Source organism: Struthio camelus, chromosome 6 (genome assembly GCF_040807025.1).
Source record: "Struthio camelus isolate bStrCam1 chromosome 6, bStrCam1.hap1, whole genome shotgun sequence".
Lineage (NCBI taxonomy): Eukaryota > Metazoa > Chordata > Aves > Struthioniformes > Struthionidae > Struthio > Struthio camelus.
Window position 1 is genome coordinate 21,548,642 of NC_090947.1, and position 141,282 is coordinate 21,689,923.

General features: G+C 42.3%; 5 protein-coding genes across 32 annotated transcripts in view; 4 read left to right on the plus strand and 1 right to left on the minus strand.

Annotated features, from left to right (window-relative positions):
* Window positions 1–5,373: 5,373 nt before the first annotated feature.
* Window positions 5,374–16,272, plus strand: CHRNA1 (cholinergic receptor nicotinic alpha 1 subunit). Its single transcript, XM_009681766.2, has 9 exons — window positions 5,374–5,452; window positions 7,827–7,972; window positions 8,118–8,162; window positions 8,618–8,727; window positions 9,385–9,580; window positions 10,007–10,244; window positions 11,315–11,538; window positions 12,845–13,084; window positions 14,990–16,272. Exons 1-9 carry the CDS (start codon window positions 5,410–5,412, stop codon window positions 15,119–15,121), a joined length of 1,374 nt encoding a protein of 457 aa, XP_009680061.1. The 5' UTR covers window positions 5,374–5,409; the 3' UTR covers window positions 15,122–16,272.
* Window positions 16,273–21,616: 5,344 nt separating this feature from the next.
* Window positions 21,617–79,911, plus strand: WIPF1 (WAS/WASL interacting protein family member 1). Of its 14 annotated transcripts, XM_068948541.1 has the most exons (11): window positions 21,633–21,757; window positions 29,993–30,118; window positions 30,707–30,825; window positions 44,582–44,695; window positions 62,383–62,471; window positions 64,169–64,298; window positions 66,590–66,775; window positions 68,170–68,943; window positions 71,494–71,706; window positions 73,362–73,475; window positions 75,020–79,911. In XM_068948541.1, exons 5-11 carry the CDS (start codon window positions 62,421–62,423, stop codon window positions 75,073–75,075), a joined length of 1,524 nt encoding a protein of 507 aa, XP_068804642.1. In that variant the 5' UTR covers window positions 21,633–21,757; window positions 29,993–30,118; window positions 30,707–30,825; window positions 44,582–44,695; window positions 62,383–62,420; the 3' UTR covers window positions 75,076–79,911. The 14 variants fall into 14 exon arrangements, with proteins under 14 accessions (XP_068804646.1, XP_068804639.1, XP_068804642.1 ...); XM_068948545.1 differs by lacking the exons at window positions 29,993–30,118; window positions 30,707–30,825 and adding an exon at window positions 45,546–45,777 and having other exon boundaries at window positions 21,617–21,757; XM_068948542.1 differs by lacking the exon at window positions 30,707–30,825.
* Window positions 79,912–85,314: 5,403 nt separating this feature from the next.
* Window positions 85,315–125,753, plus strand: GPR155 (G protein-coupled receptor 155). Of its 14 annotated transcripts, XM_068948523.1 has the most exons (20): window positions 85,787–85,876; window positions 88,751–88,869; window positions 90,230–90,378; window positions 91,283–91,455; window positions 96,039–96,222; window positions 100,585–101,096; window positions 105,829–106,228; window positions 107,585–107,750; window positions 108,995–109,150; window positions 110,017–110,100; window positions 111,271–111,391; window positions 113,496–113,580; window positions 113,662–113,752; window positions 114,878–115,127; window positions 115,784–115,885; window positions 117,631–117,764; window positions 119,250–119,345; window positions 120,492–120,556; window positions 121,324–121,461; window positions 123,752–125,753. In XM_068948523.1, exons 6-20 carry the CDS (start codon window positions 100,598–100,600, stop codon window positions 123,972–123,974), a joined length of 2,610 nt encoding a protein of 869 aa, XP_068804624.1. In that variant the 5' UTR covers window positions 85,787–85,876; window positions 88,751–88,869; window positions 90,230–90,378; window positions 91,283–91,455; window positions 96,039–96,222; window positions 100,585–100,597; the 3' UTR covers window positions 123,975–125,753. The 14 variants fall into 14 exon arrangements, with proteins under 14 accessions (XP_009680053.1, XP_068804624.1, XP_068804625.1 ...); XM_068948524.1 differs by lacking the exon at window positions 96,039–96,222; XM_068948526.1 differs by lacking the exons at window positions 90,230–90,378; window positions 96,039–96,222.
* A 1,489-nt stretch (window positions 125,754–127,242) lies between these two features.
* SCRN3 (secernin 3) lies at window positions 127,243–135,015 on the minus strand. Its single transcript, XM_068948556.1, has 7 exons — window positions 134,765–135,015; window positions 134,371–134,552; window positions 133,370–133,569; window positions 132,434–132,646; window positions 129,800–129,962; window positions 129,274–129,454; window positions 127,243–128,259 (listed from the first exon to the last, which is right to left on the minus strand). The coding sequence occupies exons 1-7, from the start codon at window positions 134,930–134,932 to the stop codon at window positions 128,104–128,106; spliced, it is 1,263 nt and encodes a 420-aa protein (XP_068804657.1). The 5' UTR covers window positions 134,933–135,015; the 3' UTR covers window positions 127,243–128,103.
* The window catches only part of CIR1 (corepressor interacting with RBPJ, CIR1), a 24,453-nt gene continuing 18,180 nt past the window's right edge, over window positions 135,010–141,282 (plus strand). Inside the window, exons 1-7 of one of the 2 annotated variants that reach the window (XM_068948553.1) lie at window positions 135,010–135,166; window positions 135,825–135,919; window positions 136,478–136,551; window positions 138,667–138,680; window positions 138,771–138,826; window positions 139,184–139,232; window positions 139,444–139,561. In XM_068948553.1, the coding sequence (XP_068804654.1) occupies window positions 135,095–135,166; window positions 135,825–135,919; window positions 136,478–136,551; window positions 138,667–138,680; window positions 138,771–138,826; window positions 139,184–139,232; window positions 139,444–139,561 (478 nt within the window). In that variant the 5' untranslated portion in view covers window positions 135,010–135,094. The remainder of the gene's footprint in view (window positions 135,167–135,824; window positions 135,920–136,477; window positions 136,552–138,666; window positions 138,681–138,770; window positions 138,827–139,183; window positions 139,233–139,443; window positions 139,562–141,282) is intronic. The other variant, XM_068948554.1, reaches the window with a different exon arrangement.

Below are 141,282 nucleotides of genomic sequence, written 5' to 3' on the forward strand. Positions count from 1 at the left end.
GGCAAAGCATTGGTTGAACAGCGCTTCTAGGCATAGAGATGACAGATTTCCTGTGTCAGTTATGGAATAACAAAATTGCTCTTCTCCCCTGTATTAATGATCTCTGGAATAAATCTCTTACATGGGGTTTTTCTGTGGTAACAGGTAGTAGTAATAGTCTATCTCAAGCTGAGCAGGTTTTCCATCAGTACAGGAGGCTGCTAGCTGGTGATTTGTGCTGTTTGTGCTGCTGGGAAAGGACTAAGTTATTAATAACTGTAATGTATCTTCTTACCCCATCCAGGTAAATGTGAGGTTGCCCCGACCACTAGAGCAGAGTATTTGAGGAGTCTTCCCATGCAGGGAAATCTTCATGAGGGGATGCATTAATGTAGCAGGGCCTTTGCTGTCCTCAGCCACTCTGCAGCTCAGTTCATCCAAACTCCTGCGCTGATGAAGCAGCCTTTAGGAGCAAGGTAGAGCAAACCTCACATTTACGGGCTTTGTCATCTTTCACTGTCTTGTTTGGCTCTCCATCATGGCCCATGCAGGTCCCGGAGTTAAGCTCTCATCCTCTGGTAGGAGCTCTACCTAAGCTCTCTGATCAAAGAAAATGGGATGATTAGCAAGTGAGTAGTAAATTGATGAATTTACCACTGACTTTTTCAACAAGTCAGACATGCTACCTGCATCTTCCTGGCTGGCTTCCTGGATTGCCTAAGGGTAAGGCAACGTGAAGCTGCAACCCGCCTATTGATTCCTTTCATGTTCGGTGGCTGGTCAGGTTAAGCCTGTCATCTGACTCCAGTTATCGCTGGTCTCCATTCTCACCGCTGCACCCACGTTTAGTGTTTGACTGCCCAGTTCAGACAAAACGTTGTCCTGCCTTACTCAAGCTGGGCCAACGAGCGCCCAGAATCAGTGTCATTTTCATCTGAGAGCAGCTTGACTGGGATGATTGATGCCCTCTTAAAGGAGATCAGCGTTTCACCTCACCTGCAATAGATTAACATTTGTGCTGCTGATGCAACTAGGTATTCTGCAGCCATGGTTCCTCTCTTTGAATGAGGACCTTTCTCTTTTTCTTTTCTTCCTTTCCAGACTACAGTCCTTTTTTTGGAAGCATGCTTCTGATTAGACAAATGTGCACTATGTCTATGCTATAATATGTAAGCTCCATAACTGAAGAGGCCAAGATCACCATTTTTGACAGTGGTTTTTGGTATTTTAATTCCTTTGGCTTGCATGATAGAAAACAAAGAAAAGATGCACAGAAAACAAATTTGCTACAAACATCAGTGGGGATGAAATATATTTGCAGGGCAGCTAAGAGGTATCTCAGTAGGAAAACTGCAGCTTAAAATTTCCTGAAATGTGTGGAATTAAAATCCTATCTGTCAATATATACTGCTTTAAAATTAATGTTTGTATTAAGGCTTGGCATGTTCTGGTGTGCACTTGAATAAACAGGAGAAGTGCACTCCAATAGGATCTCAAGACTGTTGTTAATGCCTCGAATGCATTTCTTCTTGAAAATATTTTCTCCCTCTGTTTTGCTCTTCCAAGTGATTGTTTGTGATAGTTATCTCTTAAATGCAGCTCATGTGCCCGCTGCATCTTTTCTAACCATCTGTTGCCATCTGCTGGCAACAGTGTTGAGTTGCCAGACTAGTGTGAGATGGCTTCCAGTGGAAAATGTATGCCATACTATATATAACCAAGGGCAATCTGCTAACAAACACATGGCAAATTCGCACAATACTTGTCTAACCATCTGCCTTCTGTTATCCAATACTGCCATAATGTACTGTCACCAACAACGCCATTTTTCTGATACCAAACTGCACTAAAAATTGCAACTACTACAGAGGAATGCTGCATTTAGAAGCCAAAAACAAACGAAGGAACACTGCTGTTTTTCAGCTCTTATGCCCTTAATCTCCCTGACATAATAGCTAGCAAGTGGAATTTAATGTGTAAATTTAAAGTTCCTGTGCGGACAAATGCGTGCTCCTTAGAGGATAGATGAGGTGCAAGATCTCTTTGCATTTAGTAACTCAGTTAAGTCACCAGCAACAGTATGAGTAGCTCAGAGAGTAGAGGGGGAAACTTGCCCTGCTGTTGACTCTGTTTGAGGTGATATCTATTCTTTTTATTAATTTAATTTCTGCTTCCGGCGTACGGCCCTATGTAGTCCCAGCAGCCGTTATAGCCTCCTGCCTCTGTTCTTTCCCCCGCTGTAGCCAGGTGCGGCACCTATGCAGGCAATTCTATGAAAAACATTTTATTGAAAATTCTCTGTTCCTCACTCTGTCCAAAGAACCTGGTATTCAGTTCACCTGTAATGTGGCTGTATGATGTCACCCTGCCAAAGGGGTTTATCTGCAGTAATATTTGTTCATGGCTGACTTCCTTCAGGTTAGAGTGGGCAAGGGCATTCCCTTGCAGAACTTGGTCCTGACACTCTTAATGAATTAAAGAAGTGGTATCCTAAACTCGGACATCAGTGAATTATGTTTCTTTCCAATCTATATGAATGAGACCTGTTCTACCCTCTTGTTTACTTTCTTGACTGTATTGCCTAAAAGTGGTACCTTTACTACTCTGGGAAGTGGATTTGTCTGAGTTCTGGGGGGGCCTTCACAAACCAGGCCAGAAAAGCTTTTTTGTTGAGATAGATATGAAAAGGTTTTTCTGCTTGGGAATGAAATTTTTTTTTTCCCCCAAATCTCTGAATGCTCTGAAGGTAAAAATATCCTTCTTAGCAATGCATGAAATCCAGACACTCACAGCAGAGCTCATCCTTTCCTTTGCTTTTTCACCTAGGCCATGGCTAGTCACATTGCCAGGTTAATAACAAGCAGCATTCATTTCTCTGTCCGTATTTAACCACAGGATCTCAGGTTGCCTTGAATTTATTTATTTATTTACTTTTCTCTGAGGGAAGTAGTCTTGTATCTCTGCCAGCGAACATTCCTTGCAGTCAGGCTGTAGCTCCCCAAAGGCCTTCTCCAAATATCTACTCCTGCCTCTTTGAATGTAGACCTCTGACTTCCAGCCAGTAAAATGTAGCTGGCGCTCAGGTTAAGGGGTCTGTTTCTAGGTCAGCCCAGCTACAGGAGAAATAACCCATGTCGATTGTACAGATTTTCTGGGGGTCTTACAAACTCTACATCCTGCTGATTCCAAACAGCTACAGCTTTTAAACAATAGAAATTCACGTTTCCTAAGAGCTATAGTTTCCCTAAGACTGCGGTAAGACTTCTATATCTGTTTAGGAGTGATGTTGCCAGTCCTGCCTTGGTGTGCAAAGAACCTTTTGATAAACCTCGTGAGGATCTGAAGCTGCATTTTCAGCGTTCCCGTAATGCCTCCCCGCAATTCTAGCTATAGCGGGCACAACAGCTGCTCGTCACTGGGATAAAGGTTGGAAGCAGTCAACCACTTTTTTTGAAATAAGATAGCTGGAACAATAGGAGCCACTGACTAAAACACAAGCCACAGACAAGGCCAGGCAGAAATAAGGCCATAGTTCTATGTGGACAGAGAGTTTTTACTGAAGGATAACAGTAGATGCAGAAGTTAAATGCTAAGTTAGTAAAGGGGTGTGCATGAGGGCTGACCAAAAAACAAACAAACAAACAATATCCAGCAAGAAACATCAAGAAGCTCACAGAAAACACGAAGGATTCTCATAAGACATAGAAAATACCTCTGATGTCACCCAGAGGCAAAACCTTTTGTGGAGAATGTTTTCTGGAAGAAATAGTTTGGAACGCTACGTAAGAGTGGTTGTGTCAGGGCATCTAATCCCATGTCCCATCTCCAAACAGCAGATGCCTAGGGAAAAGTGCAAGAATAGGACAAGCGTTTAGCAATATTTCCTTAGGACACTATCCCAGCCTCCTCTGACCTGTGACTAAGGGACTTCTGTGGCAGTTTTTGGTTTTATATTTAATGGCATGAGATAAATTTATCAATCTGATGTTTTGAATACACATAAACTTTGGGCAACCATAAATTCCTGTGGTGCAGACTTCCACAACTTAAATAAGTACCGCGTGAAGAAGTGGCTTGATATAAGCCTGCCCACTCTACTTCTCACTTGATGTCCTCTACTTTTTATATTGGAACAGTGAGTGAATCCAAAATCTGCCTTCTCAAGACCATTCAGGATCTTATAGACCCTATCAGAGCCCTTTCTCTCCCTGGTTTTTCTTCCAGACTGAAAAGTCATACTCTAATTGTTCCAGGCCTGAGAGTCAATCCATATCTTTGTCCTTTTTACTTTCTTCTGTGTCTTCTCCAAGTCTTTTGAAACCAGAACTGCAAATAGTACTCAGATACCTTGGATTTATAGTGACATCATTTCTCCTGTTTGTTTGGGCTCCTTTCCTAATAACTAATAGACTTGGAGGGTTTTTTCCCCACTGCTACTGGGCACTGAGCTGACCTTTGCACAGATCTATTATATCTCACGATTTGGTTCTTGAGTGACATCAGTAAATTCATATATATAATTGCTCACAGTTGGTCCTTTTCTTTGCTAGCCTGAGTAACTTCGAATCATCAGCAAGCACCTCACTCTTCTCTCCTTTTCCAGGTGATTTATGATTATAAAGAACAGGCACTAGCATGCCCTTTGGGAATCCACTGGATCTGCCCAGGTCAGAAACCGATCGCTTATGCACTACAGTTTGCCTTCTACAGTTCAGTAAGTCCATATTCGTCAATGGGAAGGTTTTTCTTCTTACTCCATGGCACCTTCAGCCTTCAAGGGGGGATTCTACCAAGTACCTTTTGAAAATCCAAGTAGATTTAAGAAAATACATCTTTTTGACACATTTGTTGACTACTTCAACTACTTCAGAGATTTCTCCTAAATCTGCGAAGCACAGGGAACCGTCTCAAGTTCTTCTTGTACAGCATCTTGACTCCCAGAGCGCAGGCTGTACAACAGTGAGAATGCATCAGAGCAATAACTGACTGGGATCACTTTTCCCTAGGAAGAAACAAGATCCCGGATCTGGCAAGTTGCTCGGGTCAAAGAGGGTAACACAGCCTTGGGTGTTCAGTTCGGGAACTTTCTGAGTGATCGCACTAAGATGTTCAGTTACTCTACAGATAATCCTTTCTTGTTTTCATTTATTTTAATTGCAAAATACATTGCCACTTAGAAGAAACAACCTTCTGTAAACTGCAGCATACTTGACCATGGAAAGACAGTATGCTCCCATTTCCAAACTGGTGCAGTGGCTCTCAGCTGTCATTCTCAAAAAACAGGTGATGTAAACCAATACCTCAGCGGTTATATTTTGCCAGCACGCTGGCAGGAAGCGGCACAGCCCTCCTCTATAGAGAGGCTACGCAAAGCTGGTAGGCACTTGGTGCGTTCCTCAGTCTGTGTGACTGAAGCAAGAGGCAGCTCAGATGATGAAGATCCATTGTGTTCTCCTCCTGCTTTTCTCCTCAGGTAAATGTGTCTCAGGGATTGCCTTGAACTGGGGTTTGTTCCTCTCGTAATGTGTAGGACCGTGGCTTTGTGAATCTGTTGATATAAACAAGTGTGTCGGTCGAGACCGACGTGTTCTGGGGAAGGTTTTATGAACTCACGAGGGGAAAAAAAACCTACAGAATGTTTTCAATGAGAGTTTTGGAGTGTGTTGGTAACTACTAAAAATATTTGCACCTTCAAATACCAAATATTTTCAAGTGAGATGTTATTGTCTTTAATTGCTTTCCCCTCTGTAAGTTTGTCCTCCTTGCCGTGCTTGAGTGCTAAATTCATGTCAAAAATGCATGCTGAGGGTCCTGGTAAACATGGATTGAAACATACCCTTTCATAACAAACATTTTCATTAAGTTGCGGGACTACTGACAAGGAAGCAGAATTGATTGGCAGTTGCACGTGTTGTGCCAAGATCGGACTTATCATTTATTCAAAACCATCCCTTAAAAGAATAAGAATTTTGTGATCTTGAAAATTTTCCACAAAATTCAAGAAGTATACTAACTCTCTACTAAGACAAACTGGAAGGTAACAATGTGAAGGATTTTAATTGGATTAATAAGACACAATAAAATGCTTAACTTAGATATGACACTGTAATCATAGCTTAGCAACTGAAAGCTGACCACCACCCCCGCCCCCCACCAAGCAGCCTCCCTGGCAGTGAAGGCAAGCAACGCTTGGCCCTGGCAGAGCATGCATATACTTTCTCTCAGTGACTTCCAAGTATTTTAATGCCACCTAATGACAGGAAGAGGATGAGACGGAATCCCTGGCATCCCAGTTCCACTGTACGAAAGGACCTGAGGAAGAGTCAGTTAAGAAGTCACGGGAAATTCTGGCTTTATTTCGGAGTCAGTAGCAAAATTCTTGTGATTTCAATGGCCCAGGATTCAAGCTGAGAAGGAGAAAGGGCAAGGATGGGATCTGCAAAAATGCTTGCTGCTAGGCTAACTTTGCTTGTGTGGAAACTAATTCCAGCTGCTGGAAGGATCATTCTCGGAAAGCAAAAGAGACTGGTCTCCATTCCCTGTTGCTGCCTTTAAGAGGGCATACACTAAAAAAAAAAAAAAAACCCACCCCAAATCCCACTTTTATTTGCTTTATTCCCTTGTAACAGTGAAGTAGCTATAATCTGGACACATGATGCGACTGCTTTGCCTCACAAATTGTTCTGTAAGGGGCTATCCGGAAATGTGGATTGTATATTTTTCTGTGAAGTGGAAATCTAAGCTCTCCCCTGTTGGGTGAATGATAACATGCATTGCTAAAGCTGCACCCAATCAAAGCTGCTACTTGCCATTTTCACTCATGACATACTTCTTACAAGGGGTCTTAAAAGGGCTCTTTTATATGCCGCTGCTGGGTCAAGCTGAATCATATGTGCACAGATCTCTCCGAGGAGAGGTCGAGCGCCTTCCCTGAGGAGAACTGGAGTGTGAAGCGAGGTCCTCACAAAAATGAGGTGGGAGATACCCTAAAAAAACAAAGAAATTTTCTCTGAAATAGATTTGTTCCCATATACATCGGTTGACAGAAAAGATGTGGGATAAGAAAATGAAATGAACATGAAGTAAGAATAATAGATCTGACAAATATGAAGTGAAAATAATCTGTTGTTTGAAAGGAAAGTCAGTTTTCCTCTTCGTACGGGTCTGAAATGGCGGCTTCTTGTGCCATTTCATTCGAGACTGAGCAATAAGTAAAACAAAAATGGATCAGTGGATGAGGGAGAACAGGAAATAAAAATATAAGAACATATTGTTGTTTCCTTCTCTCTCACCTAAGCACAGCCTAGAGAACTCCCGTCGTGAAAAGGAGCTACTGCTCTGCTTAGACTTCAGATGAGAAAAGCAGCCGAGATGGTGCTTTCACCGAAGTGACTGCATTTCTGGTTTGCTTATTCTTGAATGTCAGTGTTAGAGGCAAGCCCACGGACTCCAAGGTGCAGAGGACAACAGTGTTGCCAATCCCTGATTATGAGGCTTTCTTTGCTCAAATGTCCAGAAATTTTGAATGTAATTGTAGTTACAGGCTGAGACACCCTGGGGGAGTTTCCTAATGCTCAGTTTGAACTTTGACAATCAATGTTGTTAATTTTTGTCGATCTCCTGGTTGGAGACTGTTGTTGCCTTAATATGGCTCCAGATCAGATGTGTAACCGCCCCCGCTGGCTGCGTTTGTAACGTATACGTGAAAGGAGAGAGGAGTCGCGCAGAGGGTTCCAGCGCCAACCCCCAGACGGCTGCGTCGACAATATTTCCTTTTTACCCGCATCAGACATTGCGGTAGCGTATACCCTGCCGCACCTCACTGATGCTCCCCTGCTCTTCTGCAGCCGGGCTGACCCTGTGCTTTGAGCACGAGACGCGCCTAGTTGAAGACTTGTTCAGGGACTACAACAAGGTGGTGCGCCCCGTGGAAGACCATCGGGATGCGGTTGTCGTCACAGTCGGACTGCAGCTGATTCAGCTTATTAATGTGGTACAGTATGAACATGCGGTACATGTTCAACCGCTAGTTTACATGATGTCACCAAACAGTGCTGTTTTCTCAGGAAATAGTCTTTCTCCCTTAATTCTCATATTTGCTGCTACTTCCTCCTTGTTTTCATTTTTTTTTTTTTAAGGATGAAGTAAATCAGATTGTAACAACGAATGTACGCCTGAAACAGGTAACTGTAAACCACTTCATTCCGATGTAAATAAATGCAGTGGGCATAGCCAGGAGGGAACTCCTCTGTTGTGATTCCAGAGGCAGCTTGGACGGATGGTTCTGCTAACAGAGCATTTCTGCATTCTGGAGTCTTACCAACAAAGTCCGCTGAACACTGAGATCCTTCAGAAAGGAATTTTGCATTTGGATGTTCTTTCTCTGATATTATTTCAAACAGTAAACTTCTGGAATACTTATTTTGGATTAAGGATTTGGGATTTTTTTTTTTTTTTAGGACAATATTTAAATGTAAAGTATTTAAATGTAAAATACTAGCTAGGGGACCCATAGCATATGTTTATGCTTACCTGCAAGTCCCCAAAAACAAATAAGTTAAGTATTTCCAGGAAATATTAAAACTACTTCCAGCCGTACTGGAACACGTTCTCATTGGTTAAAATTTTGCCTCTTTAGCAATGGACAGATGTCAACCTGAGATGGAATCCAGAAGATTATGGTGGCGTGAAAAAAATCCGCATCCCATCAGATGATATTTGGCACCCAGACTTTGTTCTTTACAACAAGTAAGGAGTGCTAACTGTTTGGGGAGGATGAGGAATCTCTGCCCTAAGTAACAGTTACCTGAACTGAACTAGGGGACAGGCAGCTGCAGTCAGAGGGCTGTTTTCCCACTCTCTATCCCTTAATCCTGTTCCAGAGCAACCTTCCTCCCCATTTGCAGAGCTCAGAGCTGAGTAGAGACAGGAGTGCTTTCCCAGGACTGCCAGACTTCATTTGGGCCAGTGGATAGCATGCCTCAAGAGCAAATTTTTCCATGAGGGAGCATAATAACGCCGGGCAGATGAGGAGAACCACAGTCAGAGAAATTCTTTGTAGTTTATGCCTGGACAATCAGTCAAGAAGGAAATTGCTTAATTAGCTAATAGAACAGATCAAGAGATCTCAGGTGGCAAGAGAGGGCTGAGACAGTAGGTCAAAACAGAAGAGAAAACAGGTCCGCCTTTTGAAAACTTCGACTGCCTTTTGTAGCATGGTAACTTCAGATCTAAATGTGAATCCTTAGTTTTGTATTGTTAGTCAAATTCTCTAACCAGTTGCCTCAGTACAACCACTGCGCCTGGCGCTCTTATTTCTCCGTAACTCCTTCAGGTAACCCTCTGTTAAGACAATGTGAATGATGCTGTCCATATTGCTGTTTAATGTCCTTTCTCCTTTTGCAGTGCAGATGGTGATTTTGCTATTGTTAAATACACCAAAGTTCTTTTAGAACATACAGGCTTGATCACCTGGACACCGCCCGCTATTTTTAAAAGTTACTGTGAAATTATAGTCACACACTTTCCATTTGACCAGCAGAACTGTAGTATGAAGTTGGGCACTTGGACGTATGATGGTACAGTGGTTATTATCAACCCGGTAAGCAATAATTTTGTAATTGGGGAAAGCAGTAAGGACCTGGATATATTTTTAGGGAAATCTCGGTTTTCATATGAGACATCCTCTTACATTACTGCCTATTTTGGTTGTTTTTATTTTTTTGAGGGGTTGTTCTTTCTGCTCATAATTTTCCATTTACAATTTTCCATTCCTCTCGTCTCCTTGAGGATGACTCTTATCTCTAGATATTTCATCAGTCTTTCTTTTTAGCTGACTGTCCTTGATTCTTTCTGTAAAATATTTAGTTGAATATTCTGAAGTAAAATAACATAGAAAAGAATGGTTGATTTGCTCACAAAAATGCATGAAATGCCTGAGTTATTGAAAATTCTGTGCCTAAGTGAATGCCAAGTTTTGATTTTGTTCACAACATCTAATGTTACGAATTTATATTTTTGCTGTCAGGAGAGTGATCGCCCAGATCTGAGTAACTTCATGGAGAGTGGCGAGTGGGTGATGAAGGATTACCGAGGCTGGAAGCACTGGGTTTACTACGCTTGCTGCCCTGACACCCCCTATCTGGATATTACATATCACTTCCTCATGCAGCGCCTGCCTCTCTACTTTATTGTGAATGTTATCATTCCTTGTCTGCTCTTCTCATTTCTAACTGGGTTAGTTTTTTATCTACCCACAGATTCAGGTATGTGAATTTATCCATTTTGCTGCCATAGAAACTGTCCTTCTAACAAGTTTCTGAGAAATTCTGAGTACTCCAGCCAACTCCAGGGGCAGGAGATGCTCAGCACTTGCTAGAATCAAACATTTCAGCTCACGGTGAGAGTTCTAAATGTTCTGTAAATAAAGAGCAGGCTCTGGAAACTGAAACCACTGCTATCTAGCTAAGCTGGATTGATTGCACACTGACTAACTATCCAGTCAACTTCTGTGAAATCAAGATTTGGCTAGTTGATTTTTAAATCTTGTCATTTGGGTATTCAGTATGTTAGTAGGTCACACAGCAAGTAAGCAAATACAAGTGACTAAGGCACTTCTGCACTGTGTTAGAGCACAGAGATTGTTCTTCTGTTTTCATGCATTAGCTCATTTGATACAAACAGTGACCCTGGTCTCTTCTGACCTCTTGCAACCATTTCCAGTGTTTCCTTTATTTTTACTTTGTATTGGGAAACTGCCTGTAAGCCCCTTCTGTGAAAGACTTCACAGAAAGTTTTCCACCAAAAAGTACATAAAGTTTAACTGGATAGAAGAAAGATGTGTAAATCATGTTTCATAGTTGGTTTTTGACATCCGATCTTACTGGAAGATCTCAAATCTAGGCTTGGGTGTCAGATATGAATATGTCTGCCTACTCAACCCAGCGTGAGTCTGCCAGAGAGCAAGGCAAATGAGCCTACAGGAGATTGGCTCCAAGGAGCAAGCATTGATCAGGTGCATACGTTTCACTGTTCAAAATCCACAGCCCGTGAAGCGATCCCAGCAAGTAAGCTTTCCATACTCATTACCTGTCTCTCAACCTAGTCATGCCCAGCGATTTTTTTTTTTTTTCCCCCCCTTAATGCTGGAGCTGATCCTACCTCAGGCTCTCACATTTGGCCAACCTAGCTACTTGCTTTGGATGCTAGGAGAGAAAACGGCATTCCAGATGCGTGCATCTATGAACAGCCATCATCCACATCATATCTTCTCACACACCATCTCTGCACCAAATGATACGAACAGCAATGGTATTGTCTTTTTTTTGCATGGCAGGTGAGAAAATGACTCTCAGCATCTCTGTTTTGCTGTCTTTGACTGTGTTCCTTCTGGTTATTGTGGAACTGATTCCTTCCACGTCCAGTGCGGTGCCTTTGATAGGCAAATATATGTTGTTTACAATGGTGTTCGTCATCGCTTCAATCATCATTACAGTCATTGTCATCAACACCCACCACCGCTCCCCGAGTACCCACACCATGCCGCAGTGGGTCAGGAAGGTGAGCTGTACGGCTTTGCATGTTTCCTCTTTTCCACAGAGCACTGCATATTTCATTGGCAGGCTTTCTAACAAAAGTCTGCAAGAACTGGGGAAGTAGATACACCACACTAAATCTCTCCAGGCACAAGAGCTAGTGTTTACTACTTAGCTGTGTGTCAAGTCAGCAAGGCTGCCAAGTAGCTCCTTTACCTAACAAAATTGCCCGCTGGGGTAAAGTCTTGCAGGCACTAGCTGAGGCAAAACACAGGGGCAGCCGAAGATACAGGGAAAAGAAATTAGCCTGAGTACAGCTGGCCCACGTTGCTGATCTGATTCTCCATCAGATTGCATAACGCTGCTGCCAGCCAGTGGCCAAGTCCATCAGCCTGTCTGAACGCAAAGCACAAAAGCCATCCGGCATACTTCTGTTCAGCTTCACATTTTTGAAAACACAGCTTAGCAAGAGCCACAGTCTTCTCCGCGCTTTTCCATTAAATACTGTTACTCTGCAGTCCTTGGGAAGCAAGGAGGTCCTCACCCACTAGTAAATGGTAATCATGAGCTGCAGAAAATTTGGAAGTACGTCATTACAAGTTCTTTGCCAGGGAGACAGGACCAGAGAGGGGCAATTCAGTTATTCTTTCCTTTTTTTTAAAGCCTGCCTCTGTTCATATTAAAGCATGACGTGAATAGGGGATTGTTTCACAGATTTCTAACTACACTTTTAAGACTACAGTTTACATTAGATTGACTCTGCAGCATGAAAAATCTGCAGAAGAGACACTTCTAAAGACAAACACTGCACACAGACTTGATCTGGGAGACAAAGCCCCCATTACTCTAAGGGAAATTATTGTAGACCTTTGGTGTACGTGTAACAGAAACATTTAATAATAGCAAAGTCAAGCACAAGTAGCCAAAAGAGGTCCTTGGTAGTCCGTTCTTCAAGCTAGATTCTTAAGCAGCATGTTCCAGATCGGACAGAATTGATGCAGTGATGTCAGTTCACAGCAGCTGAGGATCTGGGCCGGGATGTAGCCCGCTCCTTCACGTGGAGATACTGGCTATACGGCAGTGTGAAATTGTTTCCAGAAAACGTGTGACAGGCCTGCGGATGATTCAATCCGCCCCAGGACATGAGACTTATAAAAGACACAGTGTGAATATGGCATGCGTTGTGACATACTCCGAAATGGAATTTCCAGCAGATCCAGGCGGGGAAGTTGTTCGGTGCTTCGGAGGCTTGCTGCTGTTTACTGCGTAGCTGCATCTGTCGAACAGCCTCTCCAAACAGAAACTTCCTTCTTCTGCCTCTTTGTTTTCAGATCTTTATTGACACAATCCCAAACATCATGTTTTTCTCTACAATGAAACGACCGTCCAGGGATAAACAAGACAAAAGTATTTTTGCAGAAGATATTGATATTTCTGAAATTTCTGGGAAACCAGGTCCTACGCCTGTCAGCTTCTACTCCCCACTTACCAAAAACCCAGATGTGAAAAGTGCTATAGAGGGAATCAAATACATTGCGGAAACGATGAAATCGGACCAAGAAGCCAGTAACGTAAGGCATTTTTTGTGCATGATTCATTTCTTGCTTTTAAGCTGTTACATCTTATTTTTTGGCAGAATATCCATTTCTCACAAAAACACTCCAGACAGAGTTTTGGCTTAAACTGGGGACAGTCCTCTCCCCTTGGTGCAGTCAATAAGAAGTGACAGATAATAGTCACAGATGGCAATTGAATCACGGCCAAAAAAAAGCGGCGCTGCTGAAGTTTTCTAAATGTGATATTTGAAGCCATAGAGATGGAGTGACTGTGACTAGCTAAAGCAGTTTCAAGAACTTTAGTGAAGCTCCAAAACACGTTCCTAGTGTGTTGCATCCAGGCCACCCTCTCCATCTAGTCAGCAATCCTTTGGGGTTTTTGAAAGCCAGGAGGCAAGCCCAATTCCAGACTCTGCAGAAGTAGTTTTATTTGAGAATTCTTAAATGAGACTTACAAAAGTTAATTCCAGTTTCAGTAAGGTTTTATTCTATTTTCAAACACTACAAACAGTCCCTGAAAGTGTCATGAGGAACTCTGGTTGCTGACTTTTTCCACATTGCAAACCAAAGTAAGGATAAATGCATGTACAGCCACACATGGCAGTGCTCCCCAGGAAAACTGAGCTCTGCGCCCTCCTAGCATGTCCAACATCCTTTTTTATGTCAGTTATTGCAGCTCATACAGCTTTTCGAATGGATAATTCAGTATCAGGACTTCACCTTTTCAAATGATGCCAGACACGTCCTGCTGAGATGCAGAGATCTAGCGGCAATGGCCAGCCTGCAGATAGGGAGAGAATTCTCTGGGACGGTGTTTTGGTCCATATCCGTGGGAAAAGAGGCCTTTCTTTCACACAGGCAAAACTTAACACCACAGTGTTTGTTCCTGTGACCAATTCCAGGAGCACGTGAACGAGTTCTGGTTCTGGTCTAGGCCTTCCTGCAGGTAACGTGTTACCAAGGCAGGCTTGGTTTCAGTGTCTCTGGGACTTTGATTCCGTCTATACTTACAAAGAGGCTCTTCAGTTTGCTGGCAAGTGCTCCCTATGGAAGTCGAGCCCAGCTGTTTGTGTCATCTAGGCACCACTGCTATCACTTCCAGAAGGCTTCAAAAGTCAAATTCCAAAAATAAACTGAGGGCTGTGGCTTCTGAAGGCTGAGTGTTCATTGCATGCACTTATGAACCACCTAACACAGTACTGATTATCCCAGTGTCCTGTAGATGGTTTACAACAGCCTCTCCTCTCTTACCAGTGGGGCAACTAAGGCAAAAGCGGAGGGAGGCTTAGGCCCAAATGTATCACTCCCAAAGGCAGAATTACAAGGCGATAATCCTGTACTCTGAGCCCTGCACTCAGTACGGCGCGCTCTGTTCTTTCTCATGGTACTGGGTTCCCACATAAACTATCCAGTGAAAATGCAGTCTAAGAGCAAGTGGTTTGCACTGTGTCCCACAGCTGGAAAAAGCACTAGGGGGGCTATGGAAAAGGTGGTCTGCTTAGCATGTACTACTAGGGGTTGAAAGCAGGGACTACAGCTGAATTAAGAGATCTTCAGGTACCCCACAAGAATGAAAAAGCATTAAAAGAAAAAAAGATGGCTGGGTCAAAATAAGCATTTTGTTTTCTATGTTAAGCTCTTTTTCGAAAGGAAACAATTCAACTACAAATTAAGCTTTCCATCATTTCTTTTTAATGTAACTGTTCACCAAATTGTCTGGATCTTCAAACCGTTTAGTCTTGACATTTGTATTTCTAGGTAGCTTAGGCTTTCTGAACCACTAATCCAGTTTTGAAAAGAAATTATTCATAGTAATGGAACTAAGAGCCTTTCTCTGTTTCAAGACAGTAAACTGCAAGAGTGCCCATAAGAAACATAGCTCTGCAGAGGTTGTAACCATCTCCTTCCTTTCTTTCCCAGGCTGCAGAAGAATGGAAGTTTGTTGCAATGGTGATTGATCATCTTCTCCTTGGTATATTTATGCTAGTTTGCATTATTGGAACATTAGCTGTATTTGCTGGTCGCCTTATTGAATTAAATCAGCAGGGATGAACATCAAATTGAAACCATTTGCAGCCCTGGCCAGCATCCGACATGACCATCAAAACCTGGCCAGCCTCTGGAAGTCTCTCAGACGGGAATCGGCTCCTCCTGGGAATGGAGACAATAAAATGAAGGGTTCCATACTTAGCACTTCTGAGCTGCTTCTTAGTGGCATTTCACTGCCAAAAAAGAAATGTTTATGCTACTGGTAGACTGAATGGCTGTTAACCAGATTTTGGTCCCTTTTACTGGTTATCAGAAATGTTAATGTGTTAATAATATTGTTTGACTTTGTAACCCACAGATACAATTCTAGTGACGTCAATAGCATAATACACTTTCTTTATCTGAGCTTTAAATCTGTATCTAACTTTAGATTTCAAGCTGCTTTCAGTATCTGCTCTGCGGTTTCTGAAAGAAAAAAGCCATGATCTGACCTTTCTTTAGCCTTACCTATCCTTCCTGAAAGCTAGTCTAGGCTTATGCAGAGACATGGGCCTGTGCAGACAGAAGCTCCTGGATCTTTGTCACGCCTGCAGCCCTTCCTCAGCCTGCTGCCCACCAGAAGGCAAGGGCTCCTGACTAAGGTCTAGCACAGGCATCTGAGTGGTTCTGTTGCAGTAGCTATCCTCTTATCTTTGCCTACTAACATCTGTTACAAGAAGCCCCAAATTCATTATTTGTTAATACTCAGGATTTTCAGTTATCACAGATGTTCTACAATTGCATCCTAAGGGAAAAGTTTAGGCCTCAGTGTGGAAAGCGTCGTCAGGTCACCTCTCCGGTTCAGCCCTTGCCTGCTCTGGGAGAGCTGGCTTCCAGTCTCCTTTTTGAGGCCTAGCAATGGGGGTAGCCTCGAATTTGGGGGGCGCTCGGTGCGACACCCTAAGCGCTATCATCTCCGATTGTTCCTTGAAAGTTGTTTTCCGCCCTGCTGAATGATGTGGCGACCGTTGAGCCCGATGCAGCATCCCACGGAGCGCTACCCAAGCTCGGTCTCCCTGTGGCGGCAGCGCGCCCAAGGCTCCCCGCACCCGGACGGCTCACCGCCCGCAGCCAAACCTGGAGCAGCAGCTCGCTCTCGTGGGCAAAACCGAGTATTGCTACTTTTGTCCAGAGGCCTTTGCTACTAACGGTGTTTCAGTAAATACTCAACACAGACAACAAGCCTACGTTTGTTTTAATAATACAATATTAAATTCTACCACTGCTGCCTGTTCTTCTCAAAATTAAATAGGGGGAGGTGAGGCAACAGATACGAGTTATTCATCTTTTCAGGCTAGTTGTCCAAGTTAATAGGGCGATCTGTAAACAGCTTGCTGTGAGTTTAATGAAATAATATTATGGTGACAGGAACGTGTCATGCCTGCAGCGGACAGGCATCTGCAGTGCTCTGTAGGGCAAATTAGGCACTCGGGTAGCGTCTCAGTGATTGCTAAGCTGCGTGCGTAGTGCTTGCTGGGCAGCGTTTTGGTGAGCTGCAGTCCTAACCAAAGCAAATAGTTTGTCTAGGTCGTTTGATCATTTGTAACACTCTGCTCAGCCCTTACAGTTTTGATGATAGTAATCTTTGCCTCCCCGGACAATCATTACACCTGTAAACTGTTGCTGAAGATATATGCTAGGCGAAACCTCTGCTGACAGCAGCAGGGCTTGCTGCAGCTCTGTTCGTCTCCAGCGTAAGCTCTCTGCGCTCGGCCCTTGGGCTGCGGTTGCCCTGCTCGCGACGGGCTAAGCGGCAGCGCACCGGTGCCTGTGACATTGTTATTTGGGAGATCATGGCTGGCACTGAAATGACAGAAAGGACCTCTTAAAGCCATGTGTTGCTTTTAGCATTAAAAATAAACATAATGTAAGAAGACGCGTGTAAGTAGCCGCAGCATCCTCGTTCAGCTTCCCCAGCGTCCGCAGGGCGGCTCTGGGGTCTCGGGCTCCAAATGCCAGCTCGTCAGCTGCGGGCTGTGTGCGCGCACAGCTGCCTGTCCACCTCCAGCTCTGGCTCCCTTCACCACGGCAGCCAGCCTTGTTACAGGGCTTTCCTGCCCCCACCTCAGGAACAAGTTTTGAAATTATTTACTTGAACGTTTTTATTTGTGATAGTTTGAGCTGTCTTAAAGGCATAGTAAATCTTCCGCTTCATATCGCTCTGAGTCTTGATGAACTAGTCCTTTCTCCAAAGATATGACACTAGGCAAAAAAAGCTAACAACTTCCCTTTTTATCTTGCAGAATTTTAGCAGTGTGCTGCGACTCTCAAGACAGTCTTCCAAATATCAGTACTTCGGGGGGAAACACACCAGCATCCTTTTTTGCTTTGAATACTCACTGTCTCTGTTTCAAGCTCACCTTTGTGATAACATTTTTCTTTAGTATCACTAACATTCCCTGTTATTAGTACCTGCTTGCTGAAACCCAGTACCCGTACTTACATACAGACTAGTCCTTCTCATCTGTTACTGTCCCGTTAAAGTGTCGGCATGTCTGTATATCTGTTAAAATAGTAGCTTCTGGAGTTGTAAATGCTCCATCTTAGTCGCTGCCAAAGTTAATCTCCTGTCAAAGTGTAAATACACGTTCTCTAATGATTTCTCATCTGCAGCGCTCTAGTCTCTCCCTAGAGTCTTCAAACTAAACTCTGCTCTTTCCTACTTGTTCATCGTCACCAATCCAGGGAGGCGGCCCTGGGCAATACCTGTGCAACCCACGAGCCTAGCTGTGGTGCCTCGTTGCCTTCAAGAGGCAAATTTCGGTTCTAAACTTTAACTAACAATTTGTCTGATATACAAATGAGAGAACAGAATCATCCTTCAGTTTTTCTAGTAAGTGTAAAAAGTCGTGAAATCCAAACACTGTGATACCGAAGTAAACACATCTAAGTTAAATGTATACCACAGGACAGAGGTGAGAAGGTGTCTTTTTAACAGTGCCAGCACTCTGAGCAGTTAACTTGCTTTCCTTTTAACTGCCATCTTCCTGCTATTAAAGCTGTTCGCTTTGATCTTGTTTATAATGCCCTATATATGTCCTTAATAGAATAGCTCTCTGGAACTTCTCCAACTTATTTTTAAGTTTGAGTCTCTTTCCAATTTTTAAACAATATTGGCAATTAACTTTCCCCTTCTCATCCCTTTTATGACCTTCAGCTGCTTTCTACTGTGCCACGGACATTTTGCCCTCAGATACACAGTCATCCCAGATTTCTCTCCCCTTTAGCACTTGCACCATTCAGGAGACCTGACCCTTCTGAGGGGGTTATTTGGTCTGAATTTTAAAAAGTCCATTACGCTGTAACAGTTCCAAGGGAGCAATTTCACCTCTGAGTGTCCGTAATCAGAAGAGGCTGCTGCTCTCCATAGTCAGCCGGCAGACGATAAGCTAAATTTGATGGCCTTATTCTGTCTATTCAGCCAATTACATCTTGACTTTGTAAAATACAATAGAGTTGATCAACACAACGAGCACAGAAATGACATTCACTGAACTCTAAATGCCCGATCATGAGTTTAGATATGCCAGATCTGAAAACTAGTGTTTAGGTCGTGAAAGCTCTTGTCCCAGACCTGGCAAAGCGTTTCAACCTCAGCCAGGTTGAGAATTATTAAGAGATTATTGTTTCCAGCAACAATTTCAGTTCTCAACTTGTCTCCAGGATGTAGGTTGCCACCAACCCCCTTGCTGTTGCCATCTCCCCAGAGATGTGTGAAAGCAGCACACATGTCATCAGAGTGCTGAGTCAGCAGTTCCCGTTTCCACAGCTGAAGTAAGCCACAGTGGGGACGGGACAGTACAGTGAAAGAGTACATGTAACATAGGAGCCACAAGGAGCATGACACCGTGCTACTATCAGGGAAAGGAAGCATACTACACCCCTGAAAAGTTTGTTTTCTGGTATGGTGGCAAGTGAGATGTCACCGTTAAAGTCACCGTTAGTTTGCTTTTGACACTGGACACGCTTAAAAGGTTGCTATGCTTGGTTCCAACCACAAGACCTCACTTCTTCATATGTTAACTAGGGCTAGATAAAGTCTAGCACAGCTTCCAGGCCTCTAGACATGCTCCTGGGGTACAAATTCTCTCCCTCTTCCCTAAAAATAGAAATTCAACGGCTTGCCGTAATTGTGAAATTAGTATAGTCTTCCAGGCTGCTCTCAGGTGAATGTTGCATATAGAAGGACTTCTAACTAATCTCTAGAGTATTCCCTCCCCCCCCCCCCATTTCTGGGAATCAAAGTCCAACTACAGACAAAGCAATCACGCACTGTTTTGCAAAAGATTCACTAAAACAATCATACTTTGCTTCCTGATCCAGTATAAAAGACAGACAGAACTATGGAAAATAACAAACCTGCAAGCAATAATTTCCAAGATCGTTCTGAGAGCCCTGCTGATTTTAGATAGCTGTAGGTGGGCTGTCTGCAGCACATGTGAGAGAACAGAACAAGGACAGGACAAGTCCAGCTCATACCCCGGCGTGCCAGAATCTGACCAAAGACTACAGAAGGGTCTGTAGGCCAGCGCGGAGCTGCGATGATGGGTCAGTCAGCGGATTCCCCATAAGGGGACAATGCCTTTCTAGCAAGGGTTGCAGTCATTTCCCGTCATCCCTGCACAGATCTCTCACCACAGCGCGTCTTCCCAGCCACTTCAGGGGGCTCTAACAGCCAAGCAGCGCCGTATCAACGCTTGTTACTGATCCCATATGGAGTGAGGAATAAACACATCATATGATATTCCTCCAGTACATAGTCCAGAGGGAGCTCTTTGCCTGTAGGTGATTTTAAAACTGTTTTCACCTAATGCAATGACCCAAATAGTGTGCAGTGCTTGAAAACCTCATGTGGATTTGTGACCCTCTTTAGGGAGCTTTAGGTCTGTGAGTCCATAAAGGCAGTAAACACAGAGTACCTGTGGTTTTTTCCATTTGTGAGCTGCATAATTTTGTTTGTGAACTTATCTAACTTGTTGGGGGGGGACAGAAGAGGGTAGGGGAAAAAACTGTACCTGCTTTGTGTCAGCGTTGTAATGCCCCAAGCACGCGATGACACAAAAACAGAGAAGTGGACTACGTAAAAGGCTGAAAAAGTTTGAAACCTTTAACTGAAGGCAAATCAGCACTGCTATTGCTGTCAGTACAGCATGTCTCACAACAACACTGTCTTTGGGCAACTGGTAATCTCTTGGTCAAAACACGAAAGTAAATTGTAGCGGGTTAACTCAGCACACAGATCACCGAGCATTTGCCCTTGTGACATGCTGTTGCAAGGGAATGTAGAACATATTTAAATTTTTCTGGACGTCTTTCTCTAGCATTCCTGTATTTTAGTCGATAGTGTTTACCAGCTACTGAGCTGGACCATGCGTATGCTAGCATAAACAAAAAAATCCAACTACCTCCAAAACGTGAAATGCTACAGGGACAAACATGTGGGAACAAAGATTATTTTGGCTCAAACAGACACCCAAGACAGCTCTCTACCCTACTCCTATCTGCCCAAGCTACTCTATCGCATATATTTGGGGCGTTTTTCCATTCAAGATCTCAGCACCGGACCCAAAGACAGTAACAGAAGTTATCTTTCTAGAAAATTTAGTCAAGCTTAGAGGGAAAAGGAAGCAGAATCTATTGCTTGTCTGGTAAAGTGATTTCTACAGAGTTGAGTTAACTGAGGTAAGAACATGTCCCTCCTGGGTTATCATGTAGGGAAGGGTAATTGACCTTCCCACACCTCTACACACTGCAGATCTTAAAAGACAAAACCCAAGTACCTCTTTCCCACTGTTTAATTATGTTTGTACTGCGCTGCGCGTGTGTCCGCCTGCTGCACTGCCATCCCTGAGCTCTGCTATTCCTCCCCCGCTGGCTGTTATCAAGGCCATCGGAGGCAGGTAAGGAAACGAAGCGCCTTGAGAGCTCTGTGGACAAATAGAGCATCAGGAGCTGGGGTGAGAGGAGATTCTGCTTAAAGGCCTCTGGGACGTATTACTTTCCTAGAAGGATGGGGCAATGCGGAGGAGCATCAGCTAGCGCACAGAGCACCTCTCACCTGTGCAACTCGCTGCCACAGGCTGTTACAGAGGCCAAGGGGCTAGTAGCAGCCAAAAAGAAGAGCCGCTGACACTGATAATGAGCATAACCAGGGACACAACCAGACTTTTAAAAACAGGATGACCCCCTAGAAAAGCCGCAGATATTCCCAGTCCAGGTCATTACGTAGCCCTCGGAGACCTGCAAACCTTTCCCCGTAATCTGGTTATCTCAGAACCTCTGCCTGGTTTTCACTCGCAGCGAGGTGGCAGCGACAGAGGGGCGGCAGCCGCCCGAGGGTCCGGGCCGGGGGCTGCTGCTCGGCGGCCGCGGCCCTGCGGGGCCGCAGAGGGTAACTGGGCAGGAGCCGGGCTCCGCCACCGGGCCGCCGCCGGCTCTCGGGCCCCTCCTCGCCGGCCCGCCCGGCCCGCTGGCACCCGGGGCCGGGGCCGGGGCCATGTGCAGCGGCGCGGACGGCGGGGAGCGGCGCCCCAGAGCCGCTCGGCCGGCGCTTCCTGCCGCTATAAATAGCCGCCCGGCCCAACGTGCCCGGCCGCCGCAGCGGCTGCAGCGCCGGCGGGAGCTGCCGTCCCCTGCCGCGGCGGAGCGCGCCCGGAGCGGGTAAGCGGGGGGGCCGCACCGGCGGGAGCGGGGCGGCGGCGCGGGGCGGCCCCGGGGCCGGCGGGGCCCGCTCGTCCCGGCTCCGGGCGGCCTCTGCCCCCGCCTGCGCGCCGCGCCGGGGCGGCCCGGGCGCCCTGCCGCCTCCCCGGGCGTCGCTGCGCGCCCGCGGAGGACAAGGGCCCGCGGGCGGGTGGCGCGGCGCGGCGCGCCCCGCTCCGGCGTGGGGAGAGCGCCCGTGTCCGTGTTCGCCCGCGGGAACTGAGCCGCGCTTCGTGCCTGTCTTCTCTTTCTCTCTTTTCTTCCAGAGCTCTCTGTCTCGGGCTTGGACACGCTCCTGCCTCTGAAGCTGTGCCTGCTCCTCCCAGCCGCCCTGTATTTGCTGCGTTAGGATTCCTCCTTGCTTTTCCTTTGCTTTTGTGCTTTCCCTGGGGGTCGGTGCGTGTAGGGGGACAGAGGATGGTGATGGATGTGGCCTGGCCTCTGGACTGTGCCCCACGTCCCCCTTGGCAGCTCGAGGGCACCGCAGCACCGCTTGGCTGCCAGCCCTCGGGTCCCTCCCTGCCACGCTATGCCCGAGGTCAGGCTGATGGGGTGCCGAGGGCCATGCGTGGGCCAAGACACGCACAGCTCCGTGCACGTGTGCTGCCCAAACGGGGTGCCGTTACAGTAGTCGGCTCAGGCAGATGTTTATCACAGCCTTCCTCCTGCAAGTGCTTTGGTCTGCAGGAAATGTTAAGGTGAACTTTGTAGTTAAAACCTTACAGCGGAGATGGACGAAGCAGTTCTCTGCCGTCAGAGCGAGCTCTTGGGGGCTTTTTGAAGGAGTCAAGTTTGGGAACTTCAAGTAAACAAGGTTAAGGTTTTGGCTTGTTTCCCCATTTGTCTGGCCCTGCTACTCTTGTGGCTGCACTTCATCTTTTAATAAAAACATACTCTGCAGCACAGGATTATATCACTTCTCTGAAAGTATGTGTTCTTCAAGCTGCTAACTTGTGCCCTGCTCAGACCTCTTATTTAAAACAGAATAATGCAGAACTTCTCTCTGCCATTAGGCAGGATGTGCTTATTCAGGAGTCTACCATAAGGCACTTTTAAATCACTTTTCTGTTCTTGTAGTGCTCCCTAAAGAAAGTGGCATAATAACTCCTTGACTTGAGCAGCTCTTCTTAAGTCTTGAGCTCCAGAAAATGGGCAATATGCTCTCTTTCACTGGCCTTTTCTGCCTTTGCCTCTGTTTCTTCCTGTCAGTTACCTCCTTCAGGCCCAATTTTGGGAGCGCTGCATGGGGGCCATTGGCTGTGTGACAAAGAAGAGGTTTTTGTCAGGATTTGTTTGCATTTGGCCCCTGCACATTACCCCTAATGTGTTCATACTTGTTAGCTTTCCAGCTTGGGAACCGTGGTTTAAAGGGCCCTGAAGGATTGCAGCGCTAGCGTGGAGGAACTCGCGCTGGTAACATGCCTCCTTCCCGAGTGAAAGGTGTAACCCTTTCACTGAGACCTGGGGCAGAGGGGGAAGCTTTAGGTGCTTGTTTCTCCATCTAACCCAGCATCTGCTCCTCCTGGTGTTAAGCCCGAGGAAGACTTGAGCTGGCGTGAACTTTCCCCTTTGCCAGAGCACACAAGGGGAAGGACTATGCAAGGAGGAAATACAGCTGTGACAGCATACTTCTGCCCTCTGTACAGTGGGAGCACGTGAGTGGAGAACAGACACAAAGATTCAGGAAGAGAGCACAAGAAAGAAGAGGGACAGGAGAAAGCTACAAAGGGAGAGAAAAACTCTTTATGTGTGTAAACTCCTCTTACAAAATCTATTTAGTTAGGGCCAGAGCAAATGTTCTAACAATATGATTGTATATCTCTTTTCTTTTTCCCCCTTTAATAGAGTCCCTATTATTGCTTCTCCACACGCTACTGCATTTAATTCTGAGTTAGCTCTGAGTGTGTTTCTTGCCTCACTCTTCTGGGCTCCTCAGTATCCTCTGGCCTTGAGCTGAGCAGGATGTTGTCCTTAGTGCATGCCTGTCAACTATGTAGTTCTTCATGCTGCCACATGAATGATTATTTCCATAATTGGTTAAGGCAAGTTTCCTAGGAATGTAAAGTGAGATGCACACCAGTTCCCATGGTTGGTCTGGATTAGAGTGTGAGCTCCTTGGGGCAAGGACCCTCCCCTGGAGGGTGCAGTTACCCTGCGCACTGCCCATGGTGGAGTGGATGGAGCTCTGCCTCTGCTCCCATCCCTCCCATGTCTCTTTGATACTGGCTCTCTGGCCACTTGTTCCCTTCCCTGTGCTGCAGCTTGTTGTACCCTATCTCAGTTATTTGTGAGGTTGTGCTGTAACTGAATTGCTGAAAAGTTCAGCAAGCAATCAGGGTCAAAAATAACCCTTCAAAAGGGAGGGAGGGGAGGAAGAGTATTTATTCCATCTGTTTGTACAAATGTCCTATATCAGCCCTGTGCTGCCTTTTTCTCTCCACTTGATATTGCTTATCCCAGCAAATGGGGATTAAAACAGTCTTTAGCTTCACTCTAACTTCTGTTGCTGTCTTAGAAAGTTAAAAGGGTAATTTCAGTAGAAACACTGGTATTTGTATTAAACACTGTATAAGTATTACATTACTCTCTGAAGAGCATCAGAGAGCAAGATGCTGTCTCTCAGGATTGTATTGCTAAAAGACTTCCTTTTTTTTTTTTTAAAAAAGAAGTCCAAAGTTAGCACAAAACTGCATCAGGACTTTAGGATTCATGCAGTAGAAACAGAATTGAAAGTGTGCATATAAAGAAAGGTATCTGCTATAAAAGGGACTGTCTCCCACCTGTGACGTATGTATGTACCTTTGCATCAGATGAGCTTCAGACCCTTTTCATTGGAGAGGCCACTGACAGGCAGGAGTTAAACACATCTCTGGGAAGGAAGCGCATTGCAGTATGACTATCCATTACTTAGAGCGCATAAAGTTCTAATAACTGCTAGCTTTCAGCCTTGCTTGTATCAACACCAAGCTTTTCTGGAGGAAGAAGAGAGCGTATGTTTGGTTAGTGCTGTCTGGCAAATGTGACGCAATTCGTAGGACTCCTTTATGGGTGGGTATGCCGTTCCTGGTGTACGTACCTTCTAGTAAAGTATCTTCAAGCTGCCACCAGCCTTTAGAAATTTGCTACACGCTTGTCTATGAATTTCCATCAAGATAATGGACTTATGTGTGGAAACCATAAGAAACAATGACGCAATAAAGAGTGAGAGTGGGAGGGGAGACTCTCTTTAAAGTTTGTGCTCTTGCCAACACAAACATGTTTTAACTATGGCCAAAAATGAACTTATGTGAAGTGTTGTAAAATTTCAAAAGTAATTAAATATTTTTGTGTTCTTTCAACTAATTTCTCTTATTTTTTTGGCTCTTGTCACTTTCTCCTTTCCTCAGGGTGCAGTCTTACACTTCCTCTATTGGACCTGTTATAAAGAGGGACTGTCAGGTATCTTGGCTCAAAATGAGTAGTTGTAGTTGCATTTGAGTAGGGGGCAGGGGAAGAGGTAGCATTCTTTCTATGAGAAGAAAATAGGTCTTATTTTGGTAGAACAGAGCATGGTAGTACCAAAGATGACAACACTAGGAGCGGCAGTAAGTCTTCAAGGCAGCTGTTTATTCTTTCCGCCACTGAGTGCACAATTAACAAACTATCTGTTATTTCGTTCCTCACTTCAAAGATGTATGAGATTTCTGTCTGTTGTTGAATAATAATTGCTGATCTGTTAGTTGGCAAATAGCCCAGAAAAGGGATTATTAGGAACAAAATTTAACAAAGATGTCTACAATCATGGTTCAGTAGAAGGTTTTGTTCAAAATATTATGGGTGTCTGCAATGACCCGCACGATAGCGGGGTAGTGTGTAATACCAGCCAGCATGCTGGCCATTTGAATGTTGTGTGTTGACTCTAAAATGGGAAAAATGTAGACCTACTACAGTGCAGCTTCAGTAAGCTTATGCTCTGAATGCAGCTGTTAGAACAGCACAAGACAGTACTTGTAGAAAACGTACTTAGGTATCTGAGGAAGAAGAAGGGGGAGGAAGTCAATAGTTTAGTTACTCTTAGTGCTCTGTTGTGATTCTTTCCGAGCAGAATGTGGCTGCTGCTGAGATGCAATTGAAATCTGAATCTTAAAAGGAGGATTTTCACTGGAATTAACCCTGGACATCAGGACTCTGAAACATACAGTGGAAAATTGTTGCTGCTGTTTAGTGTTACACAGATGCAGGCCTGAAAGAGTTGCTGTCCTTGGGTCTCGTCCATCTTGGCTCACTGAGATCAGTGAAGCGTCTCTAAGGTTGGAGATGTAAGTAGTGAGGGAGCGGTTTCATCAAAATCTGAGAGATCAAAAGTTCAGAATAGAAACTTTCCTTATTCCTGGAAGGAGATAAACGGGAAGCACAAGGAGTAGCAGTTTGAAAGTCTCTCTTCTGTAACACTTAACTCCATTGTAACCTCCTGAGGAGTTTCTACATTTGGTTCCAGTTACGCTTTGGATTTAAACTGTTTAATGTTATATCTCCATAAGCTATTGATGTTGCAGAAAGAAAAGTTCCTGATATTTAAGCTGTTTATGTGGCACCCATCATCTTTAATTTCCTCAGTGTGTAGTTCCTGCCATTTTGCTGCTGGGACTCTGTGTGAAGAGCTCCCCTGCCTTCAAATGCACAATCTCATCACTGGGCTGTCTTCCTCATTTGATCCCAACTTTAGCATCTCCCTCCTGTTAGAGAAATAGGAATTTTCTTTCTCCTTTAATAGGAAGAAAGAAGGAGGTTAAGATAAAAGCTCTTGGCAGCTTCAGCTAGCTTGAAATAGCTTGCAATAACTCTCTTGTGATAATTTCAGGAAGTGGGGTGATTCTTTTTTCCTCCCTCCGTTTAATATTTTGGCGACCGCTGTGCGTGAGTGAAAATGCTGAAATCCTTTGCCACAAAGAGCAGACGCAGTGGAGCAGACTTCTTAGTGAATTTTCCTGAACCCTGACATAACAGGACCAGAAGTGAGCCCTTTGAAGAAATTGCATTTCTCTACTTGTTCTCCTGCTTCCTACCAAAATTGCCAGTAAGATCCTCCACAACGAGGGCGGTCAAGCACTGAAACAGGCTGTCCAGAAATGTTGTGGAGTCCATGACTGAAGATAGTTCAAACTCAACAGGACGAGGCCCAAGCAACCTGCTCTAGCCATAGTTGTCCCTGCTCTGAAGGAGATGAGTTGCAGAGGTTCTCTCCTCCTGAAGGAACTCTGACTGTTCTCCATTTCTATATTACTGCATGAATATAGCTGCTTTGGTCAGTCACCAGAACATCTGTGAAGAAAAGTGATCTCAAAATATCCAGAAATGGTCTTCAGAAGTCTGAATAAAGACTTCTGAAAGTGGAGCGTAGTGTGGGCAAACTGCTTTGCCTCAAGTCTTAGAGCAGTAACAGTGCTGGATGGTAAACCTCCTGACTGGCAGGATAGCGCCTTAGTAGTTAAAAGATACTGTCTTTCAACATAAAACCATCTCCTTCCACTACTCAACTACTTTCAGAGCACTGAAAAAAAGACTGCTTTTGCCCTCTAGAAGATCACTTTTCTCTTTGCTTTCTGTCAAATTCATAGCATTTTTAATACTGAAGAACAGTTTATTGCATTGACTTTTTCAGGAAACACTGAGAACATTAGATCTGGAAAAGAATTTGGTGAAATAAAGACAAGAGCTGCAATGGAAACTTTTAGAAAGTGATGTTATTCCCAGTTTACTGCATAACAATTAATCTCTTCTTTTTAAGAGAGGAAAAGAGCAAAGGAAGTTATACACTGAATCCAAATTTGAATCTCTCTTTGTTTAAAAAATAAAAATCACTTAAACTTCTTAATGTGGAAATTGAGAAGAAAACAGATCAGCATTTTCAAGAGTGCTGTAGAAGGAGTTAAGCTGTGAGTTAACTTCATCTGTGTTTCAAATTCAAATACTGTGAACAAGGCACCATTCAGATCTTTAGTTATAAATTATGCTGAATTCCTTGTGCTCTGTTTGTTTGGATTCTGTTGAGAGAAGAAAAAACCCCATAGATTTAAACAAAAAAAAAAAATCAATCCTCTTGTTTCAGTAGCTTGTTTTTTGAAGTGATGGAGGAGGATTCAGCTTTCCTATCTTGTGTGTGTGTGTAGCACTTATGCAGGTCATCTGCTAATTATTAGCAGCTGTGAAACTATTGGGTTACATAAGTGTAACCAAAAGTCAGTGAAAGCTTGCATCATTCAGCAGATCTGTCCATCATTTATACACCAGAATAACAGACTGGTTTTGTAACTTACTTGACATGGGCATCTAAATACAGAGAGGGCATCAGCAGGCACGGAAAGATGGGAAATCCTTTAAGTCATAGAAATCGGATACAATAATGTGTTATTTTATTGTCACAACAATCTGTTGTCTGATTATGCCTGTGCATCGCTATTCTCTGGAGGGAGCCATGTGTCGGAGTAAAGCCCTGCGGCAGCTGAGCCTGACAGCTGCGTAGCGCTGGGCTGCCTGGGTGGCTTTGCTTGGGATGGGTATGGGGCTCGTGCCAGGCTGCCACGGAAGCAAGACAAGTGCCAGTGCTTTGAGATGTATCGCAGATGAGCCACGCTCAGCGATATGGCTGAATACAACAAACTGCATTCAGCTTTAGAAAAGGGGTCTCTAAGATGGGACCTATGTAGAGCTGAGAACTTGAGATTTCTCCACAAGAGAAATAGACGTGCACGTGAGAGCGTGCTGGCAGAGAAAGGCCCAAGCCGGCTGACCCAGCCATGCTTCCCTGCTTATAACACTGTCTCAGCACACCACTGAATTCGGTTAGCAGCGCAAGTGACTTCTCCCTGAAATCCAGGGTATGTCAAAGACTTAATCTCCTATAGTTTTTAAGTCCTAAATCATAGTCTATCTCATGAACTTTCTGACCTAGACTTCAGTTTTGTGTTTTTAAAGTCTCGTCTGTCTTGTCTTCTCTTCTTTGTGAGTTGAAGGACCTCCATAGACATGAGAGAGCGTAGAAATGGCTCCGAGTGCAGTGCTGTCAAATATGCAAAGTATACAGTTCTTGAAATATTTTTTCTTGGGTATTAAGAAGGTAAAACTAGTTCTAGCAAATTTAGTGTCCCTGCAGACCAGGCCCTGCACCAGTGATTAAGAGCTGTGCCCTGGCTGCTTTTTCAAGAAACTGGAAGAGAAGATTGCCTGAGCCTCCATTCTTTTCACAACTTTTTTTTTTAAGAGATGATGTGAACTGTTAAGTTTGAGCTGTTGCCCTAGATCAGTGGTCTCTTTCTCTCTCACTTCTACTGGGAGAAAAACAAATTGTGTCTCATCAGCTCACTTCACTTTGGCAGTCCCTGAAAAATCATAGACCTTCATAACAGCCCTCACATTACCTTAGTCCCTGAGAAAGTATAAGCTCTTAAAGGTAGCTTATGAGCTCCAGCTGCTATTCTGGCTCTTCAGAGCCATGAGAAGGTGGTCTGAATTAGGACTGTTTTATGACCTCTTTTTTTATGGAGGGGATCTCTACTGAACAACAACAAAAACATTGAGTCTGATCTTTAGTTTTAAAGTCTGTAACATTCAAAATATAGCCTTTCTAAAACAAATTTCCAGAGTACTGGAAGAACCTTCCTTTTTAGGAGTAACATAATCAGAATGGCAACTGGTTTCATAACTGGCATCAGCTAGGTAGCTTTTCTATTGGAAAGATGTGGGTAAAGAAAGATACCTCCTCTGGAGGTGGGAGGGATATTTAAAGTCACTTCACCCTTACCTCCTCTCTGGGAAATGTTTGTTAGAAAACAGCTAGTAATTCAAGGATACTGCTTTTGCCTTTCAGATCAAATGTAATAGATTGCAATTTGGCCAGCATGGACAGCATCAGCCCTGCAGTACTTAGCTCTGCAGTTCTTCTTGATTTGCACTAAGTAATCAGTCTTTCTGAGCTAGTCATTTCAGTTACTGCTTTCCTAGCTTCCTGATTTTTACCCAATGGGTGAGGAGCCTTATCGTGAGATTTCTTAAAAAGCAACACAACCTGAACTCATCCTCTTCAGCTATCCCCTGATCGCACATCCAGTATCCTGCTGCCTCCTGTTCTTCTCGCTTGCTTGACTTTGGGATCTTTTTCCCTTGCTCCTAGTGCCAGTCTGAGCTCTTTGCAGTTAATTGTTTTTCCATTTTTCCTAGTCTGTCATGTCCCTGGTTTTCAGCGGTCCTTAGCAGAGTAGATGGGAGAGCGAAGAGAAATTCCTACTTAGCTGCTGCAGAACTGGCCTTGAGCATGCTCAGAGCAAGCTGAATGTCATCTGCCAGGTACTAGCAAACCTTTACCGATCGTAATTTATACAGATTGGGGCAGATCATTTTTGCTGGCTGCTTTGCCGGTGTATGAGAACCTTCTGATGTGGTTGTAAGACTTTTCTGTGGACAAAATGGGTTGATTCCCCAACTTATTCTTGGGAAATGATTGAGCCCCTTTGGCTACCAAATTTCCCCAAGTTTTGCCTAGAAATGCAAATTAGAGAATTTTCACCCTACTTTCACATTTGATCAAATGTGAAGTTACTGAAAACAGCTCTTAAAGTATTAAGTGAGAACTATAAAAGGCATCACTGTGTTGCATATATTAGAAGTAAACAAACCATTTCCTCAGGCATGTAGTGAGCCTATGTGACTCAGAGTATTGATCATCTTATATTTATCTCTACTCAGTCAGATGCTCCTTCTTGTTTCTTATACTGTCATATATCTTGCCTTACATTTAAGTCCTCCAAGATAGGGAATGTATTTGTTTGGTGCCTGATAGAATACAATTTCTATTCCAATTGGATGAAATGAAAATTCAAATAATGGCAGTGTCCTGGTAAAGAAGGTATATGAGTATGAACATTTCAATCGCAGGGATAAAGCGATCCATCTGAGACCACGGAGACAACGCCTACAAGAATCTCATCATTCCTCTCTGCGGATTGTGTTATCCAACTACCCCAGACTAGTATACTTGACTTTGGAGTCAAGCGGTAAGATGTATAACTTTCCCAAGCGTTAGTGCTGGAGGCACAGTGGAGCCTAAAACTCTCAAATGGAAGCAGACATCCCCAAAACTTTCTTTTAATACCAGGCAGCACCAAACCATATGGAAATAATTCTCTTGTGGATCCTTCTTCTGTATTTTCAAATACAAGTTCTGCATTTGATTGAAATAGGTGGCTTAGAGGGACAGAAAACTTGTTTTGTGGCACAACTTATTTAAAATAGGTTATTCCTAATTGAATTGACTGGCATCCCTGTGTGTAAATGAGCAGCTCATGCTCTTGTCTTGGAGTCCAGGAGCAGGATGCATAATTCATTTCCTCTGAGCTGAAACCAGTGCCAGTGTGATAGTGGCTGGAAGAATCTAAAGGTATTTTGAAGTTCTAAGGGTGCTTTAGAAGTATCCCCAAAAAAGATAATTTGATTGAAACTGGTAATGTGGTACTTCTAAGTTTTAGTTTTAATTTCAGGTTCTCTAAACAATGATGCTCTTCAAAGTGCATACTTTCCTGCCCCCTTAAGTGACTAGAGCCGATAAAGTGGAATCAGAGTAATATTTCTTTCCTCATTTATTGATTTGCCTCTTCCTAGCATATCTTTGCAGGGTACCAAGGTGCCCAAGATTTACCATAACTTTTTTTTTTAATTCATGCATCCTTAAAGAAGTGTTTGTGCTGACTGAAGTCAAGAGGAAGGCAAATTAACTTTAGCTGCTATAGGGAACTAGAAAATGAAGTGTTCCATAACTGATAAACTGTATGAGATGACTGGGCAAGTTCCTTTTTTTGTTCATCTAAAATGTGGCAGTTGAACATCCTTGATAATGCAACTGAATTGCAGGGTAAAACCCAGTTGCGTGTAATTGTGGACAGTACTTAAATGAGAACACTATGGGAATAATACGTGCTTCCAAGGGAAGGAACTGTTTTTGTCATCTTCTGGTTTTTGTTGCTTAACAACAAGTTCCCCTCTTAGGAGGAATAATGGAGTTTAGAGTAATTTGCTCTTGCTTAGACTGAAACTTGTTGTTCTTCTGATAAATATGTTTATTCACTATGTCAGCGCATCAAGCAGTGGGACTGATGTGGCACCACGGAAATCATGGTAATGATACTATATACTACTGCATTTAACAGCTTCCAAGGCCTTCACAAACGTTAGCCATACTAACTGATGTTGGTTTTGTGTTCACTCCAGGCTTTCCATGGGGAGGTATGGAGAGAAACAAATGAAAGCAGAATGGAAAAATCCTATAAGAAGGGAAAAGTGAAAAAATACACTATATTTTAACCTTCTTCCCTTTATGTAGAGATAAGGAATTGTCCCACTGCCATTTCTTAGTTAGGCATGACTTTGTGCCCTAGGAGGTGAAAACAGAGGCCAAAAATATCACTCTGAACTACAATTCTCTCGAAGTGTCAAACAGCCAAATGGCAGCTATGTGCAGTACTTGCTCCGTTCTTCCCCCTTGATCTAAAGCTGCCATGTTGGAATAGCCCTGAGAAAAGCACAGGGGAGCAGGATGGCTCCAAGCAAGATCTTTTCCCAGGGCTTTCCTCTGGGTTTTTTCCCTTAGGTTTCTGTGGGTGCTCCCACCGTTCTCTCGCAAAGACCGCTCTTCAGAGCGGGAGGAGCTTTCTACCTGCTATGCCTGAGGAGCCCGGTTGGCCCGAGCATTGGAAGGGCGTGCCCATCCCTTTCGGAGGCATTTGGCAGTGTGGTCACTGTGAATATACCCCCCTGCTGTATGTGCAGGAGAAGGCAGACCTCTTTGTTCTTGCTTCCTCTCTTCACGCTTGGAAGCAGGGTGTCTGGTCCATGCTTTGTCATGGCCTTGCCTGGGCTGGCTGGAAAATGCTTTTGTAGGGGATGACACCTGCTTTTGTTTGTTTTTTTTTTTTTTTTAGAAATCTCCATTCTGAAGGTAGAAAAGCTTTTTGTTTGCTCTGTGCTAAAGTTCTTGTGCCCTTGACGTTTTTCTTTTTAAAGGTTTGGAGTGTTACTGTGATGTGACAGTTCGGGGGGGGGGGGGGGAAGCCCACTGCGCCTCTAGACGTGTGTGAGGCAATAAATCTCAGTTCTGTTGAACAGAATTCCCACAGATTTTAGTTTCACTTTTCTGTATTTAATTGTCAAGATCAGGTCCTTGTTTCTTCATTTCTCAATAGAGCACATAACTCCTCGTATCACTGTAATTTTTTATAAAGCTATATCAGTGCGTGATCTTTGGACTCTGTCACAGAGGATACTATCTGATGCAAAGGAAAGCATAAAATGATGGGTTTTTTTTTTGTAGTTCTTTAAGACTATAGATATGCAAACAATGTCTCATATGGACAAATGTCTTCAAAAGCAGAATTCCCAAGAGCATTGTACTGTACTAGGTTTTAAATTGGAAGTTGAGAGAACAGTAATTGTCTCATTTAGCAAAAAGCCCAAAGTTAAATATGTCACAAAGTTTACTTAAATCTAAACTATTAACATCATAAAAGCTCAAGTAGGTATAAACAGCCTGTGTAACAGCTGGTGCCACTGAGCCCCCGCTGGCAGTGCATAGCGATGGGGAAGTGGATGAAGGAACACCTTTGGACCCCCGTCGTTCGTGGTAATGCTTTGAGGCATTACCTCCAAGAGCCACCGAGGCTCTGTTGCTCAGCGTAGGAATTCAGTCTCTGTAAGGGACTATGCTCATAACGTCTGGGGTCTTCTGGGACATGGCCCACAGAAAAATTAAACAATGGAAGCGTGGGCTCTACCAAAACGACTGTAACTAATCTTGTTCTCTCCCCCAAGGAGCTGGTGCTGCAGTCCTCTTACTCTGGGGCAATTTTAACTTTTAAAGTGGAGCGGAAGGGTTTTAGGAAGCCCCTGCTGCTTTTCTTGTCACTGTTCTTAGTTCACCCGCATAGCACAACCTTGCAGGGAAGAAAATGAACTTGGTTGAACAGAGTTTAGAAATTGGTTTGCACTGTATTTCTATTCTATTAGAAATTCCATTTCTATTCCACTGTATTTCTGTTCCACAGCCATGCTTCAGAATAAACAGACAGGTTTTTTTATTGTGTATAGGTAGCACTATCCAAATTGAAAATCATATGCTTTAAATTTAATTATTCTTTTTGCTACTCAGTACCAGGCCTCTTGCTGTTCAGGTGGGGAGCAGGGAAGGGTGAGAAGGAGGAAGAAACAAAATGCATGCGGAATGGGAAATACTCAGATTAATTGGTCAGTTATAGTCTTCTGAGAAACTTCTGCTAATAAGAGTCCTGATGCCAAACCGTTTCAAGCTGGAAGGCCAAATTGCTGCCTGGGCTTTCATTCTCAACATGCAAATTTGGGGGGTGTCTCCTGGTTGCCAGCTGTGTTGTAGGCTTATGTGTAGCCAGTCAGGAACCCAAACTTCTTTTATTTGAGGAATTATGGAGACAACAGGTGTATTCAGTGGGCCTGTTTGGGGGTAGTTAAGTGCTGTGAGTCAGTAATCCTCAGGTCTGCAAGACAACAAAAGTTCCTGCTGAAGGTGGTGTTGACTGACTTTCATGTGAAAGCCATGGTGAGGTAGTCAGTAATGGATGAGGGCTGAACCTGTTCCCTGATGGCTAAAAAGTCCTTTCAGACCAGGGCCAATACTGGACAGAAATTTGCTTGGATGTGGCTCACGTAGTACCCCTTGAGCATAAGTGAGATGTGGGATCCATGCCTGTTCTCTCAACGAGGGTGGGAGTTTTTCACCATCTAAGTACACAGAGAACTTTAGTGCATAGCTATTATGCAGAGAATATGGCATGCAGTGAATATGCCTATTCACATATTGAGCTTCCCTTATTCCTATTTATTGGAAATAATATTCTTCCAATGATAAATATTAATTAAAATAAAAATCCACCGTCTAATCTTGTGCATGTTCTGATCTTGCACTCCTTACTCGGACATAGTGCCAGTCTATGTGGAATTGCTGGCACTTGTGCCAGCAAGGAATAAAAGTAAGGAATAAAAGATCTCATCTGTTATACCGCAGAGATGCTGGTAATATTTCATAATCGCCTAACTAAGTATGCACGGACTCCAGTCCATGTCTGTATTTGGCATCCAGATATTTTTGGTGTGGAATATACCACTCATGGGAAAATGCAAAAAATAGACTAAAGTTCCTGCTGATTGGAATTTATTTTTCAAAAAAAAAAGTATATAAAAGGACTTGAGCTTCTCAGACTCTGGTTACGATGCTCTTTACAGTAAATTGGTGAACAGTTTTTTTTATTCCAGTGAAATTGTGCCTGTTTATACTACTGTATTATCCTGCTTGTAGTTAGCTCCCTTTTCCACTTTCTAGCTGGTCAGAAGTTTTCAGGGCTTCCAGTCTGAAGATCCAGACCGTAAAGAAGAAACGAATTAAGCCAAAGAAGGAGACTCTTTTTCCAGAATGAAACTAATTACTCAAATTTTACAACTACCCATGTTGAACAGAGAAAATGGAGGAGAAAGGGGCTCCGTTTGCGAAGAAGGAGATGAGACGAAACCTCCTGAAAAACCAAGTAGTTGTATAAACTGTAATAATCCTGCTTTTAGAATGAATAGCAATTAATTATTAAATATTAGTTCAGTTGTCATACATTTTAGTAATCTGTAATTTATATTTTAAGTTAAAAATTTGCTGAGGTACATTTACCTACAGACATGGTGAATTCCCCTTATTTGATAGAGATTAGATGCTTTTCTTGGACGGTTTTCTAGTTTAATGGTAAAGTATAGACTTGATACAGAAGTTACAGTTTGAAATTGTATTGCCTGTGTCAGATGGAAAATTGGGCTTGCTGATGAATATAGTTTCTGTGCCTTTAAAACATGGGGATGTTGTGGTAGGTCATGATTTTTAAGGTGCATGTTTATGTAGCTTTCTTCATTTGTACATATGTGTGTATATATGCAAACAAATGCTGATGAGAAGTATGAATATAAAATATTACTCAAATTTAAGTGAGATTTTTAAAATGGCCAGTTTTCTCTACTTTAGTAGCCAAGTATTAAAAAAAAAAAAACTCTTGATCATGTTGTTCATACCTCAAGCTTTTTAAAGCCTAGGACTCTCAGTAATAGCTAAAGACAAATTGCTCAGTATTAAACATTTCAACGTTACCATCATAACAATGCTGATATATTGAAAAAGGTCATTAGCAAGCAGGTACACCTTTAGCAAAATATAACGCAACATTCTGTAAAATGTTAGACGGATTCTGTGTCCCCATGTGCAATGGGATTAATTCAGTAGCAATTCCCAGTCTTTTGCTACAGTACAGCTGGGCTGTTCTTACAGGGAGAAAATTGCTGAAAATACTCTTTGGAAAGATGATAAGGGTTCTGCCCACCCCCTCCCCAGTATTGCTGGGCCTGTTGAGTCATCCCATACTCTTCGATCGGGCTAAAGTGAGACCGTGGCTCAAGCTTATTGTATAGAAACACTGCAAACTAAGGAATTGAGTATTCTGTGAAATTAAGTATTATAAGCAACCATCAGCACCGTTCCTTTTAATAGAAATTCTCTTTTTGGTTCCTGAGAACAAATTAAGCTTCTCTGAATTGTCTATAATAGTACAGAGAGATTTCCGCAAAGGTTGTGTACTTCTCTTAGCAATGTATCGTACGATTCCTTTGTCCTAATTCAAGAAGCAGCAGTGCAGGACTACTTCAGGAGTCTAATATGTGCAGTACTATTTTGGGGGATATCAGACAAGTAACTTTCTGAGAGCAAAGTTTTTCAATTCAGCTATGTTCACTCAAGTCAAGAAGAACATAGGTATTTCTAGGCATGTTACGTTTTCTTCGTAAAGACTCTTATGGCTGTCCTTGGAAAGGGTAGCCTGTGACTAAAACCAGGGATGATAGCTGAAAGTCTAGTGTCTCATACACACGTAGCTGTTGGGTTTGTGCACGCTTGATTTAAAAAAAGAGCAGAAAATAAAATAATGTTGAGTTTTCATATACTTAGATTCCTTTTCATTACTGCTAACACATTAGTGATATAGAGAAGTACTACTCTTAATTATACCATTACCACATGACCACCTCTAACATTTTAATGCCTAAAATGACAGCTAAAGTAAGACTTTTTTGCTGAGATCAGAGTACATCTGTTCATATAAGACTTTTTAAATAGCAGGCGAAAGGAAGAAAGAATAGAATCCACTTGAAAAGTAAATCTCTAAGAAAGAGCAGAGTCACTTTAAACAGTGTTACTAGTTTGCTTACTTTTGCGTTTATCATCTAGACATAATGATCTTAAATATCCCAGATATGATTTAACTGGAAACCTCTGGAAACTTCGCTGTTTGGAAGTTAGTTATTTTAGCACATTAAAAGGAGCAGGAAAATTCTGTGTTAAGCTTTTGTCCCCAAACTTTTGTTTTTCCTCGTTTCAGATATGTTGGGAACAGTGTAAAAACAACCTCTCCATCTTTCTTGCAGAGATGATGACAGGGGAGGAATTGCTGAGACGAATTTTTGATGACCAGAGATTTTGTTCATGTTTTGGATGACGGTCAAGACCGATTCTGTTTTATCTGACGTGATTTCCCCTCCATTATTATAATATAAGGAACTGGGAAATGTGTTAATATTTGATGTTTCTGAAGAAACATAGTGGGCAACATTAAATATTTACATCTCTCTAGAAAGTCTCATCGATGCCACCAGGATACCTAGGTCTATATCACACACGCTCTAATTCACCCTAAACACCCACTGTTTACTAATCTTCAGCCCCCGTCTGTGCCGATAATGAGCGAGAGGAAATGGAAACAGCAGGGATTATCTGCTACTGAGAAGTCCCAGTTTCCATGCCTAGTTGTAATTCTTTCAACAAACTCTTGCCGACCGTGCTCCTGCTTTGAAGTTCGAACACCTCTGTGGTAGTGCTTGGCTCTTGTGATTTGGCAAACAGAGCTGTTTTTTTGTAGTTACGGGTTAGCAGCTCCGCGCGACGGCTGGCTCTGCCTTTGCGTGTGGTGTGCCTGCTCAAGGTCAGGAGCAGCACGGGTCGTTTTGCCTGACTGTTGGGATGTTAATAGCTCATATTTGCTGGTGACAGGTACCAGATAGAAAACACTCCTGACACTGTTCCACCATCCAGGGTGTGCATGTGGACTTACCCATTCCTGTGAAGGGGAAGTTGCTCCAGGGGAGCGAGTCCTCCAGGGGAGTTGCTCATAAAAACAGGCTCTCGTCACTCATGGGACAAGTGGTATGTATGGGTTTTTCACTACTGCTGAACTCTGGGATTCAGCATGCTCTGTTAGCCTATATCCCCTCATCCGGAATGCTCAAATGCGTTGATAACGGCTAACTGCACGCTTCTAATCTAAACCAATTGCCTCTTTGCCTCCGTAGCCTGGGTGGGACAGCAACTTATTTGTGTGAATGACTCTACAGCCACATCTACTAGCATCCTGGTGTAGTCAGGCCACTGTGCAACTTATTGCTGCCAGGTGTAGTCCTGTGTTCATAAATCAAATACTGTTTTCTCTAGTGACAACTGAGGTGAAGGCTGCAGTCACTTTACAGTCTTAGATACAACTTGTGCCATCTGCAGTATTGCTAGCTCATGTCTTCATTAGTTATCCAAGTGTACGTAAGAGCTTTATCTTCCGAGTAGAAAGCATGCCTAAAGAAATGTTTTTTTTATCTTCTGCATACACAAGGTGAGATACAGCATTAGTTACAAGCAGTTGGCTTATCATATAAGATTACTGCTGAAAATCCCATGGAGACTTCAGTTCTCCAGAAGGTGCCAGTCAACAGGTTTTTCATCTGTGACAAGGATGGAGAAATAAATCCTGTCCTCTGTAAACAAACCATTTATCAGACTTCAGACACGTTTCCCTTTGCGTTTCAGTGGTCGGTGGGCGCAGCTGGCAGGCCCTTCGGTGTCTCTGATGGCTTGAGCACCAAGGAGCTGGGCAAACTCAGCTGTGAGGGCTCTGCGGGCGTAAAGCCTTCCCTGGACACCCCAAGCTGCCTCTGCCGCCCTGCGCTGCCTTTCCTTGCCCCGCTGAAGGGTGGCGCGTGGAGGTGCCATCGCATCCTGGGATCTGGCTGGAGTGACACCCTCGGAGGCTGTTTTGTTTGGGCATAGCTTAAAAATACCTTGGGGACTGCTGTGAGTTACTTGTTGGGATAATACATTCCTCACGTCTTGAGAATAACGCAGAGAGGGGTATTTGGGAGGAATATCAAACAGCATCTGCCCTGGCAGCTGCTCCGGGCACAGCTCTGGCATGGCCCAGTGCATGCAGCTGGCTCCCCACACAGCAGCTGGCACGTGGAAAGTGACTTTGTAAATGTAGCCTCTTAAGTGTGAGAAATAAGCCCAGCCCTGTGGGTGCTGCCTGCTGCTCTGAGAGGCTGAGGGTGAGCCCAGCGCAGCCGTGTCGCGCACGAACGCGGCGGCTGCCTGAGCTCTTCAACTTCACATCAGCCCCTCCAAAGCTTCGGGGCCAGTGTATAATGTCCCTGCCGGCTTGGTGAGGGGAAAGGCTTCGGCTCGGGCATTTCACAGTACTCTCAAGCGTCTCCCAGTGCAAATAATAGCCTGGCCTGTATTTGGCTGTTTGGCCCAAAACTTTGAATCGAGGGCAGAGCAGGTGCATCTGTGGACATATGTTTGCACAGACACTCATACTACAACCACGGCAGCTCAGGCACACATGTGCAAGTAGGCGTCTGTGCACCCAAAAAGAGTCTCATGCAAACGCATCCATTTTGTGGTGTAGTCCGTTTTCAATCATGCATATACTTGGTTTTGTGTCAGTATCCTTTGTGTGTTTACACTTTAAATAGCTGTATCTTTTATTAGCTGGATGTGACTACCTAGCTGCTGAAGTCCCTTGAGCATGAAAGGTTTGTGCTGGTCTTGCCTCATCAGGCTGAACGGATCCCCTCCTTTTCGGAGCGCAGCCCTTCATCCAACAACATTTTATACTGTGTCTGCCAAATTCCAGGGAAGGCAGGATTACGCTGGCATAGTTATTCTTGCATAAGCCTGGTGCTGGGCAGCAGACGCATGCAAGCAAGCCACTCGAGCAGCAGGCAGGTGCTTGCCTGCAAACATGTGTTGCCCTCAGCTGTTTGTCACCACCCTTCTGCCCAGGGTTAAGTACTCCCACATATCTGAGTAGAGATGGTAGAAGGGATCCTGGTAGCCGTTTCCACACAGTTTCCAGCAGGATCAATCAGATTGGTTTGACCCACTGATTAAAAAAATAAATAAATAAATAAATAAAATACTATTGGAGCTAATTTGGCTCATTTGATTGAAGCCAACTAGTAGGAAGCCCTCAGGCAGCAGGCCTGGGTGGTGACCACTGGCTGGTTGTCACCAGAAGGCTGCTGGGAATGCTGGTGTCTTCGTCTGGCACTGCCAAATTCAAAATATGACATTTTCAGTAGATGGCTTTTAAGTTGCATAAAAGGTGTCAAACCACGTGCGAAGAAGAAGCTGTCATTGGCCCGTTCTGGGAAGCCCGTGAGCCAGCCCGCTGCTGAAAGCCTTGCGTTCTGCGTGTGCAGCATCGCTGCTGTTGGCCCTCTTCCTGCCTTCAGGTCCTTCACACCCACGCTTACAAACAGCTAAGTCGGATCAGGGATCAGTGCCCCAGCACATGTGCTAGCAATCAGTCTCCAAGGAAACCCCTCCGGCTGGGCTGCGGTAGCGGCTCAGCCTTCACTGGCCCTTGCCAGGCTGATCAGCGCCCAGGGATTGGCTTTCCTTATGTCAGCTCTCGCTAAATAAAGGAGTGTTTAATTGTTCCCCTCTTTGGCCTAACTGAAGAGCATTTAACATGTTCCACTAGGAACATCTTCAAGCAAAACAGTGTTTCCCCTCTCTCCCTGCTAGACCCATCCTATTCCTCTCCCGCTGTTAGCGTGTGGTGGTGTTCTGAGTTTCTCTCCAGGCTATCTCAGTGTTTCTGGTGTTAGTACCCCTTGCGACTTAGGATGCCTTTCCAAAATTCACTTGTCTTAAAGTCTCTTTGCTTAAAACACCACCTATTGACTAAGCATGTAACCCTGTGCCTGTAATTCACGACTTTACTGTCCTTCCTTACATGACGTATACATTTTCAGGCCTATTTCACCCATTGTTAGATGATAACGTTATGGGTGCACGCTTATAACTGGGAAAAGAATATCTAGTCTTTTGAAGTAATAAACTATTTTTCATAGGATGTAAACTACTGTGAAAACTGCTTGCCATTCTCAAATGAAAAATATTTCTAAAAATTGCTAATAGCTATATCTATTCAAAGTAAATATATTGCCACTCTGAAAATTTGATAAGCAAATATCCTTAAACTGAAATTTCCCATGCCTGTAGCCTAATTTCAATTCTCCATTGTTGCATTTGTTTCCTCTAAAAAAGAAAAAGGGCAGTTGAACGTACAGCATTCAGAATTTGGTATTAACGCGAAGAAAGGGTACAAACTACTACTATGACTCCATTGAGTCATACAGTGACTCAGAAAGACATAGACGTCCCTTTCTGGCTGTGCAGAAATGTCAGTGGTTCATGATGCGAGCAGAAATCTCTTAAACGTGCTGTGAGAGGCCATTGGTTTCTTCATCTGTTTTTAAGAAGTAAGAGAAGCACGTCCCGCAAGGTGCAGTGCGGAAGTGCAGTGTCGTATGCCACTCCACAGGAAACAAGACTGAAGCTTCTGGGGAAGTTCAGAATTGGGTGACCTCCAACGGATGCAAATAGCGCAGGTTAGTCTGTCTAAAGTTTCTCTTTTCAACCACGTTAAAGGGGTTCTGTGTGCGTTTTTTTACAGTTCTTTTAATATATTTTTTTGGAACGAGAAGTCTTTCGTACGGACGGCGCGCGTTCAGTTAGAAAGTAGTGGCCCGTGGGCTTTTGCAGCAGGACCTTACAAAAGCAAGAACAGGAAGCTTTTCTGTGAGCTAGCCCAACGTGCACGAAGCTGGAGCCTGGCTTGCTGTGCGACAGCAGCCTGGATCAGAGCCGGGTTCGAAATGGGAGTGAACTCTTCTCTGCCTCTGTTAAGGTTTTCATATAACAAGCAGAAGATGTGGATTTGTAACAGAAGTTTTTGGTGTTAATGAACTCGGTTGTCTTTTCAAGCACAGGTTGAAACTCTTGACTGTGTTGAAAACTTCATTTTGTTTGCTTCAGCTGATAGTGAGCGTAGAGCTGTTTTGTTTGATTTTACTGGTATGTTCTCTTTAAGTTTCCTGTTTTCTCTCATTCCTCATGGTTTCTATTGAGGAATTTGGTCTTAGCTTTCCTGCGCTGGAGTGGTTTTGGCTTGGGAATCCTCTGTCTCAGGAACGAAACAGAAGCAATTTCGTTTCTGTTCCACTCCAAGCGAGCAGATCTAATGAGATGTACATTTTATATTCCTAGGCAAGAGCTCCTTCGTTATTTCTAAACAACGTTATTAGAACATTGCGATCCGTTAAAAAAGCCGAACGCGAAGGTGGAGTGAAAGTCAAAAAGCACGCGGCCTTAAGGGTGACGGCCCTGCCTCTTGTGTAGCGGCAATAATTTCCCTGCGATGGAAGTTTGTAATAGGCGGGGGAGCCTGCCAAAAGGCCGGCGCGCGGAGGGCAGGTGCGGGGCGGAGAGGCCGGGCATCGCCCCGGCCCGGCGCCCGAGGGGAGAGCGGAAGCTGCGCCGGCGAGCAGGTGGGGCGGCCGGCGGGCCAGGGGCTGCCCTGGGGCTGGGGGCTCTGGGGCTTTACCCGAGCAGAGCTCCTGCCGGTCTGGGGAGCGAGCAAGGGTTGCCAAGAGCGCAAAAAGCTCCCTCCCGAGCTGGTCTCTCTGCTTTTTTAGGGTTTATAACCTTCAGCGGAGCGCTGTGAAACTCAGCTCTACCAGTTTGACGGAGAATGTGATTTTAAACCAATTTAGTTAAATCCCACTGCAGGCGTTTTAATTTCAGCTTGGTCCTGCCGCGTAGTGGTTCATCTCGGATGGATCAGGAGTTGCTGTGAGGTACCCGAAGTATAATGACTCATCAGTAACGCATTTGAGCCTCTGCGCAGAGGTTTGTACTAGGTGTCTAAAACTGAACTTCAACCAAATATGCTTTTCTTAAATAAACAAGGCCTAACACTTTCGCTCTACCACCAAGACTGAGCACAGACGATCAGAACTGCAGCGGGGGGGTGAGTAAGGGAGGGAAGGAAATCCTGAAGGGCCCTGTTGCACCAGCTTGTACTGTGAAAACCAGGGAAAGAATATTTCTCTCGCAAACAAATTAAAACTGAAATCTGCAAAAAGAGGAAAGGGAATAAAGAGTGCAGACTAAACAAAAGGAAATAAATATGGGCTGGAATGAGAGAGAAGGAAACCAAAAAAAGAAAATATTAAAAAATGGAACCAGATGGGCACAGATTTTGTGCTCAAAACCTCTTTCACTGACGTTCAGAAAGAAGGGAGAACGTGCGCATGCGTGTGTGTGTTTGAGTACGACTTTACTGATAAGATCTATGGAAAAAACCTTCATTTTTCTGTGTGATCTTTTTACTATTATTATTTATTTCGGTTACTTTCCCTTGGGCAGTATTAGTGTACAGCTTAGCAAGTTTGAGATAGCGTCAAAGACAGATGGAAACAACTTTGAAGTATGTGTAATTCTGCAAACGAACAGCATAACCAGAGCGTTCGGGATGCCATTTGAATCATTAGCGAGTTTTGCTCTCCTGCAGCTCCTGGGCTGCATTGCTCTGTCGACTTAGTATCCGCTGCGTGCTTGGTGCGATGGCACAGGCACGGCCTGCCTTACAAGGGAAGAAAAAAGAGTTAAAATGTGCCTCACTGACTGAAGCAAACCTGAACTGTGCAGGCCAGCTTCAGAGACTTGATAGCAGGATCCCCCTGCGGGTTTCATTTTGCCACATAGTTTATGCAAAAGTTTCCTACCCGTGAGGAATTGGAGTCTTTTATCTCTAAATGTGAGTAAATAAACACAATCCGGCATGGTCACGGTTCTTATACTTTATTGTCAATTCCCTGCATATTTAAAGCCATTTTGTTTATTACTCTGTATGTCAAATGAGCAGTGGTATTTTTGGCTGGGGCTTCATTTGCAGTGCGTCTCTCTCACGCCTTGCTGGCCGCTCGCTCCCCCTCTCGTCCCCACACACGCAATCAGATGCAAGTTCTGCAAATCGTTTCTGCAATGAGTTGCTAAAGCATCTAGAGGTTGTGAGGAGGTTGGTTTTGCTTTTGTTTAGTTGATTTGTTTCAGCTTTTGCATGCATTTTTCTCTAGCCTAAACTATAGAAACCTCGTTATTACAAAGCTGTTTAGTGAACCCTGGCTTTTAAGAGAAGCAACTGCAGAGCCGCTGCTCCGTTCAGTCTTCCCACAGTATCGATCCACACATGTTTTTAGGCGCTCCTGTTTTCATTCCACCGTTTATATTGGCTTTTACAATGCTATGCTGAAGTCAATGGAATTATTTCAAATTTTCATTGGTCTGAGAACAAACTGGGCCCTGTGGCCTCACGGACTAACGTTCGCTGTGGGTACTGAGTGCGCAGACCGTGTGTTTTCCTGTTCTGATTCCTCTTTTGATGGAGGCAGCCTTCTTTTTACATGCTGCCAGTTTTTCATGCAAAATGTCTGCTTAAGCAGGGAAGGGCACAACCGATATGTGCCCAGGTTGCATAGCCCCCAAACATTTTGGATTTTTAACTAATAGTTCTTTTTTCTTTTTCCTTGCAGGCATGTGCAACCTGGGAAATGTTACTGCAGGATAATTAGCTTGAGCAAGTGTATCCTGGGCTGAGCTTGCCAGGCCTGGTGTTCCGTCCAGGCATCTCTCCTGCTGGTGAAGAGGTACCCAGAGCCGGGGGGGATGTGTGGGGAGGAAATCAGGAGTGGGGAGGAGTTACTGTGTGGGAAACAGCAGAGGGAAACAAGACTCCAGTGTGGGTATTCACTGTAAAAGTCAGAAAGTGTAGAGCCCTCTCATAATTGTCTCTTTATTTGCCATATGATAACGTTGGAGTCATTTTTTCCAGAGTAGGATTAATAACAATACTAGTGAGTTTACTGACCCCATCTGATGTGGCACAGCTTTGCTAGTGCTACAGTTTAGGTTTGAGTGCCTTAGCTTGTGTCAAATTCTGTGCCAGATCCACAAGTATTTAATGCACGCAGGAGGTTTTTTCCTTCCAGTAGCAGAGGATTTGAAGACTTCACAGGTAGGTCGGGAGGCAATAGAAAGATAGATTTGATCAGGCACAATGAATTCATAGTTGTCCTGACTTAGAGCCAAAGTGACCTGACTTAGAGTGAAAACTGCACAGCGAAGGCCCCAAAGTTTGGAGTTTGCTGTTAATACGAGGTAGTAGTATGAAAAGGTCCACTGAGTCGCATAAAGAATCAGAAAGAAATAGAAGAGGTGACAGTGAGTTTATTTCTTTTTTAATTGCAGAAAAGGCGCAATCAAAAAGCACCTAATGTAGATAACAGTGGATCATGCTGATGTAGATCTGGTGCAGTCCAGTAAATCAAATATTACTGCATATCGCAAATGTAATGTGTTTTAAGCCCTGGCTGTAGCATCTCTTTGGTTAGCAGCCCTGGTAGGAAGCTGACGCGGGTGGCTTGCAGAGGCGCTTGGGATTTTGGTTCTCTGTAGATATGAGCACAAACACTTTTATTCTGGGCCTCTTCTTGACAGGGTCTGTTGCCCGTCCGTGCGGGCTGACACTGTGGTGTAGTTTCAGCAGTGCACTGACATCAGAAAACCATAAGCTGGAGAAATCTGGGTACCAGGCCCGGGAGACAAGAGAAGGAAGAGCTGGTCCTGGGACTAGGCAAAGAGCTCACTTCGTTTATGGCTGCGCAGCTCATACCAAGCAGGCTGCACTACTGCCGGGATGATGATGAGTGCAGAGCCTTCTAATATTTGGGTAATTATTCCAAATTTGAGGACCAAAGACGGTGTACCTGTGACGAGCAGCCAAACGCACCTACCTCTTCAGACACTGGAAGTTGTTAGAAAGGATTATCTGTTTGAAAAAGGAGGACATGCATATAGGGAAAATATGGGTTTTTTTTAAATTAGCATTTCTATTTTATTTCAAATCAGTAAATTAGATGCTGCAAAGGAATATATAATGCAATACTGAGATAAGCTGGTGAATTGTGTCACGCTTGCCCATTTCAGATATTATGGTATGGGATTACAGAGTATCCTAAGAACAACAGTAATGATCAGAGGCCTAGCAAACATGACCTGTGAGGAAAGTCTGAAGGAAATGTGATCGTTTAACATGAAGAAGAGAAAATCGAAGAGGCATGTTAACAGTTTTCAGTAAATTATTCTTCACATCAGTTGTAAATAGGATGAGAAATAACAAAAGAAATTACAGAAAAGAAGGTTTAGGTTACATGTTGGGAAAAACTTTACTAGCTGTAAGGCTGATGAAGTACTGGAATAGATGTCTGAAGAGTGTACAGAATTTCCATCATTGTAGCTTTTTAAGAAGAGGAGAGATAAAGACCTGTCAGGAATGATAAAAACATAATAGATTGCAACTTAGAGGAAGGAGAAGAATAAGTACCAGCCCTATTGCCAGTCCTATTGTCTGTTGTTCTGTATTTCAGTCTCTTGTTGACAATAGCTTTAAATTTCTGTGGCTACTGATGCAAGCTGATTAGTTACTTTAAACACTTTTGGATGCGTGGTACAGTATATCCAGTACTTCACTTTTCAGGGAGGGCAGGTGATGTGCTGCTGATGAGTATCTTGAGGAGACTTTGCTCTTCTACTTTAGCAGTCACCAGATATGAGTTCACTGTACTGTGACAAAGTACTGAGTTATATGCCAAACTTAGTCTCCAACCTTATTTAAAATAAGCCCAGCTTGGTTTTGCCTGCATATGCTAGCCAAACTGTTTAGCCAGTTTAGTCAAGGTTTCAGCCGTATTTTAAAGGATTCAGCATTTGTGATGCTACCTTTAGCTAGGGTTTAGCGACTGTAACAACTACTCCTATTGCAAAGAAAATTAAGGATAAATTAGCTGCTGTCCCCAAATACCTGTTGTTTCAGGACAACTGCATTGAGCATTGCAGTCTGAAGTGACTGACTTGCTTAATCCTTTGAGCTTTCAGTGGATTGGCACTAGTAAGGATGAATTTGAATAGCCCCGTGGAATACAAGGACTTGTCAATTAAGTATTTTCTAAAAAGGAAATGCAAACATGTAAGGAGGCTATGTGGCTGCTTTTAGTTTTGTGGGTATTTTTTTCTTCGTGGCAGTGGTATGCCATTCCATACCTCCCCCCCTTGTATGTGTGTGTATATATATGTATGTATGCATATATGTATGTATACATATATATATAGGCTAGATCTGCTGCCTTGCACAGAGGCAAAATACCTCCAAAAGCAGCTGCTCCCAGGGCTCCCACTGAGTTCCTGCATGAACACTGGAACAGGCTCGCTCAGAGCTGCCACCTGACACGAAGGTGAGGTACTTGCTGGGTACTGCTTACAAAAATTTGGCAGGAATTGGGAGGCATTGCCAGTCCCTGAGCAGCTGATCGGTGGTATGTTGCCCCTCTCTGAGCAAGGGCTTGCAGATCTCAGTGAGGTCAGTAGGAGTTGTTGCCTCTCACCCAGGCAAGAACTTGATTTGTCCCTCTAGAGAGGTCACCCTGGTCTGACTGAGAGGGGAGGAAAGCAGCACAGTCAGCATATGTGATGCCACTACAGTCCTCTGAGCCCTTCTCGTAAATCTGTGCGCTTCAGAGCACGCACCAACGTGATGGATTGCCTTTGACTACACTCACTAAAGGAAACACTGGGTTGTTGAAGCTCATTGGAAAAAAGATGGAGGTATACATACTTAAAATAAGACACAGATAGCTGAATGAAATTGCTTTTTTTTTTTTGTAAACTAACAGTGACTTTGGCAAAGCTGTGTATGGACATGACCAGCCTCTCAAATGAGAAGTGTTATTGTTCTGCTGTGCTATCCCATATGGGACAGCCCAGGATAGCTGTGGTAGGCGATGTGGCTGCTCTGGCTTCTTTCTCAGGAAGGCAATGTGGAATATGCCTCCTTCTTGTTTAGAGAAAGGTTGGCTAGTTCTTGCTGTTAATCCATGAAAGACTTTGCCCTGCCTTTTTTTGGCAGAATCCATTAATAATCATTCTTTCCAGCTTCTCTTCTTCACTCGCTAAGTACTTGCCATGTGCAGCTGTAAAAAGTTATTTCCAAAGTGAACTCTGAAATAAATTGGAGCAAAGACTTCTGTAACCAGAGCCGTGGAGGAAAGGAGGAGGGCGTTTTTACTTTGTTGTCTTTGATTGGCTTTGGTTTGATTTGTGCCATGCCTTAAACTAATCCCCTTTACAGGACTTCGGGGCCCCTTGCTCGTCTGCATCTATGTCCTCGCCTCGGGCATCGATTGATCAATGCTCAAGCAGGGGGTCAGTGGGCAGCACCAGGGCTCTCCGCCAGGTCAGCACGTGCCATATCAGGGCAGCAGTGAAGCTCTGAAAGCACAAGCATCTATAAATAGCATTTAGATACCTAAGTTTGAAAAGATTTTGTTTGGATATCAAAATTAAGTATCGTTCGAATTATAGTTCTTTAGGGCATGTTATTGCAATGCTTTTTTTTTTTTTTATCAAAACTGACAAGACAGAGTTTATCAAGTCCAATTTTCCCCTGAGGACAGAGGTGAAATCAACCCAAATTTTAAATTTCAGAAATTAGAACGCTTCAAAATTTGCAGGCTGAGTTGGTAGAGACTCTTTGATATGACTTTAGAATTGCTTTGAGTTTAAAAGAACCACAAACTGATGCAAAACAGAACTTGACCCTTGAAATCTGGTAGATAACTGCCAAAATAAGTGGAGAAGCATATTTTATAAATGAAATGTTCAGAATCTAGCTTTAATTATAAGGCTCTTAACTGGACAATGGAAACATTAGATTAAATATGGAGAGCTGAACTGTGTGCCCTTACTGTGGCTATTTAGATTGGCATCATCTGCTGCCGCAGTGTACCATGGGGTCTGAGGTGCTTATGCGCAAATTTCATAACCCAGATATCAAGTTAGAGCCTTCAGTTGAAGTGCCAGCTGTAAAAACCAAGCCCCCGGTTTCAATGCTATCTCTTCTCGTGGGGCTGGATTTCATAAATATCATGTCCTGCTGCAAAACTAGAGCAAACTCCAAAATAGATGTACAAATGGCCTTACAAAGCCACTTTGAATTAAATTTTTGTTGTAGCTGTACATGAAAAATATGATGTATTCTGAATGACGTATTTGAGGAAGTAAATGAAGCAAAATGTAATTGCAGTTGGTCACTATTCTAGCTTATAGTGGTAGAAATACGAAGAATATCAGTATTGATTGGATTTCACTCTTCGCATTTGGGCAGATTATTTAGAAAATAACTGAAACGTCTCCTAGCTGAACCTCTCTTTTCCCACTGAATTTTGACATTTTTTCTTGCCAAAAGTCAGCACTGGAAATACTTAACAGAAAAAATCCTCATATTACTCAGGATGTTTTCCAGATTGGACCAAATGGAAATTGTCAGTGATAGGAACAGTATATGAGTATTGTGGTGACTTGCACACGTGCAGCCTCAGCTGCTGAAGGCTAAGGTCTCTCCTGTTACACACAGAGAGGTGTTCAGTGCACTGTAGGTTAAATCTTTACTGCTTCACAAAGAGCCAGATTAAATCCAAACAGAGGAGGCAGAATTTCAGGTCTATCCTTCCACCGCTCGGAAACAGCAGCCACCAAGACTTCCAGGTTCCTTGCCTGGGGATCTCCATAAACACGAATCCACCAGTTCCACCTCCCTCTTGTGGTTTGGGTTCATGAGGCTGGTCTGGTGCGCCTCTCCGTGCTGCCTGGAGAGCAAGGGTGTCCCCAGCACCTTCCCACCTTTGTTCCTCCACCTTCCCTCAGCCTCACACTGGATGGGTCCCCTGCTGCAGGGCAGCGCCAAACCCTTGGCTCACGCTGGAGCTCCTGTTCTTCAGACCAGAGAGCGCAGAACGGGGGAGACCCTCTGCAAGGTTTCTTTATGTATTTCCATTTTGTAGCAGCCCCTTTCCTCCAGTAACCAGCCTCAGAGGTGGGCAAGTCCTGGCCAAGCCAGAACAAGGCGTATGATGCCTTCAGTCGTTCGGTGTCATACAAGGAAGCGAGAATTCCTCACCTTCCCGGCTGGCAGCCAGCTTTAGCCCTGAAATCTGACCTGGCAGTCCTCATAATTTATCATACATATTCAAAGTACTCCTTTTGAACCGACTCTCCAGCTGGTACAAGCCTTCATAGCTCTGGAGTGAAATTATAGTAGTTCCTATCAGCTAAGTATAGCTGATAGGATTTACTTATCTAAAAAATTAAAAGACTTCTTTTAAAAGTAAGCTGTTCTTGCTGTATTAACTAAGGCAATGGATTAACAGAGTTAAGGTAGGTATGATATAAAATCTACATGTTTAAAATAGAGAGAAAGATATTTGGTCTGGTTTGGTAAATTTTACATATGATACAAAGACCTGAACATATAAAAATCAAGAGCAACCTTAAGTCTATTTTACTTAATGGTTACCTGATCTGTTAGCTTTTTAAAGACACCTAAAGATAGTTTTTGAGTTGTCTTATTGTACAGCGTTTTTTGATGGCAATAACATATTGCTTCATCTATTAATTTCTGTGAAACAAGTTGCAGGAGAAGCTTCTTGCTGGATTCCTACCACACAAATAATCTGATGGTGCAGGAACGTAACATTTTGGAGCTGATTTTATATCGCTTAAAACAATACATCATTTGCCAATACTGCTGGGGTATTAGGTGATCATGTAAATTCACGTGTGAAATAGTGTGTTTCTGCTCTGTTGTTTTTTGTTGTTGTTTTTAAATGAACCCATTTCAAACAAAAATATTTAAGTTGGGATATATAAGGTTAAAATTAATCTTTTGTCCTTAGTTCACCTTCAGTTTGGATGTGTGGATTGCTTTGGATAGGTTTTTCAAAGTTTTGTAGTGCCTTCTGAAAAGAAGATTGCCTTTTAGCCACAGTATCTGAGTGGTTTTGAGTGAGCTAAGGGTAACTTCAGCAGTAAGAAGAGGAGATTGAAGCACTAGGTTTGTAGGGGGGGGAGTTGTTTGCTAAAGCTGACCCTCTATTCGTTACAGATTACCTTTTGCCTCCGCTTTTCCCCCTCCCCTTTTTCGTTCCATCCTGACTTTAAAATCTCGTTCCACCGATGTATGTTTATATTGCTGAGAACCTTCAAAAATATGGAAACCATAGCAGCCCACCTAAAAGCTTTCTGAGCCTTAATTCAAAATAAATGGCAGGCCAAGCCTCAGAGGGCAGAGGCCCTCTTCCAAGCGGGCAAGAAGGGATGTTCAGAGTTGCTTTGATTGCTTGTGCAAATAGGCATTTTGTCGTCCAGCTCCCTGCATGTGTGGATACCCAGGGTACGTTGCCCAACTACACATGCTTCGGGGTTTTCAAGCCTTAAAACTGATGTTCATTTTAATAACAGTAGACTAGTTATTACATAAATTACATATGAGAAAGTTTCATTTTGTAGCTATTCTCAAAAGAGGATCTATGTTAAAACACCATTCAAAGTAAATAAAGAAACAAAACTTTAAGTCTGCCAGGTGAATAGTGTATTTTGTGCATATTCATTTACACCTCAATAAGCTGATTTTTTTTCATTTTAACTTTGCTTTATTTGAAAATTGTATTCATTCCTTTGGGAATGTGAATTATAAAAGAATAATTGTTTTATAAAGCCCAACTGAGTCTACAAAGACCTTAAATATCGATAGGCATATTATTGAAATAAGTATTTAAATGGCAGATCAAATGCCACTTTATAGCTTTTTAACTCTAAAGTTGGAGAAGGTTTGTGGACACAAGGAACACAAGTTTTATGCAGAATGAATCCGCATTTAGTATCCAGCCAGTCTGCAAGGTCCCACAGGTGGCTTTCTATTCAGTCTGTGGTGCCTGAGCAGGGCACAGAGGGAAAGTCATGGGGAGATTTTCAGGCGGTCGCAGTCCTTTGAGACAGGTGGCAGCACGTTTATGCAGTTTGCTGTCCCCAAGCTCATGGTGCAGGATGCCAGAGTGGTGAGTGCAAGGGAGGGCATCTCTGTGCAGGTCGTGGCCAGGGTCCCTGCTCCACCAGCCTTACGCGTCCGCAAGGCAGCGGGGTGGGAGCCAGCATCGCCCTGACTGCTGACTGCAGCGTTCCTCTAACGCATTGCTTATGTGCAGGCGTGATTCATCGCCTCACGAATGATCCGGCTTCATGACTAATCCCTACCTACGCTGCCAAGCCCTGCAGCGTGGAGGGTATCAAGAGACTTCTCTGGGGATGCTCTTCGTAAGGTTTTTAAGGCCGATCATCTCAAACGGCTCAGACACTTTCTGCAAAGTCATAAGGTCCAATGGGCCTCCCCCAGCAACCCCTGAAACCCGCCTGAGCCTTTCCCCTAACTCTAATGAGAGTAAAATTAAACTCTACATGTCTACCCATTTTAGTGGAAGTTTGGAATCTCAGCACTTTGCAGCCTCAAATCACCCAAAATTAACTTTTGGAAAGGAAAATTTCTTTTAATTAAAAACTCTACTGGACGTGGTTGCCTGTTCCTCACAAAACTGATTTATGGGGCTTGCCCCACAGAACAGAGGCTTTTACTGATGGTAGTCTGGCTCTGCGGTGGTATTTGTTTTACTGAACTGTCTCTGACTGAACATTACGCAGATCTGGGGTTGTGCTTTGTTGTGCTTTGTCACACTCTGGACAGATCAGTCTTTGATTGCTCCTCTAATGACAGGTATTCAAGTTACTCTCTAATTCATGTTGACACCTGGGCTGTAAAATCTCTAATGTGCTCTTGCTGATATAGTTGCTCTTCCCCTGCTGACTGCCCCAGTCACTTAACTTTTTGTTTGGTGTGAAATTTGAACAGTTCTCCTCTGTGTACTGTAGTTTTTCAACATTTTTATAAGAATATTGTAATATGTACAAAAGAGAGGGGTTGGAAAACAGTATTTTAAATTCATTCCATACGTTTGGCCTTTATATTCCTCAGACATTTCTATTTCAGGGGTAGTCACTATTTTAATATTATTTTATAGATGCTCGCTTTAGTAGACCAGTCGTAGTTCACTGCAGGTCTAGCAAGACTGAGTTAATTGTGATGAAGATGCTTTATGTTATAAAAGCCTTTAAACAGTTAAGTTCATACTGAATTTATGCCTCTGAGAAGCAGAATAATCTGACATAGTGTGAGATCCTTGATTTTTTTCTATATGCCTTTGCTATAGTAAAATCCTTTCCTGCTGAGGCTTCCTGGCTTCCTGTCATTAAGAAGAGAAAGATGAATGAAGACAGTTTCAGGAATGGAGTTATGCAGGTCGCAACATTATTAATGTAGTGTCCTGGCTGGGCATTGCGAAGATATAGCGTAGGGGGTCACTGAGCTTCCACTAGGCAACCTGACGCCCCAGGCAGGCTCTTTTCAGGCCAACCCCAGGATTTGCAAGGGAGAGAACCCCTCTCTGTGTCACCACTGCAGTGAAGGGGACTCATGGCACCATGGTGGGGAACTGCCGTCAGCAGAGGTCCACCAGCAAAATCCCAGGGCACTCTCGCCCCGTTTGGTTCCTGCGATTTCTTGCCACACTGACCGAGTGTTGCAACAGCTCTGCCTTCGAAAAACGTTCAGGTTATTTCCTAACTCCCAATACATTTTGGCCTGTTACACTATGAAACAGTAGAGAGAGGAGGAAAATCCACCAGACTTTTGTCAATTTGATTCAAATGGCAGAATTTCTTTCATGCTATGTAAAGCAATAGCATCTGAAAAACACATATAGCCCCTCTACTCAACCGGAAAAGGCAAAAGGCAGGGAAGTTAATGTGACCAAAAGTTATTTTCTCGGCAGCCCATGCTCTTTTGGCTCTCGTTCACCAGGGCTGACATGTGAGAGAAATATCCTATCCTGATGCTGCCTACCTATTTCTGTTTGCAAGTTGTTATGTCTGTCACCTTCGCTCCATGAATTAGCCTGTCTGGTCAGAAAGCTGCGTAGCACTGCCTTGTGTGGACGTGTTGACAAGTCTGGCGCTGGTGGAAAAGTCCTGTTGTTTAGGTGAATAACTTAATGCCAGGGTTTCTTCTGGTTTAGGGCTGAATGAAACTGGAGGCAATTCTGAGAGAATTTTAATTTCTAAATTGGCCTGTTTGCCCTACCAGCAACTTGTGGAGCTTAATACTGCAAAAGTTGTGGAAGAAAACTGTGCAGAAAAGCGCATGCTGTTGGATATCCGCATGACACTGAGTGATCAGCCCTGTAGTAATGAGACATTGGAAAAAGCTGCCCCATTGGAGATGAGCTCTTGGACAGCGCATTAAGAACGGTCCAAAAAACGTTCACAAGAAGGAGCAGGCAAGGGAACAAGATAGAAATGTCAGACGCTTGTTTCCCAGGGTATGGGCAGCGGTCACAGGTGCTCTGAGATGTTGTCCCTACAGCCGCCCTGGGGTGCCATAACAAGGAGAGCTTGAGAAATCGAGGGGCTTTTCTTTGGGACAGAGGCTTGCTGCAGGCCTGGCTGAATCCATTGCGTGCAATTGTTGGGCAACTTGCCTAAAATAATACATTTTGCCTGGTGGAAAAAGTCCTGTGCTGTACTCTGGACAGCACAAGGAAGAGCTTAGGCGCAAACAAATCAGTCCTTTAGCATCGTTGTTGCCTGGGAGAGAAGGCAAAGTTGTAGTTGGGCTTTTCTTTATAGAGGGTTTTGGACAGTGCCCACGCCGGGACAGCAATATCGGCCTGAAACAGATGCCTCGGCTGCGTTTGGGCGCATGGCTGGAGGTGGAGGGGATCCCCCTGTCAGCGGGGCACATGCATTTAACACAGCGGTGAGACCCCCTCCAGGCCGGGCCCGTGTGCGGGCGGGCTTTATTCCGGACGTCACTGCACAAGCCCGAGGGCCTGTTTCCCTGGGGAAACGCTGGGATCACGGAGGTGAAGGGGGGTGCTCTTGGCACCTCAGCCTACAGCAACGCTTCTGCGCGCCTCCTCTGAGAGCGCGGCCTGAAAGAAACTACAGGAACATGAACTGCGTGGAAGAAATATCTACTTTCCCTGGGTCAGAGAGAGAGAGACTTTCTGCCATAGTATATTTACTCTTAAATTATCAGTTTTGCTCCATTCAATGTCCAAATGCTTACAATGACCAAAACTTTTTCTCCCAAATAATGACTATATTGATGAGCAGGAGCAATCCTCCAAAGCTAGCCATTGCCTTATGTTCCTCTACATACCTTGAAAAATATGTCACGGAGAAGGAAAAAATGTTTTTAAACACTTGGATTAAAACAACATTCTGACACCATAGCGGCCTATTTCCTAGCTGCAATTTTCCACGGATGCAGTACAGCTGGATTTCACTGGTTGCCTTTGACAGGTCCAGCTTGCTGGACACCACTTGCAGTAGACCGTGAGAGCTGCTAGCTGCCGCTGCTCTTTGCACTGTCCAGTTACGTACCGGCTCAGTGGTCTGATAGTTCACCTATCACTGACACCACTGGGGTAAACGTGCTTTGTTAATGGCTTTCCTATGATGGTAAGAGGTAGATCAAAAGTATTTAGGGGATCCACAGTGTGCAGCCAGTGTGCAGCTACAGTCGGTGCTGCTTCACAGGGTCGTTGCATTTTGCTGGGCTGCTCAACGCCGGGGGAAGCGAGTGCGAGTGTCGCCCGAGATGCTCTGGGAGGGCAGGGGAGTCTCTCTGCATCCTAAATAGGGCTGCAAAAACGCTCACTGTGATAGTGGCTTGACATTTGCTCTCCCCACAAATTCCCCTATGACCCCTGTTAAAGATCTCTAGACTCTTACTTTCCCCTTTTCTCCGTTTTGGCCTCTGACCGTGACAGAGCTGTGTAGTGACTTCCAAGTGGGTCAGGACTGTTGTTGTACAAGTGCAGCTCCCCAGCGCAGGTCTTCCCTGTGCTAGCCAGTTGTGTCTTTCAGATCACGCTAAGTCCTGTTTTGGAGCCTCCAAAGCGTGCAAAGACCTTATCTGCTTTATACAGGTACCTATGCATGAAGTACGTCCTCTGTGATCCCTCCTACAGCATTTTAATGCCTGTGGAAAGAAAAAGGAAGCTCTGAGCCGCAGGGCAGGGAGAGGCGGTGGGGGAGATGTTCGGTGCAGGAGCTCCCTGGCACTGCTGATCCAGGCCACTCACTCTGCCCTGGCATTTTGCATAGGAGGTGGCATTTTTCACTCTGGATGGAAAGTCATACTCATAGCACTCATTTCAGGTACTATTGAGAGTTTCTTTGAAAAAACGTAGAAAAGTCCCAATTAAAATCGACTTCCTCTCTCTAGCGTCGTCATCTGCCCAGAAGTTCCCTGGGCCTCTGCATCCAAAATAACTTCTCCTCTCTTGGTGTCTTTTGACCGTCCAGTTTTCTGCGAGCGGTTTTAAGCGTGCAACGTTAGGGCCTCCTTTTGCTGCCACAGCTTCCCCTGAAGAGGGTAAAAAAATTTACCTTCTCGTACCCTTGTGATGGCCTTTCCCAGACAACACAGTCTTGTAATCCTTGCGCCAAAAGGAGTGTAGTTTCAGACAGAAGCCATCCTTAAAAGGCCAGTCATTAATGTTACAGATCCAAAAATACTGAGGGCAATGTTTTTTGGTACCACTTGTCTCCTCTGAGCTCCAGGCTTTGAGATGTTTGCCCCCAGTCTGCTTTGCTGGTTGTGCAGCCGCTCTCCCATGTCTCAGCTAGATCTTGTATTTGGCTACTTTATCACCAGCAGAGGCTTCGTATTGCTGTGTGTGTGAGTGAATGAGTCCACAGCGTCTCCCAAATATTCTCTCTTTGCCGTTTAGGGGGACACCTCTTCACAGTACTCAGGTAGCTTCCTGCTGCTCTGGCTTTGGTGTCCTGACTTAACCCTTTAGGAGTTCAGAAACATTGGTACGTACTTATCTATAGGTTTCTGCACATTTAGAAATTAGGCCTTTGTTTTTGCTTTAAAAAGAGAAGAAGAAAAATATTTGATATTTTTCAGTTGGGATTTACTGGCGTGGTGTTGCATAGGAGCCGTGTCTTCATCATCCTCTGAAGCTTCTCACTCAAAACTTTCCACGCTCCTGCACCAGCTTGCTTAACACAGACATCCTCTGTGGCCCATGGAAGGCACTGTGGTCTACCGTGGGACATGCAGTCTTACTAAGGACTCAGGCCCACCAAGGGAAATGGGAAATGGGAGCAGGGAGACTCAAACAAATTTCATAAGACATCACAGTAATATTTTTTCATCTAAATAGTTCTGTACTCCATTACAAAAAAATTCATGGAAAAATATTTTTATCTGCATAAAACTGAATTCTTTCTGTGGGAAAACAATTCTATTTTAAAATCATTTTCCAATTATCTTGCAATTTTTGTAGTTAGTGGGGTTTTTTTTTCTTTTTTGGAGAGAGAGTTACCTGCTCGGTAAACATAGCCTAATTTCTTCAGATTCAGATTTTTTTAATCTTTCCTTTCTCTCATTAGGAGAAAGCGATACCCTCTGAAAGAATCAGATCAATACTGTATTGGAAGCTTGGCCCTTATGCACAGAGGGACAATCGACATTGTAATTGGTGACTTCATACATTTTCCCCTTGAGTTCTATCAATTCTTTTTTATTTCTACAGTTGTTGTTTGTTCCTTCCTCTTTTTTTGCTTGGAAATTAATCATGCAGGAAATGATTAACCACAGTAAGCTGTCTGCCTGCCTCTGACGCAATGTGTGTTTGGGGGGGGACGCTAGCAGCAGCTTAAAATGGCTGACTGTGTGCGAACAGTGCCGTTGCAGGCCAGCTGTTCCCACTGTCCACCCCACATAGGGGCCATTCTTTCTTTATAGCCTTTATGTAGTAAAAATACTCTTGAAAAGATTTTTGAGGTGCTAAACTTAAATCTGAAATTTCCAGAGTTTGCGTTTAGTGCCACTTTTTCTTATTGCTCTTCATAGGTTATCTCGCAGAGCAAGGGGTCTTTGCCGAGCGCAACACACATCGTCTCATTCTTATACTCTGGATTTTAATGACTTTTTAACGTGCTGTGTCGCAGGCTGCGCTTGAGGCCTCTCTGTTGGCGCCTGCCTGCTGATAGCAGTGCTAGTGCTAAGAGCGGCTGACCCCTGGCAGGAAGCGGGCATGGGCATGCTCTCGCTGGTGCCTGCCACGCAAGGGGAAAGCAGCTGCTACTGCCGTGGCCAGCTGTGGAAATCCTTCTCTATTTTGGATTTTACCGACTTTTGTGTTTGGAGCTCAGAGTCCTCAGTTTTGGTGCACGCCTGCGCGTCCGTTAGTTACGTTAACCCTTTCTTCTGCAGAACCAAGCTCCGTTACATATAATGGCAGCAGCTTTTTGAAAAGCAGGGGGAATCTGCGCGGCTGCCTAGACTGCGCGCAAGGAAGCGCCTGCTGGCTCCCGAGGGCTGACGTTCCTTCAGCCCCTTTGCTTTTCTGCGGGAACTGGTCGTCCGTTGCAGCGCTCCACAGCACTGAATGTTCCCCTAGCTGGGTAGTTAACCAAGGCAGCCAGCAAAACTTATTACTGTGTGGATCGGTTACTATTTCAGATGGTTCACAGCATCAGCTGGTAGTAATTGAACATAACGTCCATTTCTGAGAACGGGATCCTTCCCGCTGCTCAAGAGCAGATAATACACTACAGGAGACTTGAGCCCTTTGCGACAGTGTAGGGCAATAACCAAAGCCTTCCTCTAACTGCAGAGCTACAGCTGAACCTCTTGGGACATCCCCATGCTCTGCACAAAACGGAGATCCCCTGACTTAGTGGTGAGCAGCCGGGCCGCAGAGCTGAGGTGCAGCGCTGTGCCCACCCGGCTGCTTTGCCCCTGCAGCCCCAGAGGGGCTGCTCCCCCCGGCGCCGGCCCTCGGCTTCGCTACTCTTCCTCCAGGCTTATGAGGATTAAATGTATAACCAAAAACGTGCCCATTTTTTGCTTGCGTAAAGGCGGACGAAGAAACAGGGTGTACAAAATCTAACAGCCAGGCAGCAAGGGTGAGCTGGAGCTTTGAAGACGGAGGCCTATTTCTTGCTGCAAAGTTTCTATGCAAGTTTCTCAGCAGGGGCTGAGTCAGGGCGTGACAAAAGTCAGACTGAAACAACGGCCCAACTTATTTTTTAAGCTAAAATTTGATAATCCAGAGCGTCTTACTGACTCTGTAAGTGTGTGCATTATACTTGGGGGGATGCAGGTTGCTGACTACTGCCATATAATCCTTTTTCTGATGGCTCCTAAGGGAAATATAGGCTCTAGGATACCACACAGAGCTATAGGAATGGTATTTCCTACTTTGGTATTAGGAAGTTGTCCTTTCGGTTGACTCAGGTATACTTCTGGCTAAGCTAAGCAGTTCGGCTCTGTGTACTTCATCTCTAAACACTGAGGCAGGAATGTAAAATACTTTTATTGGGCGACAAAATACATTCCTCTAACGGCTCATTGGAGGTTTCAGAACCACTTAATAGTTTGTATTTATTTGCCACATCTAGTTTATTTAGTTCCCCTCAAATTACTCTAAATTACCATATCCATTTTAGCAGATCTTACATAGGAAGATGTCACCAAAAATGACTGCAGCATGGCCATGAAGCGTGAACAACTATGCAGTACGCTTGCCTTAGACTTCAAGCCAACTGTGCCTAAGTTGGGCCTGTTTTGCAGCTTGCCCTATGCTTGCAAAACGTCATTTGCAAAACCCCCTTGCGACTGTGTGCTAGGGGTTACGGGGCTTGTTCAGCTAAAGCTTGTTCGTACGCCAGAGGCCTCCTTGGTGCCTCCGCGCCAAGGGACAGGCGAGCAGGCTGCACCTTGCGCCTTTCTCGCGCCCGCTCCCCGCGAGGAGGAGAGCGTGCCGGAGGGTTTGGAGAGGCAGGATGATGGGTCCTCGGGCAGTGGCTCTCCAGGGAAGGTTTCAGGCCGCTGAGCGTTTCTGTGGTTCCCCTCTGGCCCCGCCGGTTCCCTGAGACACAGATCTAAAGCAACTGAGTTAAAAGGAAAGAAAGTAGAACAGAATAGGACAGGCATGTAAAAAAGTGACAGTTCAAATGACAGAGAGGGTAAACAAGTAGGATCATGTGCAAAAGCACTGCTTTTTAGGGAAAGCTCGACAGAGGTCGGTTGGCTTGCTGCGTTCAGGTTTGAGCTGCCCACCCGGAGGAATTCTTCTTTAAAGGCTGAATGTGAACGTGACTTTATTCCCCCTGCTCGAGAGACGTTCCCTTGGCACGTGGGGTGTCGAGCAGATTCACGGTGCCTTATCCAGGCTGCCTTGGCCGCTTATCAAACCAATGTAGAGAGCAGAATTTCTCATTTTAATCAGTGGAAGGAGTTAAAAGCCTGGTGAAATAGCCTGATGGCACAGTTAGGCCAGAGACGACTGCAGCTGTGAAAAGGCTGTGTTAAGAAACAGGATGGTTGTGGTCTGCAGCAAGAAATAATTTTCCTGTTGACTGTTTTTTTAAACAGGAAGTTGAAGAACAAAGCAGCGTTAGTCTTCGTGCTTTTAATAGACTTCAGATTTTAAATATTGAAATCAGTATAAGAAGATTGGGAAAAGACAGGACTTTGTGCTGAGTTTTATGTAATGACTGAGAGTTAGAAAAATGAGATATAACTAACAGAACTCAAGCAGATCCTGTGAATTGGAAACTTGTGCTTCCCTGGTTTTGTTTTAATATCAGAAGTAACTCACCAGCAGGAATGAAGAGAGAATTTCTGTGCGTTTGAAGGACTGCGTGTGTGCGTGTGCGCGTGCGTGTGTGTTTGTACAGCACTGCTGTAGACTTGGTTTCACACAGTTTCCTCTGGGTTAGTCGGTCCATCCGTCCGTCAGCCAGGCAGCTTCCCCTTTGCTCCGCTTGCTCTTTCGCAGCAACAGGAAAGAGAAACAGCTTCTACAGCAGAGCCAGATGAAACCTGCACAGGCGGGAGAGAGAGCGGCAGTGCCTCGAGCCGCTTTCAGCTCCATTTTCTTTTCAAGATAGTCAGCTAGAGGTAGAGGTGATGCTGTTCGTTCCCTTTCCCAGCCCTTTTTTTCTCAAAAGGTTTTAGACAGAATTCATTTCAAGTCTCCTTTCAGGAAAGTTGCCTTCTCAGGAAGGCAGCTCAGCAGTATTTTCCTGGGAGAGCAGTGTTCTAGTTCTTTTAAAGCATGCGCATCTGATGAGAGAAACGGGTATTTCTAACCGGTTTTTTCTAGCACACTTATGTATCTTGGATCTTCTCAGAGGCATTACAGACTGCTGCTGGTAACTGACTCACTTCAGCTGGTAACTGACAATTCCATTTTGTTTTTCTAATGTTTATTTAATCTCTTAAGTCTCTCACTGTACCTAGCATGAAGTTGATTTGACAGATACTGTTTTATTACAGTTCTCCCTGGTGTTATGAAAAATAACGAAGTGACCTAGGAAAGTATGAGAAGTGAATTCCTGTAAATAACTGCACTGGGGACGCCACTGTCGGTGCAGTTGTCTGGAGAATAGTCCTTATTCCTCTTTCCACTGCTTTTGCCTCTTGTGTGCAAATATGATCTAAACGATGGCTGATCAGTTACTAAAGCTTACTCATGTGAAAGGGCAAGAGAAAAGGCATGTAGGTCAAAGGGGTGTTTTAAACAAGCAAGTCGTTTTTCTCCAGAAAACACTTACTTTGTTATGGTGATCTTGTTTTGTTTTCTGCTTCCACTTGCCTGAGGCTGGGAGACCAGGATACTGGCTGTGCAACGCTCAGGTTCCCGGACCACCCCGGCCGCTCTTCCTCCTCTGCCCCAGCGGGCAGCACATGCCTGCGTCTGCTGCACCTTCGGAGGGAGGAAGGTGCCGTCAGAGGTGTTGCGCTTGGGCTGCTTTAGAGCGAGGAGGGAGAAGGGGAGAGGCATGAGACCTAGAGGTCTGCTGTTCCACCCTCACCATTGCAGTAGGCGTGGGTGTTACCCTGCAGCAATTAAGTGGCTTTAAGAGGGCTGCATCTATTTCTGAGTAAGAGCGTGAAAGATCTCGAAGAGATGGTGCCTTGCTGAAGTAAGGATTGATGATTTAGCAATGGGATTATCCCGCAGTACTTACACATGGACAAAACTGTTGGATTAAATGGAGTTTTGTTACTTATTGTTGCACATGACTATATTCCAGTATTGTGCATTGCCATAGCAAAGTGTGCCTGAGTTGTGTATGTGTGGGGTGGGGGTGGCCAGGGAGCCCACGTAGGGAGCCCCTGTTTAAGCATGCAGCTGTTTCTGTACAACGGGGTGAGAGGTGCTTTTCACAAACTAGACTTAGAAAATGTAGGAGATAAATCTGTTAGCTACAGAGATGGCTCGTAGCTGAGTAGAAAGTATTCCCAAAGGTGACAGATTTGTTAATCTCTGGGTCTTGTGTGTTTCTGCATTTTGTTGTACAGGTTTCTTAGCAAGGTCCCCAGGAGCTCAGCCACCCACGATGCCGGTGCCTCCCCCTCCAGCTCCCCCGCCGCCCCCAACACTGGCCTTGGTAAGTTTTACAGGAGGGAAACGCGCGGTACATGCTGTCTTCTAGTACTCCTTGTCATACGGAAAGGGACGTGCAAAAGCAAAGGATGTGGACAAGGATATGACATCTGTTAGGTATATGCTGAATATGAGGTATTTGGAGGATGCTCTCCTACGTTTTGTTGATCGCTGATGATTGGTCCTACCAGAGGAATCATTACTTCCGCTCCCTTCCATGCCCACGCGGATGTAGCTGGCCACCTCGGCTTTCCACCCTCCTGTTCCTCCCGCCCCAGTGCTTCGGTTTGGTGCTAGCATCCTCGACTGGGCGTCGTGGGTCCTCAACAGTTTGTCTGGGCCAGGGCAATCGAAGTCTTGCTCTCCCCTTCCCTTTCTCCAGCCTTGTGCTCCCCTCTTCTCCCTTGCCCTAGCCCTGGCACTTACATGACCTAGCAGTGAACTGGGTCAGAGAACCTGAGCTGGCCCAAAATGAACCCTGCTTTTTACATCTGGTAAGGATAGTTTTCAGCCAGCATAGCTCCCTGAACCAGCCAAAAGTATGAGGGCACAAGATTCACTGCTGGTACAATGTGGCAGAGGAGACTGCATCAGACCTGAATCAAATCGGCTTAAGCTGAAGCAGAGCCACACCCTGAGTTGCGTTTGCCCTCTGACAGGCTGTGGCTATTCTAACAAGAAAGAAGAGGACTCTTGAAGTGCTGTCCTAAAGTACTCAAATATTTTGAATCATAAGCCTGGCTGGTTACATGGATCTCTTGGGCTGTGACCCTGGTTAGTCCCTGATTTCTCTCATTTTCCACCACAGGCAAAAACTCTGTACTTAGTCCCTTCATGGCAACTTCCACCACCTTTGAGGAAATTTCCGTAACGCTGATCTGATTGATATGTTAGAAAGCTTTTCAGGAACCACCATTTCCTAGAACAAATAATCCTGTATTCGTATGTGCATGTGTACATATGTCTGTGCATGTATACTTTTGGGGTCGGTCTTGAAAAACTGTAGTCACCAAAACATGAACTATAAAGGGAGGACCACGGAAACAAACCTCAAACTTTGTAAGCCATAGTTTTTCTCTTCCAGCACGTTCTAAACGTTTGCAGAAATTTAAACGTCTTAATTTACATTCTCATACCATTATTTGCTCTGTTTATTTTTCCATACATGTTACACTTTCCAGATTGTAGTGTGAGGAAAAATCACAAATCAGTTGCAATCCATAAAGAATAGGCAGATGCAATTGGGTTCATGCTTTTACTGGGATTTGAAAAGGTCCGTACTGTTAACACTGGTGACTGACATTTCAAAGTATTTCTATCAAAATTAAAATAGTAACTACAACTTCATTTTCATTCTGTTTTATTCAGTATTTGTATATTAAGAGTTTTGCTGCAACTTGCGAGAAGTATCTGAGTATCTGAGAGTAGCTGAGACTCTTAAACGTTGAGTGAAAAAAATATGAGTTCAAATAAAAGCATTTTGTTTCCAGGGAATTCTCTGGGTTGGGCTAGCAGTAGTGTTTTGGGCCTAGAGTCAGTCACAAGTCCTATAGCATCGTCCACAAAACCAAACGTGGCACGCTACCTAATCCGTTGCTGTTAAAATGGAAATTGAGGTCTCAGGTAACTACCATATTTGAGCAGAACTTTGTAGCTTGAGGTTGGTTTATTTTACCTCCCCTTTGTAATTTTATTTTACAGGCAAACACTGAAAAGCCATCCTTAAGCAGGTCAGAGCAAGCAGGGCGAAATGCTCTATTGTCTGACATTACCAAAGGAAAAAAGCTAAAGAAGACTGTTACTAATGACAGAAGTGCTCCGATTCTAGACAGTGAGTATAATTCTGTATGTTTGAGTTTTGGTATGCTTGAATGGTGCTATATATTTGAGTGCGGAAAGCTATTTTATGTATCAGCAGATGAAGTGCCATGAGAGAATCAGGTAAAATAAAATGCCAAAAACTGGCGTAAATAAAAATGAGTTCTGTTCATCATGGATTAAGTCAGCTGAGAAATCAATTACCGCTGTGAAACGTGAGCGTTAAGTTGTTTGCTGACCCTTGTAAAGTAGTTCATTTTCTCATTTGCCTAAATCAGAAAGCTGTGTGCAAACCCTACGAGGCGCTCTGCTGAAAAGCTGCAGGCAGATCAGGCGCACAGAGAAACCCCTTCAGCCCTGAGAACAGCACAGGGAATAAAGTGGTATTTTAAGCCTCCACTTTTGCACAAGCAGCGCAACAGCACAGGCACCCTTGGTATGACAACATTGGTGTATTAATGGATCCAGCGCCACTTAATGCAAAACCACCGCCAAAGCCGGGAGCCACAGCTCCACCTGCGTATCACCCTGCTGCACACGCGGTTTTGCCCCTCCTGGAGCGACTCGCCAGGCCTATCCTTTTGGCCGAACCTTGCCACTCAACCTGCCAGACGGTGCCTTGGTGCAACGCAGCAACTCACCTTACCTCACTGGAGAAAAGACCTCCATCCGGCTGAACTGCTGCTGCGTCTCACAGTGCATCTTGGCAGACGCTGACAGGAGACTGGCAAAGCCCGTGTGCCAAAAGGGTTGAGAAGACAGGACAGAAACACGAGAGGAGCGAGAAACACAGGCGTGCTACGTCAGTAGCACAGCACTTACTGTCCAGGGAGCAAAGACATTTCTTCAGACAGATTAGCCAATGTGATACAACTCAGCCCAGGTCTGCCTGTGCAATTAGAAGCTGGAGTGTGACGGCAAGGTGATGAGGAAAGAAGGAAATGCCAGAAGGAATGTGACCAAAGAAGAATAAAAAAATTAAAATAGATACAGTCCTGCAATCAGCCATGTATCTAAATTTTAAATATTTGAAAGCAAAGTACGTTCTAGGTATTTTACTGAGCTGGAGAAAAAATCATTAAGGGAATTACAGGAGGTCTAAACAGTAAGATTAAAATGATGTGGTCTTATTATCTTATTCACGTGAATTAATGAATCATGATGAAAGCCTAAACCATAGCAGCAGCATTTTCCAGAGGTTCACACCCTGCGTGAGTCAGAGCTGAACTGAGCTAACATGCTTCAGAGAAGGATGATGTTAAACATTCCTCCATGAACGCAGTCTTCCTCCTTTCTTTCTGGGTGGGATTATTAGAAGTGCTTTTCATCTACAGGTTTTAATTAGTGTAGAGCCAGTGAAATTTTTACCCACCCAGAGCTGTGGAAATCAAGATGCCAAAAAATTGAGCAATTGATCTGCTACCATTCAGCCCATCCTCTGGGACCTGATCTCCACAGATCTCCTGACCTGTGGCCCTGTCCATTTTGCAGTGATGCCCTAAATAGGTCCCTTCCCTGCATTGATAATTTATAATGGTGGAAACATTTTTATTTTACGTTGAGTGTCTCAGTGTTGTCAACAACAGAAATGATGGCATTAGAGAAAAATAGGGGAGGAAGAAAGGAGCTGAAGTAATAATTTCTTCCTGTTGGAAAAATTAGCTGCTACTGATCCTGTCACTGCATTTCTGGACCTACAGGAAAGTAATCAGAAAGGAAATCTCTTTTCCCACTAGGTTTTAAGTAAGTAGATGCAAACAAGATGTGTTGCAACTACATCAGTAGTGACAGAGGTAGGTGCATGCCCAGAAGTGCACACTAGAGACACCTACAAGAGGAAGAACACCTTGGTCTGCCTCCTTCTTTCCTCATTTCACCTGAAATTGCGCAGTCTCTCAGTTTGCTTATGGAGAAATGGAGGGGGAAGGATAAGGGACCAAAGGCATAAAGAAATCGAAAGCAATTACAGAGATGTTAACAAAGACAACACAATGTTCTCAGAGGTCCCAAGCGTTTCAGTTCCAAACTGTCCAAAGTGGCCATTTCTATGCCGTCCTGTCCACAGTAGACTAAGGGGAAGTGATGGCTTAATAAAACACAGTAACTATATTTATTACACCAGCTCTTCCGTGGTGTAATAGTGGTGTTGATGGTAGCTGAGATGGTCCAACTCGAAGAAGGGCTTGTGTGTTTTGAAAGCTTGTCCATTTTTCCCCTGTTACAAGAGTTGCTCTAGTGAAAGAGAGGGCTTCACTGGATCAGCCTCATCTCTCTGCATAACTTGGGGGATTTTTGTTCCAACAGAACCCAAAGGACCTGGTGGAGGTGGTGGTGGCTTTGGAGGAGGCGGCGGTGGCAGCAGCGGGGGCTTTGGTGGTGGTGGTGGCGGCGGCGGCGGTGGTGGCTTCAGTGGAGGTGGACCACCTGGCCTTGGAGGCCTTTTTCAAGCAGGAATGCCAAAGCTCAGATCTGCTGCCAGTCGAGATGCTGGTAAGAAGGACCTTACAGGTTCAGTACAAAAAAGGAAATGACAGATTATTTAGAGCCTTCATACACCACCAATAAATTACCTGCTTGGATTAAGAATATCTCCAAGCACCTTTAAACAGCGCAAAGAACTCCTGTTTAAATAAGACATTAAACTTAGCTTTGCTCTTGCACGTGAGCGTACAATCGAGTTAAGGTCTCCCTCAGGTGCCCAGAAACAGGGAGCAATTTCCTCTTAGGAAATGCAACTTTCATCTTAAATCTTGTTTATTTTCTTAATGCTAGGCTTTATACAGGAAAAGTGAGTCTCCTTCTACCCATCTTCCTAATTATTAGTGAAAACTAAAGATCTCAGCAATGTTGAAGTGCCACCTGCAAAACGCGGTAGTACAGACTAGGTCCTGCCTTCGCTGTGGGTGCGCAGGACCAAAGGGGAGCCGTAAGAGGATTCCCGATTCACTCTGCCTTGTGCACCAGGAAAAAGAATCTACTTTCCAAATGGAAAGGACATCTGCCTCAGCACCAAGACAGCATGATTTGCCACCTAGGCAGCGGGTGAGGCATCCCAGCTCACTGGTATGCATGCTGCAGTCAGGGGCATACAGTGTGGCCTTCTAGCTTTCAAAGCAGCTGCCCAAAGCTTTGTGCCCCTTGAAACAAAGGAGATGCTGGGACCAGCAAACTTGAAGGCTAAGGATGTATCATTTCACACTTGTCGAAGAAGGACTGGGCAATGGGGATTGTAGAGGGTTATGAATCTCATGTATTTAGTCTATAAGACTAAAAAATGTTTCGGCACATGTGGACAAAACAGTCTCTCAAGAGTTGGTATTTTCTATTGTGTCACAGTCTATTTTGGGAATTGGCATTAATACTAAAGTTCCTGACAGAGCAGAGCAGTGCTGCTTCAACTGCAAGGCTGCCTTCTTCCAGACGTGCCCAAGTATATCCTCAGACAGCAGAGACTGGAAAGGGTTGAAAGAGCCTTTTGCTGAGCTGGAGTAGTTGGATATCATTTGAGAGAGAAGACTCCTTTGCCTTCAGGCTGACAGTATTAAATAGTTGTTCTTCCCCATTTCTTCTCTCCCCTCACCCCATTATTACTTCTCTGTGAGGGCTGTATCAGTTGTGTTTGGGCTCGCGCAAGTAGGCCCTCGTAAGCTGTACTGGGTTCTATCTAGCTACTTTGGAGCAGTTCCCGAGCACATATCAAAATGGCTAATAAATGTTTTTAGGTGACAAACCCTGAACACCCGAGTGTCCCGTGGCAGGACCGACCCAGTTGGACGTTTGTCTTATCTTAGGTTTTGGCCTGTTAAAGCACTGTTGCGTGAAGTCCTGTTCGGTTTCTTAGCCCGTTGCCCCGTGAATGCTGACGCCTTCTCTTGTGTGCGTAGATGCCGGGGGAAGCAGGCCGCCGGCGCTCCCGCCCGGAGGCCGGTCAGCAGCTGCCAAGCCTTTTTCTCCTCCGAGCGGGCCAGCCCGATTCCCGGGACCACCTTCGGGACAGAGAAGCGCTGCTCCTGAGCCGCAGAGGAACCGCCTGCCGCCCCCCAGACCCGACTTCGGCTCCAAGCCTGACGGCGGGCCCCCGCCGGTGCCCAGCGCTCCGCGCCCCATTGCATCCAGCCTGCACAACCGAGGGTCCCCCCCGGTGCCGGGGGTGAGCAGGCAGCCCAGCATCGGGCCCACGCCTCCACCTTTCCCAGGCAGCAGAAACGCCGCGTTCGGAGGCTCCGTTCGCCAGTCCAGCCCCAGCTCGTCGTCTCCTTTCTCCAACAGACCTCCGCTGCCGCCCACCCCGGGCCGGCCGGCCGACGACAAGCCGCCGCCGCCGCCGCCCCCCCCCGCCGGGCACCGGCCCCCCGGCCGGGACGCGGCGCTGCCGCCGCCGCCGCCGCAGAACAGCAAACCGCCGGTGCCCGCCTCGCCGCGGCCGCCCCTCGGCTCCCCGGCGCCGCCGCTGCCCCCCAGCCGGCCGGGGCCGCCGCCCGTCCCGCCGGCGCCCGGCGGCGGCGACGAGATGCCGCGGCTGCCGCAGCGCAACGCCTCGCTGGGCCCCGGCGCGACGCCCGGCCCGACGTCGGGGGGTCGCACGGGGCCGCTGCCGCCGCCGCCGCCGCCCAGCGAGCGCCCGCCGCCGCCCGTGCGCGACCCGCCCGGCCGAGCAGGTAGGGAGCCGCCGCCGCCCCCCGCGGCGGGGGTCGGACACGGGGGCGGCCCTGCCTCCGGGGAGGCGACCGCTGCTCTTCGGCCCTAACTAGGTCGGCGCCGCGGTAGCTTCGGCTGCGCGGAGCGCCGTCAGCGGCCGCAGACCCCGACTGGGGCCGGGGTGCGGTTTCGTCCTGGCGTCAGGGGCGCCGGGCGGGCAGCGGCTTCCTCGGCGAGACCCCCGAGCCGCGGGCAGCTGGTTGGCGGGCGTGGGAAAGGGCGCTTTTGTGCGCAGGGGGCTCTGTAAGTGAAACCGGAGGCTTAGCGGGGGGCGTCCTGGTGGCTTAAGCGAAGTCGTCGTGCATCACCTGGCAACTCTTACACACCTCGGAGATCTTGGCCGTTTTCCCTATTGGTGCTGCCGTGGGAAGGGGGTTACAGGCGGGGCGTTGGTCCCTTAACGCAAAGAATCTGCTTTATCTAGCCTCTGTTCGGTGACAAATATTTCCTTTTGGGAATAACACAGTTTAAGTTAATGGTAGTGTTCCCGTGGATGCAGATTTCCAAAATCTGACCTCCTACGTGTTGGGAAGCACAAACACTTAGAGCAAAATATAAATTATTTTAATGAAAGACCCGTCCAATATTTGTCAAGTGTAATGGCAGTTGTTGTGGTGTGACTAGCTGTTGTTACTTACTGTATGCACAGTTCAAATGAGACTAAAAATAGAATTGTCTCCATAGGGTTATTTCATAATATACTTTGTCCTTTGATAATTATTGTTCATAATTTTTAAGAATGGCACATTGTAGCTTATTTCACTTAATACCTGATGATTTTCCTTTTGGAGATGAGGGAATTAAGGCGCAAACAGCCAGGCCCCAGGACATTGGGAAGGGAGAAGCATTGCTCAAAGGCAGTCCTGGAAACCTCCTTGGGCTTTGCCTTTTATTTAGTCCTTTGCAATAATGATGTCAAGCCCACCCAGCCCTGGACAGCAGAGATTAATCTCACAGGGCCTAACAGAGGCTCCAGCCTCTCCGTGTTGCTTTCCAACCTGTTTAACCAGCTGGATCCCCTATAACGCAGCACTCGCAGCAGCCGCGCTGCTGAGGGAGCTTGGAGCAAAGTTGCAGAGAGCGTTTGTGATTATTCAGACCCTCCTGAGAACTTCTTCCATGACAGCCTCTGCTTCCCCAAGTGGTTTGCTGTTTGGCTCCTCTCTGATGCATGATCTTAGCAAGTCACCACTACCTTTCTGGTGACGTAATAAGCAGGAGGAAGTTGAAGCTGTAAATTACAAATGTAAGTTCTTCTATTCGGCACCTGCTCAATATAGATGACGGGTCTTAGGCAGGCTTGAGAGAGAGCAAGCAAAACTGTTTGGAAAGTTGCTAAGTACTTCTCACCCATAGAAACCATTCTGCGAAGGCAAGCTTTAACAGTTTTTTAATAAAAAAAAAAAAGTGCAGCATGTTTACTGCAACATGTTTCAATGCTTTTTCATAGAAGCACGGTATCCACTGCTCTCTTTTTCAAATGTAACTAGATTTCATCAGGACAAGGAAGCATTTCATGAAAATTAACATAATTGTCAATTGCCCAACTATGCCGAACAGAGAGGCAGTGAAACCTTTTGACATCCACGCCCTCTTCTCAGGCTCCTTGTGCCCTCACCATGGTCACCTGGCTGGACAGCAGCAGCTGGGGAGTATTGGCCTCTCTTGGCTTTTTTTACTGCCTGCTTGCAGAGAAGCGCCCTTGACCTGCCCTCGATGCGGCTCTGGTCCCATGTTGTGTGGCATATGCCTTGCGTATTTGTCCTGCCTTGTGGTCGTGCCAGTTATTCAGATGCAGTGACAGTGGAAATGCAAGTGTGTGTGTGGGGTCTGTTCCCAGTTTAGTGGGAGGTGGATAGGCTCCAACTACAGCAAAACCCGGCATGCAGCAGATAGGTTTATAAACGAGAGAACTGATGCCATGCTGCTCAGCGCTGCCGCTCCCGGGCCGGATCCCCCCCGTATGCCACTGGCAGACGCGGGCGGTGGTGCCGTGAGCGGACCACCCCTATGGAGAAAGAGCCTCTGTGGGAAACAGAGCCGGTCTTCTCCTCCACGTCTTCTTGCCTGGCAGCGGCGTACAGAAAGGAAGCGGGGTTTGGTTTGGACCTCCGCAGCGTGCTGACTGCCAGCTGTAATTTCTGCTCACTGCGGCCAGTGTTGTTTAGAGTGGTTGAAAAGTGTCTTCAAGGATCAGCTCCTCTACCGAAGCTGCTGCAGCTGAGGGAGATGGGAATATGAGCATTAAGGTGCATTTATGCTTAGATATACCCTGCCTGTACTGTACCCTGCAAGTCAGCAGGAGCTGGTGGAGAGCCCAGGAGAGCAGGGCAGCGGGCGCTGCGGGCCCTGCGTGGCCAGGCTCCTCCTGCGGGCTGCGGGGCCCCCCAAGCCCACCTCTCCCTCCCGTCCGTAGCGGCACACAGTCGCACCCAGGCAGCGGCTTACGACCGGCAGAGTAATTCTTGCTACAAACAGCGTTTGTGTGCTTGCCTCTTGTCTCGCTTCAGGCCCCCTGCCGCCGCCGCCGCCTCCCATAAGCAGGAACGGCAGCACGTCGCGAGCCCTGCCGGCTACTCCGCAGCCGCCCTCCCGAGCAGGGCTGGAAACCCAGAGAGGTGGGCCGAGGCCGCCGCTCCCCCCGGACCGGCCAGGCGCCGGAGCACCGCCGCCGCCACCGCCGCCGCCCGCCCTCAGGAACGGCTTCCAGGAGCCGTGCGACGGTAAGCCGTGCTGGCCGGGGTCGCCTTGGCCAGGGACCCTGGGCACGCTCTTGGCCTCAGCGCAGCAAAACAGACTTGGGCTAGGGGCTTTGTTTCTAGCGCAGACCCTTGATTTATGAGCTACGGGGATACGTCATTTGAGTCTCAGTTAATCCTGCCAGGTAGGAGTGGAGTACATATACATGGTATATATAGTAAGTATATAGTGTGTGTGTGTGTGTATATCTGAACCATACACAGAACAAAAGTGCAAAGTTGTCGATACAGATGCTGGGTCTCAGGCTAAGTTAGATGATGACTCAGAAACTGGAAGCTGAAAAACAGATGAGGGAAGAGCTTGTCAGAAAACGGTTGAAGATGCTGAGTTTCTCTTGCTTTACTAGTGCTTATTGAAAAGGTGAGGTCCACGATAGCTGCGTTTGTTTTAAAGAGTTATCGTGCTTTCTTTTTAATTAAGGTTTATATTTGCAATGTATGGATAAGCCTTTCAGGTAAATTACAGAAGGCCAAAATTGATGTTTCTGACATTTATAAGGTTTAAAAAGGCAAACAGAAGATAAATCTGTAACTAACCCTTTTGGACCTTCTTTACGCATCAGATAAGGCAGGTGGGTCACAAACACATTTTTTCCTGCATTAGTCACTTTCAGGGTTTAGAACCTGCAGCTCCTTCACGTGCCAGTTTGTAATTGCAACCGTTAGGAGTAAGGAGAGAAAAACTGGATCTCAGCAAATAACCACATGTTCAGCTGCTGGGAGAAACTTACTCAGCTGTTCATTACATTATGCAATAAAATAAAACAATTCTGCAAGATTGTCATGGTTGCAAAGTCCTGAAGCAACCAAGTGTGGAAATGACCAAGTCTGAGATGGCCCATACTTTCCTCCTTGAACATCCAAATTCCTGTACAGAACAGAGCTGCTGAAAGACATTTTCCCCATTGTTTTAACCAAGAAACAGATCAGCTTTATTTATTCTTTAGAAACCCGTACGGTCAATACATATGTCAATAAGGTCCCTGTAGTCCTATGAGATACTGATGCATTTAGCCATTTTTCACACCTCTTGCATACTAAAAGATTCTCTGTCAGCATAAGTTTTATCACAATGTCCCCAAATTTTCTTTTTCCTGTATAAAAATTGAAACCCCAAAAAACACTACTTATAACTCGGTGTGCTTTTAATGAGCTCTGTATATGAACAAAGTCTAAAAATCAGAAAATTCTATACCCAGGAACAAAATGCAGTTTTGTAATAGGAGATATTGTACATTTCCAGTAACATACATATAGATATGTGTGTGTATGTGTGTGTGTATATTCATGTATGTATGTATGTTTATATCTATTACACGTGGAAGGGAATGTAGCACTGATTTCTGTGGGGTAATGGTCACTTCCCCAGTCTATGACTTTCCATTAAATTGGCTGAGTGATCAGTTAATTAAGAATTTTCATTCTCAAGCTAACCTAAAGCCTCTTCTTCCCTGACTTCTCAGTAGGATGCTGTTTCAGTCAGCATCCCTAAGCATTCAGTCAGCTCCCTAAGCATTTTGCAATATAAATCAGGTATTAAATGTGATATTAAAGTCAAATGACTTTTCTGTAGCTGTGTCAGAAAATTAACCAGTAAACTGTATGTTTGTTTTTTTCAGATGAGTGGGAAAGCAGATTTTCTTTCCATCCTATATCTGACTTGCCACCTCCAGAGCCATATGTACCTGTGAACAAAAGTTATCCAAGTAAACTAGCAAGAAATGAAAGCAGAGGTAAGTTTGTTCCAACTCTGGTGTTGGAGTTTCAGCGTATCAGCTATGAACTGAAAAGGATTAGCACAGCATAGAGCTATTTTCCAGTAAGGAGTAAACATTTGATCAGTTGAAGGCAATTATAACCAAGAATAGTTTGGCTTCCTTTAGTCTAATGCTTCCTTTGTTGATCCCCCTTTTTTGTCAGCATAAACCAAACATCCTAAAAGACAGCGTGAATGGAGAAGAGATTGGGTGCTGAGGTTTCAGACTTCTCGAACTAACAGCCTGATCACCGTTCCCCACCACACAGAAAACGCTAAACGCAGATTTGCAGATAAAAGGCCTCTTAAAATTGCACCTTGTAGAGGCTCGGGGTAGGATGGAGGGAGGTAGAGGGATTGTTCCTTTTTTTAAATTGGAACTCATATTGTAAGAGACCTTCTCTGTCATTATATCCGGACCCTTCTGCTACAGGCAGGCAGAACCAAAAAATCCCGTTTCGCCTTAGAGCCGTTTTGATCATTGTTTGTCCCTGTTACTCCTCTTGGAAGGCTGCTCTAGGACTTTCCTTTTCATTTCCCATCTAAATTCATCCATGGCTCATTTATTCTTGTGCCAGCTTCATGCATTAGTTTAGTTATCCTCCCTCCTTTGTGTATGAAAGCCCCAATATTTTTTAAGACAATAGCCATACCCGCTCTCAGCTTCTGTTTTGCTGGGCTGATTAAACCAGGATGTACTAGACTCTCTTCTTTCAAGATAGGCTCTCCATTTCTCTGATTATCAGTGTTGCTTCTGTATCCACTTCAGTTTGCGTTTGTCTTTTCCAATCAGTGTTACATGCTGTTCCAGCTGAGGTCTCACCCATGTCTTCCACAGCAGCATAAATACTTCCTATCTCCGTTAGTGGTATCTTGCCCGATACACCCAAGGATGAATTTACTTCTTTCACAACCAGTCACATCAGCGGCTCATAGTTACCCTGTAATCATCTGTACACTCCGATGTTTCTCTATCTCTGCTGTTTCCAGATGATAAGGTTTCGAGTAGAAATTCCTGTTGGTCTCTGACCCTTCACTTTGCACTGTTAGCTTTCACCCATGCTCTTACTCCAGAGAGAAAGGCAAAGAGATATACGCATTGATATTTACTTTCATGAGTTTGGAATGAAAATCTTCATATAGGGTTATATATTAAGAGCTTTGAGGTCTTACTACATTTAGAGCTTTCATTGCAATTTGCATGTGTTCAAGCGGCACAAGACCTTATGTGTTTGCATAAAATAGTAAGGCTAACAAGAGCTATCGATTTGTTCTGAAGAGGGGCCAAAGGACAGAAATACATATGCTTTCAAGCCATTTGCGGATAACATTAATTAAAAAACAATTTGTATACTGCTGTTTAGTAAACTAACCAGAAACTGTACAAAGAACTTCTAGTAAAATGGTTAGACAAGAAAATGAGAATTTCTTCACCAGTTACTTATTTAACGGCTTGGACATGAGCTCTCACATGAAAAGAAGCTAGGAGGCGTAACGCAAAAAACTTGCTTTCTCTTTCAGGTGGCTCTGGCCGAAAAGAGAGAGGTGCGCCCCCTCTTCCACCTATACCAAGGTGAAATGGGTTCTGGACCCTCCCTGGGCAGCTTCTGTTTTAAAGTTTCCTTCGAGTCAGTTCTCCTGTCCACATCATCGGAAAGTAGTCTGTCTTGCTTTATTTCTGCTTTTGACTTGTCAGCTGGAATAAACTTCAGTCTCTATTACGGAAGTAATAGGTGCAGCTTATGAACTATAGTTGCTTAAAGCTATCAATTTTATTTGCTTATATTGCAGGCTGTCATGAAAAGCATTTGGTGGCCCATGTACAACATACGTACATCATGCGTATGAGGTCGAGCCCTGTCCTCTTGAATGACATAGGAGATCTGCCTTTGAATTTAATGACGGCTGGAACAAAGCTGTCTCATTAATTTGGGGTACAGTGGCTGTGTTATTTGAATGATAAAGTACAATCTATTTTCCTTTTAAAAAACAATTACCAGAGAATACTGCATAGCCAAGAGTTCCATGGATCCTTCTTTGCGTCCTTAACTTGGCCCAAGCGCTTCTGCAAGCCACCATCCTACTACGTGGTGACCAAGACGTCAACCTACATCTTTGCGCCTCAGCTTAGCCAAGCAAACCATATTTTAAAACATCGATGGCTCATCCTGCCCCGGGGATGGAGTGTCCTCTGTGGAGGATCTTCCAAAGAAAAGCACAAATTAAGAATTCAGCAGCATAAAAATATCTTCTCCATGCGTCCCACCTTGTTTTGTAATAGCCTTATGCTTTTAGTCACCTAATTCTTTCCTACTTTGATGTGGACCAACCCACAGCCAGCCGGGGCCTGGATTACTGTAATCCTCTCTACGTGAGACTACATGCAAAGTTTCCTCGGAAAGCAGTCTTAGTGCAAATGCAGCAATTATTGTAGTTACAAACTCTTTCTGTGAAGCATCACTAACATCAGTGCTCCGCAGATTGCATAAGCTCTCCAGTTGTTTCTTTGGTACAATTAAGTCACAGGGTTTTTTACTTAAAAAAGCTTCTTGGGGCTTAGCTCACAAGTCTGAGAGAGGCTGTATTTGACCTATATTATAGCAGAGCAGCTGAGGTCAAAAAACGTGCATAAATGAAAGCTGTTTGATTTAGTGAAGGAGGTCTGGGGTTAGTGTATACTAATGGGATCATCAGCTCCAAAAATTGCTGTCTTCGCTCATTCGGGAGAAATGGAAAGGTTTGGCCTTCTGAGTTTGCCATGAAGCCTGTACTTCAACTTATGCCGAAAGGAATCTCAGCAGAGAGCTGCTGGTCTTACATTAATAGAAGAAAGAGTAAAGTATTCTCATGTTGTGACAGTTGGTTGATTTGTTTAAAAGCTCTTGAATTTTGTATTTGAAAAAAGAGTTCATTGAATGAGTGCATCTTATAAGCGGATCTAAGTAAATGTAAAAAGTCTTTGGCAATCAGAGGAAGACTATGATTCCGGATTTGAAATGTTGCTGATTAAGAGCTGTTCATTAATGGGACTTCTGAAGGTTAGCTCTGAAAAAATTCTCCTGTGTCTCCTCAGCAGTATCTGTTTCTTCAGCATACTCCTTGGACTCCCTACAAAGCCTGTATGTGGCCATGTTTCACAGAGTATTGCTCAAAAAAATCAGAAAAAATAGTTGTGTAGGTTAGGGAAGTGTTTCCTTGGTGCGGGAGACATGAGCCTAAGTGCACTCTGAGGCCAGAATGAGGTCAGCCCTTGGAAATCCAGAGACTTTAGCCAAAGAGAGCTTGAACCCCACAGAAGCGTTTGTGTGTAGGGTCTTCTGCGTTGTCAGTGACCACGGAGGGCCAGAGCCCCCTCCTGCCTTACAGCCAGGACTGTCCCAACGAAGGGCATGAGACAGAGTTGGATTAGGCCAGATCAAACTTAATTTGGCCTTTTTGATATTTGTTTACAAAATCATGATAGCTGTGATAGCATTTGGTTATGTACCTGTTTTTACATTTTTGTATCTAATGACCTACTTTAAGTTACTATTTATGGTCTTGAATCTGCAATTAAATCTGCGCAGGCGCAGGGATGTAGCTAAATCTAATTGTAGGATCATGGCTGTAAGAGTTTCTTAAATAGATAGTAATGGGACCTCCATGTGACAGGTGCACCTTGGGATCAAGCCCAGTTCAATACCGAATTTGTAAATGTATTTTACTTAAACATATGCACTATGCAAAATGCTGATCTCTCTGGCATGCTATTATGTGAATAGAAGTCCAAATGAGATTTTTAGGATAATAACTTAAAGGGTAAATTATTGTATTCGTGTTATTAAACTGAAGCACTTATAACTTTATGAGGAATGACATTTTGAATTGAAGAATACAATATTTTCAAAACATTGACCTGTCAAATCCTTATTAATATTCAAATAGTTATGCAGCCAAAAAGCTGAGAAAACTCCAAAAGCTATACTTTTTTTTGTAACTTATATACTTCCAGCATGACTGTTTTACTTTGAATAAGTCATTGAAAATGCTGCACATTGTTCTGCCAACTCTCTGCATAATTCGAAATATTCTCTGTGTGACCTCTTGAGCAAGGTTTTCTGACCAAAAATTCTGGGCAGTAACCAAAGACTTGGCAAATCAACTTCAATCGCACTTAAAAATGTGCTGTGTAAAAGGCCTTCAGTCAACATGCCAAGAAACCTGGGCTGCTTGTCTTTTAGCACTTTCTTGTACTATTGAAACCTCTTAGAAATGGATGCTTGGCATGTAGATAAAATACCTTAAAAATGCCGAAAGAGGCATTTTTTCACATAACAACAACTTTACTATTTGTATCTTTTGCTGTAAAATTCCCTAGATATATTCCAGAACAATGCAGCATTTTATCATTCAGTATATCGCTTCATATATCCGTAGCTATTTACAATATGATCAATATTAAAATATTTATTTCACTATGCAATGCTAAGAAAGAAGTAAACAAAACTGTTTGATCCAGTGGTGCCTTATGACTTTTTTAGTCAACTTTTCTGTGTCTCACTAGAAAAATTAATAGGCATTGTTCTCCCATGCCCTAGTGTCAAATAGTGCTGATAGTAGCATTAGATAGTGTTTGAGCCAAGCCCTGCTCTAGTAACATGCTCAGCCAGCTAACTTCAGGTTGAGTTAAGAGCATGGAGGGACTGTAGAATCAGTCTTTAGGTGAGACCCAAGTGGGAACTGGTTAACTTCACCGTAAGTTGTTGTTGTGTCTCTGGAAACCTAACCCTTTCCCAGAAGCAGTGTCTCTCTGCTCTCGGTGTAGTCCAGCTGACTTCAGCATGGTTGCATGGGTTATTAGAGGGCTAAACTTGATTCACCGCTTGCATATAGGATTTACTGTGTTTGTTTTAATGGCGTTGTATTATCAACATTCACACCTCAAATTTGCCTTTTTATGTCATCAGTAAGACTTGCATTGCATGACAGTGGCCACAGGTGTTCGTTTCTGTGTAATTCAACTAAGTAAATAAAATGGGAATAACTTTTGTACCATATAACAATTATTTCTGCTCAATATTTTTGGAAGAGAAGCACATGTTGTATCTGCACCAGCCACTGGTAGAAGAGGTCACAGTGATTAATGTCCAGAGTTATTACAGGAAACCCAACCTGTGATTCAGGAAGCATGTATTTCTGTAAATGAGCTACTTAAATAAGATGGCAAGGTTCTTGTTTAGAAGCCAGGATTTCCCAGCACTAAAAGAATCATGAGAACCAGGGTTTTTTCAGCAATACTGACTATTGAAGAAGTTCCTTAGCTTGTCATTTAGAAAGCTGGACAGTAGCTTCTACTTGCCGCAACAGCTGTTTGCACATCGCTTGTAGAAGTTGTGCTCTACTGGAGCAGAGGACCAGGAAACTGAACTGCTATATCATTCACATATATTGCAGTACCACAATTTGCAGTGCAAAAATATGCAAAAAGAGACTGTGCTTTTCCCCTTGGAAACAAAGACTGGAGTTGGGTGATCAAACCGGGAATTATTTCAAGCAGAACGTCAAATATCAAGAGACGTAGACAGAGGGCCATTCAACTACAGGACTCTGAAAAGGAGAAGAGTGTTCATGGAAGTAAAAACCAATTTGCTGAGGTTTCGTGTCAATACTAGAATACAAATCAAGATAAAATGTGCATGTACGTAGTATCTCATTGCAATACTGTGAACACTGCTGTCTTACAGTCATGTGTGAACAGAACCTGTTATGGCGGTACATTGACTCTGTATAATATATGTTGTATGAACTTTAATCTGTCAAACTGTATTCACCAGAAAGTTGAGGAGAATCTCTTACATAAAGATGTTCAGTAACATGTTAAATGTACCTAGTTCATGAAGTATTTCCTCATATACGTAAGGCGAAAACGGGCAGCCTTTTTGATTGTAAGGTGAAACTGCCTGTGCCAGTTAGTTAACGTGTAAATCTGGAGCATTGACAAGAAGGGGAGCATTCGAGGTATTCAGCAGAAGCAGGACACACACGTATGTTCTTAGTTGCTGAGTAGGCAGTTAGGTAGGCAGATTAAAAGAAAAAAATGGAAACGGCATGTCTTAAGAAAGGGAGTAATACACTTCAGTATGTTGCCTTTTTGAAATACGTTTGTGATGAACGATCATAAAGTATTATATACAAAGGAAGACACTTTAAATTTGGACGTCTAAAGCCACACGACTATGAAATGGAGAAGAACAGATTTTAAAACATAGGCTGAACAGAAAGTAACATGTTTTTATCAGATGCTTAAAGTTTGAGCTTTTTATAAAATATTAGTCTAGTTCTGTGGATGTTTTTCTGCTTAACATTTATTTTGTATGTGATTTTTTTCTCCTTATTGTTCTGTCTTATGCCAAATAAATTTTACTTTTATTTAATTGGTGGTGCAGACTGTTACACTGAAAACAGCCACGGTTGCTTCCTCGGTGGAAACAGATTTCAGCTTTAGGAGGAGTGCAATAATGACGCTCGCGGGAGCGGGGGACGGCCACTCCTCCCCTCCCGTGTGCCGTTCCTTGGCAGCGCGGTGGAAAGATGTGACGGACGTCAGGCTTCTTCCGTGCGGTGATGACGAGACACTCACAGCTAGAGAAGTGATTAGTTTAGGATAAAGAATGTTAGAAAAAACGTGGTCAGTGATAGTGTACTCATAGACAGCGATTGTTCTTATAGTTATTTGGTGAGCGGAGTCTGTAGGCGTTGGTTCTTGGCAAGGCGAGCTGGATCTTTGCAATGGGGAGATGACGTGGAAAATATATCTGATTAAGTGCAGGTTTTTATTCATTTACCTTGGCTCCCTAGACAGAAGGCTTCCAGAGAATATTATGTATTTTCAAACAAATGAAACCCTCCTTTTGCCTTCAGAACCCTGATCGTGATCTTGGACGTTAAACTTTTTCAATAATTTGGTCCAGGTTCAACAAAGAAAGACTCTGATGAAAGCCCAGAGAGGGCTCAGATTCAGGCTGTACTTTCAATCTCTCCTCAGAAATTAGAAAGGTCAATTAAAACCCTCAGGATAGTTCATAATATCTCCAAAATGGATGCATCTGTCTTGCAAGGACTTGAGCAACATGTTTATCCTTACGCAGGTGGTGGATCCTCTGACTGGTGGGGGCTGCATGTTGCTACTTCCATTTTGCAGACTGGCGGGGGAGGACACCTCCACTTTTCCAAAAGGCCACAGGCAGCTGTGGCTCAGGTGCAACCTATAAACCCCCCAGCCCTGGGGCTGGAGCTGTAGGAGTAGGAGGAGGCAGGTAGGAGGTTGGGAGCTGTGAAAGAGGAAGGAGCTCAGCAGGTGGAGTCACTTGCTGGCCTTGGCAGTGTTCGGTGACTGTGACCCTAAATGAGGACCCTGAGGTATGACTCTAATGGTTGTTCAGTAGGCCTCCCTCTTTGGGATTTTATTAAAGGAAACATGGTGCTTTGGTTTTTTCAAGAAAGTAAGTTGGTTGCTTGGTTGACTTTAGAGAAAAAGGAACTGAACTAAGCATTGTGTGACCACAGCACAGTCCTTCCCCCATCTAAGTCAATACAGTTTATTTTATTTTAAAAAAGAAATGAAAAGAAAAAAATAACAAAATCTAAAGTATTGTAAAATTCTAAGTGCTGTCTGGAGTTGCAGCAAGGCTTGTGTGTTGCAAGCAGCATGTGTGAAAATGCCGAAATCCTTTGGTTGTGCTTCAGCACCTTCCAGTGACCTCCCTGCTGTGTGTGCTCAGGCTGCTCCCTTCTGCCCTCTAACCAGCCTGACTCTGCTTTGAACTGGAAAGAGTAAATCAGTCCTAGCCAGTTCTCAGTTTGTGGGGCTAGATGGTGGCCCAGATATGCCTGTGGGACAATTAATGTATTATATAGGTTAACTAATGAGTTAGAACAAGAACCTTTAGGATTTGTATTTTCTCTGGCTAATAGCAATTATATCCAGCAATTCTTAACAGCTTCTTCTGCTATCTTTGGTTCTCTCAAAATTACTCAAATATGTAACATGATGGGAGCTTGATTCTGTGAAGTTTAATTCCTCTTGGAGCTCCCATAGACTTTCTGTTATGCATAATGAAGCTATGTATTTTACACTTACAAAATAGCTTATCTGTTTAACTTGTCAAATAGGACTCTATAATCCTCCTAAAGAGTTCATACTTGTTCTTCCAAGTTGTGAGGGTCTGGTGTGTACAGTGTCTTGGTGGATTTAAAATAAGGTAAGTTCTCTTTTTAAAAAAAAAAAAAAAAAGAAAAAAAGTAAAAATATTTGTCTCTCCCATGTCTGTTACTGCTATCTGGAAACAGAGCTATGCTTGGGCTCCATCCCCCCTTTTGAATACATCACGATAAAAAATGTTGAAGACCAAATTAGGGCCTCAGCAATCTCTTCTGTAACCTGCTGTTTGTTATGTTTTGTGGTATCTGGGCTGCTCGTCCTCTCTGTGTTTACACAAATAAAAATTGCTAATCAAAAACTTTGGCAAAGCATGAAAGCAAGCAGAATGCTGCTATGTCTCCACACTGTAGATATTGTTGCAGTGCTGGGAGTAAAAAGCAATATGATTATTTCTATCACAAATGTGAGCCAATAAAAGCCTCTGAATACACGGAGGGTTAAATCTGCTGACTGATTTACAGGTCTTATAAAGAGACCTTTGAGAGCAGAATGGTTGTTTCACGTTCTAGGATGCTGTAGCAGCTCCTTGGGACTCGGCTTTATCAATAAGAACTTGTCTTTTCAATAAGTGCTGAAAGCATTTTGCTGTAAGAGTGTATTGACTCTGTCATAAGCTTCAGCAGAGTGTTTATCTGTCATCTCTCTTCCATTGCCTGTCCTCTCCTTAGGAAATCTCCTAAGGCTTTGTTAGTCTGATCCTTTGCATCCTGGCAGCGAAAGCATTGTCTTCTCCGGTATGAGACCCATGGCAGGCAGCCCTTTCGTAGCCTCTCCAATGAGGCAAAACTGCTTATTGTCTGCCTTGCAGCCCCCAGAGGCAGTAAGGTGGTGCTCAATGGAGGAGCAAATGCATTAATTGTATTAAATCTTCAGTTGCAATAGTTAGATCTTGCTGGGAAAGGATCCGTGATATACTGCATGCAGATTTTTGAACTGTTTTTAAAAATCTACTTTATAGATTTATTCTATTTTTTCATGGCTAATGGAAATATGTATTTAAGTGTTTAAACTTTGATACCGAAAGATATTAATGCAAAGAGAACTAGGGACTCAATCTTCTGAAACGTTCTTATGATACTGTGTGTTTTTTCAGTATTAGCAATCAGGCTCTTAACTTGTCCAAAAATTTCAGCACAAATACAGGTACAGAAATAATCTTGAGTAACGGCTGACACAAAAATACTTCAATTTGAAAATACAGAGAATAAATTGGGCAGATGCTCTTTTTATTCCATAGCCAGATTGATATTGGAGATGTATAGCATTAGCAGCAACTTAGATAAACAGTCACTACTTCAGTCTTAAAATGTTAAAATATTTATGGCTTGAGACATGGCTTTCACAGAAGCTACATTAAAAATGTAAAATAAAAATCCATCATGGATGCTGTCTGTATGATAGCAACAAGCCTCCTAGTCCATTACAGTAAGCTGATTTTTAATTTTCATAAATTCCAGGGTTTTGTCATTTACTTTTTCTTCCCTAACTTAAAAAAAAAAGTTATTTCTTCAAGAATACTGTTTTTTTTGTCCACATAAATGCTTTTCTTATTTTGAATATGCAACTGCTCGTTTAGCTTCTTTTTTTTTTTTGCTAGAATACAGTGAATTTAAAAAAAAAAACAAAACCAAAACCAAAATCTCTTCCTAAGAAGTGCTAAGATAAAGGCAGATGCAGGGCTGAGGGAAAAGGGGCTGCTTGTTGTTGTTCATCCTTCCTCTCGCCAAAACAGGAACTGCTGATACCTCCTGGTATCCAGAGCAGGTTTTATCACTGTGGTGTTCAGTTTTCAAAACTGTCCTTTCCAAAGGGGCCAGCTCTGCCGACGTTGGGCACCTACTCGTGTGTAAAACTGTTCAAACCCAAGCTTGTGTGAGTGTTGCCTGTGGTTAGGTGCATAATCAATTTGCTTCTAACAAAGTTCTTGTGTTCACAGAAAGATGAATGTCCAAGTAGTTCGTATATACACGTGTGTGTGTATACGTATGTGTGTGTGTGTGTATATGACTGTGAGTATAAGTCTTTTCTGTCCTTCTCCCTTCCCCGTTCTAGCAAAAAGTAAACTTAGTAAACAGAGAAGGGGAGAGGCCCTGCGCCCTTGGCGGCGGACGGCAGAGGGCACGGGCAGCCCAGCGCCGCGGGAAAGCAGCGCGTGCGGCCCGAGTGATCAGGGCATGGGCGAGCAGAGCGAGGCAAAGCGCCCAGGTGAAAGCCTAGGCTTAAAAAACAGCCACTGTGATGTGCATGTGAATAGGGGGTGTCCCATGAGAAGCTCAACTTTCGTTGTGACGTTTGTCAGAGCCTGCAGAGCATGTTGTGTTTCCTGTGCTGCCTATAAGCCGTTCCTTACTGTGTATTGCTGAATCCTTGTGTTGACGGTTTTTTTCCTCTCTGTTTAAAATAGAAACTTTCACTTCTTCTATTTGGCCAGTAACTCGAGTTACTTTGAAAACCTTTGTTTGCAAATATACAGATATAGCCTGTTTGTTTCCTTTCAATGCACAGATTACCCTCAATTGTGCTTGCAGGACCAAATGGTGATTTGAATGCCTATAAAATGTATTTTTTCTGTGTTTATTCCAAGTTGTTGCTGATTTAAAAATAAAAATCAAGCTGTGCGCTCTAAGAAAATTACTACGTATCCACGATGCTGGGACTTTCATTCCTTTGTCTCATACAGCACAGCAGGGAGCAGATGGGAAAACTGTAAATCAATTTATTAATAAATATTAGCTGCAAACATTTCTAATGTAAGTCTAAGTACAAGCATGCATTGTAAAATGAGAAACCCATATATGGTCTTGTTCATTTTTAACTAAATAGGGAAAAGCCCCAACCATGCACATTTGATACACATCATACCTTTTCCCACCTGCTGAAGTATCTGCAGCCTATGAATTTATTTTTGTGATGACAAATATCCTGTCTCTGGTACAAGAGATCTGTGTGTCCTGTAAGTTATCTAAACTTGGTAGCCTAAGGAATCAGAGGCTCAGTATATTATGGAAGAGCATGTTATACAGTAAAATAACAATAAGGACATTACAATACAGTAAGTAGCTCAACTCTTGCTATCTGTTGCACTTGTGTACTTTCACTGTAAAGATTTAGGTTTTTAGTAGTAGTTTAGTTTTTTGTCGTTTAGCTTTATCCTTTCCTCAGCTGACTTTTTTTTAATAACTTAAATTTATTTCCTACAATTGTCACCAGGGAATTTTATTTTAAATATTTACTTCAAGAGCTTGCTTTCTTTCTTTTTTTTTTTATTAGGCTTTTATTTTCCCTCTGTTTTTGTAAGGGAAGGGTTTTATTTTTGCGAAAGCTCCTAGCTTCCAGAGCAAAAGATAATGAAGAGCCCACACGGCCCAGGCTACCCAGCCGTGCTGAAGCAGCCGGCTGAAGCCCTGGTCTCGGTGAACTCGGTGGCATCGCTCAGTGCCTGCGGCCAAGTGAAGCCCTGGGTCCCAGCAGCGCACTGACTCAGCGGCCAGGGCCTGCTTCCTCCTGCTCAGGCTCATTTCGAAAACATCTTTGTTAACCTCAAATTGCTGAGCAGTCGCTATAGTTAAGGCTCCTGAGCTAGCTAGTATTTACCTGACAATCCCCTTTTCTTTCTGCTTCCCACTCGCTCTGGCTTCGAATCTGGGACTGCTTTGCCCGAATTTCTTTCGAAAGTCGCTACCTTGGAAAACAAAGATGGCATTTTCAAGGAGGGCGCTAGATGGCACTTTTGACTTCTTCAACCTTGTTTTTTACTTTCTAGCCAGGAGAGGATATCTTTAACGTCAATGTCAAAACTCTGGGATCACGTCAGCTGGAAATTTCTTACTACTTTTTTTTATTGTTTGTATGATAACCAGTTCACAAGTTGTATTTAACAGTCAAAAATTGTGATGGTATGTTTTTGGTTATAAGCATATCTGTGAAAATGTGTAGTTATTTTTTTAGGAACACTGTATACCTTTTGATTATTGGTACAGTAGCTTGTTTAGTCTAGACATATATGGCCTGATCCGCAACTCAATTGCACAACTCTTAGGCAAGTAAAATTCCAGTACTGGCATAAAAATGATGCAACAGAATAGCATGTTTGACTCTGCTCTGCTTCAGTCCAACCTGGAAGTGGTGTGCTATTAGAACTAGACAAATGAAGCCTGTAACTGCAGCTGGAGCAGAAGGTAAGAATTAAAATGGATACATTTATTGTAAATGTCAAATGGAAATAGCAGGTGGTTGTGAGAAAGCCACTCTGACAGCATTACAGTCTTAAAAACATTATTACTTAAATATTTATCAGATGAAATATTCATTTCTATTGCAAGTCAAAGAAATAGAAAATACAGTCAAATTGCAGTTCCTGGCAATCCCCATGAGCTTAAAATATTGCCCATAAATTTAAACTAAATGCCAAACTGCTAAATGTAATCAGGAAAAGGTAAAAGGAAGAAACAACAAAAGGAAGAAAGGGGGAAGAGTCTGTGGAGGAATGTGGATTAAGTATGAGGGAAAAGTAGTATGAAAGTATATGTACAATAGCTTTATGCAGAAGAATTCAGGAAGAAGAAGGTATGTTAGCATACATGTGTGACAGACTAACAGCAAAGATGAAATGCTACAGCAGGATGAAATGAAAAAGAAACAAATGAACAAAAATCTACCGGTATTTCTGCCAAAGGAGAAAAAAGGAGACAATACACTGCAATCAATACATCTTTGGATAATACTTGAACTGTGTGTGTAAAGGTAATAAATCATGATTTGGAAAATAGCATAAGATAGCATGATCACAAATGGCAACTTAGTAAATGCCAAAGATTTCACAAAGATTATGGTTGTGTTCTGAAAATATAAAGTTCCCGATTTCTGATGCCAAAATGGTTTTGTTTTTTTCCACTGGTAAATTAGTTACTGACTCTAACAAACAGGTTCAGCTGACCTTGTATCAGAAACGGCTTATCAGCGCAGCTTGCTTTAACATAGTTTTCCTGAGCAAAGGCACACTTAGGAGCTTGTGTTCACTGCTGATAACTGTTCCAGTTTTGTCTTTTGGGGGCACCAGGCTGAATTTGACTGAGCAGCGGGAGTACTGAGAAGAAGCTAGTAACAGGCTGCAGGTGTCAAAATGAACAAATGGGCCCTTTCAAAAGGAGGCTTATCTGTTACGTCCTGTTTGTAATAATTTTACCGCATACTGTTAGTCATGTGGGTAATGTGAAAAATATTATATAAAATAGCTAGTGTCTATGTAAAGTGAGAGGTAGATACATTTCTAGCCATAATATGAGGCAAATGGACAAGATCTCATAATTGCTTCACAGGTTAAGCAATCAAAACCACTGCAATTAAAAAAAAAAAAAGTGATTTATTTTTCTTTCATTTCTTTCCTTTCTGTCATGTGATTCATTTGATTGTTACCTCATCTCTAAGGGCCTGTGTTTTACTCCAACAAAGCCTTTTGCTGAGCCAAGGAGCCTGCTGCAAGTTAATACACTATTGCCCTGACCAAACCTACAGGTTTAGGAAGTCTTTGCAACATTGTTTTGTTTCCTTTTAAAACTATTTAGGGAAAAAAAACCTCATACTACTGGATCAATAAGGGCTGTGTCACTGATGGCAGTGGCATCCGATTCGAAACCCCCCCACCCCCCGCCAGTGAAGTGAATTTCACCATGCCTGACCTTTAAGGCTAGTCTGTTTCTGCAGATCCAAATATATAGCATATATATATAGAAATATATATAGTATTGTAATATATAAAAATATTGCTAAAGTTTGTTTGACAGTCTGCAAGCAAACTGTATTAGTTTTAAGTTTTGTCTTTTGACAGTCGCAATACTCTGAAGGCTACGGTTACACCTACAGCTATCTCACATACCAGCAGTACATCCCTGTCTCGGTCGCAGAACAAAGGGGAAATAAATACAACATAGTAAACATGCACTTTGATTTTCTGCAAGATACTCCGTGTGTTAGAGCTGGTCTTGCAATCTGCTGTACCAAAAATACCAATTAAATTCTGGTAACCAACTTAGTAATGGGCACTAGTGTGAAATTGTAGGTGAGGAGATAAATGGCTTTCTCAAGAAGGAAGATCTCTTACAAAAGACTTTCAAGGTAATCAAAGTGAATGTAAACATGTTGGTAAATTGTAAGCTCATGAGTAACCGAGCCAGGTAGGCACTCTGCTGGCCACTGGTTAGGTTGCTCTTGGGCCACAGATGCTGGATTGTTAAAGGTGTTTTTAAAGGTGAAGTCTGGGAAATTCTCCTTTCATGGGATCATTAGGAGCCTTCCCTTTGACACCCTATCCAGAGAAGACAACATCCCTGGGCCTGTTGCCTGTCTCTACAGATGCATCTGCTCAGGTTGCCTGCACTGCTTAACTACCTTGTCAAAGGCATCTAAGCCATCGTTTATTTTACAGTAGCCATGTGAGTCAGTGTAAGCAATCAGGCACATCTAGCTACAGATAAGCCCTGCATATTGTTGTTTCCTGATGACTGTTCTCTTGTAGCTGCGTGTAGGATGTTCAGAAGCAAAACTTCTGAACCCTGAACTAAAATTTTAGATAGCCAGATCTAGATATGCATTTTCAGATTTAATCTGCTTAGTAAAGTTAACAAAGACTAAGCATTGTGCATTAAACTTTTCATTTTGTTAAGCAACAAGCAGTTTGAGGATAGTATTTCTGCCAGTACTAAAGTTACAAGATGGCATTGTCTGAAGACAATATGTCTCACGTATGTCTGAAGACATAACTCCAATTTTTGTATATCATTTGGCTTTCTGTCAGTAACCAAGGAGCATCGAGTAAGTATTTTTCCTGTAATTGAATATAAGAAGATTACACAAACAGTGGGTGGAGAAAATAGCACTGCTTATAATTACTGTGTTGATAAGATATTTAGATTTTTCCATGTTATTGAAAACCAGGTGCCCAGCTGCCTGGAAATCACACTGATATTGTACTTGTACATTTCCAGATATTTCATCCTGATCCTTTTGCATTTACCAATATCTGATGTCTGCTCATCTTCTGTATTCTTATTTAGATCCGTTCTTGGAAAAGTCACTTCTCAGTAAAATGCTACCGAGAGGTTATTCTGAGAGTCGTTGGTACTGCATGTTCAATTGATATGGCTGCTTTGAAACTCACCTGATGCTTCCTACTGTAAGTCATTGTTATTTTTTTACTTATCACTTATACCTTAACAATGTGGCTACAATTTCCATGCTAGCTTGCTGACTCTTTCTGGAAAAACACCATTCATGTTCAGTGTTTTCAGAGGTGAACTGGCAAAATGTACTTGCCTGCAGAAAACTCTTGAGGGCTCTTGAGAAGACTCCAGCATTTCAGGCTTTGACACAAGTGCTTAGAAATCACCAGTGAGGTAGCCTTTGCATCAAGTGCAAAGATACATTTGTGATCTCCTGAAAATCTGCTCCAACTGGCTCATCTGTACACCTTTGAAAATATGTTTGCATCTGGTCACTGCTAGAGCTTAAGATCTAAATGCTTGAAGTCTGCCCTCATTGAGAGGATCAAGCTTCTTGCAGCCCTTCACTTTTAAAATCTTTCTAAGGAAAAGAAAGTAGACTCCGTTGTAAACCCACAGAGCTGAAACAAGAAGACTCCACCCAAAACAAAGCTATATTCAAGGCCGGTGTAGAGCATGTAGAGCTCAGAGGAAAAAGTCTAGAGAGCTTTGGCTAAGTGTTGGCTGGGCGAGGGGCTTGTGGAACAGTGAGAAGATACTATCCTTTGCTGTTCTGGGAAGCAGGAAGGACTTTGGGAACGTGCAGGAGTATCCTATGTATTCAGTATGGCATTAGAAAGAACTCTTGACTGCAACACTGTGTTATCATTGCTAATTATCCGGCTCAAAAGAGGCGGACAAGCTGTTCCCAACTCAGTGGAGAACTGGTCCTTCTCAGTGTTCCCCAAAACAGAAAGCAAGTCTGGGGACAAGTGCACTTTCCTGCCCTGGGACTGTGTACCTGACCTCAGGGATGGAAGTGTGTGTGTGTGTGTGTGTATGGATATGTGTGTGTGTATATATATACACACATACACATCCCTCCCTCCCATAACTGCCCATGTTGTGGAGAAGATTCAGACTGTTGGTTGGTGGATATCAACACTGATCAGTGAGCGGCCTCTTTAGCCAAACCTATGCTCTTGTAAAATGAATTTTTATCAAGATTTCTTACTATAGTCTGGTATGCATTCCTTGCTGTCTCCCAGACTGTATCCCTCCAAGGCATGTGATTTTTATAGGGAAGAGCTGCTAGGCAAAAAGCCAAAAATTCTGAAAGATCTCATTATATTTTGTGCTTCCACAAACTAAGCCAAACCACTTTCAAAGCAGTCTTTGTAAGGTGCTGGATACGCGCAGTTTAACATTGAATAAACTAACAAGTGTCTTCCTAATTATGTTCACACCAAGGTCTCACCCTAAAGTTATGGCAGGTGAGTGTTACCCAATTGGCTTTACCACCCCACAGTAAAAAATGTATGTTTGTTGACACAGGCTTTGTATGGAAATACCCTGGTCATCTTTTGGTTGGGCTGTGTAGGCCCAGCCACGGGCACAGACTGGGGAGGAGGAGGAGAGGCGGAGAGGAGGCAGACACTGGCTTCTCAATCAGCACTGCTGCTAATCGTCCTTCTGCAGCTACGGTATGGGTCTGCTGTTAAATGCAACAATACATAAATTCATTAGGCACTATCAGTATATTTAAACTGAAATGAAAGCAGACATACAATGTCAACAAAACGCTACCCTCTAAAAGTTTCCTACAGTCCCTCCTCCCCCCATCTGCCTTGCTTATGGCATTTTCTCAACCTTCCCCAGGGCTCTTACACTTAATTCCATTCTTTTTGCTTGTTTTTACTACTGATATTGCTGTTCTTAATATATATTATCCTGTTTGTTTCTGGTAAGGTTCCTAAACGTGTTTTGACAGTAAACCTTGTAATCTGAAGTACTGCGGGGGACTTTACTGTTAGGAGATGAATATTGAACACAGCAGCTGTCAGTCACGTACCAGTCCTCCGTATGTTTTGGTTCAGACAGTTCCCCCCACCCCCCGCTCTGTTTTTATCTTGTCTGAACGTGACATAAAAGAATGGTCCTTTTTTTGCTCCAAGTTCCTAGTTTGGAGAGGGTTTGGGGAAGACGAGAAGCGACTGAGCGCGCAGACTGTGGACAGGGTTACCCTCCGCCAGGGAAGTGCTGCTGTTCCAGCTGGGATGTCCCCCGCCGTCGGTGTCCGCCACGCTTAAGGAGGGTCAGAAGCTGTGCTGGCCTGTGCGAAAACGGCGGCGAGTAGGGAAAAAAAGACAGAATTGTATACTTGCCCTCTTGGAGGCAGTAATATCTGGCTTAGTCCCTAGAAAAGGGGCAGCTCTGTCTCCCCAGCTGCATTTTAAAAATGGGAAGCCATGAAAAAGTTTGATCCTCCTTTTCAGCAAGAAGATCTTTGCGTGCCCACTAGTTTTTAATGTTTGCTGGGGAAACAGCTAGCAGTGTGATAACCCCGGGATGCCATGTGGAAAAGCAGCTTTTTCTTCTCCCTTTTAGGGTTTCAAGGAAAAAGGAAAAGAAAATGGAAAGAGGAGAAAAAAAAGAAGAAGAAGAAGAAGAGAGGAGAAAGGGGGAAAAAAAAAAAAAAACAAAAGAGAGCCGAAATAAGCAGTGGGAAAGCTGGCAGGCCGGCACGCCATGCCCGCCCCGCAGCGCCGGCAGGGGGTGAGGTGAGGTTCGCCCGGGCCGGGGCCGCCGTGCGCAGCCCCTGCTCGCCCCACCTTCCCGGCCGCGTTTTCCGTCCGTATGGACCAGAAAAAGAGGGGCCGCGGCCGGGCTCGGGGGCTGCGGGCAGGGCGGCGCGGAGCGGAGCAGCCCCAGCTCGGGACGAGGCGGCAGCGGCCGCCGCTGGGGCCCCGGGCGAGGCGCTGCTGCCGCCGCCGCCGCCGCGGGGGTCTGCGCGGGGCCCCGGGGGAAGCGGCGGCGGCTGCCGGCAGCGGGGGCGCCCCGGGGCTCCGGCCGCAGAGCGCCGAGCCGGCGCGTGAGGCGCCGCGCCGCCGCCGCCATTTTGCGAGCCGCGCTGCCGCCCCGCGGCGGCCGGGGGGCGCTGCCGGCGGAGCCGCCCTGCCCCGGGCGCCCTCTGCGGGCACCGCTGCCGCCGCGGGAGGCCGGGCCGAGCCGGGCCGGGGGAGGCGAGGGCGGCGGCGGCGCGGCTGCGGGGCGGGCTGGGCCGGGCGGTGGCGAGGTCGCTTTGCCCTGGGCCGAGCAGGAGCCGTTGGTCTGCGCGCGGCGGCGCGGGGATAACGCCGACGGCGGAGCAGGTAAGCGGGAGGGGACCCCCCCCCCCCCGCCTCGGCCCCCGCCATCTGCCGGCGCCTGTCAGCGAGGCACCTGCCGGGCGGCGCCGCTGTGTCGGGGTGGGGGGGTGCGGGGACGGGCGGGGGGCGGCGAGGGGAAGGCGAAGGCGAAGGCTTTCGCGCCGCTGCCGCTTTTCCCCAGCGAAGCGGTAAGATGCTTCGTCCTCGTGTGGCCAGTGGGTAAGCGCGGCGCTGGGTGAGCGGTGCTGCCGGTTAAAGGAGGAAAAAAAACCAAAAAACACCCTTTTTGCAAATTATTTTGCTGTTTACTTCAAAAACGCGTCTGTTAGCAAGTCCTAAGATGACTTTGATTGAAGATTAAGGCAACGTGTGTTTTCCATTTATTTTTTATGGTGTGTTGTTTTCCGCTCTTGGCACGAGTTGCTTCACTGGGACTTGTTCAAACACCGATGCTGATAAATTTTGGTGCAGCTGAGAGCGTTGCCATTTTGAGCACTGCCGGTTCGGCGTTAGGCCTCGGCTGCACCGCCTCGAGACCGACTCCCTGGCTGCTGTCTTGTGGCAACAGCATAGGGAATCAAAACACAACAAAACCTGAAAAAGGAAATGTAATTTTGAAAAGCAGCTTGCCCGGAGAGATTCAGGGTCTGAAATTTCTTGTGGCATTGCCAGGATTTCATGGGAGTGGTGGCCAGCTTCTCGGGTTAACGGCTGCTACGCTGTTGTCCTGTGTCTGCTTTCCTAGCCCAGTGACGAGAATGGTAAAAATTGCGCTTAATTTGCAAGAATAGGAACTGCAGTAATCACTTCTCCCCGCTTAATTTTATCACTGTAACTCTCTAGACTTACTTCCTCTCCAGACTTACTGTAGAAACTTTATGTGAGAAATGCGTACGATATAGTCTTGTCTGAGATTGAGGATGAGGTCCTAGAGCTTTTATGGATGGTAAGTCTTCCAGCCCTGGTTCCGCTTCCAGCCTCCTGGACAAATTCATGTGTCATCCTTGGGATGTTTCTGGATTGCATTAAAGTGGCAAATGAGGTCATGTTTGGGGATTTAATTTATCAACGATCCATGTAGTCTTGCCAGTGTCACCAGAATTATCCTGACAGTGATTTTCACCTAAAAGTTTGAAAGTGAATGGCCAGAGAGAAGGTGCATTTTGACGTCTCTCTCATGTTGTCTTTGGCTTTTATTAAAATAAAGTTTAAAAAAGCATGAAAGGGATTTTCCTGCCTTTCTACTTCAGAGAGGGGAACTAGATATTGCTTAACTCGCAGTTGCTGGAGAATTCAGTTTGTGTTCTGGTGAATTTTAACATTTTACAAATATTGACAACCTGCAAGAGCAGTAGGCAAATATCATTGCTTCAGTTTAGTTCAAGGGGAAGATAAACTGCACTGGTTCCTTACTCCCTCTCTATTGCTGATCTCCATGCCAGGCTTCATCTGATGCTCTCTGAACCATGCTTCCTTGTGAGTTTAAGCTGCCAGTTTGGCTACAAGCAGCTGCTCTTGATGCAGTCAATAGCAGACAAGGCAGTGTTATTCCTAAAAGCTATGTATTTATCGGTCCGCAGTTCCCAACAACATATGCAGCTGCAAGTGGGTTTTCAAGGAGTCAAATCTCAATCTGAAGTCCCTGAAGGGAGAACCGAAGCCGATAGATGCTGTGCAGCCAAAGCCAGGTGCTATCCTTTGGCCTGTGTTTAATTTCCTTGCTTTAGTGTCATTTCACTAATTAATTTGTTATGCTTACAGAGAGAACATCTGAGTTTCTGTGTAGAATATATAAGGTTTTGGTTTTGCATCAGATTGACATCAATGGTTTGATTAAGAACCATAAACTGAAGAGGTTTTTGCTCATGTGAGAAGGTAGTTTGAATTAAACCCTAGGTGTGATGAAGTGGTATGTTAGATCTGTGATTAGTCATCAGTTGATCTCATGACAGTTATATCAACAAATGTATCCTAGAGAGCAAAAGGAGCTGGGAGAAGTATTCACTGTGTGAAGCACCACATTGTGAAGATCCTGTGTTTCTGGAAAATACTTGCCTCTCTATAATAGATGGTCTGCAAGTTAGATGTGAATGCTCTGGGATGCACCCGTCTCTGGGCTCAAAAGAGGGTTCGTATTCAAAGCCCTCTGAGAAGTGCCAGTGGCAGCTTTATTGTGGTGCAGCTTCTCTCCCTGAAACTCACGCAGTCCGCCAAAAACGGTGCCTGGCAGGCTGTTCAGGCAGATCGTCTTTGGAATGAAGTTTGGGGTGGCGATAGCCTGCAGGAACACCTTGGCACCCTGGGGGAGGAGGTAGAATTTAGTACGCGCTGCTAACTGGTAAAACTACAGTGTCAAAGTCTTCTGCAAATTGGTTTGAGTGAGTGCTGAATTATAAAATGGGGGCAAGGGCACTGCCATATTTCCTAGGGATTTTATGAGGACAAATAATGATATCAATACAGATGGGAGGACATGAGATGCTTAGTCAACTTGGGCAAGATTTTGGCTTAAAGTATCTTGACTTAAAGTATCTTGACTTAAAAGTATTCGTAGGTGAGACAGGAGTCACCTATAAGGGCTCTGTGCAAGCGAAAGACATAGGTAGCTCAAAACATTTTTCAGAGGAGAAAGAGAGGAAAGAGAAGCAATAGCTGCAAAAGTCTTTCAAACTGTTTGACTGTATATGTAGTATGGCTCTTGTGAGTAAAAATGTCAGAAAACAAATTTCGTCATTAATACTGACACAGTGGTAAGAGATGTGGCCTCCAATAGGAAGGCATTGGGGATGAGAAGGAATGGCAGAATTTAGAGATAGATACAGCCAGGATAATGCATTTCTACTGCAGATCAAGTGTTGCTTTGGTTTAAAAACACCCCCCAAGTTTAGCTTATTGCTGAAAAATACCTCAACAGAGCAAGGAGCAGGTTGAATGCTCCATGCTGCTGAGATCCTTGCCTTTATGAATGCTGCAATTTGCGAAGCTTGAAGAATTTGAGGTGGAGTTGCACCAAAAAAGTGCACATAAGAACTTTCCACCTTGCCACTAGTACAGAATGTGTCTGCTTCTTTCATAAATTCAGCATTGAAAATCTCTCTATCTTTTGCAGTGATAAAACAAAGTTTGATCCTTTGTTTGGACATTTTTGTGAACTCCAGTCACTTTAGGTTTTGCTAGTAGTGCAGAGTTCTAGTTTGCTAGAAGTGGTTTATTGCCTGCTTTATTTATTGCAATTTTTTTTCCCCGTTGTTACATAATAGGCAATACTGAGCTCTGGTCTAAACATATCTAGGTGAATCTGTCTTCTCCAACATTTTTAAAAAGCAACACTTAAATAAACCCTACTTGGAGTGAAACTCATTTTCCGTAGGAGAAGAGGTAGCCAAAGCTACTGAACAGATTTGGGTGATGCAGCTGCTTAGTACAAATAAATTACAACAGCTTTGTAGTGTTGCTTACTGAAAACCTCAGGCATAAATGCAAATCATGAATTAAGGAGTCTATGCTGCACATGAATATGCATATGTTGGAAGCCAGAGTGTGAAATAGACAGTGTACAAGATCTCACCTTTGCTCTAACTTGATTTATTTCCTTATTTACGTGGCTGTTATGAGTTTTTTATCCCGTGAGGAAAAGATAAAAAGAAGCTGGTAAGACTCTTAAACTGGCTTTCAATTTGGACAAGCCTAGCCACTAAGCTATGCGAAGAGCAGGACTGGGAATTGGAAATCTCAGCTTTGCCACTGGTATGTTAGATGACTCGTGGCAAATCAGAATGCCTTTGCCTTAGTTTCCATCTCTATAAAATGGAGGGAAATTATATTAACTTCCTTCCATGAGTACTTTGGGATTTACTTGAGACAAGTTTAAATATGGAGTTAGCTGATGGGATGTGTAATTTTCAGAGTTCTGTCACCAAGCCCATATCTGTTCCTGGCAAGACTTTGCTATTGACCAATTAATTGATGTCCCCTCTCTTCATCTTAATTTACAGGCTTTGTGTCCACTTGCATACAGACCCTGCATTCTTGTAGTCTGCCCTTTCAAAGAGGATCATTGGAAAGCAGTGAAGATCCGGAGTCCCAAGATGTGTCTCTTGTCCATAAATACTTAATCTAATTTAGTGGATATTTGAATTTGACTGTCATGGGTCTAAATAATTGTATGTAGGAATATTGGTAAGTGATATTGTGCTGAATTAGAATAGTCAATTGGCCCCTGTGTCATATGTGGATCACTGGCTAACTGGAAGGGTGTATCATGTTAAAATTCGTGCTTGATGATGAACAAGTGAGAGAGGTCAGAGTTGCACAAAGCAAGGTGTGAGCCTGAAAGGTGATGATTTGTTCTCTGTAAGTCCTGTCCTGAAGGTAGAAAAAGCCTTTGCCATAAGCTTTCATGCGAGGTTGAGAAGTTACAATCCGTGATCAAATTTAATCTTCCTTGCCTAGCACTCAGTAAGGGTTACTCCTCTTATGTTTGTTGTAAAGAAAAAGAGGAACAATAAGAAAAATGCAGACGGGCCCTTGGTATTGTGAGGAGAAGAGGTATAACCACTTTCTAGAGTAGGTGACAAAATTCTCGTTAGTAGGTCCTATCTTGTGTTGATGCAAGCCTAATCACCTTAATGCGGAGGCTTAAAATAAGTTCACATAACTGTTCTGGAGATCTTGCTCTTTTGAGAGGAGAGGTAATTTTACACTGGAACAAATCATAGGAATAAAGTTCCTGCAAACGCATGTAAACTGAAGGATTTTTACCTAGACTGGGTTGGTACCTTCTAGTGCCCCAGGGCTGTTTGTCTGGAGGCTGTTTTTTGCCTCCTTGGGTCACGCTTGCATCTTCAGTGTACTCAGCAAACTGAGCCAGTGTCACAAGTCATGCTCAAGTACTGACTGTATCTTTCTGTGGCTGTGACAAGGCAGAAGAATTTCTGATTTCTGTGCACAGTTTAGATAATTTGGAGGCATTGCTGCAGCCGCATGTGAATAGGTAACATGTTAAAAAGGAGCTTGGAATTTGGTGTAGAAGCGAATAAGTTAATAAACTGGGTGCTGTGGCCAGCTCTGTTAAGTTGGGGAGTTAATTTAATAATGTTTGTGGGCATTAATGGAACTCCTGAAATTGTCCTTAATTCTGGATGCCAGTAGAAGAAGCCTACCAGTGTTTTTCTATCTCACAGCAGTTACTGCAAAAATCTTGAGTAACTATGTATATTTAGCCTGACTGAACTTTGTTTGAAGCGAACATATTTTCTCTACAGAAGCACTAGAAGGATGTAATGCCGGTGGTTCCCAGTTGTACTATACTGTATAGTGTTAAAATTTGTAACAGCTGAGGTTTTGGAAAGCTACCTTGAAAAATACCAGTTGCTGAGCCAGTGTAAACTAAGCTTGGGAGATTAATGTCCATTAAGCTGGAGAAAAGTTCGCACCTATTCTGGATTTTAGAGTGTGTATCCTTATGACTTCAGAATGACCAAAACCCGAAGTTAATCTTTTTATAAAGAAGAAAGAAATGGATACAGATTTTAATCTTCTATCTCCAAGTTGGAGATGCTTCACAGAAGAAAGTAGAGGTAGCTGTAATGCTCATTTTTAAAACTCCATCTGTGAACTACCACCAGTACGCAGTTTTTAGCAGTACGCAACAGTGTTAGGCAAGGTGAATAGCTTCAGTAATGCTTTTAGGCCTAGTCTATGCTATGTTTTTGTGATATTAATTGTCACAGGTGTATCAGCTGCCAAACAAGTTTAAAGTGAAACTGCCTCTCCTAATCATCTAAACCCTCAGCTGATGTCTTGGCATTTTCTGCATGGACAGGACAGCCCCCCCCCCCCCCCCCCCCGGCCCCAGTTAGCTTTGTGTGCAGACCCAGGGAAACCAGGAGAATTGAGATGGCTCAGTCTCTTAAACTCCCATCTTTTCTCACGGAAAATTATTTGATCGTTGGAGGAACGTGATTCTGCCCATGCACATGAAGTTTTACGTAATTGTAAGACTGAGAAGGCTCTTCCTACCTCCTCACCTCTCTTCTGAGGTTCTGTAATCCTACCGCAGTATCCATAGCTCTCTTAGGGGCCACTGGCTTTACACCTGACTGAATGCACAATATTGTCTCTTTTTGTTCAGAGATATTACAGAGCTTTGGTGAAATGCAGGCGAGATAGTGCTACTTTAATTTAGTGTATCAGCAGGCCAATTTAGTGAGATTCTCAAATGTCTCACCGCTCAGACAGAGTAGTCATCGTAGCCAGTGAGAACAGCATGGACTGTTATCCTCTCTAATAGGCCCTAGTTTTACAATGGTGTATGGTGCTAAACCATTCAAAGACAAACAGCTTGCTTCAGTTTATTACATTAATACATGCTTTAACCTTTATACTTTGTCTGCTGCTGGATGTGAGGCCCACAGCTAAAACTTTTTCGGAGAGGAGGAGGGTTGCTCCTCAGGTTTTGCTGCTCTAGCTGCCTGCTCTGAATATTTGTTCCCTTTGGTCACGGTGTAGCATCTAGGAGTTGTGCTAGCTGCTGTGCAAACATGACAAAAAGTTCACTTCTTTTTGAAAAAACCTGTGAGTAGTTTAGCTGGCATATATGATGGGACAGCATAAGCCATATTTATAGGTAGCATATTAGCAGCCCAGTAAATACTGTTCTTTTTATGGGTATCAAAACTATAAAGGATTATAATTTGAGTTTGAAATAAGGAAGCGGGATACCTTCACTGATTCTTTTGAGCTGTTCCTGAACATTAGCATGTGCATGGGAAAAAGCACAAAAGCAACTGAGAAATTTATTACGATGTTCTTGGCTGATCAGTAGTGGGAATAGAGCTCATTACTAAATGAGAGATTAAGAGGGCATATAGCTTGCACTGTAACAGAACATGAGAACAAGTTTCATGTGGGAAGAACGTGGAAGGATGTACAAAGAAAGAACTGACTGATAAGCTAGGAGAATTATCCTTGTAGCAGTATTATAGATTAATATATTAATAATCTATATTAATCTATAATATTCAGAGTTCAGTAAGATTACATTTTCCAAAAATCAAAGGGGTTTTTTTTGGTTTGTTTTGACCTTTGTCACTCACTTCTTTAGCAAAATAGATGCATGGTCCATAGTAACTTAAAGAGTACTTTTTTTGACAGAGTATGAGAGCTCTATTTCAGGCTCATTGGACTTGAATTGACAGCAGGATATTCACAGAAGAGATTTTGGAGACAGGCTGCAATGGTGGTTTTAACAGAAGAAATAGGTCTGGATTAGAGAAAAGGAGATCCATGAGTCATATGTTTATAATTGAATCAGTGCTTGTGAAAGTACACAGGCAGAGGATGTAGGGAGGGAAAAAAGAGGAACAAGGAAAGAGCCCTATCAGCACCCATAGAAATTTAGAGGGTTTCTCTCATGGAAATGTTGAAGGAACCAGTAGAGATGGGAGGAGAATTAGGAGGAGCTGTAATTACAAAAGATATAGGAAGGGCCAGACTTCAAGAAGAAGGTGATTATGATAAAGGTGTATGATGGTCAGAAAAGATGAAGGTGGAACTCTGAGAGTTTAAGAAGGTTTTGGCCTCTAAGGATTTTGGTAAGAGCTGTTTCAGGGACAGAAACTTGATTAAATAGGATCTAAAGATGGACCTAAAGGAGAAGAGCTCCTGGCCACTTGTAAATTGTGCATGTGGGAGCAGAGATGAAAGGGCAGTAGTTAAAGAGAGGTCAAGAGGTGTTTTTTTTTTTTTTTTAATGTTGTAAGTTTAGAATGTATTTTTATGTTTTCAGGAGAAAGAGGAGAAAGAAGCAAGTTGAACATAGTTTAGGCAGGACCTAGGATCTTATCCCAATAAGATCATGGGGCAAACAAAGGGTACTGGAGAAGAGAAACACACAAATGGAAAGTTGAAGGCAAGGAGAAGGTGGAAACTGTAGCTGGGAACTGACAGTGAGTTGAGGAGGTAAATAAAGTTACAAGTTGCTAATGAGAATATAGGCAGTTTTAAGGAGTCTTGTGCTTTCCAGCCGAAGCTACATAGGCTTTTAATGGTAGTCCAGCAAAGCAAGGGCTACACTGTGAGATTTTAGCAGTTACTGTTTTCCGACTGGAAAGGCTAAATAGCTGTAAGTTATTCTAAATGATGTTTAGATCCTAAAATAAGAATAAAAAATACTGAAGTCATAATCTCCTTTCCTTCCAACTGATTTTCAACTTTCTGAATTTCTAAACTTCGTTTAATTCTAATATTTCAGTTTTATCCTCAAGTTTCAAGTTGAGATCTGACGTTTTAGTCCCTGTATCATCCGACTCTTCCTGGTGAATTGTGTGGATTTGTGGAAAAAAATGCTATGTATATAGAATAGTTTTTCTTCTTTTTACTTTCTCAGTGTTTTTTCTCTGTAGCTACTTATCACTTGTCTCATTGTTAATTTGTAATGCACTGGTAAGTGTTTATACTTCTGTCAGCAAGCCAGATACTGTAAATATGCACAAACACTGATCTAGAAGTTAATAAGTACTTTTTTTTTTTATTTTACAGATGAGACCATTGCATGCAGTTTTTTTGGAAAAAGTGGTCAAAGGAAATGGATAGTTATTCAGACTTCAGTGCAAAGAACCTCTCAGCTCCAGCTAATATGTCCATTTCTTTGCCTGGGCAAACTGGACTCAGTATCAATACCACCAGTAGTCCTCCGTCTATGTCAATAAGCAGGCTTTTCCCAGCCCTGTTAGAATGCTTCGGAATAATTCTTTGTGGGTACATAGCTGGAAGAGCCAACATTATCACATCGACTCAGGCCAAAGGACTGGGAAATTTTGTCTCCCGTTTTGCACTCCCAGCGCTACTGTTCAAAAACATGGTGGTACTTAACTTTTCTAATGTGAATTGGTCCTTTCTGTACAGTATATTAGTTGCCAAAGCTTCTGTATTTTTCTTAGTCTGCATTTTAACATTGTTGGTGGCCAATCCTGAGAATCGATTTAGCAAAGCAGGTTTGTTTCCAATTTTTGCTACACAAAGCAATGACTTTGCACTGGGATATCCAATAGGTAAGTATCTACTTATGCTTTCTTTTTTTTAAATTATTTTTCATTGTTCTAGACGGTTTTGCTTTTAAGTTTCCACAATTTGAAATGAATTTCTAAACTGAAGTTGTGAACTGCCTAAACCAAGTCTCAAGTCACATCTCTTGAGGAAGTTCTTAAAAAAAAAAAAAAAAAAAAAAAAACCCTCAGATAATATACTCTTTAATGAGAGAAGAAAACTGTCAACTGGCAAGAATGAGACAAAATTTAAAACAGTCTGACTGCAAACTGCCTATGACTGAGTGATCTGGTTGTATTAAGTTAAATCGAATTAAAAAAAAAAAAAAAGAGGTAAAATACCCTTTTAAAATTGGTATAAGCTACCTTACACTTACTGCATGTTAAGAATGTCCTTATGAGAAATTACCAGACTTGCTTTCAAGACCAAAATTCCTTCCTGTGTAAACTATGAGCCTATAAGTGTGGCTTCTGAAATAGCTGTAGTGTTTTTTGTACTAATTTGGCATTAACTGTTGGTCTGGCTCAAGGAAATCATCTAGCATAACATTGATGTCTATCTGTTGTGATATTTATGTGCTGAAACTTTTAATCTGTTCAGAAGAAACATCCAATTTCTGTATTACTTAACGTATCTTAGTTTATGTTGCAAATCAAGTTTAATCCACTGATCTTTATTCTACTATAGCTAGCAGACATGCTTTAGGATATGTCCTGGGAGGAAATCAGTCCTTTAAAAGCAAGATTATTGTATGATTTGTAGTAATTTGCATTTGTGTGTCTCAAATTGGAATTTCATATGGCTGTGGTGACGCCTTTCTTGTTGTGTGTAAACAACCATCAGTCCAGTGGAGTTTTAAAGAAAAAGGGGGGGTATTCAGAGTATAACTTGTATAGCTGTGAACTCTTGGTTTTGTAAGCCTCTATTTTGAATTTCAAGCAATATAAATCATTAAACTTAACTTTATCTCAATCTCTATAAGGCTATTATTTTCTTCCTTTTTGGTAAGCAAAATTTTTTTTCCCTCCTTCTTAGAGTTTTTGTTAATGGTTTGTTAGACACTTTTAGCCATACACACTGTGATGCTTAGGGAGCCACCTGGAGTTGTGGCAGGTTTCTTCTGCCTACTACGGTCTGAAGCGCAGTAGTTTATACCTCCTTTCGGAGATTCTTCTGTGCCAGTGTAGCTTTTGAGGCTGCCTCTCCCTAGGCTGACCTCTGTGGCTGGTGGGGAGAAGCACGCTGCAAGTATCAGCAGTTCCAAAATACACCTCGAGCGGATGGCATTTGGAGAAGATGCCGGGACTCTACTCCATTTGTTTGCTGCTCCCTGAAGAGAAAGTTCTCTCTGCCTCTCAAACGCTTTTGAGAATACTCGTATCGTTCAGACGAGGTTAAGAACGAGGAAAGGAAACAAATTTGATCTAGCAAAGTAAAAAGCAAGATACTTAATCACAGAATTGAAAATACAGTTACGAAACAGAAGCTTAGATGTGCAATTCCAGATTATACTCAGCAACAAGTAGCTCCATGTTTTAGATAAACTGGAGGAGTATTCAGCCTTGTTCTTCCTACTCCAGGGCAGCATGCTCAGGAGAATCATGAATCTTTCTTATTCTCTTAAAGATTACTGGATATGTATGAAATATAGACAAATACAGTTGCTGCCTTTCTCTTCCTTAGACCAAAATACCATATTTCCTTCAGTTGCTTCTCCTGAGACTTATTCTTCTGATTTTCCCCAAGGGGAATAGCACAGATAGGGCTGTGAGGATTACTTCTTTGTTTCTGGATCTTGGATTACAGCACCAGTTAGGGTTTCTCTCTCTTTTCCTTTGACCTTCTCTCTACATCCACTTCCACTGTATCTTTTTAGTTAAAACATCTTTCTAATTTGAACAACTTTCATGTCAGTTTACTTTTTTTTTTTTCAAATATTTTACTACTTTTAAGATATGATTGATATTTCTTCTGTGGGCATGCTACCAAATTCAAAAATTTTAGTTCCTTAAGAGCTTTAGTGGAATGCCTGACACTACATAATACTGGTTATAAGCACTTTAGAGCTCTTTATTTCTTAGAGCTGTTATTTCCTTCCTTGTCCTTTCCTTTCCTTTCTCCTCTTCTCTCATCCCCAAACTTTTGCTAGTGTTGGGCTTTTGCTGTCCCATGTGCAGCTTTTTTACTGTTAGTGGCTTGTCTAAAGTGTTTGGAAGGCTGGGCTAGACAAAGAACGGCTTGCTTTTTTTGTTTTAGTTTGTTTTTTGTGGGTTTTTCTTTTCTCTTCATTTTTCTTACGGTTATAGGTCATGTTTTGTTTCTGTTTAGAGGAAAACCTGATGTTTTAATGGAAATGTGTAGCAGCAGTGAAAACAAATACTTGATTTAAACTTCCTCAAGGAAAAGTTCAGCGTTTCTCCTGTAAATGAGCATACAGTTTAAAAGAACAGTCAGGGAGTGCTCCTGCAATAGGATAACTTTCCTTGAAAATGTCAGAAAGGGAATTCGGAGCAGATGATGTTTTGGCAATGCACATAAATAAGTAGAGCTGTGAGGAAAGCTGCTTATATTTTTTTTCTCTGCAGGCACTGCTCTTGTCTATATTTAGCTACAAAAAAGTAAGTTGCATAAGTGTTGTTGTTACTTATAGTCACATAAAGTACAACTCAGAGTTCTGCAAAGGTATCAATGATTTGTTTTTAATGCATTACGGAAGATATTCTTTCTGTACACGTTGAAAGTAAGTCATTGTTAGATGGGATGTGAAGTTTTTATTATTCATCTGGAAGAGGTAAACCAAGGACTCCTAGAGGTGATGCAGTTCACTGGGTTGCAATTTGTTGCAAGTTTAGGTTCCTTTATTTCAGCATAGCAGCATAGCATAGTTGAATTCCTTTTACTTCTCCTGTAACAGTCGCTAATAACTTAAGTACTCTGAATAATGTTAATCATGTGGAATGCAAAAAGCTGTGAATGGAAGTGAGGTGCTTAATCTAGCAATGTAAAGAAAATATCTGAAGAAGGAGTCTTGTAAGTGGATACTCTTCTAAAACCCCAAAGGTATTTTGACTTCTTGGCCCCATCTGATATTCTTGGTTTCAAAGATACTAGTCTGTTAAAAGGATCGAGCAGCTCTTTGCTTTGGCAGAAGTATTCAGAAAACTTGTTATTGTCTCTCACAAAAGGTATATCTTGACATCATTTACTGTTACAAAATTGTTACTGAAAAATCAAGCTGAGACTCTTTTTTTCTTCCTTTATTTTGTTTCAGTTGTTATTTGAAGTCATGCTTATACAAATGGATTTCAGTTTACGTACAAAATTACCTACCCTAGTGATGGCTGGGAAAAGGAAGTAATTTTTAAAAGACTTTTTCTTCACAATGCTTTTTTTGCATGTCTGAACAAGTTAGTCTAGACAATAGATGAAACACAAACCACGAGATCAGAGAGTTGAGGTTTATATACTGATTTTGAATTTTTTCTTAGCACTAACTGAGATGTTAGTGTTCAACTGCCACACTGTCTCTCTTGTGGAGCCTATTTCTGGCAGTTCTGTAAATTTATAGTTCAGCAAAATAGAAGCATAATATATATATATATATTTTAATCTGCCTTATATTCTCTGCTCCTGTTTGTGGAACTTTCAAGAATCACGTCAAGTTCATGGAGTTACTACTTGTGAAACGTAAGACTAGTGACAGAACTACTTGGATGAACCTTTTTTTATATGGAAGACTGATACAAAATTAAGCTTCCCGAGACCATTTTTATATTTCCTGTTGTTTCACCAGATGGTGTTTGGTAGAAATATTGAAACCTTCAAAACCACTGGCCATGCCTTAAATACCTTCTCTGACATAAGAAAGGGGATGTAAGGAAGACTATTAGAATGGCAAGATCTATGATTTTTTTTTAATTAAACTGATAACTAGCCAGTGTAATGTGTATCCTCACGCCTTTTACAGGGAGACCAAGTAAGTCAGGGAAGAGGTAAATGACTTGATCTTCAGACTCCACAAATACAACATAGCTGTGCGTCTGTGAAAATTTAACAGCTTACCCAGGGTCACAGAAACAAGTTGTGCTCTGAAACCAGAACTACAGTCGTTGCTCTTGCCCTGAGTAGTTCCAGAGAATGAACTAATAATTTTGTGCTAATGTATTTTTTATTTTGTTATTGTTTTGTTGTGTTTTATGTAATAAGAGTAGAAAGATTATACCTGACTTACCCATTGATAACTGGTCACCTTTCAGAGATGTAAGACTTTTCCTAAGAAGACAAACAAACTTGCATCCTGCAAACCTGCTTGTAATTCTCCACAACTCTCCCATGCTTCTGGGGAGAAAAAGCAATTCAATGAAAACAATTGCTTTGTTTAGCATTTGGGATGACTCAAAGGGCATGTGGGTTTACTTATGTTGCTTAGCAGTACTGGCATCCTTGTTTCAGAATGATTTTATTTTCTGTACCTATTGAATATTCGTAGAATCATTAAATAGTGCTGGATAGTTCATCTTCGATCTTTAATATATTCGTGACATGACTGCGGCCTAATGGTAAATAGAAGTGCTTCTCTTAACTATATCTTCTTACATCAGTTGCAAATGCCGTTAGTTCTGAAGGATGATGCAATAATTTTTCCCTAGTTTTCAGACAACAAAAATCAATGCCAATGTTAACTTATTTTTATATTGAATAATTATCACTCATCACTTTTCATTTCCTGTCTTCTAGTTGAAGCTTTATATCAAACCACTTACCCAGAATATCTCCAGTACATTTACCTAGTGGCTCCAATATCTCTTATGATGTTAAACCCTCTTGGGTTTATCTTCTGTGAAATCCAGAAGTGGAGGGATAATCGCACCATGTCGCACAGCAAAATGAAAATAGTGGGCCTAGCGCTCCTTCGAGTTTTGCAGAACCCGATTGTATTCATGGTCTTCATAGGCATTGCCTCAAACTTTATTCTTGGCCAGAAGATTCCAGAATATCTTGAAAACTTTCTGGATGGACTAGGCAGTTCCTTTTCTGGCTCTGCACTTTTTTATCTTGGACTAACCATGGTGGGACAAACAAAAAAAGTGACAAAGGGTATGTTTGTTGCACTGATCCTTCTCATCACAGCTAAACTGTAAGTTCAACTTATTACTTTTATATTTTTGTTCTTCAAAATGTTTCAAAATGTTTAATCTATGAATATACTGGTCAGATAGCTTTCCTCTCAAAATCCTTATAGTGGTATTAAGTTTCACGTCAAGCATTTCAGATGAGCGCTTCCCAAAGACTTTGACAGTATAAGACTATTGACTTAAAAAAATTATTCAGACCACAAGCCTGTTGTCAAGCTCTGCAGTGGAAAAAAAAAAAATTAAAGGTTTTATGGCTTCATGGACTGCCTGTAGGTCATTTATGATATCACAGTTTGGGAAATTACTGAGTTAAATTAAAATTTACTGGTAAAGTAGGTAGACAACAGTAAACGTAAGTATTAGTTGACTAGCCTTTGCATTTTCTTTGGACTAGAAAATACATCTCTAAATTAGTTGTTTTTGCTCGCTGTGTCTTTAGATCACCCACACTATTTTGGAAGAGCTGAAAAACAATCACACCACACTCTTAAACTGATATTTGAGCCTGAATAAATGACAGCTTTTGTATAGAGCTTATGCCATCATTATCTTCCCTTGAGTATACCTTGGTTACTGGTGAACTAAGTATTTTATTTGCTCTGGGACGACAATTTGCACAATGAAACTATTATTTTGATGAAATTCATACTGTAAAATTTGAAGATATGAAAATCTTATGAAAATTTGAAGATTTGAATATCAGTACAATTAACTAAAGACTAATTTGTAAATTAGATCAATGATACACATGCAAAGAACGTGGGAAAAATGAATGCTTATTAATGTTATCACTTTGCTCTGCTGGTGAGCGTGTGTATGCCTATGTAAGGCTTGCAGAGCGAATCTATATAAGATCCAGGATATTGCTAAGGGCAAACAAAATAGCATAAATCGAGGCTCTTTTGCGCGGCAAAGACTTTTAGAACTGAACACTTAAACGTGAGCTCTTCTTTCATGTCAGAGACCTTAATAATGTGGTCTAAGTTTCATAGCTGGTGACTGCTTATAGCTGCTACTACTTTTAACAGTTGAAAATTGAATTTTGTTTTTGTATTTTATGTATTGAAAACTGAAGTCGTACAAAGAATGTATCTGACCGTTAGAAAACGTATCTCAGAAGTTAATTGGTGTGTTTTTTAACATTTCTTTTGTGTATGATTTTTTCAGTTTTAACTTGTGACACCACATTTGGAAGCAGCTGGTAAATGTCATGGTAGCAGTAAAGACAATCATTAAAAGTGATGTCATTATTTTACTTGTCATAAATAGTGTTCAGGCCTTAGACGTCCGTTAGTTCCTCTTCTGAGCGAAGTGGAGTCCACGGCTATAGGCTGAGTAATTTTTTTCACTCTTTTCAGACTTATGATGCCATTTCTCTGTAGAGAAATGGTGGAACTCTTGGACAAGAGTGACGATGTAGTGAACCATACCAGTTTATCAAACTATGCATTTCTTTATGGAGTCTTTCCAGCAGCGCCTGGCGTGGCAATATTTGCAACTCAGTTCAACATGGAAGTAGGAATTGTATGTAATTAGCTCCTCATCAATTTATGTTAACTTTGAACTTAATTTTATAGATCAATTTGTTTTAAAAAGCTTGATGAAATTACTTTTCTGTAGTATAGATTCGCTAGGTTTATTTATTCTCCCTAGATCTCAAATCTGATTTATATTTCACATTATTGATTAACCAAAGTAATTTTCCAGGTGTCTCAAGTGCCTTAATAGAACAGGTTTTTAAATAAGTCCTTGTATTTTTCTTATTCATGTTTCTAATAGGAAGAACTAGAATAACTCTGAATATAAAGAAGTTGTATCCTTGTTTTTTCAAAAACTTTATCTTTGAGCTGCTGTTTTGGTTGTAAAAAATCAAAAGCTGTTACTGATTTCAGTGAGAACGGTGTTGACTTATTGCTGAAAACTTCTGGAAAATCTTGGATTTAACCGATTCTGTTGTGTTTCCCTCCAGATAAATCTTGTGGTAGAAATGAATTTGGCTTTTTTAACATAGAGTTTATCAATTACCTTTTTAACTTAAGGTATAAATCTTATAACTGTTTCCTTTTTTTTTTGTTTGTTTTTTTCCAGTTGAAATGATGAAATATTCCTCTTGATTTTCCTTGTTTTTTAATGTTATCCATTTTGGCAAGAAATGGACACTAAAAGTAGAGCTTTGTAGAGCTCAACAGTTTTGTTCTCAACAGTCTCAGGAAATCTTTTACTCTACTACAGATCTCTGTTTTAAAACTCACAATTCCATCACTGCAAATTCTAAGAAGAGCTAAAAAGAAGAAAACAATGAAAAATCAAGATAGAAATCACTTATATGTTAATACATCTGGCTGCTTTTTCTCATCAATTTCTTATGAGTATTTGCATAGCTACACATTGCTTATTTATTTTAAGTGTGAATATTTCCATTCAAAAATGAATTGTGACATTGTAGATCCACTCCTACATTGGAGTCAATAGTGTCTTTGGCATCTGTGAAAAAGCTTTGTAAGAGTTTGCAGTGGGGGACTCTGTATTCCTGTTATTTCAGAAGCTTCTTAAAAAAAAAAAATCTGTTTAACCATCTGTATAAAATGGGTACTTCCTGGCTCAAATTCTAACTGATTTGTCGTGGAAGCTACTCAATGATTTGTTAAAGCTCTATGTATGTTTAAGTCACAAGCATAATTTTACAAGTCTGTGTATTCCTAAAGACAGATTATTCCACCTGAGATCCGATTAACTCTGCTCTTGTTTCTTTTTGACTCTTTGTGCAGATTACCTCAGGCATGGTGATAAGCACTTTTGTGTCTGCTCCTATCATGTACGTTTCTGCTTGGCTGTTGACCATCCCATCTATGGATCCCAACCCGCTGGCATCTGCACTCCAAAATGTTAGCTTTGACATAAGTATCGTCAGCCTCATTTCCCTGGTAGGTGCTGGCAAAGCGAAATAACATACCAGTACTAGTTTACCTCACAGGGAATAATTATATCAAAGCTTGTGCTTGAATATCACAGTGTTGGGGGCTATGTAAACACTTCAGCTGGAATTTAAGCTCCTGAAACATTAATGAATATTTAATTAATGACTCATTGATGAGTATTAATGAGAGTATTTAATTGGGAAGTTTTAATTTAGCTTTATTAATTCGATTTCCTAAAAATTCTGGTTACCAAGTTCTTAAAAAGGGATATGACATCCCAGATTTCCAATGCGAATTGTATTTTGGCTTTACAGGTGCTATAAATAGTGTTTATTTTGTTTGCTTTTTTAAAATAAAAACTTACACGTTGGAGGGGGCTGGGATTTTCTCAAGTTGGTGTTTAGCTGAAATCCTCGCGTCGTGAAACTATGCATCAAGGGAAGCAGCATGTGAAGAATGCCCCTTGCTGTCACAAGTCATTTTGGCAGATTAAGGGGTGGGGTGGAAGACTTTTTAAAAGCCAAATTGCCAGGCAGCTTCATGTTCATTCCCGAAGACTTAAATGGGTTTGCATATCATTGTCCTCAGGATCACCCAGGCTTCTGCACGTTATAGATGAGTCCTTGGTACTCCCAGGAAATACTTCACCATCATGAGAACTCAAAAATGCATTTCTTTTCCTGGCCGTGTTTTCTGTAGCGTGGGACTGGCAGCAGATGGTGTGGAGCTGACTCTACTAGGCATGATACTAAGAAACTTGTCAAGAAGATTTTGTTGCATGTTTAATTCCAGCATAGTTTGCCAGGATGTTCTTCTTCTTCTTTTGTTTTTTGTTTTCAGTCTTAAATTCAATTTTATCTTGTGTGTTCCAGATCTGGTCTCTTATTGTTGTTCTTTTGAGTAAGAAATACAAGCAGCTTCCTCACATGATTACAACAAATCTGCTTGTTGCTCAGGTCAGTAGTGAGAAGAATGCCTTTTTAAAAAAAAAAAATATTATTTTAAATGTTATTACAAGATTGCTTTCTATAATCATATCTTTGTAGTTGTCTGAGGGCAGGGGAATCTAATGTGTGATGTGTCTAAATAATTGATATGCTTTAGAACGTACTCTTGGCAGAGTTAAACGACGCTCGGGGTGGCAGTGTATATCTGAAGGAGCAGTGTCTGAAACAGAACTATAAACAATCGGAATGGAGAATAGCTTCTGAATTATATTTTTAGCATTATAAGTTACTTTCAAATAGTGTTGATGGCATTTTCATGTCACTTTATGCCAGTCTGAAGTCAGCAATGCCATGGTGACCAGCAGCGTGTGGGTGACCCGATTCAAGGAGCTGAACAGGAAACTAACCCGAATGCTGGTTTAGGTCCGTGACCGGACTCACTAGGGCATCAGGCGGGTGCCACTGCTGTTGCAAGGAGGAGGCATGGGAATTCATGGCTGGTGGCTAGGGAAGGGCAGAGCCAAACAGCAATATTAATTTTAATTCTTCTTTAACCTTAGAGAAAGCTATATAGAGTACATGCTCCTACTTTCATTGAAGTCAAATGCAAAGCTGCTATTAAATTCAGTGAGACCAGCCTGTGCTTGTTAACTTTAAAATATTTTTGAGCCATTGTAATACCTTTGAAACCTATTTCTTCAGATTCCTTCAATACTAAAACTGTCATATATGAGGTATCGCAGGGTCAAAACTTGTAGGATTCTTGGTTGAACAGTACCTGTTGGCCTCAGCTTTGTGTCCAAATCACTTCAGATAAATGGTTTAACATATGCTTTGCATTTTGCTTATTATAAGATACGTAAAGATTAAGGTCATATATTTTTCCTGACTTGTCTTATTCTGGGTTTCTCTGAGCTATATATGTGCCGCCACCATTTAAGAGAGGGGAGGAGAAAAAAAAAAAAAAAAGAGTACCATAGTCAGTGACATAACTAAAATATTTGAGCTCACTGCTCCAGTGCTTTACTGGTGTGAAAACTACTGAATTCGTAAAATTACACTGCAGTGAATCTGGGATTGGAGTTTGAAAGCTTATTGTAGCTATGCTGCACTGTACTTAGTTTTTCTTGCCATCCTGCTTTCCAAATTCAAACGATGGTCTCTCTTCTTTCTTTTCAGTTCATTGCTTGCATTGGAATGGTGATATGGAATTTCATTGTTAAAGAGAAAGACATCACCATACAGATCCTAGTATTTATATTCCTGTACAGCTCACTTTATAGCACCTACCTGTGGACTGGTATGATTTTTTTTGGAAGAGCATTAGATACTGTAATAAAAGATTGATATACTGAAATAATTTGATTATATTCTTCAGAGCGGTTACTTGTATGTAATTCTACATATATTGTAAGTAGACCCTTGTAAGTTGTTGCCAGGCTGAAGTGCTAGCAACGCAGGCCAGAGCGTCAGGCACTGGTTCTGCAGTTGGTAGTTTGTGCCTGGACAGGTCTTGTTTGTCTTTGCTAGATACAGCAGCATTGTTAGCTTGTAACCAGTGACAAGAATCTTTTCTCAAGGCGGAAGCAATTATAAACAGACTGAATGGTGACAGGTTGCTCTTCAGCAGTGCAAAAGCTTATTGACAATTTTAATTAATGCAGAATTTAAAATCTTAAGTTATTCAGTATTATGCAGATTTAAAAAAAAAAAGCCTTAGGAGACTAGGAAATACAGAATTAAGGGAAATACCAAAGTCGTTTTAATATATTTTTTTCCACTATCCACTGCAAGTTCTAAAAAGCATGTGCACGTTCTGCAGGTGTAGATGAGTAATGAAAGGACTGCTTGAAGTAGACAAGAGTTGCAGGATGCATTAGAGACGTTGGGAAAACCTTATTACATATGGTTTAAAAAAAAGAGACTGTGGGTGTTCAAGAGACTCGATGTACCATTTCTGCATCCAGAAGTCTAAGGATTTAATTCCTGTGGTGCTTTTGTGAAGTAGGTTATGTTTCAGCATTTAGCAGACAGGCAGCTCCTGATTAGTATAACCTACATAAATACTAGTTCTGCTTCAGCATGGAGAATTAGATTTTATTCTACAAGACTTGTGTGCCTCGTTTTCCACACGTTCATTAATGTTTACAAACTCTATGTGTTTGGGTGTGTACATGCACGTATACTGTGGACCTAGTAAAGTGTCCCTCAAAGAGGGCACGTGTGTCAAGGTTGCCTTAAATCTTAAAAGCTAAGATGTTGAATTTATTGTTCTAGATGAGATAACCTTGCTACTACAATAAGTGCTCTTTGTGAGAGAGCTTTTTTATTTTAACTTTTAAAGAAGATCATTTTTGTAGGTATAGATGTTCAAAATGTAATGAAGTTTACCAGAGACGCTTCTGTGGACTGTGATTGCTAAGAAGTCCTGTTGCATTCTGCATAGTGAAAGGCTGATACGAGCCATGAAGCTACAAGTACTGTCCATGCTATTTGTTACAAAAAAGTTCATGTCCTAAAATCTTGTATTTACACTAACCTTGTAAAATGCAGCAGGAGAGCTGTATTTTAACCACAGTCCAACTGCCTGCCTTCGCTTTTGTCTTTGGCAGTGACTCTCTTCATCAGAGAATGCCCTGCCTGTATATTATCTATTCACTACATTGTTGCCTCTTATGTCTTTTTGACTTCCCAGTTTTTCCTGTCTTTGTTACTTCCCACTATCGCCTTTTTTTTCTTTCCTTCGTCACCTCCCCTTACGAGAGAGTGGCCCACAGATAGGACCCACAGGCTGAGGAGCTGAGATGCAATACAGTAAATAGTCTGGGGTCAATAAATTGTTTTTGTTAGTGAATTACCTAACATATTCCCAGGCTTCTGAGTTGTGAATAGAATTGGCAGACCCGGAAGATAAACCCGTACATACTTATATATGTAAAAATAAATTCAGTGATAAATGCAAACGTCACAAAAATTAACTTTATAAAGGAGTAATCAGTTTTAAGAGATATCTTATTACAGAATACAACGTGTCAAACTGGTAACTTAATATTGTCAGTCTAGAACAACCGTTATTGATATAGTAATAAATTAGTTATGTCTTAAATATTCTTTTCACATCTGTTACACATTTGTGAACTTTACTAAGTATTTATAAGTGCAAATTTAATAGGAAGTGTGCCAAAATGTCTTCAATGTTTCATTAATAATATTCTTTTTGAAGGTAATAGGTGTTTCTATTTTACTTGGATAGAATAAACGTAGAAAAACAATTTTAGGCTATTAGAAGGTCTGAAGAAAGAATATCTTAGTTATTGAGCAGGTCATATCATAGAGTGTCTAGATTCTGTAATTGTCACTTCCCTGTCTAGTAATAATCAAGGCATTTCTTTTGTTTTTCCTAGGTTTTCTGTCTTTCTCTTTGTTCTTGTTGAAGAAGAGAGAAGCAGTAAAGATTCCCATAGGGTTTATTATCATAGCTGGATGGGGGTAAGTTAGTATAGCCATTTCCCTGTAAAATAAGTGGGAGAATGGTAATTAAACTACTTTGCTTGTATTTTGTTCTTTCAGTATCCCAACACTTCTGGTGGGAATCTTACTAATAGTTGGTGAACATAACAACGATAGCATTGACTCTGCCTTTTTTTATGGAAAACATCAGGTATGAATGTTTTTGTCCTCCTCTCTTCTTACTTCTGCCTTGTCCAATACGTTATGGAGAAACTGTGTTCTCTGGTTCCTTCTTATGTAAGTAGCTTTCAGTCAAAGCATAGGTTGTCATAACAGCAATCATTATAGAAGATTGTAGATTGACATAAAAATGTATATCTATAATTGACCATTATAAAAACTTGTTTAAACAAGGACCTTCATGTTTAGGCAGCTCTGACTAGAGAAAAAGAGGGAGTAGGCTACCCCCTAAAAGAGTCCTAGGAGTGGTAATGAATCACAGCATGCTTTTTTTGGTGACTACTCTGTAGTTTAGCTTGATAACTATCTAAAATTCTTACCATCCAGTAGTTAGTTAATGTTTTTTGGTCTGTAGCAGATAGGATCTGCATTACATGTATAGCAGTAACGACTTGCTATATGGGAGACTTCTCTGCTCAGGCAAGGGTTGAAAGTCCCTGAGCCCGAACTACAGTTTTTACCAATAAATAGTTCCTCTTAACAAGGGATGTGAAGTGCGCTAGAGCAGATATTTGTATTGTTTTCGCTTTGCGTTTCTTATGGATTGAGAGGCTATGAGTTGCTCAGGATTATTCATGGCACTTTGATAAGTACTAAATAGTCTCACAGTGGACTCTGGGCATGGGTGGCAGATAATCAGATAGAAAGGATGGTTAATGGGATGTTCCCCATTGGAGAAAGCATCGAAAATAGAGCCGTGCCAGAGAGAGACAAGAGCACGTTCCTCTTTGGAATTAAAAAGCACGTAAACAGGACTTAGAATGGAGCACTAATGGCCCTGAGGGGAGGGAAGGTGATGACGAGAGAACGTTTTTGGATTTCATAGGAAATATTTTGGAAAATACTAAATTTATGTAAAACATGTCCCCATTAAAAAGGAACCAAAAATCAGAAAAAGGAGCTGGGTTACTCAGGCTGAGAAAGTGAATTAGTCTATTGTACTAAGTATTCTTTCAGTGCTACAAGAGCGGTAAATATGGAAAACTCTGTGTCTATTCTAAATATTCTAATCAATACATCTGAAAAGTACTGAAGTTAGATACGAATGCAGGTATTTTCCTTTATCTTAGATGTAATTCCTTTCATCCCTTAACAGATAATTACCACAGCAGTGATCCTGTTTATCAGCATATTGATGTCAGGTATCTCACTTATGTGCATGAACAGAAGTAGACAGGAGTCAAACTATGAGATACTGAACCCATATTCACCTCGTAGCCAAGTGGAGGAGGTTGAAGTGGAAGGGAGTGAGGGAAATCAGGTATCAACAACAGCGCCTGAGCCTTCTGCAGGAACCTCTGCAAAGCCTTCTGCAGGACCTTCTGCACATCTGTCTGTGGAAAGAGGTAGAGAAAGTGGATGCATAGCACATGAATGGCTTGGGCTACAACAGAGTTCTGTTGAGTTGAATTCTGACCCGGGAAGGATTGTTGTTTACCACTTGAAGCGCTGTTCTGGGATGGAAGAAAATCTAGATATAGCTATCCGAGAATTTAGGTTTATGTTTCTAAGGGAAGTTTGGTGGTTATCACTATATGGGTGGGAGAAGTGGCTATGAAAAAAAGCATGTGTGTATGTTTTTATGAAAGTAGTGGTGTCGTGATAAGTGTGTGATAAATGCAGTCCAATAGGCATCTTAGGTTGTTTGTCTGCTAAACTATCTCTTTCAGAATGAATTGTACACCTGTAACGTTGCTACTCAGTGTATTTCTAATCTTCCTTGTCTGTGTTGAGCGTCTCAGTCATTTACCTCATGTTTCTCCCTATAGTTAAAAGTACCTGTATTGCTTCCACAGTAGTAGTCCTATGTTAAATATTTCTGTGTATAAAAAGTGTGACCCGTGTGCCCTCTTTGCAAACTGGAAGAGTTATGACTGCTTTTTCCTCTAAAGTTATTTGTGAGCATGAGAGTTGCAGCTGTGTAGTATGTATTGTTGCACTTAAAAAATGAATTATAGTAGTGAAGGAAACTAACTGTCCTGTTACTATACATGTTTAATAGGCTGCTGTTCTTGTCAAACAACAAATGGTGAATTATCCTGTGCTAGAGAGAACAAAGCAGTGTCAAATGCCGTTGAAAGCAAGATTCCTCCAATTGAGACAGGTAATACAATTGTGTGTCTTTGTTTGATATCATTCCACAGCGTTTGTGTGTGGTGTTCTCACAAAGAAACTATTTGGGCTGTTATTCTCTCAGCCCTACATGGATAACTTCTATTTCATATTAAATACAAGTCTTGGGTAGTATGTCATTTGTCTTTTTTTTGTTTTTTTTTTCTCTTTTACTTGACAGTTATTAGTAATCTTTCATTGCTCAAGATGAGCAATTTTTGTTTACCACTTTAACGCTTCCTTCCAAGCGTTTCAGCTTCACCTCTCTATCATTCACTTGTTTGGACAGCGAGAAATTGAATGCATATCACCCCCCACCCCCTCAATTTTAGCAGTTTTTGACAATCTCATATTCACATCTTTGGTCTTCTAAAAAGGCCTTTAAAGCCTATATTTTAGTCACGCCCAGAGAAAGCACATACTGCGGACTAGATGAATAATACAGCATCATGGTCTTTTTATGTCTGGGAAGGAGAGATGGAGAAAAGTGACTGAAGGCCTTAAGAACCACTGGAACAGTAAAATAGATCAAAGAGACTGTCCAGCACCTGATGGAAAATTCTGCATGTTCAGCCCATTCTCATCTTACATCATTTTCAATAGTCAAAAGTATCCGCAGCGCAGCCTTTCTTTTTTCCTTATTTTCTTCTTCTTGTTTTTGCATCCTTAATAGGAAAGTTTGTTTTCGTATGCGCTGTTTGGATGCAGAATAACTTTAAACAAATCTAAATTATTTCCCATTGAAACATACTTAGCATTTGTGAGACATACGCCTAACTTTATACCCTTTATACTTATTCTCAACTTTTTTTTTCTGTAAAGTAATTCAGACAAGCATCATAAGAATGCCTTCAAATGATGGAAGAAGGCAAGTTTAATTTTCATACTGTAAAAGATAAAATACCGTTTATCTCAAGTATGATCAAGTGGGAATATTTCTGCCTACTAAGTGAATACTACAAACCTACAAATGAGTGAAAGCAAATTGTAACGGATACACTTGTGTAGCTTTAGCTACAATAATTACTAATCCTTCTACTATCTCATTGAATTGCTATGACAAGTATCTAGTGCAAATTTTCTTGCCAGGAAGTTTTTTACTGCCATCTGCTGGAAGATGCTCAGAATTCTTTTAAGTTCTCTAACCAGAAGAAAAGCACCCATTTGCTGTGTAGTTGGCTTTTTGATTGATAGAATTGTGACAACGCTTTGATATACCATTTTAGAAATACAGTCGCAGAACTGTTTTTAATAGGAGAGGGTTAGTTTTCTGATCTAGAGCTCAGCAAGGCTGAGATACAGAATAACAAAAAATAGAGTTGATAGTATATTTGAAATATATACTCCAGAAATTAATTCTAGGTTTAAAAACTTGCCCTGAGAAGTTGTTAATTTTTCATTATTTCTTGTAGTAATTTCTAAATGTTAACCACAACTTAAGTTTTGCATCAAACCTTTGAAAGGAGGACTTGTGTTGCAAAAAGTTTCTTTGATTTATTTTATTTTATTTTAGAGTACATGGAAGCAACTGTTTCATTTGCGAATAGATGTCTGAACAGGTTATTGACAAAGCTAATGCAAAAATTTTTGCACTGAACTTTGTAACTTCAGTACAGATACTTGCAAAGTAATCTCAGCAAATAACATTAATACTTTAACAAGTTTGCTCATGGAGTTAGAGATAGGCCATACTTGTTAAGTTAGAAGCCTAATGAAAAATTCTGGTTTGTTTTTCAGCGGATCAGTGTGTGAGTCAGTGCAGCGCTCAAACTTGCATATTGGCACAGGAAGAGCAACTTCTACAGACTGGAGACAAACAGCTGGCCAGACATGTGTTGCTGTGTTTACTTCTCATTGTTGGCCTGTTTGCTGTAAATATTTTTCTCCTGCTGTTGATTAACTCATTGATGTGGAATGATTTTCAGGAAAGCTATACAGACAATTCCTGATTTTTGTAGCAATACATTAAATAAATTAGAGGCTTTATTTTGGTCCCTTATTGGAAGGGGGACGTTGTAAGATTAGTTGTGCTGTGCTGCGTAAAGTAAACGCTGATGATGCTAGTGAGAAAACCACACTGGAGAACACTGAAGGAGAAGAAAAAATTGAGTTATATCTTTAGCAAATTAATTCATCGCTGCTGCCCCTCTTTCAGTTTTTCTCAAGAGTTACTCTTCTTCCCTAGCCAATAATCGATTTTAAAATGGAAAGTGAATTCTGCTTCTGAAAAAAAAAAGTATATAAAAATGGCGTCATCTAATCACACTGAGATTTGAATTGCATTTCTTTCACAGAAATGAAGTAATGAAGATAACGTAAGAATTTATTTAAAATGGAAAAATACAGTTTTGTTACTTATGATAGTGGTTTGGGGACAACATAACTAAGTTGGTATTGCCGTGTGGGCATTGCTATTGTTTGGATCCAGTTGTGGAGCTGACTGCTCCTGTGTAGAAGTGTGAAGTACCAGAATGTAATGCATCAGGGTTATAATTTGAATTATTAGCTGTTACAAGGATGAGAAACAACTCTTTCAGTTTGAATTTAATGCTCAAAGTTGTTTTTTTTTAATTGGTGACAGTAAAGGAGAAAATATTTTTTGCTTGTAAATGGAAAAATACTGGGCACAAATATATCATACTGCAGTGCAGGAAAGTGGCATAACAGCTGCTGTTGTTACTTTTCAGGTCTTATTAAAGGTTTTCCTGTATCAAATATTTCATGCCAATATATGTATATTTTACGTCTTTAGAGGTAATGAGGTGCCCCACCTTTCAGACTCTGTTTTAGTTGTAGCTGAATGATCACTTAGATGCTATGAAATGAGAACAGTTGTATTACAAAATTGAGCTTTTACACACATGGGTTAACTTTGGAGGGTTTTTTCTTTTATCAGGCATCTAGAATATCTGAAGTGTAGTATGTGCTTCAGCTTAACACAATCTTAACTATGTAGAAAACGTGTACAAAGCACTGGTCTCAGCTAAACAGTCCTAAGGACAATATTGGTCCAGACAGATTTGCAGTATTTATCTCTTTTAGGTTGACTACCTAAGTATGTTTAGGACAAGTTCCTTATATGAACATGGTAAAGGGCAGGACCGCTGTACTGATATTTTCCTTTTTTTGTTGTTTTTATTTAAAATCAAACACACTCCTTTTGTTACAGCTATTAAACGTAACTAAAATGATGTTTTAAGATGTTTATTCCCTCTTTTTTGTCTTTATTTGAATTATTTGTTACATAAAGACAGTAAAAATTGAGCAAGACTCTGTTACTGTGTGAGGAATAAGAAAGTGTTCTTGCTTTTGAGAGTCTATTTTGGTTTATGGTTTTTTGTTTTGTTTTTCAACAGAATCTTTCCAGTTGCTTGTGGTGGCTGTTCAACCAAGAACCTGGAAGGCTTTATGTGGAGCTGCAGTTCTTTTGTGCGGTGTTTAATTTTGGCCAGGTACTTATCAATGTTTATTCTGACGCTGACTTTGTTAGTGGGTGCTGCAGCACATGTTGTAACAGGCAATATAAGTTGAAGTCCTCAAACAGTGCTGATATAGCAGCTCCTCGTATTTTTTTGCATGTTTTCCTGAACTTTTTCTTTTGCCTTGATAGTTTTCTTATCATGACACAGTTGTTTGATGTGCATTCGGGATGAACACTTTCCAAGGCACAAAGGACAACTGAGTGCCAAATGCCTGTGGAAACTGGGTAGGATTTTAGCCTTATCTGTACCAGAAAGTTGCACCCGTGTAACTTCTGTGAAATTGCACTATAACTAAACGGGTGCAAGGGCGCTATGAGGATGTTTTGTCTATAAGGCTATAAATTATTGCCTCTTTAGTTTTGGTTACTGCTCTATTAACTAATGCCTGACAATTAAATATATAAACGTTCCTAATCTATTTCAGTGCAAAAGAACACAAATTAGCTTTGTTACCTCTGAGGGTGAGAAAGGCAAGGCAGTCTTAGTGTCAATACAGGAGGAGTATTTTTCAGATCCACAGTCAAGCATGCCAACAAGATGCGTTGCAATATCCAGTAATCATACTAGCCTTGATCCAAAGGCAGTGCATAAAAAGGAATTAATTGGAGAGTATCGTAGCATGTAAATTGCAATCAGTCAGTTCTCCTCTTGACAATAATAGGGAGAGATTTACGTAACTAGTTACATAAGGCTACTGATGTTTTGAATATCAGATGGATATCGGAGCAGTAGGCTTACTGAACTCTGTTTCTTGGAGAGTTTCTTTGAAAGAATGTTACATGTTAATCTTTTTAAGGCTCAAATGAAAAAAAAAAACAAAATCCACTTCTAGTGGTGTGCAGAGAAAAAAGATTCTTTTTACATATGTATTCTGGCAGAAGAAAAGCTTTTTTTTCTTTATATATTTATGCATGTGTGCACACGTGCTTGTGCGCACACACACGCGCGCGCACACACACACACACACACACACACACACACACACACACACACACACACACACACACACACACACAAAAGCTTTTTGGCAATGAATTGTTAGCATTTTGTTCTGCTCTTTACAAACCAAAACAGAAGTATGTTCTTAATGTTACTATTTCTGTATTCTTCCTCCAGGGCTTTATTTCCTTTGGTATTTTTGGCTTAGATAAGCATTTGATCATTCTGCCATTCAAGCGAAGGTAAAGAGAATCTTTATACATATACCTAGAAACTTAATAATAATTATCATTTGAAAAAGGTTTGAATGTTTGCTGCCACCTCAGTTTTTATTCTATTTCCTATCTTTTTTTCTTTTCCAAATTTTCCTACTCTTCTAGATGTGGAGAGCTAATTGCAGTTCACTGTGCGTGAGAGTTTATTGCTGTCTCTCTATGGCACTCCCATAGGCAAAAATCCCACAGGATCCCCATAGACAAAATCTTTTTTTATCTAATGATTGTGCAACATGTGATTGGATCAGTGAGAGTGATTTCAGTTAATAAATAAAACCTTACATGTGACTGGATCAGTGAGAGTGATTTCAGTTAGTAAATAAAACCTTAGATATGAATGCTGAACCAAATTCTGTCATCACTGTTTTAATGTCTTGTATTCATGACCTAATGGAAGTTCTTTGTGTGAATGGAGACTTTAATCTGCACCTCAGTGTAAAGGCATAAAGTGGTACGAAGCCATCTTTGACTGACAGCTAGCTGGCTGTGGTGTGAATCCAGCAGCTAGAGTGGGCTCCCAACTACTTTCTCTCTTTCCTTCTGCTTAAGCCTGGAGTAAAACCTCTGAGTATTCACAGGCAATAATATATTAGGAAGATTGTATATAAATATTGGGCACAAAACCAGTTGTGCTAACCTTCCTATGAGTTGCATTCTTTTTTTTTTTTCCTGTTCTTTTTAAAGTGCCATTTGTTGACTCACTGTTTTTTGCTGTTCTCTTTATTATTTTTGAGACTTGAATTTCTCTGGGGAGGTAGAGAAACAGCAGGACATGCAGATCCCTCTCTTCCTGAGGAAATTAGGATGACTTGTCAACAGTTTGTTCAATATCACAGAGATCACTGTGTCAGAAGTATTGTCAGAGGGAGAAGGTAAGGTTTCCTCTTGCCTGTATTAAATGTTATAAGGGTCATAGCTCACCTTTTGGAATAATGAAATGCAGTTTTAAGGTTTCTGTGGATGATTCCTGTTGTGGCAAAGTTATTCAAATATCAGGGTGAGGATTAGGAATTTAGCAGTGACATTTAGAGAAATGTTTCCAAGTCTCAGACTGAAGCGTTGAAGTTCCAATTACCATGTTGTCCTATCTAGGTTTTATGCAAGTAATCAAAAGTTTCATAACTTGTCATTAAAACACGGCCTGTTTTTGCATTTAGCTGTAGTTTAGGAGACAGAAACTTTCTGAAGAAATGCATGTCGCAGTGGCTCTACCAGAGTTTAAGTCTGTGAAGTTTTGTCAACTTGAGTGAATCTTCCCTTTAAGAACAATTCTCTGTTTTAAATATTCCAGTGTTTTGGAATGTTTTCTTTTTAGTTTCCATTTGTTTTAGGATTAAGAAGGTGTCAGTATACATATGAGAGAATGTTTACTAACTAAGAGGCTTTGCAGGAGGCAAAAGCTTTTGGGCATGTTGCTGCAACTGAAGTCCGTGTGTTCTCGGATGCCACTCAGTATGTGAGATTATTGTGTTTTTAGGACCTTTACTCCTTTGGAATTCATGTAATTTCTTTTGTTCATTCCTCTCATGAGTTGTAATCCTCAATTTGTGAAATCACCAAAGCTTTCAGACCTGAAGTATGCTACCCAAATTGAGAATTATGTATTCAAGTATGTAGATGAGAAGAGGAGAAATGCAGACAGAAGCAGCGGGGGCAAGATGATAAAGAAAATATTCTTCCTGTTTTCAAATATTTATTATATGAAGTTGAGACATGTTCTAATAAAGTACTTCCACTTCTCTTGTGCTGTGAGCTTTTAAGTAGGACTTTTTGTTTGCTTTTTCTTTTTAATGGTTGGATAATCTGAAACCACATTCCAGAACTGGTTGTTGGCAGTATTGGCTGTTCTCAACCATGATTTCATTCAGTCTTCCCAGAAGTCAGTAATGTTGTATAAGAAATAAAATAAGCTATCCATACTTTTAAGAAGGATGAGCTATGGCAGCTCAAGAACTTGCTTCTTTCATGCCCAGACAGAAAAGATGTACCAGAACGTGTTTGTTGTGAAATAGGACAGATTTTACATCTGTGGTTTCCTGTGCTCCTGCTCACGTTGTCTTTTTGGGGCTTTTGGCTGTTCGCTTGCTGGTTGGTTTTTTTGTGATTTTTTATTTTTTTTTAATCATATATCATCTGAGAATACACCTAAATCTGACATTGGCTGCTCAGCTTTTTTAATGTTATGTTTGTCCGGAACTAGTTTCATGTTTTATTTCCCCTTGCAAGTTAAAAGAAAGCATATATTTTCTTATTTTAAATATACATCTAACTTGATCCTAATCCTCTTTGATTTAAACATACTGTAACTGAGACCTTGTGATGATGGTTTTTATTTATTTTTTGTTTTTCTGCTAATAGATGTTAACACTTGCTCTAAGTCCCCGCTGCTTTTAATTTAAAAAATAGAGAAAGAAGGTCATTGGTTTTTGCTGTCTTGCATAGCTGTTAATCCTCTTCAGAAACCCTGTGCTTGGGTTCCATAGAGCAGATTTTAGATAACCAGAAACATTCATTGCTGCAGGTAAACTTCCAAATGGTATTTTTACTGCTACTAGCTAGATGTTAGTGGTATTGCCTCATAAATATGTAAAAGGAAATTAGTTTAGTCTTGTTGTAAATGTTATTATTTTTATTCTTAGTACTGCTTCTGTGGTAAATATTTAACCAAATATATAAGTTAAGTGATTTTTATTTGCAATTTATATAAGCGGTTAGTGTCTTTTTAAAGCTGAAGAGAAATTCTAAAACGGCATTAAAGTGCAGCTTGAGCTGCTGATGCTGCAGGCACACTGCACTCAAATCAGGTATTTTGCTGCAGGAACTGTCATTCTAATGAGTGCATGGGAATTAAGTATCCAATAAATAGAATTGCACTGTGTGTGTTTGTAGAAAAATTGCTATTTATGTTCATTGTAGCTTATTTGTACAGGCCTAAAATAGCTCTGTATATAAATTCTGCTTTTCACTGAAGTGTCTGTAGGAAAAGGTAGCGAACATTGGCATGTCCCTAATATGCAAAGCTTACAAGTTCTCTTCTAACATGCTCTTAACTATCATGATGTCTTTCCTTGTTTCCTGCTATTTTTCCTTGCCTTTCCCCATCGTGCAGTGGTGGTACCAGATTTACAGAACATGTGGGTGAATCATTCCTTTGACATACAGGTGTGGTGCAAAGATCTCCACTGGCATCTTCTTTGGCTGTGACCTGGTAAACTGGCTCATGCGAGTTGGCCTTGCCTCCGACCGTGGTGAAGCTGTGATGTATGGAGACAGACTGGTGAAAGGAGGCATCGTGCAGCATATTACGAATGAATTTGAATTTCGGGATGAATACTTATATTACCGCTTTATTCAAAAGAGATCTGCTACAGTTGAGAGCCATTGACCTGGGCACCTACACAGACGACAGGCAGTTAAGGGTGAACGCGACCGTCTCCTCTGCCTCGACCATTGAAACTGAAAGTATTTCTTTCTCAGGGCCCTCAGAGAATTGTGTGATTCTCCCTTGTAAAGCAGCAGAAATGTAGTTCTACTTGTGTCTATTCTGAAGAAAATAGTAGCAAGTGGTATTCTTAGGAAGCATTCGAAGCAGAATGCAACTAGAACAAAACAGTGCTCCGTATTTAGAGGGGTTTTGTTATTATTTTGAGTGTAACAAATAGTAAAATGATATGTGTCACTGTCATATTACAGACATACTATAACAGCAAATTTAGTGGCTGGTGCCACAGTGAAAAAAACCATGAACGTTGGGAATATTTTATGTTCTTGTATGTTTTCAGTATTTATTTAGTGTAATGAAATCTTGATCCCTATTTAAGGTCAGACTTCCCACTGATTTAATATTAAGTAGAATTTCTTCCGTCATACCCATGCTTTTATTACTTTGTACCCTTGTGTAACACCAGGAACTTTTCTCAGCTGTTTACACCTCCGATCAGGCAGTTTATTTCTCTCTTAAAGATAAAATCTTCCATTTGTAATGGCATAATTGTTGTGAAGATGATTATGATGTCAGAGATTAAAGCTGAGAAAGTCTTAAAAGCATGTAAAAATAAAACCCCCCAAATTGGAAAATAATATAATGGAGCTTAGCGTAAACAATTGGTTTTGAAACGTTGCCCTTTGGTGGTAGTAACAGCTTTGTAAAGAGTAGACTTTGCCTTCTGAAATTAGCCTGTCCATTTTAATCCAGAAGTGCCCATCTCAAATAGAGAAGTTACGGAAGCCTTGGATGTGCAAGTCAAGACCCAAAATTTTATCAAATCATAAAACCTTTTAAATGAAATGCAACGACTTTTAAATCTATTCTATAAAGAATCCTAACTGAACATCTGGATTAGGTTTTAAAATAGCTAAAGTTCTGGAAAGTTTAGTATTGGTTACCTAATAAAGCTTTCTGATAAACCTCAGGTTTACCTCATGATGTTTAAATAGTTACTCTAGTGTCATTCAGATTCCCGGGCACTGAAAGTAGAGTCTGTGTATCTTCTACAGTACTTTGAAATGATAGCTATTACTGCTAGCCTTTTAGAATTGCAAGAACAGCATTTATTTGTCTACATAAACCTTTTAATCAGTACAGTGAGCAAAAAGGAAGCCAGATCATTAAGCAAAAAAAAAAAAAAAACCTCTTCTTCACTTATCTGGAATAGCTAAACTTAAGAATAACATCTTTCATCCTTTTTAAATAAGTCTTTTGTTTTTTTAATACATGGATTTTATTGCACCTAACTATGAGTCTGCTCTGTATTAAGAGTTAAAAGTAGTTTTAATAGCATAAACTACTGTTCAAGAAACAGTCTTTTTATGGTAGCTGTAACTCCATGCAAGAGTTAAACTGGGAAAAAAGAGTTCCTTTTACTATCAAAGTCAGTCTTATTGCCCATCTGCAGTGTGCACAGAAACATAACAGCATCCCACTGCATAATGTATGCTATACAAAGTGGCATATATTACATACTTCCAGCAAAGTAACTGACGTTTGTATCAGGTTGTGGCTTATAAACAACAAAGGAAAACAATAGCATATTTCTGTTACAACTGCTGAAGATAGCTACATCAATTATTTTGGAATAACTAGATATACATGGCTTAAGAATAGAAGCTGTGAGTATGCCTGGCTTCTAAAAACTAACTTCTCAATAAATCTGTTGTTACTTGATTTCAGAGTTCTGAGCCTTGGTGTATTGTGAGGTATGGGAGAGGGTGCATGTCAAACGTTACAAGAAATGTGGTTTTCTGTTAAATTTGTTAAGTTGCTCTTGGATTTTAAATTTGGTATTTCTTAAATCGACCCTTGATAGTAGTTTTTAAATAGGCAGAGGACAAGAGGACATTAAAAAGTGTTAAAGGGTATACACATGGAGATAACGATTCTCTTCTAGCAGCCTGCCTGCTACTGATACCAGTGAGGAGCTAATTCAGACTTCTAGGAATGGTTCACATGATCTACTTAACAAATATTTTTTAATTTGGAAAATTCTTTGAATGTTCAAGAAGTTAATAAATTGACTAAAGAAACTATGAATCAAATACCATGATCCTATTTCTAAATCACTAAGTCCTTCTGGAAGCTAAGAATAGACTTTGAATGGTATTAGCAAGTTATTTAACCCTTTCAACCTCTGATAAATATTTGCTTTGAACAGTGAGCACCAGGAAGTAAAGCAGTTGATGATTTGATGTATGTCAATCTATCTGAGGCATGAATTTTTGGTGATTAGAAATAGCTTTGCTTTAAAGATGGGGTCATGAGTTCTTTCATTTTGAAGACTGGTTGGTTTGGGATAAGTTTCAGTTAACTCGTAAGTTATAACTCAATGAAAACGTCCATTGAGCATGTGAGTAAGTCCAGGGTCTCCACAATGAAAAACTTGAGCTCTTTTTTTCTAGTAGTAATCTCAAAATAATTGTGGTAAGGGAGAGGGGTGGATATGAACATTTTAGAGTGTTTTCTAAGTAGCATTGTTAGTGCATTTTTTTTTTGAGTAATGATCCTCCATAAAGCGCTATTCTTTTAAAATAAAATGCAAGATAATATTCCTAAATTAAACACAGAAGAACATTGCCCTCTAGAGGACATTCTGATTTTTAATGTATGCTCACGGGAAGGGGGGTTATTTATTCCTACTAGTCTCCATCTTCATTTTTTATTTTGCACTGTATGTGTTCTAAAAGTATGAAATCCCAAGGAGCAGGGTAGCAAAATCTCCTGTATTTGTTGCCCATCGCTTCATCCATCTCCATATATCATATTGTTTTTAGTCAGTACGCTCTAGACCGATAAGTAAAAGCACAGAAACTAAAAGAATAGTTGCACTGTATCTGCCTGTGTTACAACCTGGCCTATATGTTTAGCGTGACACTCTGGTTAATTGCCATGCTGTGATTAAGTGGCCAAGAAGTTCATTTAAAGGCCTGCTGCGCCACCTTCAGTACGGTCATTCCTATATAACTTCCCTATGTTTGTATTGTGGCATAAACTTGTAATCTTAATTTTGCTAAGCTACCTGTACTTGACTCATATCTTGGTCTCCAGAGTTTTATCTAGCATTTATTTTGGTCTTTGAAATTATCAAAGGGCTAGTGTGGGACAGCTGATAATCCACAACGCGACAAAGATACCAACAATTGTCAGATACAGACATCCATGAGGAAAACAGGCAGAACACCACATTTTATTAAATATACCTTCCAGTTGATGAGCGTCCAGTGTCCTATTCAGCTTCTAAGAAATTCTGGTGGCAGCACAGGCACAAAAGGTTCACAGTAAAATTAGATCACTGGAACTATGAAGTTCAAGGATTTTTACTGCTCCATTAGTTTATTGCTATAAGTGAAAAGCCAACTGTGAGGTAACTTGCAGGACATTTCAATTGTTGAATTTCATGTTTTTAGATTTTCAGAACAAATTATTGTATAATTGTAACTGCGATTTGGTATTAATATATCTTGGACTCTTATGCTCAGTTTGCATTAAAGGAGTAGAAGGCTCACATATGACGCATATCTTAAAGGGCTTTATCAAACGGTTGGAAATCAGTCTTGCTTGGCTTGCATATCACCTTCCTTTTTATTCAGTGCAAGTTCCATATTTTAGGAAGTCATCCAGTGTTGCCAAGTCTAATTCAGACAATTTGAATTTCACGTATGATGATTATTATAAAAGCTACTTAAGCGTGTAACTAGAAGGGGAGTTGTCCAAATCTGAGTTGGTGTTCTTCATCCAATCTATTGTCCAGGTAAGTCAGTCAAGTTACCTGGTTTCTAACTGCCTCTCAGCTTGTTGGCAAATCGATCTCTGCTGACAGCTGTATGCCACTCACAGAGCTACTCCCTAGCTCTGAAAAGCCTTTTCAGCATTGTTGCATACTGCTTGGCCCAAACATGAATCCACATCTCTGAAACTGTCCATAGCAATTGGTATATTGAAAATAAGATGTAATCTATATATCCACTTAATTAGAAGAGGTAATCATAAAACTGAATTATACTGCATTCAAATAGTAGCTTTATGTATATACTTTGAGTTCTTCTTCTACGCACTGTGAAAAAAGGTTAACAGCTTGGTTCATGTCAAGACATCTGTTTTGCAGGATTGATTCCATTTCACTAATTTTCTGTTTCTCCAGTTTCCGCATCTGTTCCAGCATCCTTTTACCTTTTTTCTGCAAAAAGAAAAGTCTGTATTTCACTAAAAGCTCTATGGAGCTATTTAGCGTTCACTCTCACAGAACTGTTTTAAAGTCACTATTTAACCTCTTAATTGTTTCTAGGGTACAAGCTGTTGTTGGTAGAAGATAGCACCATGGCGGATTTTCTTGGATCAGTACTTCCTTTCTAACGTCTAGCACTTACTTCATCTCCCTACAGTATTATACATTCCTTGCTTGATGGCCTGACAAACATAAATGCTGCTCCAGGAATTTATGCTAGCAAAACTTAAGTGGGCTGATGTCCATTTTATGCAACGTGTATCTATGTACCTTTTCAGTTCAAAAGCTTGTTTAGTTTTGGATAAGAGCCTTTAGAATAGGAGAGGGGCTACTGTTTAGGAGTAAGCAACCATCTCCCTGTCTGGCCACTGATCTTTGCTCTAAGTTTCATCATTTCTTAGGGTCTTTCTACATGTGGAAGTTTCTCAACGGAAACTGTTTATTGCCACCTTGTTTTGGTTACTTCAGAGTAAAGGAAACTAAGTAAAAGACAAAAATAAGGTTTGTTTTTCTCTTAAGTTGGTCTGACAGCACATGGAGTACTTGAATAAGTCTGTCGATACCAAGCAGGGACAAAAGGCCTGACCTCCTTACTGCCCAAGAGCAGGGTGCTGAGGAGTTTTAAGTACTCTTATCGGGAGCTGTACGTTTGCCTGCTGCTGCTCAACCACCTCCCCATTGTGTGACTACTGCAGGAGAGTATGCGTGGCCTGCTTCTTTGCAAGATGGGCAGGGCAGATATTTGCCTTGAGACCAAGCCTGGGAGTACAGCAAAGCATTAGTTGCAATTTTTCAGCATTTCTGAAACATATGCCTGCCAGATGCCAAGAAGATTGGTCTCTGATGCACTACAGTGTTCCTCACCATCCATCAGAGAGCCATTAAATGGTATCACATTAACAAAACGTGAGCAAGGAGCTCATATAAACCACCTGCTTGCATTGAAATCTAATTTAATCAACATACCTCAGTAGTTTCCATAACTACAGCAGCACTTTCATGTTTTTTATAGAGCTCATGTCTTCGGTCTGGCTTAGTCTGAAAACGCGGTTGCTTCTTAACTGGATCATCATGACCAAATGTAGGGGAGCTAGTTTTTAATAACTGTGTAATATTGGGCACAAAAATGAAAGGCTTGAATACAGACCTAGAAAGAGAAAATAGAACAAATATCCTTTACTGATACAGTTTTATTAGAATTGCCAAATCAGTAAATTGTTGGGTTTTTTTCTTTTTCCCGTTCTATTTCTTTTTTCTCTCATGGAAGAAGTCTTTAAAAAAAAAAAAAAATCCTAACCTATTTTTAATTCAGGTTCACTAAGTAGATTACACATGAGCCCCTAAAGATTTTATGCATTTTGTTCCCCTTACTTTTTGACTTTGTAAATGTTTTTCAGCAAAAATAACAAAAGAAATATAATTAGACAAAATTATGCTACTTTTCATTCAGATATTTGCAATATTTTGTATCAGTGATTTGCTGCTACATCACCTCTCGGGGTCCGGAGTTCCTGTAAAGAAGTGAATACAAGGGAGACCAGGGTCCTGAGGCAATACAGAGACCATGCTTCCAGTTGTCATAAATCCACCTTCCATATTAATGCCACTCTCTTTGTCACGAAGAATTTCCATCATTATTTCAGGAGTAATAGAGCCTATTTAAGGTACAAAACAATTATTTATAAGCAGCAGTATTCATACTATCAACTAAATGGCAAGTTCTCTACAACTGGCTGCTTTTTCCTTTAATAGGCAATACTAATTTTAGTTTTCCATGTTGGCAAAAAGGTATGCTGATAGGGTGTTTTTTTTCTTTAAGATGTAACACACTTAAAAATACTATTTTTGTTTTCCCTAAAGTATTTATTTCAAAGAGTAGGTGATAATGAGCGATAACATTTATGACTCAAAACTACTAAAAAAGAGGGGGGAGGAGGGGAAGATTTTTCCAGAGAGGTTGAGATACATATGGCTAGCAAATGGGTGTTCACACAGTAACTCTTCAGATGAAAATTAACAGCTTGGATTAAAGGCTGAAGTACTTGTTTCAAGATTACAATTGAAATGATCTGCTAGAGAGTAACATGTTTTTATACCCAGAATCAACAGAAACTACAATAGTACATCCCTTTGTAATGAAGTCTTGATCAACCACCTATGAGAGGTATAGCACCAAACGGCCTTATGAAAATAGTTTGCTCTTTTAAATGAGGTAAAAGAGAACCTTTGCCCTGTGTCTCTGTGGCTAATGTTCAGTGCTGTTGCTGTTCCCTTATACTGTAGAAGCTTACATAGTGGCGTTCTATCCCTACACAATCCAATATTCTAACAGGCAGCAGCTACAGTAGTTTTATTGAAAGATTTAGTGTACTAATTGATCATATGCTTGTAGCAGACAAAAGTTTGTTCATTCACTTTTCTTTTTTTTTTTAAAAACTGCAAGATATCATTACTACTTAATCTTACAGTGGTTCTCTCAGTGAAGTTCTGGCTGCATAAAGACTTTTAAACTTTTTCCTTTTTAAACTGCCTTTTAAACTGCCTTGCTATTTCCTCTTAAGTATTAAAAATAATCAGACTGCTGCTAAGTCACATGTCTCCATTTTTTCTTATACACAATGCAAATTGCCTGTAAACAAGGCATGCAGCAGTACGTTTCAACAAGGAAACACTCTTCCCTAACGTATTCCCACAGTTGCCTGGGAAAGTCAGAGAATTCAACAAATCGGCAAACTAGAAATTAAAAGCAGCAACAGTTAGTTTGTCAGCTGCAAGTTGGCAACCTGTCCAGCAGAAAAGAAGGTATTACATATTTGTTACTATTGTGTATTCTCAAAATCAGTTGCTTATTTTTGAATGTAAATAACGTTTATCAAAAAATGGTCTTCACAAGGTGAGGACAGTTTATAAGAAAAAAAAAAAAAAAGGTAATGCCACTGAATGAAAAAAGTTAGGAAGGGCAGAATAAGAAACCAGTGATTTTATTATTGCTCTAAACCAAATAGCTTTTACTTAGGGCACCTATTTAAAATAAATCTAAACAAACTGAAGCTATATGAAGCTGATCACATGCCCACCTAGTGCGATTTATAATGGCTCTGGTAAAAGCCTGAAAAATGGGGATTTAGAATGAAAACACTGACAGAACCTTAGCATTGTTATAATACAGGTAAATACAGGTATTTATTATAAAGATGCTTTCAGTATTCAGAACCTGCAATTCCCAAAATGAATGCAGGATTTACATGATCACTAAAAGCAGGAAAGCAAAAGGTAATTCATTCTGACACATCAACTAAAGGCTAAAACTGGTCTGGTAGAGCTCAGTGATATAAATAAAAAACACAGGGGTGCAGTTTTATTTTGGTTCAGATTAATTATTTCAAATGAACAAGTGAATACAGATGCAATGTTGAGTTGCAGCAAATTGCTGCCAGGTGGAAGCAGTTAGAAGACAAGTAATAGCTTCTCTCTGTTGAAGTCTGAAAAAGTTATGTGGATAGTTAGCAATTAGGAGTGCCTGCTCAGAGTACAGAAAATTCCTTTACTCTGCTCTCAGAGTGTGTGTGTTTTATATATAAGAGTACGCAAAGGGAGGGTAACAGGTATAAGGAAACCACAAGGATGTGAAAAACAATTCCCTACACAATCCAAAAAATAAACACAAAATATGTATGCAAACACTGTGCCATCGTCTTAGACTTGTAATGAATAGGACCAGACTAAAGTGGTATACAAGACTGTTAGGGGCTGATGGTCTCCTTTAGCCCCCGTTTTTTCTTAGAGATAGAGTAATAATGTAAGTATTCCAGAACTAAGTCTTATGAGGCATTTAGCAGTGTGGCCATAATGTGACCTCAAAGTGTCATTACTGTAGCTGTATGTGTTTGATATTGGACCTATATTTTATTTTCTCTACCCCAAATTGGCAAAAATGGATGGAAGACTTCAAAGTTGAGCAGTTCCTCCTCCTTTAAACAAAAAGTTGATCCAGTAAATTCTCCTTTTCACCAAATCATATGAATGACGACCTCACAGCAGATGTTTAATTGTTTATGATTTATATTAATGTAACTTACTAAACACTTCCTGTTTCTTACAGAAACAAACAAAACAAGAATGATACCTTTGTGTTTGTTCAGAAGTTTATAGCCTTCACAGTATCGGCCTCTGGATGTAGTCATGCTGGCGGTATTTACATAAGAATACGTGGCAGCAAAGTCAAATTCCTTTTCCCCATCCCACCAGCCCTTGCTTTTGGCATATTCCCTCAGTTCCGGATGTTCTCTGTCAATCTTGGTTGTGATAGAGAGCTGATTGGAAATATTCCGTACACCTCCTGTTTTTAAGGTGAGGAAAAAAATCATTTTAATATATCTAATGCTTTTTCCTAACACTTGGTTTACATTTAGGTTATTACCTTACTGAAGGAGATGATGCATTTAGGAGTTTCCTACAAGATCTGTGCAATCCTGTGGTTTATTTTTGGCCTTCTCTCTTTCTCTCTGGCTGCTTGTATCTTCAGATCAAAATTCATTTGCTGCCTCAGCTCCGAGTCATTTTACTTTCACTGCCATCCTCGTATTTCATGTTCAGTTCTGCTCGTTCTCATCTCTACATTCTTCCCCTTAGACTGTCCAAAGACCTAGCTTGTCCTTTGGAGCCCAATGGAAGAACCGGACACTAATATTTTCCAGGGCCCAACCACACCAATCCTGGCAGTATTCCCCAACCAATTGCACTGGATTGCCTCCATGCTTAAGATTGTCCATACTGCTGCTACTCTCATGCTGACCTTGTTGCTGTCCTCCCTTTCCGAGTGCAGAAGCGGTCACCTCTGACTCTGAGAGGGCCCCTCTGGGTGGCTCAGCTCCCCTGTGAGACTGCTGCCCTGTCTACACTGAGGGCCCAGTAAGCAACTTCGTGCTACACTTGTACGTACAAGTGTACATATGGGGAGGCTACTTTGATGCCTTAATTAAATGGTAATTAAATGGTGAGCGAAAAGTGGACAAATTGTCAGTACACTGGAAATATCCAAAATCCTAACAGAGATCCATACCTTCTACTTTTTCTGCTGCCCAGTATTTTCCTGATGTTTCCAGTACCCATGCCTCCTTTCTGTCAGCTATGAGAAAACTGTTATGGTATGTAAAAGCCATATGGCTCTCCATACAGTTTCCTCCCTGTCCATATTTTTCTAGCAAATCAACTATGACAGTAAGGGCCTTTTCAGCTGTGTCCGCTCTCTCGAGTCCAAGCCTAAATAAAACAAAAGGAAGATATTACCTTTGGAATTAAACGTTTTGCACGTAACTATTCAGCATGAATATTCACGTTGAACGGGAACGCTCTTTCTGTGTGTACCTGCTGCCTAAGCGATCTGGGGAGAGACAGGAGCAAGTCATTTAAAGTGGGTCCAGTGACCGTATGTCCTTAGCGTGGGGGGAAACAACCAAACAGAAATACAGAAGGGCAGACAGAGGGCTCCTAGGAAATGCCTTGGCCCTCACTGAATATCGGTCTAGGGGGGAAGACGGCACCAAGACGACCTGACTGACTGCTTAGCGTAGGTTAGTGAGGGCTATCTTGGCACACGGTAAGAGGGGCAAAAGCAGCTGCCCCCGCCATTGGCATGGGGACGCGGGGCTAGGTCTGAAACCGAAAGGTACGTGCGCGAGAGGGGGGAACTGGGAAATGAAAACAGACCCCTGGGAAAAGGCCCGACGCCCAGTTCCTCAAGTCAGCTGTGCTCCTTTTGAGCCCTGTTTCAGTTTAGTAGAAACTTTGTAGGGAGAAAAACGTGTGGTACTTTCCTTGGTAGGGTCTACTCCAGTGCCTGATGCCTCTTTCCAAAGATTCCCAGCTCCCGCCAGAGAGAAGGAATCTCGCTGCTGGGCCAAGAAATACTTATTTTCACCCCTGGCTGGAAGGGCAGAAGAGACAGACGCGCGCAGCAAGCGCTCGCTTCCACCCGCAACTCCAAACGAACGCTTAAGAAAAACCAATAGAGGACCCCGGACTCCGCATCCAGTGCCGTTTACCGCAGCGGCCTGCGCAGACCTTACGAGATCCATGCCCAGAAGAGCTTCGCCGTCGCCGACCTCCTCTCTCCCCCACACGGCTTCGTTCCCGATGCACACGCCGTGCTCGTTGGCGCCCATTTCGGCGCCCCAGAGCCAGGCGGGGCGGCTCAGCACCACGGCGTGGGTCTCCGCCGCTTGCTCCACCCGCACGTACGTGCACTGCAACGGAGGGCGGCCGCCAGTGAGACGGGCGCCCCGCCGCCCCTCGCGGCCGGGCCCGACCGCCACGAACACGCAAACGCTCCCGCCTAAGCCACTAAGCGGAAAGCGGGGTGAAAGGTGCAGGCGGCCCGGCTGGAAGGGCCGCTGCTCCTCACGAAGGGCCAGGCGCTCCCCCCCGCCCCCCGCGGCGGCGGCGGCGGCGGCCTCACCTCCAGGCGGGCGCCGGGCGGGTGGGCGGCGGCCGGGAAGCACAGCACCTCCTGCACCTCGTCCGCCGGCCGGTCCGAGTTCTTGCCGAAGACGACGCGGCCCCCGGCGGCGGCGGGCGGCAGCGCCACGAAGGTGTCGCAGGAGCGGGGCGGCGGCCGCGCGGCCATGGCGGCAGCGGGCCGGAGCGGAGCCGCAGCCGGCGGCGGAGGTGGAACCGGAACCGGGAGCCGGGGCGGGGCGGCGCCCCGCAGGAAGGCCCGCCCGCCGCCGCCGACCCGGAAGGCCCGGCCGAGGCAGCGGGCGGAGGGCCCCGTGTCGCCGTCGCCACCATGGGGAAGTCGTTCGCCAACTTCATGTGCAAGAAGGACTTCCACCCCGCCTCGAAATCCAACATCAAAAAGGTCAGCGGGGCGGGGGGGGGGTGTCCGCCGCGGGGCCCGCCGCGCAGGGAGCCGTTGCCGCGGCCGGGCCGGGGCAGGCGGCGGCCGGCAGGGAGGGCGGGAGCGCGGCCGCCGCCGCCGCCGGGCGCAGCGGGAAGCAGCAGGAGCTGCGGGAGGAGGGAACGTAAGCGGCCGGGTCTGCCGCGCCCTGAGGGACGGAGCGGTGTCGGCGGTAGCGTTGCGCAGCTGCTCAGCCTACGCTCCTGTACTGGGTTACCGGCGTGTAAGAGCTACTGCAGTTGAGATTGGATATGTCTTTGAAATTCAGCAGTTACTGCAGAGAAATAGAGCGCGAGTATTCTTATTCCGTGATGAATAGTTCTCTTGGCGTAAACTAGTCTGTAACGAGAAAGGCGTCCTTACTAGTGTCTTCTCACAACGTTAATTTTGACTTGGAGAAACTAGCGTTAAATAAGGAATAGCTTTCTCACGCATTCACATGACTTTCTTTGTTTTCTGGCTCCAGCTTCTGAACGTCTGGTTCTCTGGACAGACGCCACACGCTTTTCAGGAAGACACCCGTGGGGCGTGGTGTGCCCATCCTTTCCCAATATTTCACGTACAGGAAGGTTCTAGGTTTTTTGTTTGTTTAAAGTAGAAACTTACTTGTTTTAACTAGGTATGGATGGCGGAACAGAAAATATCGTATGATAAGAAGAAACAAGAAGAATTAATGCAACAGTACCTTAAAGAACAGGAATCCTATGATAATAGGTGAGAATTGGCGCAACATCGCGCACGTCCTCCTGCCCTCTCTTCTTTTCGTGGCAACGAAGGACGTGTAGCTGTGGGTTATCTGAAGCCCTGTCTCGCACTGATCTTAGTAACAGAAGAGGACAGTGGCTCACAAATTGGTATCTACTTAAGCCAAAGTCATAAGAACTTCTTAGGACCTTATCATCAGTTTTTCGGGTAGTTTGCGTGAGTCATCTAATTCATGTCACTAAATGTTACATCTAACAGAGCAGCAGGTGAACTGGTATAGCAGCATATTTTGATCATGCAGATTTGTCTTCCATAAGCTGTGGGCACAGAGTTATGTTTCAGTTGTGATTGCAGTGTGTGATTTTTAGCACGCAGCGGCGCATGCAGAAGTATTGACTGGGCTCTCAGCTCTTCGATACTCAACTTCCGATACTGAAGTTAACCAATGAGAAATTCCCAGTTATGGTGACAATTTCCTTGTGCACGTTTCTTGTCTAAATGTTTAAACAAGCAATATCAATGTGAACGTTTATGCGTATTACCCCAAACTCTGTCTTTCTCATTTAGATTGCTTATGGGTGATGAGCGTGTGAAGAATGGTCTTAACTTCATGTATGAGGCCCCACCTGGAGCAAAGAAAGGTACTCTGGTTTCCTGATCTTGAGCAGACAACATTGCAAAGCTAAAAACCCTCCAAAGAGATAAGCACAAACTCTTTTATTTTAAAATAACACGCTCACAGTGATGTAATACTGGAAGGTATGACTTTTCTACTTCCCTGTGGGAATATGCAATAATATGTAGCATTTAATAATTTTAATCTCACACAACTTTAATTTCTCCCACACTAATAAATACTTTTAAACGAACAATTTGGCGTGAAAGGAAGAAGATAAAAGTTTTTCACAGCAACAGCAGAAATTCTGTTCTTGAGCAAAAGTGTTTCCTGTGCCAGTTATAAAGCCTTTGGATGAGAAAGACTAGACCGACACAATGACTGAGTTTTATTTTATCACAGGCAACTACAACCCTGTGTTCTGGCTTAGTCTCCTTTCTAGAAGCAGCAGAGCCGTTTTTGCTTAAAAATTCTGCCCAAAATTTGACTTGACGCAGGTTAGGCATAGAAAACGTCAAGGCAACCAGCTAATTTGCTGAAGATTTATAAACTAACCATGGAGAATCTATAATCAAAAATGCTACTTGACCTGACTCTGATGGGTCTGACTAAGACTGTGTTTACTAGATCTATAAACAAGAGTTAATAAATACCTAGTGGATGTATTCAGACTTTCCTAAAATTAAATGGTTGGTGTGAGTAAGGGCAGAATTAAGAAAAGGTAGTAGAAAAACACATTCTAACAGTGTTCCCTGTAAAGTGCACCTTTCCCCCTTGAACTGAAACCCTTGGAAATGCTTGGATAGGTTCATTCTTGTAGAGCAAATTTTGCAGTTATTTCTCTTTAAAAACTCTTAAACTAATCCCTTAAACTCGGAGTGAATGTAATTTTAAACTAAATATTTTTGCAAATAATCCTTTTTTTTTAATTTTTAAACTAATTTTAAACCTAAATATTGTTGCTAATAATTCTTAAACTACTTTTGTAAGAAGGGGAGAAAACAAGTTGTCCTGCAAAGCTGTTCTGCTGATTTACTGAAACAGGAATAATTTGTTAAAGCTATTATGCAGCCCAAGCTTCCTTTCCAGCTAAAGAGAAAGAAGAGACTCATCAGTGATGATACAAAGGTTTTAAGTTAGACCCTTTCTAAATTGCCCTCTGAAGGAGGCTCAGACTCCATTGTCTTTTCACTAGCTACAAAGCCTAGGGATACCAGCCCCGCAAAGCTGAAATTTCATCTTTTTAATTTTTTATCTGTTGAATACGGATGAATTTCCTTTATAGCCAATGCATTTTGTTTTATTTAAAAATAAATCCTCTTTCCCTGGTATGTGAAGTTTTAAAAACATGAAACTACGCATGTAAGTATGGGCCCATGGGACTGACACAGTAAGTGACCCATTGATTTTCATTAACAAGTTTTTGGTTGCTTTATGAGATCCTTTTAGCCAAAGAATTAAGTTTAATATAAATGTAACTTGTTTTACAGTAGGCCCGTGCCTGCTAGAAAGTACATTAAAACTCCTGTGAGAGGAAAAGCTTTCATAAATTAGAATGTCCATTTTATAAATCAGCCAGTGAAAAAGCACATTCTAACAGAGTGGACATGTACTGCAAGACATGTACTTATTCTTCTTGAGAAATGTGGATCAGGCTTATCTACCAAACTTCATAAAGTAAATTCTAAGTAGGCGTGTTTCTAAAACTAATGATAACCTACTAAAATGGGAAACTCCCTCTGTAGCCACTATTCTGTACAGAATGAGGTGGCTGTAAAACTCAGTTCTTCTCTACCTGAACCTAGAAAAAGCAATCTGTGCAAAATATCCAATTCCTGGATATTTCTGCTGTCCTGTTGTCCAATGTTTCCTTTGCAAACTTGTAAGATGTTTAGTGCTCGTATATTTAAGCAATACGGTTAAAAGATGATTCTAGTAGTACAGGATTTGTAATTGAATATACCGGAAGTTGTTTGTTTATTAGTGCTCTCTATTTAAATAAAATTGCTTTCTGAGTGTTGTTGCTATTGTATTAGGGTAAGCCATAACATCTTTTTTCCTCCAGATGAGAAACCAGTTGTATGTTATGTGTATAATTAATGTATCTTTTCTTTTTTTCATGATTTCTGATAATTTGCAGAAGAAACTAAAGAGGTAATTCATGACATCATTTCTCAATGTTTTCTTCCTACTTACTTAAAACGTATAATAAATTTCAGCCTTTCCATGTTTTATATTTTACAGCAAGAAGGAGAGACTGAGTACAAATTTGAATGGCAAAAAGTCGCCCCTCGAGAAAAGTAAGACACGTGGATTTTATCCAAATAAAAAAATTTCTTTTTCTTTCTTAATTTCCACATCCTTTTCTTTTACTTTCTTCTTTTTTTTATATTCAAGCAAGTCATTTGCGTAATTCTTTCATGTCTTCACACTTAATTAGTTAAAGCTGGAACCCTCTCCTAGATAAGCTTAGTTTTTGTTTGAATTTTACATCCGTATTTGAAAACACATTAAAACTAATGCTTACCAGAAGTATATCTCTGAAATTGATGCACATTTAGCAGTAACAGGACTTACAGTAGTTTTATACATAACGTTTTTTTAAAAAAAAATGAAGACTTAATCTGTGGGGGTTTTTTTTGTTTTTTGTTTAACAGATATGCTAAGGATGATATGAATATCAGAGATCAGCCATTTGGTATCCAGGCAAGTTACATAAATTTCACTCTGTGGATGTCTTGGGTTATTTCAAATATTATCTAACTGCAGAACATTCACACGGACTCTCTTAATTTTGTCGCCTGTTTCTCAGTGAGTTTAAAAGCCTTCCTTTTGCTTAATAACACAGACGTTTCTGTAAATGTTAAGTTGTATTGTTAACTAAATTCTGTCAATTGTTTCTTTTTTCTTCCTTTAGGTGCGGAATGTGAGATGTATTAAGTGCCACAAGTGGGGTCACGTAAACACTGATCGAGAATGTCCTTTGTTTGGCCTTTCTGGAATTAATGCAAGTTCGGTCTCCACTGATGGTTCAGGTAGGCACTGAATTTCCTTCAAAGGTGCTGGTTATACATTCTGGAGGAACTTGTCAGGTTTAATTTTGGAAGATTTAAGTTTATTGTATTTCAAATGTTTGATGAAATGGGGAAGAGGCTTCTTTGTTCCAAATGTAGTATCCACAATTTCAAGTTAAGTGTTTGAAATGCTGAGGATCTGTTTTTTTTCCAATCAAACGTGTGAGTTAAAAAAAATAGTCTGCAATGACTGTTGCTTTGATCTTTCTGTGGCAGAAATTCAGAAGCTGCCGTGAGACTGTTTATATCAGAACAACGATATTGGTGTCACAAAAATAATTAATGACTAGAACTATCAAAGACTGTCCCAGTTGAAATTCAGGAATACTATTTGGAAAGATGAGAATACATAATTACATCTTTGTAAACCATTTGGGGAAAAAGGAGAGGCTTTATTTTATTTATTTATTTAATAGTCATAGTAAATGCTTTTATAAATGGACAAGAAATTAAGGTTATATTTTCAAATGTCTGGTTTCCTTTCATTTGGCTCTCTGTTGCTTCATGAAATACAGTTGTTTTTTCTTCTCTTAGTTTTCCTATTGGTTAAAACCACATGGCATTTAGAAGTAACTGAGGTTTACAGGCATGGATATAGTCATTCAAATTGAATATTGTTTGCCTACAGTAACAATTCTGCTAGGAGTGCTTTGCTTTCTGCAATTTAAGATTGTAATATTTTGAATATTCTTAAAATTGTGGTACGTTAAAAAGGCAGCTGGTAACATGGGTGACTCTTCGGGGTTTCTGTATTGCACTTACAGTCACGTGCGATGTTATGTATTCAGTTTTGCAAGAATACTATTACAGTTGCACACTTGATAGCTTCTATTTTGCTGTCTTTCCTCAAGTTATCTATTTTATGTGGTAGCTCTTAGTTTTAGTCCATGTTACATCTTGTCTTATCTTTTGGAATTAGACCACTTAGATACCTGTTATTTCTTTGAGATGAAGCTTCAGAAGACTTTTAAAGGATATAGTGCCTCTTACGCTACTCTGCTTTTAGGCATGGTCTGATAATATATCCTTTTATTGGCCATCCGGTCCTGTAGTTGTTATTCTCTGCCGTTATACTCAGTAAGTTATAACTTTCAATCAAGTTCTTACCTCCTCCTTATCTTAGCAGAAATTGTGCATGGAGGGTTTGCTGATGGTGGTGGCAGAATGATATCGTGCAGCTGTTACAGCATAAAAATATGTCTGACATGTAGAATTCAATTCTTTTTTTTTCCAATTCAAATGATATGGGTAATTTTTAAGAGCGCTTGGCTGGGAAATTTGAAAACATTTGTACGTCCTTACACAAAACTTGAAAACGGGCTCCGTGTTATTCCTAGCAGTGCAATCAGAACACTTTGCAGCGTCTGTGGAAGACCAAGTGTTTGCTTCACAGCTAACTGAACTATCTAGCTGTAAGAAACGTTCGGCTGCTGTGAGCGTTTCCTGGTCCGAAAGACATTCTCAGGGTAGCTTTCCAGTCATTCTAAGCCTGAAGAGAGGGATTTAGCGCATACGGTGTCCTCTGCATGAAGGAAGGTGCTGTAAAACTCTCTGTGTTCTCAGACTGTGCAAATGCTCTCGCGTTTTCGGCTCCAGACCTTAAAAGAAAGCGTGCTGTGCTGAGCACAGACTTGTTAGCAGGCTGAGAGGAAGGATTTCAGGGAGTAGGGGTGGGCGACAGA

Excerpts from the sequence above, each read along its gene's own strand:
- CHRNA1 (XM_009681766.2), top strand. The coding sequence starts at position 5,410 with ATGATGAAGATCCATTGTGTTCTCCTCCTGCTTTTCTCCTCAG. Across the intron at positions 8,728-9,384 it reads GACTTTGTTCTTTACAACAA|TGCAGATGGTGATTTTGCTA; the intron begins GTAAGGAGTGCT and ends CTCCTTTTGCAG. Across the intron at positions 11,539-12,844 it reads TGCCGCAGTGGGTCAGGAAG|ATCTTTATTGACACAATCCC; the intron begins GTGAGCTGTACG and ends CTTTGTTTTCAG.
- SCRN3 (XM_068948556.1), bottom strand. The coding sequence starts at position 134,932 with ATGGCCGCGCGGCCGCCGCCCCGCTCCTGCGACACCTTCGTGGCGCTG. Across the intron at positions 133,570-134,370 it reads CTGGGCATGGATCTCGTAAG|GCTTGGACTCGAGAGAGCGG; the intron begins GTCTGCGCAGGC and ends TGTTTTATTTAG. Across the intron at positions 132,647-133,369 it reads GGCAGCAGAAAAAGTAGAAG|GAGGTGTACGGAATATTTCC; the intron begins GTATGGATCTCT and ends CCTTAAAAACAG.
- WIPF1 (XM_068948545.1), top strand. The coding sequence starts at position 62,421 with ATGCCGGTGCCTCCCCCTCCAGCTCCCCCGCCGCCCCCAACACTGGCC. Across the intron at positions 62,472-64,168 it reads CGCCCCCAACACTGGCCTTG|GCAAACACTGAAAAGCCATC; the intron begins GTAAGTTTTACA and ends TTTATTTTACAG. Across the intron at positions 73,476-75,019 it reads AGCAAGAAATGAAAGCAGAG|GTGGCTCTGGCCGAAAAGAG; the intron begins GTAAGTTTGTTC and ends TTTCTCTTTCAG.
- GPR155 (XM_009681758.2), top strand. The coding sequence starts at position 100,598 with ATGCAGTTTTTTTGGAAAAAGTGGTCAAAGGAAATGGATAGTTATTCA. Across the intron at positions 107,751-108,994 it reads TCAACATGGAAGTAGGAATT|ATTACCTCAGGCATGGTGAT; the intron begins GTATGTAATTAG and ends CTCTTTGTGCAG. Across the intron at positions 113,753-114,877 it reads TTTTTTATGGAAAACATCAG|ATAATTACCACAGCAGTGAT; the intron begins GTATGAATGTTT and ends ATCCCTTAACAG.